Source organism: Oryza sativa, chromosome 1 (assembly GCF_034140825.1).
Source record: "Oryza sativa Japonica Group chromosome 1, ASM3414082v1".
Lineage (NCBI taxonomy): Eukaryota > Viridiplantae > Streptophyta > Magnoliopsida > Poales > Poaceae > Oryza > Oryza sativa.
The window spans coordinates 4,453,070-4,576,763 of record NC_089035.1 but is presented as its reverse complement, the minus strand read 5'-3'; the positions used below and the strand labels follow the sequence as shown (position 1 = coordinate 4,576,763).

Sequence of the window (123,694 nt, the reverse complement as noted above, 5' to 3'; positions counted from 1 at the left end):
TAATTATATTTGACCGTTCATCTTACTAAAAAAATAAGTAATTATTATTCTTTCCTATCATTTAATTCATTGTTAAATATAGTTATATGTATACATATAGTTTTATATATTTCACAAAAGTTTTTAATAAGACAAATAGTCAAATATGTGTTAAGAAGTGAACGGTATAAGTATTTAAAAATAGAGAAAGTATTCTTCATCATCCTCTTCGCCGTCGCCGTCGTCGTAGCCGTTCTACATTGATAAATTGCGGCTGCAGCCGCGTTCTCTGTCCGGTTTGGTCCACGCGTATGTGCAAACTGGACTGGATAATCTCTCATCTCATCTCCGGCGACTTGGCCGGCGGTGGCCACCGCAAACAGAGACAACGATCGATCTTAGCTTGATCGATCGGAATTAAGGTCGTTAATCGATCGATGTGGCCGGAGGATTTGACTCCGATCTCGATGTGACCTGGCAAAATATACTCTATCTTGAATACTTCTTTCACAAACGCGCAAAAAAAATTATACGCCAATATATTAAAAGAAAGAAAAATTTTATTTATACAACACAAACAAACGGCTAGAAGAATCTATTAACTTATTAAAGGAATAGAAAAAGGAGCCTCCACGTTCGCTCTCACGACCTAGAAAATCTCATATTAATCGGAGAAAAAGGAAAACAGAGTCCATATAGAAATACAATTAGAAATGGTTGAAATTTGGAATTAATAAAATAAGGAATATTAGAAGAGGAGAATAGAGTCCATATAGAAATACAATTAAGAAATAATAGAAATTCAGGATTAAAAACCAGGAATATTAGAAGTAGAGCATAGAGTCCATATAGAAATATAATTAAAAAATAATAGAAATTCAGAATTAAAAATAAGGAATATTAGAAGTAGAGCATAGAGTCCATATAAGAAATTAAAACTAACTAAAATTCGAAATAAACATAATAAAATTAAAAGTAGAGTTTAGAGTTCATGTAAAAATACTATTTACAAATAACTAAAATTCAAAATTTTAAAAAAAGGGGAAGAAGAGTCTAAAGTTAATATAGGAATACAATTTATAAGTAACTGAATTCGAAATTAAAAATTAAAGAATATTGAAAGATGTGTTTAGAGTCCACATAGAGATACAATTGGAAACAATAAAAATTCAAAATTAAAAATAAATAATATTAGTAGAAGAGCCTAGAGTTTATATAGAAATATAATTTACAGATAACGAAAATTTCGGAATTTTAAAAAAGAAATATTGAAAGACGAGTCTAGAGTCCATATAGGAATATAATTTACAAATAACTAAAATTTGATATTAAAAATAATTAATAACTAACACGTATATAAAATACAATATGAATATTACACATTAGTAGTTTTGTAAAGTTAGTACAAAATTTAAAATTATGTTATCATTTTAATATATTTGAATAATACATTGAGAAAATATATATGCTATTATATGAGAGAATATAATTATGCTAGCCGTGCAATTTGCGTGGGTTATTATACTAGTTTTATTTATACAACACAAATGGCTAGAAGGCCCTTGTCCGGGGGCGGGGAAGAAAAAACCGGGAAAAGAAAAGAAAATGAAAGGATCTTGTTTACTTCTCGCAGTCGTGATTAATTAGCGTTCAGGCCGTCAGGCGTACGCATGCAGCGAGCTAAATCGTTGGTTTTTTAAAAAAATTATTTACGCCGTCTTCTTGTTGACTTTTGTACTGGAGGTTCGTACGTGTGTAAGCAAAGTCGGAGAAGCAACTAAGTTTGTGTTTAGATCCAAAGTTTGGATCCAAACTTCAATAGTTTTCCATCACATTAACCTGTCATACACACATAATTTTTCAGTCACGTCATCTCCAATTTTAACCAAAATCTAAACTTTGGATCCAACTAAACACAGCCCTAACTGAGAATTGTTCAGAAATATGTGCATGCGTTTCAAAAAAAAGAAAGAAAGAAAAGAGAGAGAGAGATGTGCATGCATGGTGATCTTCCGATCTCTGAATTCTGAAGCACATTGGTTTAATTACATCTGTGTTCTGAGAATGAATTTATTTTTCTGGGCATTTTGCAAGAGAATTTTATTAACCTGTCAGGAGCTACGGTTCGATTGGTCGTGAAAAGTAGCGGCTTGGAAATGCACCGTACCATTAATTCTTCATATGCATTTACCTGTTTCATCCTTGGCTGAAATAACGGCATCCAGTGTACTTGTTTCAGTTTTTTCTCCCATCCTTATTAAAGGCCGGAGTATCTTATCATTTACTACTAATTAAGAGGTATCGCAAGTTGAATTGATTAAAAATAAAAGTGTACGATCGATAATGACATGTGTCAAGACTATCTTTAAAAGAGAGGGGTATATACCTCGTATTCGGGTTAAGATATACAATATGGTTAGTACCTCTATCAAAAGAAATATTTACTTTTGCTTTTTTTTTCGTAAACATGTAAAAAAATTGCACGTCAATATGTTGGAAGAAAGCAAAGTTTTTTATTACACAACGAAACGGTCATAAGGCTACTGCTAGGGGATAGGAAAAAAAGAAAAAAAAACAGAGTAAAGGAAGGAAAAACCTCCTTAAACAAAAACAACTCCTATTGCGAGGGAGGGTGTAGGTGGAGCCCGACTAAACATCCAACAAATCCACAAAAGAAACAGCACTAGCTTCCACGGTTGGCCTTCCAGACGGATGGAGTCCCGCACCATCAAAATCGAAGAGAGTGAGTAGTCGAAAACCCTGGTGTTCCGCTCCTTCCACATCTACCAGGAAACCAAGAGGACCAGAGAATCGAAACGGTCATGAAGATGCTCTGGCATGCGTGCTCTAGTAGACGATCTTCTCGTCTTGGATCAAAACCTTAGGAGAAATTAATCCAGGCGAGTAGAAAATTGAAATTCTTAACAAATCTTCATTGAATTTGAACTCCCTCTTATCGCGGTTGCAGTGGTCTTGGAGTCCATCCTCCGGAAAGACCCGCCTATGGTCTTCTGCAGATGTTGTGGCTTTTGGGAGTCTAGTGGGCCCAACTGCCACCCTCCCCATCTTTATAGGAGCAGTTTTTTTTTTCAGTTTTTTTTTGTCCTTCAATGGTCGCCTGGCCGGTTGCGTCGTGTAACTAAAACTCTAGTTTTTTCTAATATATTGACGTACAATTTTTTTGCGTGTTCATGGAAATTCATTGAATTTGAAGCGGTTTGAATGGAATTCAACCAACTCTGAACACAAATGGACGCCGAATTTTCGACCAGCAAAATCTCAGGAGGATCTGAGATAGCGAGATCTCGCCGAGAAACTAAACCATATATACTGGCCGTGACAGGGCCGGAGGTGTTGAAAATTCTGAAATTCCATCGAAAAATTTCAAACCCCTAACCCGCACCGGCCGGTATCCATCAGTTCGTACTTCTACCAATTTTCCTCAAACGCGTCTGAACTTGAACAGTACATGGTACTGCGTGAACAGTATCATCAATCATGTGCTTAAATTAGAGAGAGCTGGAAGACCAAATAATTTTAATTATCTTTTTTTCCTAAATAAAAAATCATGCATGTGATGTGAGTGACAATGTCCAAGTCGATGGATCCGACCGTGCACCGGCTTCCGGTGAGATCGATCGAGTGCGACACTTCCAAGCTGCCATCCAATCAGCTTTAAGTATCGCCTAATTAAGCTTGAATTATTTAGTGATAGTAATATTAATAATATTATTAGCTTGAATTCATTATTCGGTTTCGGTTGGCCTACTTGCTGAAGATTCCAGCCAGGCCCCGTTGAAACTGTTCCTGCACTGCACATCGCATTGACACAAAGGACAGATCTGATCCCTTTTTAATCAGCATCATGGAAAGTGTGACCTCACACTGGCCTTTGCTGATTCGTATAGCTTTGTAATCGAGCACGATAATTAATTAGCAGAGAAAGATATCCGATTTGCTTGTGTTCCCACACCCCACCCGGCACCGGTGTAGGGCCCACTGGTGCGCGGGTAAGGTAAGGATTCACATTCTCGATGTTTGACATCATCTTATAATAAGTGGATGTGTGCCAGTTCGTATATAAACTACTTTTGTTGAAAGATAAACATTGCCGTAAATTCAATTCTTATTTTATTATTGATCTGGTTGAAGACTCGAAGTTTTCCGATTAATCTCAATTTTAAGGGGGGATCGAAATCCTTAAATTGTGCAAGTGTATCCATTTTTCAGCGTAGTTTAGAGACTTTTCATCGATTTGGCGAACGGAGGAAGAATCCACCGCAGGGATAGGTGGGTACGGCGTGTAAGGGTACAAATTTAAACAAGTTGGAGTTTGAAAATGGCTGGAGTAGAGGAAAACGGTGGCGAATAAGATAAGCACATGGCGGTTGGGTTCGATGGACTTAGTTCAAGTAAACTGCGTGATTAGTCAACGGATGCATCAAGGAGGCGTCTTTCCTACCTAATTCCTAAATATTTGTTAATTGTTTTCCAAATGGATACAGCTAAGAAACAAAGAAAATAAAATAAAATTCAGACAGAGAAGAGAAGACCTTCTTTGTATGATGCATCATGTGAGGCCAAGCTTTTCAACGATTTGGTCAAGACTTTGGACCTAAAGTGGGATCACACTAATAATATTTCCATCACATTTTTCTTAAGGAAAGACCTGTCACTCCTTGGGCCCAAGGAAATTAAGAGAAAAAGAAATATATTTTGTTTTTTGTTCTCTTTAGGTATTTGATGCTTGGAAGGCATTGCTACACCATCTTGGAGAGATTTTAAAAAATAAATCGTTTAATTTCCATGACGTCGCTATTGAAAATTCTGAGTCGCGTTATCGATAGTTCTTGCGAGTTACTCCAGAAGTCAGATGCTGATGGTAGTTTTTTTTTTCATGGATTACTGAGTCCTGAAATGAAAAAATTGCAAAGTCAGAAGGAGGATCATCTTGGGTCATCTTGCACATGGACCAGATCAAGAACTTAGCCAATGGGAACAGTTTCTGGTGTAATTTAGCCACAAAGGAATATTGTATTTGGAACTTCTTGCAGTTTGAGCATCAAAATACTCGAGGTCAACAATTTGTCAGAAACCCATGGAAATGTCAGTTCATGGATCTGCCACGCCAAGACTTAAATTAGAAGTGATGGATTATTGATGGATAAATACAGTAAAGTACTCAACTGACACAGCTCATACACACCCTAGTTAATTTTCACAGAAGACCTCCTTTTTCAGATTTACAGGTTCTGTAATTTTCACAGAAGACTTTGCAGTTAACTGACCAATATCATCAAGACTTGTACGGCAATTCTTGGAACACATGAAAAAAGAGGAAACTTTCAAAGGAAAACACTAGTGGGAAAAGTGCATGGGCATTTTAGTAGTTAGTACGTGAACTGCTAGTTAATATTTCACTTTCTGCATGGAAACTTGACACAGGTTTGGCCTTTTCTTGGTGACTGCTAAAAGAGATGACCATGAATGCTAATGGTTGTCAATGTGTAATCTGTTAGAATAATTGGGCTAGGCCCAACTTATAATATTAAATCTCAAAGGCCCATAATAAATGTTGAGGATAATAATACCACCTCTGGATTTAAGCGAGAAATATCTCAACCTAAATAGGGAGTTATTAGAGGCTCCCTGTTGACCAGTTGAGGTGGGGGTCGGAATGCCACACGCGCGCGCGCCGGGCGTGGCGTGGCTGGCTGGCGGCGTGCGTGCGTCACGTCACTATCCTTTTGCAGCCACTAACCCACGTTCCCACGATTCCCTCCGCAACAGCGCGTCCACGTTCTTTCTCCTGATAGATAAGGAGGCCGCGAGTCCGATCCGAGTTCCTCGCTTCTTTCCCGGTGTTAGTTTCTCCTTCTCCGCGTCTGAGTTGCTCTCGCTTCCCTGCTTCTGATCTCTTGCGCGCACGAGAGATTGGAAGAAGCAGTGCCTCCGAAACCACACCTTCGCCTGAGATCTGCACCGGGTAGGCGGGTGAGCGGGTGATCAGGTTTTTGGGGAGTGCCTCCTGCACGACTGCTCATCGCCATGTCTGGAGTTGCTGCCGCCGCTATTGGCGGAGGTGGAGCTGCGCCGCCGCCGACGCCGACAGGAGCTGGATCCGGAGCTGGTGCGCCAGGAGGAGGTGCCGTGAACGACTACAACAACGGAGGCAATTCTGCCTCACCATCCAGCGGAGGGCCATTCTCGGGGTATAATCTTCTCCTTCTACTGCTGTTAGCGCTACTCCTGTTCCCATTGTTAGCGCTATACTGTGTGCGCTATGTTCTTGTTCCTGTTCTACATGATGCCTCTAGCATGTTATCGCATTACTGGTATGTTCCTGTTTCTGACATTCATGATGCGCATAGTATGCTACTGGTTATGTTAAGATCACCCTACACTGCTTATGCCATGATCATAGTTTCAATTTCTTGGATTAAAATATGCCGAATAATGACTATATTTCCAACAATCCAAAAACCTGATAGGTCATTTTCGGTAGTTGGCTTTGCTGCTGCACTGAAACCACATGCTTTTGATGGTTCAAACTATAAGAGATGGAAAGCACGTGCACTATTGTGGTTGACAGCGATGCAGTGCTTCTATGTTTCACGGGGTAAACGAAGTGAACCACCTCTTTCTCCTGAGGAAGAGGCTAAGTTCGAGGCTTCGGATTGCCTGTTCCGTGGAGCATTGATCAGTGTACTCGCTGACAACATAGTGGACGTGTACATGCACATGCCTTCTGGGAAGGACATGTGGGATGCACTTGAGGCCAAGTTCGGAGTTTTTGACGCCGGCAGTGAGCTGTATGTCATGGAGCAGTTCTATGACTACAAGATGGTCGATGACCGTTCTGTAGTAGAACAAGCTCATGAGATTCAGATGCTGGCTAAGGAACTTGAGAACAACAACTGTGAGTTGCTGGACAAGTTTGTGGCGGGTGGCATTATTGCCAAACTACCACCTTCTTGGTCGGACTTTGTGTAACGCTCCGCTTTTCGTGAGGCGTTAAAAACTAACTCGGCAAAATCCTAATTGCGAAAATTTTTGTTCTTTGTGTGCGAGTCTAAGTTGTGCCAAGATCTCAATTCAAATCCCGTTGTTCCCTCTCATCGAAATCAAAATCCTCCGCCTCAAATCTCCTCTCCCAATTCAAGTCTCCGAAATCTAAATCCGAAAGTCAATCCCTTCCTTTGAATCCTCGCCAAATACATTTCCAAATCCCAAAATGTCCAAACCCCCGTTTGTTTCCTTTCCTTGACTCCACCCCATGTTCCCGAGAACAAATACCCAAGTTTTCCTTTTGAATCTTTCCCATGACTTCTCCTTGAATTTCCCTTGATACATCCCTAAACCCTCGAGTTTGAATATCAAATTTGAATTCGAATCCAAACCCTAAATCTCTCCATTTCTCTCCAAATCAATCTCCTCCGAAAAAGTCTATTTTGCCTCCCTCGGATTTTTGTGGGCCGTTTTCTCCTCGGCCCATCTCCTCTCAGCCGCTCCTCCCCCTTCCCTTCGCACGTGCTGAGCACGCGCGTCGTGCCCGAGCCAAGAGAGAGCGCCGCCCTCTCTCTCTCGCCCTCTCTGCTTTCTCTCTCCCCGGCGCCGATTCCCGCCACCGCCTTTGGTTCCCGCGCACGCGCCGGTCGTGGCAGACCGCCCGGTCGCCGCCGCCGTCAGCGCCTGCGTCGTGCGCTGCCGCCCAGCCGCTCCGTGCGCGCGCGCCATGCCGCTCGGTCGCCGCCCGTGCCCTGTTGCCGCGTCATCCTTCCCCCCCCTGTGCGCTCGCGTCCAAAACACGGAGCCAGAGCTCGCCCTCCTCCTCTCCCTCCCCAAAGCAGCATGGTCGAACCCCTCCTTTCCACCCTCCCCTTTTCCTTTTTCCCTCGGGCTCGACCCCTCTCTCGCTCTCCACCCTTGTCCCTCTGCGCGCTGAGGCAGAGCACCGCTGACGCCGCACGCCAGCTCGCCGCCCCCACCTTGACCGCGCCAGCCTGCGCTCCCGTGGTTCGGATTCGGCCGTCCGATCCACCGCCTTCGCCGCCCAAAGCATCCACGCCGTCGCCGCTTTCGCATCGCCCACGAAACCGCCGCTGCCGCCAGCCGAGCGCTTGACCGCCAAGGTCGGTTCTCCCCCCCCAAACCGACATCGCCTCACCCCGCGCCTATAAAACCCGAAGCCGAGCTCCCCATCCCATCTCAATCCCTCCCACTACACACTCCTACTCCACCGCGCCATTGTCGCCCTTCCTCTGCTCTCGCCGTCGCCGTCCGCCGCCGAGCACCGGGAGACCGGTGCGTGCGAGGACGCGTGACGCGGGACTCCGGGCACCCTCCTTCCTCCCCTTCCTCGGCCCGAGGCCGGAGAGCTCGCTCCCGAGCCGTCGGCCGCTCGTCTCTGCGCCCGTCTCGGCTTGGTAATGCCACCCTCCGTTCTCCCTTCTTGCTCGTCCTCTCCCTCCCTAGCTCGCGTGGTAGCTCGGCTAGCCCCCGAACACGCATGGACACTGCCCCAGGTCTCGCCGCCGAATCGCCGCTCGTCGCCCTTGCACCGCGCGCTAGCTCGCCGGCCGCCATGCTCTGTCCCGGAGGCCGTCTCTCGTCGCCAGCCAACCTCGGTGCCGCCCCGTCCAATCCGACGCCGGGAACGGATTCCTTGAACCCCGGAGATGCTCCCATCCCTTTGAATCGAACCCTCGTCGTCTCGTCGTGTTTTCCCCTTTTTGCTCTCCGGTGATTGCCGCCGCCGGCCGTCGTCGCGCGTCCTCTTCCTGATCCGAGCCGTGGAATGAGTTCCCCTTCTCCTCCTCCTGCCGCCAGTGCTAGCCGCCCCTTCCGGCTCGCCGCCGTTCGCCGGATCCCGCCGCACACCGTGAGCCGTCGGATCAGCCTGCCCGGCCTCCTCTGCCTCCCCATCCGACGTGGCTGCCACGTCGGCGCCACCTCGACGCGACCGGGTCAAAAGCTGACCTCGGTCAGCCGCCTCCCTCCGTCCCCCACCCTCGCGCGCGGTCCACGGAGAGCCGACACGCTGCGCGTGGGCCCACCGCACACCGCGTCCACCCGCGCGCCGCGCATGGACCGCCTTCCCCCCCCCCCCGAACCCTAGCGCCGCACCCGCGTGCGCTCTCCCCACCGTGAACCCAACCACCGCCATGTGGGTCCCGCGTGGTGGACCGCGCCCACCCCGACGGGCCTCCCTCTCTCCCTGCGCGCCCTCATAGGCCGCCTCCTCGCGCCCGCGCCGGCCCATTTGGTTCGGCCGAGCCGCGTTAGCCTTTGGGCCGCACCAATGCCACCGAACAAGTCTAATATACATCCCTCCATCCTTTTCTTTTTCCAGGGATTTAATAAATCCTTTTTCCTTTGTCCCATAAATCAATTCCTTATTCCAAAATTCCATAAACCATTTCCTTTGGCCCCACGCGTCAGTGACTGTCAATAATATTCTTGAGAATATTATTTCTATAAAATTCCATAAACCATTTCTCCTATTCCAGAAACTCCAATTAAACTTCCAAAATTCATATCTTCTCAACCGCTCATCCGATTGACTCCGTTCCACTTCCAGTAATTCCGTAAAATTGAGATCTATTTAATGGCACTAATAATTAGTCTAAATAGGATCTTTCTTTTGGTCTTTTGTTTAGGTTTTCGATTGTTTGCGTATAGTTGCGGTTATCGGATTTTCGTCGATCGCGGGTTTTCTCGAAGATTCGTGAAGCTTCGTGAAGACCTTGAGCAAGGCAAGTCACCCTTTGATCAATTGCTCCTATAATTGAAAAGTCATTATTATTTTGTTTGCAACTTGCATTATTAGAATCACACACTTAACTTGCTTGGCCTCGGTTTGCGTGCCAAACCGACGGACCTACCCAGTAGTCGCACTAATTTCCGTAGGTCGTACTACCCTGATTCCTTGTCACTCCACCCTTGTGGTACCTCGGTATTCGTGCTCTCTGAGCGCGTATACCAAATATCCCACCTGCACCGTTGTTTGTCGAAAACTTGGGAAATGGGTTTGTGAAGCCTTCAAAACCCGACATGTGGTGTCGGTGTGTTTGAAAATAAAATGAATTGTGAAAACTCGCGATGCGGGGGTTGTGCCTATGTGGCACTGTCCCGTATTCGCATATAAGGACCGATTCCTGTGGGAAACTCATCGAACATAATCAAAGTGCAACCACAAGGTGGAATGGGACACCCTGGCTAAGTAACTAGTCGGTTCAGGGAAACCTCGCGTGCCAATAGTTGGGAACGCCGGGGCGAGGTCGGACAAACCGGGTTCCTGGTAAGGCAAGGACGAGAAGCTTGCTCACTTACCGATCAAGGTGATTGGAGTTTGATTTGTGCACGCCTAAAAAGGCCTATGTTTATATGAGGATTTGATCCTTCTATGTGGCATGAGGTAACCCTGGGTCGGCTGGGGAAAGGCTTTGTTGCGAACCTCCGATACCGACGGGTGTTCGGAATAAGTTCGTATCTTGTGGGTAAAGTGTACCCCTCTGCAGAGGTTAACTAACTGTTCGAACAGCCGTGCCCACGGTCATGGGCGGATGTGAGGTGGTTCCCGTTGCGTAGATTTGTTTGCCTGTGCTTTGTGAAAAGTTGTTGTGGTGTGGGAATCGTAACCAGAATCAGCCTATGTGGCAGATGGACGACCTGAGTGGTCAGAAACGAATCTGTGTGATTCGGGATGTCTGCGGGCATCATAGACTAGGCTTCCCGAGTGGAAGCGGATTGTTGTGCTGCTGGGCAGCTGGACTCTGGGAGTCCGAGAAAATGAAAAAGGCTCTGGGAGCCGATTAATCAAGTGGAATGGCTCTGGGAGCCGAGAAGTAATGATCTGACCCGGGAGGTCGGTACATTACTAAATGAGCTGTTGAAAAACATCTCTTAAAGTCGAATCGAGACGCAAGTCTCTTTTCGGCCCAAACTTAGAAAGAAATAAATCACTTAGTGATTTCAAAATGTCTTCAAATAAAAGATTTGCAAAACAACCTTGCCTCTCTTCCAAGCTTGCATTAAACACCTAAGTTCCCGTGACTTGCTGAGTACGAAAGTACTCACCCTTGCTCTATATAAATATATATATAGTTCCTCCGCCCTGAAGAGAAGATAAAGTGAAGTGAAGATTAGGGTTTCGTCCTGGTTCCCAGCCGTCGCCTGTGGAGTTGGGTGTTAGTTCGTTGGTTCCGCTGCTGCTGCTGTTGTTGGTGTTTCCTCGTCCGTGTCGTCAGTTGCATTCTCGGGTTGTTCTGAGCTGCAACCTAAGTTAAGGTAAATAAGTCCTCTATTTATTTTAAGGATTTGCAAAGATTCATATTTGTCACCGTGGGTACCAGCACTATGTCCTGGGACTGGTACCGAGATCGCGGTTTCGTAGGAAGCGGTTCGCGCCGTTTTTCCTACGACACGCTCCTATCAGGTGCCGTTGTACGGCGGTATCAGATTGGGGTGTGACACTTTGCCACTTCTCTAAAGCACAAGAGACAAGAGTTCAGTGTTCCTGATCTCATTGGCTCTTTGGGTGTTGAGGAGAAGGCGAGGGCAAAGGACGTCCGGGGCAAAAAGGTTGAGGGAGGTTCTAGTGCCAATATGGTACAGAAGAAGAACCCTCATGCATCCCACAACAACAAGAAAGTCAAGCCTGATGTCAAACCCAAGGCTGCAACCAATTTTAAGAAGAAAGGCAAGGGAAAGGCAAAGGGAGACTGCTTTGTGTGTGGCAAGTCTGGGCATTGGGCCAAGGACTGTCCTGAGCGCAAAGACAGGAAGTCTGCCAACATGATCATTAGCGAGGGCGGAGGAACATCGGGGTACGGTAAAATATTACATACAGTTCTCTCTGTTTTTCATTCACCTGATTGGTGGGTGGATACTGGTGCTAATATTCATGTATGTGCTGACATTTCTCTGTTTTCTTCTTATCAGGTCGGGAGAGGTTCCTCCTTGTTGATGGGAAACGGGTCGCTTGCGGCTGTTCATGGTGTTGGTACGGTCGATCTGAAGTTTACTTCGGGAAAGACCGTGCAGCTGAAGAACGTGCAGCATGTCCCTTCAATAAAGAAGAATCTAGTTAGCGGCTCTCTATTGTGTAGAGAAGGTTTTAGACTTGTGTTTGAGTCCAATAAATGTGTTGTATCTAAATATGGGACTTTTGTTGGAAAAGGTTATGACAGCGGAGGCTTGTTCCGCTTTTCTTTGAATGACATGTGTAATAATCATAATGCTGTGAACCATATTAGCGAGAATGATGAGTCTAATGTGTGGCATTCGCGACTCTGTCATGTGAATTTCGGTTGTATGATGCGCTTAGCTAACATGAGTTTAATTCCAAAATTCACTTTGGTCAAAGGTTCCAAGTGCCATACTTGTGTTCAATCGAAACAACCTCGCAAGCCTCACAAGGCATCTGAGGCGAGGAATTTGGCACCTCTAGAACTTGTTCATTCCGATTTGTGCGAAATGAACGGCGTGTTGACTAAAGGGGGAAAGAAATATTTCATGACACTGATAGATGATTGCACTAGATTTTGCTATGTGTATCTATTGAAAACAAAGGATGAGGCATTGCATTACTTTAAAATCTATAAAGCTGAGGTAGAAAACCAACTTGAAAGGAAAATCAAACGGTTGAGGTCTGATAGAGGTGGGGAGTATTTTTCCAATGAGTTTGCATCCTTTTGCGAAGAGTTTGGAATTATTCATGAGATGACGCCTCCCTATTCACCCTAATCAGGTGGCCGAAAGAAAGAACCGTACTCTAACTGAGATGGTGAATGCCATGTTAGACACTGCGGGGCTTTCCAAGGAATGGTGGGGTGAGGCAGTTCTGACTGCGTGTCATGTCCTGAATAAAATTCCAATGAAGCACAAGGAAGTAACACCATTCGAGGAATGGGAAAGGAAGAAATTAAATCTCTCATACCTACGAACATGGGGCTGTTTGGCCAAGGTAAATGTACCTATAGTCAAAAAGCGGAAACTTGGACCAAAAACTGTTGATTGTGTGTTTCTTGGTTATGCTATCCACAGTGTGGGTTATAGATTCTTAATAGTAAACTCTGGAGTACCCGACATGCATGCTGGTACAATTTTTGAGTCCAGAGATGCTACTTTCTTTGAGAATGAATTTCCTATGAAATATACACCTAGCACTTCTAGTAAAGAAACTGTCATGCCCCATGAGCACTTTGCACCGATAGAACACAATGATCAAACGCCTGAGGAAAATCCTGAGGAGGACAACATTGTAGATACTCGCAAGAGTAAGAGACAAAGGGTTGCAAAATCCTTTGGAGATGACTACATTGTATACCTCGTGGATGACACCCCAAGAACCATAGAAGAGGCATATTCATCTCCTGACGCTGACTACTGGAAGGAAGCAGTACGCAGTGAAATGGACTCGATTATGTCTAATGGTACTTGGGAAGTCGTTGAGCGTCCATATGGATGTAAGCCCGTAGGATGCAAATGGGTTTTCAAGAAAAAGCTTACGCCTGATGGTACAATCGAAAAGTATAAGGCAAGGCTTGTGGCCAAGGGTTATACCCAAAAGGAAGGCGAGGATTTCTTCGACACATATTCACCAGTTGCTCGCTTGACTACGATTCGAGTACTACTTGCTCTGGCAGCCTCTCATGGTCTTCTCGTCCATCAGATGGACGTTAAGACAGCTTTCCTAAACGGAGAGCTGGAGGAGGAGATCTATATGGATCAACCAGACGGGTATGTACTAGAAGGTCAGGAGGGAATGGTGTGTAAACTATTGAAATCCTTGTATGGCCTCAAGCAAGCACCTAAGCAATGGCATGAGAAGTTTGACACCACGCGTACATCTGCAGGCTTTGTAGTGAACGAAGCTGACAAATGTGTATACTATCGCTATGGTGGGGGAGAAGGGGTGATCTTATGCTTGTATGTCGATGACATACTGATCTTTGGGACCAGCCTTAATGTGATTGAGGAGGTCAAAGACTATCTGTCCAAGAGTTTTGAAATGAAGGATTTGGGAGAGGCTGATGTTATTCTTAACATCAAACTACAAAGAGGAGATGAGGGTGGGATTACACTTGTGCAATCCCACTATGTGGACAAGGTTTTGAGTCGCTTTGGATATAGTGACTGTAAGCCAGCTCCTACTCCTTATGATCCCAGCGTGCTATTAAGGAAAAACCGAAGAATAGCAAGGGATCAACTGAGATACTCTCAAATCATTGGTTCATTGATGTACTTGGCTAGCGCAACGAGGCCTAACATCTCATTTGCTGTAAGCAAGCTGAGCCGGTTTGTCTCAAATCCGGGAGATGATCATTGGCAGGCTCTGGAAAGAGTAATGCGCTATCTAAAGGGCACTATGAGCTATGGAATTCACTATACCGGGTATCCAAAAGTACTAGAAGGGTATAGTGACTCAAACTGGATATCTGATGCTGATGAGATAAAAGCCACAAGTGGATATGCGTTCACACTTGGAGGTGGCGCTGTTTCCTGGAAGTCTTGCAAGCAGACCATCTTAACGAGGTCAACAATGGAAGCAGAACTTACAGCACTAGATACTGCGACAGTTGAGGCTGAGTGGCTTCGTGAACTCCTGATGGATTTGCCGGTGGTTGAAAAACCAGTGCCAGCTATCCTAATGAACTGCGATAATCAAACAGTGATTATTAAAGTGAACAGTTCAAAGGACAACATGAAGTCATCTAGACACATCAAGAGAAGACTGAAATCTGTCAGAAAGCAGAAAAACTCCGGAGTGATAGCATTGGACTATGTCCAAACGGCTAGAAATCTGGCAGATCAGTTTACCAAGGGGCTACCACGTAATGTGATAGACAGTGCATCGAGGGAAATGGGCTTGATACCCACCTAAGGTTGCATAATAGTGGAAACCTGTCCATTGTGATCGGAGATCCCGTGAATTTGGATGGTGAAACAAATTATTGTGTGACTGAGAGAAGAGACCCTTGAAAGGGGCTCATTTTCATGATGTGCTTCTCTTCTTTCCTGCATGGTAGGATGGCTTATGTCTTAATGTGATCCGAGTGGCTTTTCCAAGCAGAGATGTTGACCTGCAGAACATCTCAGAAGGAACACACCTATATGAGTTCGACTGCTAGTCACAGTCTATGAGGTTTGGGCAATCTCTAGATACTCATGAAAGGCCTGGAGTTTGACTTATATGCTCCAAACAGAGGGGATGCGAACGGCAGCCCAGTACCAGTCAAGGTTCTGAGTGAAACCTGATCACACAAAACTTACAATTCAAGGCATAGTCCATTGTTCAGTTGTGGTCTGATGTAGCTCATTTCCTAGGTGGAAGTTCAACTTAACAGTCTCCACCAAAACCCTGGTATATCAAACAGGCACAGCCTTGAGAACATTTCTTATGAGCCTTGAAATTTGGTGGGGATTGTTAGAATAATTGGGCTAGGCCCAACTTATAATATTAAATCTCAAAGGCCCATAATAAATGTTGAGGATAATAATACCACCTCTGGATTTAAGCGAGAAATATCTCAACCTAAATAGGGAGTTATTAGAGGCTCCCTGTTGACCAGTTGAGGTGGGGTCGGAATGCCACACGCGCGCGCGCGCGCCGGGCCGGGCCGTGGCCGAGGGCGAGGGCGGGGCGTGGCGTGGCTGGCGGCGTGCGTCACGTCACGTCGCTATCCTTTTGCAGCCACTAACCCACGTTCCCACGATTCCCTCCGCAACAGCGCGTCCACGTTCTTTCTCCTGATAGATAAGGAGGCCGCGAGTCCGATCCAAGTTCCTCGCTTCTTTCCCGGTGTTAGTTTCTCCTTCTCCGCGCCTGAGTTGCTCTCGCTTCCCTGCTTCTGATCTCTTGCGCGCACGAGAGATTGGAAGAAGCAGTGCCTCCGAAACCACACCTTCGCCTGAGATCTGCACCGGGTAGGCGGGTGAGCGGGTGATCAGGTTTTTGGGGAGTGCCTCCTGCACGACTGCTCATCGCCATGTCTAGAGTTGCTGCCGCCGCTATTGGCGGAGGTGGAGCTGCGCCGCCGCCGACGCCGACAGGAGCTGGATCCGGAGCTGGTGCGCCAGGAGGAGGTGCCGTGAACGACTACAACAACGGAGGCAATTCTGCCTCACCATCCAGCGGAGGGCCATTCTCGGGGTATAATCTTCTCCTTCTACTGCTGTTAGCGCTACTCCTGTTCCCATTGTTAGCGCTATACTGTGTGCGCTATGTTCTTGTTCCTGTTCTACATGATGCCTCTAGCATGTTATCGCATTACTGGTATGTTCCTGTTTCTGACATTCATGATGCGCATAGTATGCTACTGGTTATGTTAAGATCACCCTACACTGCTTATGCCATGATCATAGTTTCAATTTCTTGGATTAAAATATGCCGAATAATGACTATATTTCTAACATAATCTTCACAGCCATGTGTTTTTGGAATATCATACAGCTACCAAGTCATAGTATTATTGAATTTTGTGTTTGGTTGTCGGTATAAATCAAACAGTAGTTCACCTCAATTTGCCCACCGATAAAAAATAACTTCAAATGATGCATCAGTATAATACTCGAGTAATAAACTAATAATGCATCAGATATGTAAATTCAAGTGTCAAACTCAAAATCTGAACACAATTGTGCATCAAGGTGTTGAGCCAGCAGCCCTCATGCTCCTAAAACTGAACCTTGTTTAACACGCAAGATTTCTGGATTGTAATGACAACGCATGATGATGATCTCAGTTTTGGAAAACAGCAAGGACCACATAGTCAAGTTTGGATCACTTTGTTTAATTAGTTAAACCTAACGAGACAAAAAAACATCACAAATTCATTTCTTGACTGGATGGATGACTTTGGATGAACAAATAAAACTGTGGATCCATGCATCACAGAAAATCAAGCTAGATTACCTGCTAATGCTAAGCTAAATTGGATTGCAATGGTGCGTCGTGGCTTATATCATTCAATGGGATGGCAGTAATTAACTGAGTTGTTGCCAAATTAGTTAGGAGATGATGGTGATAGTGGCTTACTTACTATTCATTATACAACAACTGTTCATGAATGCAGACAATTGTTTGACCTAGTTGTTGATCTATCAAAATGAAGTAGGGCTAAACAAAGGGATAGTAGATGATGACTCTCACTGTTCTTCATTGAAAGGGTTCAGACATAAGGCAGACAAAGCAATTGATTCTTAACGGCTCAAGATGCAGATGAAGTGTTAACTTCGATTGGATCCTAGAAAATACTAACTCCTATTGACTTCTGGATCATATATGAATTTCCCTGAGGAATATCTTGGAAGAGTATAATTAGTATTTCTTATGAAAATAACATGTAGTAGTATATGTTAATACGTTAGGTGAAATTAATGACAGGTCAGCACAGCACATGTAAAACCTCAAGCTAGGTCAGAATTCTGACTTGTGAATTACTGATCAGAGCTTCAATGCTCCAAATTCTATCCAAGTTGCAGATTCATCCAAGCATAACAGTTCTCTAAGATAGAATAGATTAGCTCTGCTGTGCCATTGACCTCATTCCAATATTTTTCTCTTGATGCCATGATGGATCAGTTGTTAATTCACTAGTTTATATGCTCCTGTAATCATCATTAGCGATAACAGCGGGTATGAGCTAAGAGATTAGGCTCTGAATCAGTCAGTTTCCAGGAAGTATCACAAACTGATCAACCTATCTCTGCACAGCACACAGACACAGGGTCCACAGAGATGACGCAAGCTGTAGTCTTTGTTCTGACTGACTTAACAATGACTTCTTAAAAGGGCTTATTTGGAAGGGACCTATAAAAATTGAGCCTTTCTTTCCATTTCCAAAAAATAAAAACATAGTTCAGAACTTTCAGATACTAAATCACTTCCATTTACTGGTGAGACAGCAATAATAATTGCTTTGAAACTGTTATTTTGATGAAATTACAACAGCAATAAGTAGCATTTTAAATGAAAAAGAAGAACGATAAAAAAAAGTTTTGGCTTTCAAATTAGAAGTCAAGATTAATACGAAAACCCCCAAAATACAGATCATAACCCGTGCATCAGATGGCATATTATCAAGTCTACTTGGACAGCATGGGAAAATGACAGCTTGTCTGCATATGAGATGTTACTGTTTGAGCAAACTCTGAATACAAAGTAAACGCATGACTTTCTCAATCCAATCAGCTTCAAGCTTACATATGTGCACCAAGACTATTGGCGCAATCATCCACTGCTTAGTTAGCAATTTGTCATTAAGTAAATTCAGAAGAAATAAGGTTACTGATTCAAATGTCAACTGCTTACAGCATTTGCAAGAAAAACCAAAAGATGATTTGGTCACACCTGCGTTTCACCCTGGATTTGTATTCTGTAGTGTGTGAACACTTGCATCGGCAACTTGGGCTATGACATCAAACATCAGTTAAGTACAAAAGTTAACAGGACTTCTCTTATCCCTAATGACTGTTTATGTTTGACATTGTAACTGAATAGAATAAAGAGGAAACTGTCATGAGTCCAGGTCGTATTCATACCGAAGCATCTTTTAAACTTGGCATGTTTTCATGGAAAAAAGAACAGACGAATCAATCCAAAATGAGTACTATTTCTGATGAATTTGGATAAAAGCAACCAGCTCATGTTTCATAGGCCAGGATTTTGTATGTACTGTAGCATGCGAAGACCAGCCCATTCTCTGAAGATTCTAGGCCCATGTTTCATAGGCCAGGATTTTGTGCAGATTTTATGTCCACTGTATTAAAATCTCAACAGCTGATGCTAACAAGAATGTAAATTAAGTTCAACCCTGACCATGTAGCCGTCAACCATGGACTGAAATAACTGAGGCCGTCAAAATTTTGCAAGTTGTGACAGGTGTGTGATGATAAACATTCATTACATTAATTAATGAGTAGTAACTTCTAATCCATCTACCAAGAGAGTGATAACTGATAAGGAACTGATTCACATCTGATGCATTGCATTCTTGGTGGATAGGGCTGGTATGAATTGCACCATATCTTGATCTGCAATTTGCATGATGCATAAGTGTACACCAATTTGCAGATTAGGACTGGTGCTTATGCTGTGAGAAGAGCTTACAGTGGCAATACAATTATGGGGTGGGCAATTATCACGGCAATTATCACCAAAAGCAGAGAAAGAAACAGCAGCAGCACTGTACATGCTACTGAAAGTCTGCACATGTTCAGTGCCTGTGATAGCTGCTTCAGTAGTTCTGACACTTCTCTGAGTCATGCAAGAGAAATCCACTGTATGTTTAATTTTAAATGGTGAATACAACAGTATGTTGCATGAGCATACTATGTAGTAGCTGAGAAGAGAAGTTTGAAAGCACAATAATTCAATGAAAGATTTCTCTTTTTTTTCTATGGCTACAGAAAATGAGAGTGCATTTACAAACTGGAAAAGGATATAGTCAGGAAAAGGAAAAGATTTCTGATTTTTTTAGCAAGTCCAAACATTACTTGGGAACATGATGAATCAGGCAATCCAATGCTACACTGCTAACTGGTACAGACTAGAGACACAAGAAAACACAGAAATGAACAAGAAAAAAAAATACAGCAAAGGCCTACACAACCTCAATTACCGAGCATGTTTTTATTACTAAGCAATTTAGGTCCTCCAGTTTAAGTGATGATGAACGTGGTCTAGTTATGACCAAAGGAGGACCTATTTTCTCCAGCGATGTATTTACACCAAATGAAAGTTACATCATGCGCTGCAAGAAACCAAGGAATCCTCGTAAGTTCAATTGTCCACAATTCTTGGACCCATATAAGTTGACCCGACAAGATGAAAATTGTCTGGTGGTTCACACTCCTCCAGCCATGCGTATCCATCGTCTCCAGGAAGGGGCTTTGAATCTCCTGTTAAAAATGCAATTTTTATAAGGTTAATCACCAATATTTACCTTCCTGTCAAGATGCATAAAATGTATCATACAGAGAACAGGACAGAGGAGATGAATTTATAACAAGTGTGAGATAGGAGTAAATATATAACAGCTAACTAATTCAGAGTACAGATAATGCGGAATATTCCTGCCATATAACTATAACCATTTCAGTAAATAGGACACAACAAGCTTGAATCCATTCGAATCCAGAGTACAGATAATGCAGAAAATTCCCGCCATAGAGTTATAGCCATTTCAGTACAAAGGACTATTAGGATTATTTATTAATCTATAGGCTGTTTATCTCCTAGACCTTTACTCTCCTAGACCTTTGGTCTTATGTAACTCACTAGTATTGATTGTATCTCAGCACTAGCATTCATTGTAATTCAGCTATATATATGAGAGATCAGCTCCCCACATTGGTGAGGCATCTATTCTACTTTCTCTACAAGGACAATACAAACTTGAATGGTTTGGAAAATAACAAAGATTGAACACTAGCTAATTCAGAGTACAGATAATGTATGAGACTCCTATCATATGATTTCAAAGGATGGATAATTGGATATGCACGAATCTATGGGTGAGCAGTTTCTATGCAAGTCAAACAGATGAAACTTATCCTGTGCATGAGGGCACCAAGTGCCTGAGTGAATGCAATATCAAGAAAAGGCAGAACTACAAGTACATCAATAACTGAACCTACTGCATAACTATCTTAGATCAACGAGGAGAAAATTCTTTCTACTTAATTCAAGCAAACACATCCTCGTATCCGACAAGAATAGATTTGTGAAATAGCAATTATATATAAATGTAAAACCTAAAAGATACAATGTGGACCCTATATACAAGCAGATATAACTCGGTTAGCAAATAGTACCAGCAGAAGGTGCAGAGGAAGAGACGTTGTAGTGCTGGCAGTGCCTCCCACTGCCATCGTCATATGGTGGGCCAAGGACATCAAGAACAGCACAAGCAGTATGTGCGGTGAAGCAGTGCAGGTTGCCACCATCTTCCGGATATAGTACCGATGTTGCACAAGGTGCATTCAAGGTGCCATCAACCTTCACCTTTGCTAAGCGGGCTCCTTGCAACTGAGCATCTATACTCAAAACAAAAATGAAAAGAGAAACCCCTTGGTAAAAATTATGTAAGGAAGTTTATATTTGCCAGGAAAATGAACAAAGCATACCAGTTGAATCTTGTGAGGCATCAGCCCAATCATAGGACTTCACACGCAGCTCACCAAAAAGAAGCTTACTGAACACAGTCATGTTGGGGTGATTATGGAGAGGAATGACACCCCTTGGAGGCAAACAAAAGATGCCGATCTGTAGGAACAAGTATAGACTTATGTACCTTAGCACACAAAAACGACAAATTTTCTAGTTGGTAATAATCAAGAACAATTTTAGTTGCTATTGCGAATAAACATACCGAGAAAGCCTCACACTCATAAAGGTGTAAGTAAGTGATTTTAGGAATGCCATTGGAATTAACACGCCGGAAATATGACATGTTTCGAGTTAGGCTGACATCTGCCGCTGAAATGCTATCTGCACGGTACAAATGAAGGGACAAACATCATTAGAATAGAAATATGAATGCTGTAGTAAGTACAATCCATAGACATTTGCAATCTCTCTAGGATATGAATACCCATTGGACAGAGTGCACCTGTAATATACGAAGGTCTAACACATGCAGCAAGCTTGGCCAACAAGATAAGCACACGATCCTACAATATTTCAGATTTTCAATCGAGAGACTTATCATGATGACTACTACAGAATATAGATAGTGCTAAATACCAACATCGAAGAAAAGAGATGATATCAATCTTAATTAGAGCTTCGTTAGTTGGGTAGAAACAACAATTGCCATATATAAGCAAAACATGCTGGACTCAGCATTATACACTAAATTATCATATAGCAGGACTTGAAGGGAAGGAACACATAAGAATAAGGTCTTATGCAAAAACACATGATTGCTGTATGTTTGATTGGTACATCTAAAGTTTCAGAGCAGAGTGTAGCATTTACCCCAGCTTGGTAGTTCAAAGGACCATGTAGTTCAAAGGACCATCAGATCAAAAGGTAAGTACTGAGTCAATATTGAAATGCGATCCCAATATCCCATCTCCATGAATTTTCAGGGTCAATCTCATTATCAACAGCTATTTCCATGAGCTTGAAGTTGGACACAAATGTCAGGCAAGTAGGCAACTATAACCCATAAATCAAGAATTTTGCACATATACTACAATCTCCAGGGTCCAGGGTGATCACCGTCGAAGCACGTTACGTTAAAAGTAATCCATATGCATGCATGTAGGTGGTACAGGCTCACAGTGGAGTTGGCACTTGGCACAACAATCAATCAGGGTACGTCCGACACAAGGAAAGAAAGAAATACTATCTTAGGGACAAAACATGGTACGACAACAGATTCCACCATTAACCTTCCTCAAGAAGAGTTCAGCAGACCTGATCAAGTTGACCTAAACTAACTATTTATGGCAACTGGTGGCTTTTGGAACGAATTGGATTAAAAAAAAGAACCCTAACACCGGTCCAAAATGAGCATAATCTTGGCCGTACCCCCTGCACCCCCACCCTACTCCACAAAACCAGCAACCACGTCATATATATACCATGGGCAGTACATGGTTTTGCTTATCTTTTGCTCCATTGTTTATCTTTCACCAGGAACAGCCAGCACAAGTCAGGACCTATGCATTTTTCTGACAATCTAGCATCACTACTTGCAAGAAAAAACATGCTGCAGATGATATTTGTATCACAGATTCACAGGCACACAGCATGGTATACATTATTTAAAAAAAATTCACAACATGGTAATAACATCAAAAACCATTTTTTCCAACAGCTTATCAGTTTGTTATTCCATCCTCTAACTTATGATTTGATTACAAAAACCATCTTTTAGGGGGAAAAGAAGAAATAAATTAACTTACGCAAGAAAACCATTGTTAATTTGAGTGTATCAAATGCACCTAAAGCAATTGTACGTACTAGTCAGACTCTTATTTGGTAGACACCAACTAAAGAAAATCTTGCCGTTTTTTCTACGAGGAACTCACCAATATCGAACACTTGTTTCCACCAAACTGAAAATCTTGATGGGACCTAAAACTAAGAAGGGATGAACTGCGCCACCTAAATCTAATGCAATTATCACAAGATCGAAACACGAATGCCACCACCCCAAGTACCCAACCAATGATTTCGATTCTCTACCAAGCGTCCGCCGTGGAGAAGACAGGCAGGAATAGCATCGAACACAAGGCAGGCGCGCACATGCTGCTTCGCTCTACACCGAACATCGATTCTTTCGAGACCCCCCATCGGGTGCAAGAGACTTAACGGGGGGAGGGATTACGGATTACCAAGAACGGACTTGATCCTCTCGACCCCGGCGGGCGAGGGCACCGCGCCGGCGGAGGCACCGAAGACCTCGCGGCACGCCTCGAAGAGCCCCTGCACCGCGGGCGACGGGGCTGGCTGCGCCGCCGCCCCCGCCGACGGCATCGCCGGCCTCCGCTGCTGACGCCGCCGCCGCTGCCGCCGCGCGCCGGCGGGGTCCCTCGCCCCCGACCCAAGCTCCGGGAGGCCCCCGGCCTCCACCCGCATCAACGGCGGGGGAATGCGGCGGCTTGGAAGGCGAGCTGGGGATCGGAGAATGGCCGCGCCCCGAGCTTCGCGTCTTCTTCTTCTTCGTTCTTGGGTTCTTCCTCGTCGGAATAATGAGGAGGATGCGGGTGATTTTTTATACTCGAGATGGCTAGTATTTTATTGGCACGAGGCTTGGAACGGAGGTGGTGTTTTTTTTTTCTTTTTAACAAAAACGTTTCTCAAACTATTCAATTCAAGAATTCGTTTGTAATTTGAGATCGCCATCATCTCAATACTACCACCATTTAGTACCCCCATTGTTCTGTATTACACGACATTTTAAGTTTGATTAAGTCTATATAAAATACACCCTTCCTTTTAAAATATACTAAAACATACTCCCTTCAGAAAAAAAAATGTGAGTACGAGGTTGTTTTTTACTAAGAGAGTAACTGTTTGTGTTATTTTTAAAATCTTTCACCCTAAAAATCTCTAATTTTATTGGACACATGCACTATATTTATTAGGATGATCTAAATAATAATTATTTTTTTAGTCTTTGGGTTAAAAATGATTGTCTTTGCTTTGAAATGGAGGGATTATATAACATCTATAGTATGCGTGCTCGGGTCCTATTGTTGTAGTTCTGCAGCTACAACACTGCCAACAGCTATAGCACTGAAACAAGCGTACCAAAGCACTAGTTACTGTTGATACAGCTATAGCCATAGCAAAACTGTACAAACAAGGTTAATATCAAATTAGTTACATTATTAAACTTATCACTAAATATATTTTTGTGGGTATTTTATAGTGTATTTGTTTTTTATTAGGAAGATTGATATTTTTTTTCTATAACATGAGTAAATTTGAAAATGTTTGACTCAAGAAAAACATATATAAAACGACTTTTGATATGGAAGTACCCGATGGAGTATTGGCTGTATTGCTCATCGATATCTCAAACTATTATTAAAGGTAAGGTTTATTAGTCTAACTCTCCGCCTAAATAATAATTATGTATGGATTGCAAATTTTACGTGTTTTGACCTCGATGTGACACCTCATATGTATCCCTGCTAAATTCTAATTATCCTTTAGGCGTATTTATTAAAGTTGCTCCCTATAAGCACCTTTGAAGTAAATACAAATTCAGATGGATGTCTCCATTTCGTCCCCAATATCACTTAAAAACATAAATATTAAGAAATGACCTAATATCAAAGAAATAGAAAGGGTGATACTTTGAACCCAAAAACGGCTAACCCACCACCGGTGGAGCTAGCCGGAAGACCCATTCGTGTTTTTTCGTCCCCATTATCACTTAAAAAAACATGTTTATGATTTTTCATGTACATGTTGAACATTGTTTGGACATTTAAAATCACCACAATATTTTGGATAATCTAAGTAATTCAGTATGTTCCTACTAAATCCATGTAAGCATACATAGTGATGACGATACACGCTGGTATAATCTATAATATATGTCGCTTTTTCTCTGCTTTTTTATATGTGAGAAAATGGCATTCCATCATATCGAAATTAGCAGCAGAAAAAAGTGAGCCTTCCAACAAAAAGTTTGCTTTAGCCGTCCACATTTTGTTATCGTTGTTTACCAGTCTGCACACAAGCCAGGAGAGGCTGGTGCTTTTGAAAAAGGAAAAAAAAATCTCTATGTTTATACTTATACTAATACTACTAGTTAGCTTAAGTGCAAGTCAGATTAAAAGACCAAAAACCAGGGACCATCACATCAGCATTCCTGTGGGCTGAAGCAAACAGCCTATGAAGCTTTTTGCAGGAGGAACCCTCCTGCCCTTTCTACTCCTTGGTTGCATGCCTGATTTGTCATTTGCAATGTGCACCTATGCAAGAACCAGTCTGAATGTTTGCTGCAAACAGAGACAGATGATGTACACCATAGGTCTACCACCTGTTGTTTTGTTTCTGCAGAGATTCCTTCTGGTTCTGAATATGGCCATCCTGTTCATCTGATGATGATCCGAGGGATGGTGATATTTGAAGAATTTTGTGTACATCCACTCACACATTTGAATCGTTTATACATTTATACACGCCTAAGGTATGTATGCCACAACTTGTCAAGCTTTTTCCGCTGAAGTGTGACATGCATGTCACAATTTTTCGTAAAGAAATCATGCGCCAGACAAACCTTAGAAATAAATTGTACCCATGACAGATAGAGAATTAAGGTAGAATTATATGGCATGTCAAAGGTATTGACAACAAACCAAGACACTTATCTAAGTTCTTTTTTTTACAAAACAAGGTTGATTATATTAAAGTATTACAACCTCATTGTTGCACAAAAAAAAATAAGACATGACCTATCAACAAAGAACAAAGATACCTCACATATTGAAAAACCGCAAGAGATACAAGCATACAAATGCATCCACGATGCTGACAAACTTCACCACACACAAAGGTATTTGAACAGGTATCAACCATAATCTTCGCTCCTTTTCACAAATCTTATAAGCTGGCATCACCAAATAAATTAGTGACACCCACCCTAAGCTAGCGTTGCTGATAGGATCATCGGCAACCCGACAAACAAAAACACTTATCTAAGTTGATCAATCCTAAGTTGTCAAACAACAGAACCACAAGCCAGACATCCTTAACTACAACTCACAACATTTCGAATCTGTGGGCACCTTGGCTGTTAACATATCGAAGCAGATCAAATAGGAGTTGAACGCATAAATAAAGGGGACCCATATGTACCATTATCTCCCTCCAGCCTCCAGGATTGCGAAGTCCAAAGCACTGACACAGCACACAGCGGTATGATGGGTTAACACCTGCGGCGCCCACGGTAATGCGACGCCCAGTCTTCCTCCCCTTGTGCACACCAACGTCTTACACAATGTGTTTTTCCTGTCCTGCGTGATGCCAGCATGAGCGGCTCCACTTGGCAAAAGATGCTACTATTTGATACAGAGCTTGCTCGAAAATATCTTCCAGATGGGATGCTACCTCTTTTCTTCTCTGCAAATCATAGCCTCTGTTAGCCAAACTGGAGAGAGCTTGTTGGATGGCACATCACAGTATCAATGGCCATCATGCCATGGGACGCTTTGGCCAAAAATAGCGTGACTTTGTCCCAGTTGTAGTGATCAACCAAATATTTGTCTAACAAACCGTGCCACGGGAAAACTTAGTCCACGAGCCAAGCATGATCATGGTCTTCTTCGTCGCTGTCATCCTCGTCGTTGCTGTCATCCTCGTCCTCGTCCTCATCGTCACTGTATTCTTGGGGCCCCCAGAACCTGGAAACCTCCTTGCTGTTGCCAGGTAAAGATACAGGGACAGATGACATGAGAAAGTCTCGGTAGTGAACCATGTCGACTTCGGCGGAGCTCCCCGCCATGGCGATCCTACACCCGTCCACAGCCATGGCTGATAGTGTGCTTCTGTCTGCCGATTTAGCAGGCTCACCGCAGCTCAGTGTGTTCGCAAAGTGGCCCGTCTGTGTTTCCCAGACATGGACCTGACCATCTGATGGTGCTCCAGTTATCACCTTGTATGGATCCAAGTGAAGAAATGTCACGGGTTCGTCTGATTCTGATTGCAATTCTGCCACTATATTTGGGAGTTCTTGAGACTTGCGTATGTCCCACAGAAGAGCCCTGTTCGATACATAAAAAAAAAGATGATATATCAGTAGCTAGAAGCATAAGAAGAACCACTGATTGATGAACAAATATTCTGGGCCTACTTGTTTTTTATGCCGGTACAGATTAACCATTCCGAAGGCAGCATTTCACAAGATAGTATTCTATGGTCACGAAGCGCAAGAACAGAAGCCTTCTTCATTGTCCTCAAATCAATTGTCGTCACTTCAGACCCAGCAGCAATGTAACAAAGGGATTCATGGCACTTCACTGCAATTGGTGCACTGTTTGTGCTTAGGTGAGTACTCCCAACACACGATGATGAACCAGAGGAAGGTGGTGCCATTGTGTCCCAAAGTTTAACCTGTGACACAAAACACCAAAATACATTCATTTTTTTACTTGGATGCAATGAAGGAAAATAGGAAATTGTGTAGTACCAGTTGTGCCTAATGGGCCAAGAATGGGAGCAAATGGAAAAGAAAAGGCCAAGATAAAAATCAAACATTACCAACCATAAGGCCCCCATGTCCCCCCCCCTATGGTTGACATATAACAGCACTAACTAGAGACTATAGTGTCTATGGCTGAACAGGAGTGATGGTCATTACAAATTTAGGTGTAGCATACAATTCTCTAAGTATTCAGACAAATAAAGAAAAATGTTTCTAAACATTCCACATACCTTTGAATCTTTGGAGCAGCTGACCAGCAGGGAGGGTTTGTGCCTGACATGCAAGGAAGAAATATTAGGTTTAAACGAGGGATTGTGCTGCTGCATTGTAACCTAGGATACCTTATCATGGCTTGAATAACTTGTTTCATTAGGTTCATGAGGAAAATATGCAAAAAGTAACTGCCATGAGAATCACTTCATAAGAGATTTATTGCTAATTTCCACATCAACTAGTAGAAATTCCAAAATTTACGAATTGTTCTATAGAAGAAAATGGGGCTCTAGAAAGGTTTTCATTTATAAAGGTTTTCTGGCACCAAAGCATAGAGGTTCAAGGCAACAACATTGAAAAGCCACAATGAGTTTAAAAGGATGCTCTTGTAATTTGTAAAAGGGGAAAATGGTTAATGAATGGCAGTGAGTTTTGTTTAGATGGTTTGACACTATGTACCTGGCAACAGATAGAAGTGACAGTGCTTTTTCATGGCCATGAAATGTTGATATTAGAGGGTGATTTTTGCCTCTTGTACTCATAGACCAGAGGCGAACAGTGCAGTCTTCCCCTCCACTTGCAAGTAGTTTAAATTCACCATCACCAAGCAATTTGTCAGACAGAGCAGTCACGGGCCCTGAATGGCCCCTAAAACACCGTGAGTGGCCCTAAATCACAACATTAGAAAACCATCCATAAGTTTTTGCATCCAATAAAGATTAGGAAAAAAAAACACATGTAAGCAATTTAAACAGGTTATACGCTAACAAAGTTCTATTGTTCAATGCTATCAAGCATACCTTCCAACAAAGACGGACTGTCCTATCTGCACTTGAAGTGACTAATGCCTTTTCATTTGTTTGAGAATCACCTCGAAACAATGGGATATCAATCAGTGGGAATAATCTGCAGACGAACAAAAATCAGTGGGAATAATCTGCATAGCTAACAAAAGAACACTTCAAGATTGTGCTAGTACAAAATTGATGTTATCACGGCGAAGCACTAGAAGTTTGCCTCACAAAATTCAAATATGCAATCTAGCACTGAAACTGATTATAGAACAACAGTAGTTTCCCTACCAAAAGAAAGCAAAGTTAAAGCAAAAGTCAGATTTAGTCAGATGTAGATCTTTTTGTAACAAAATAACAAGAGAAAAGTTGTAGGCACGAATTATACCAACACAATACAGGCACTGCAGTATCCATGGAATTTGCAGCAGATGGACTCGAGTGATATCAACCAATAAAGTGGCAATCATGGGAAGAAATTAACTGTAGAAAGTATTGTGTTTTGGGGTAATGAACTCTTTTCTAGCTTTGCAAATTTACCATACATTAAAAATCTAACATGATCATACATTATTGCTAGCTAAAGTGCTAAACAAGGAGCACTGGAATAGTTCACCTGAGCACAAGTGCATAACTTGTACATCAATACATGGCATGTCTTACATAATAATGGAAATATCAGCGTTCATTTGAGACATCAATACATGACGTGTCTTACATAATAATGGAAATATCAGTGTTCATTTGAGTTTTGATATTACATTGGCTGTAAAGATTCATGAAGCTCAACTACAGCAGCAAATGGGGATAGGTCCTACTGTACGGACACACTTGTAAAGCAAGATTATGGAGCATTTATTGCTTTTTACGACCCTTGACACTGATTCTCCTCACAGGGCAAAAATTAATATATGCTGAACATTACATATGATGCTCAATAAGAAAATCTACAGGTGCCTGAATAAAGAACAGTGGCTATGTGTTTTTGAGTTACCTCATACAAGTGATCCTTGCACCATGAGACTTGTAGGTTTCCACTAATTCGATTTCTGGACAATCAACCCTCAATCTTCTGACCATTAGACCCTGTGCAGAACAAATTGCATGATGATAGGTTGCTTTGCATAGAAATGGACTTCTTATATAGAATCAATACTGCAACAGTGCTCAACCAAAAATGCACAACTACAGACATGCTCAAAAAAATAAGGGGCAAATAGATCTTGGTGAATTTCTACTTACTTGAGATAACCATATGTAGTTCCTATCCAGCATTAGATGGCTTGGTGTCACTTCCGTGGGATTTGGATAATAAAAAGCCGAAATGGGATCAACAAATTTCATCTGATGTACTTCAGTGTGCCTGCGAATATATAGCTCTCGAAGTCCCAAAGCTCCACGAGGTACTTGTTGAGATGGCCATTGGTTCCTGAATATTCAAAATATCATGACAGAATAAATGTCCAATTAAAATGTGTGTCTCTATTCAAAGACTCAAAAGGATTTGGTGGTCTGCAACTAGATTATGAGTTACTATGATAATTTCTAAGTTCGGACCCAGGATTAGATCCCTTCAATCAACTCACTAGAAGATGTGGAATTGACGGGTGAACATCAGCGAAGACAAATAAGCATCATAAAGCGTCATCAGGAGGGATAAACATATTTCACATTTGCTGCCTGCCTTTATTGTGTCACATGTATCTTCACATAAAAATTTGGATGTGCACATACAGGAAAGCAATTTAGTGACTCCAAGGACAGAACAACTTCATACATACTAAGTTACACAGCTTTAATACACCTTAACAAAACCAACAATACTATCGTTGTTACTCTAATCTGTCTAACTTGGGAGCATGGAAGATAGCAATGCTACCTCTATTCCCTGTCCTCAAATCAATTTTCAAATTAGTTGGGGGAAAACAATAACTAAAACACGTTAATCCAATAGGGGCTAAAATCATCATTGATACAAAATAAGATGCAGATGTATGAATCACAATCTTGTTTTTTTGTTTCCAACAATCGAAACAAGAGATGAAGTTACAAGGTATGCCTTGCTGCAATCCATGGAAAGGCAGAACCGCTCATGTGCAAGTTTTTTTTCGGGAATACGCTAGAGGCGTATTTTTGTATTAAGAGGAGAAAAACAGTTCTTTACAACCAAAACAAAAGGCAGCAGGGGACAAGAGAGCCGGAACAAAGGAGCTAAGGCCTAATCTCATAACAGAATTTGCGACCTAAGGGGGCCTAACACTACAGACGCAGCGCCGGCACCGCAGCGTTGGCCAAACGCCAAAGCCTCGCCTCCTCAGCCGGTCCCTCTAGCTACCTCCGTCCAGCCCCTGAACTTCTGGTTGAACACTCTGTTGTTGCGTTCTTTCCAAATCGACCATGCCGCCAAAGCAACAATGGTGTCATAGCCTCGCCGAAGTGGCCGTGCAATCCGTTCTCTGCTCTCACACAGCCAAGAGTGGGCCCATGTGCAAGTTCACACAACTTAATCGATGCATCGACTGATCTTCCTGATTATTGCTGTAATGCTCCATGCTTGTCTCTTCCTAAATCCTAAGACCAACTGTCATCACAATGGATTACAGATGTTCTTCCAAGCGTTAATTTTGAAGTGCTCACCATTGTCAGCATGCACCGATTTCACTCCAATCCAATATTCCAATGGTTCTATCACTTCACCACCACAAAAGCATCGAATTCCCTACCATTACCGAAAAATCCCTCATCCAAAATTTTGTCAAAATTTTTACCCCGGAGGCTCCGCAAATTCTGGTCCGTGGTCACCAAATCACACCTCTAACCACTCAAACATCACTACGCCGATCAAACGCATTAAAACAAACACACATAGCTCCATACTGACACCCTCGTATTTGCCCCCCTCGGAAGCTAGCGCAAGAAGCGAGGATGAAAATCCCAACGCATAAACCCCCAATCCCCCCCGGAACCACAGAGACAAGGACGAGCGGTGGGATCGGTTGCACCCTACCTGAAGAGGCGGTACCAGACGGCGTCGCAGTAGGCGGAGGCGCGGAGCGGGCGGCAGGCCACGGCGAGGCTGGCGACGTCGCGGGCGACGAGGGAGCGGGCGCAGTGGGCCAGCACGTCTCCGTCGAGGTCGGCGAGCGACCGCGCTGGCGGCGGCGGCGCCCCGGCCATCCCCCCGCCGCCGTACAGGGAAACCCTAGGCCGTTCCGCGGCGGCGGCGGCGGCGCGGGAAGGGGAGAGCCGGAGAGAAGAGGTGGTTATTAGTTAGTTAACGAGATTACTCCTCCTGTTATTTTTCTCCTTTCCTTCGAAGGTTTGTACTGTGTATATATATAGAGATTTCAAATTGACCAAAAAACAAGAAGAAGAAGAATCGCCGTGTCATCGGCCACTCAGCTCCACGTCGTTGCAACTTTTGGTGTCAAAAAGGCTAAGGCGATATTGGGGTCAGTAGATTTATAAGGGTAAAAGAACTCTATGCCATGTAGGAAGGCAATGCAAGTATGCAACCATTTAATTGAACAAGTTGTACATGCGATGCGATGAGATGACAAACCGTAATAAACTTCCGTCTTCTGGCTAGTGCAACTCAATGTGATGTCTTCCATTCGGTTGTGATCTTGAGGAGATACAAGGTGTCCTCATATTTTAGATAATACTTACTTTTTTAAAAATATTGTAACCCATGACCAGAGATTCCCATACAGATCCAGATCCATAGTAATAGAACATATTTCATCTATTTTTATATTGTTACATATTCCAGGACTGAGGAAGTAGCACTTGTTACATTGTATTTATGATAAAAAATACACTAGGGTGGAATCTAGTGAGGACAACGGCGCTCGCGGGAGGAGCTGGCAACAACGATGGTGCTCGCAAACACGAGGGGCGATGGTAGCAATGGCACTCTAGCAATGGATCAGTAGCGGCGGCTAGGGGTGCAAACGGTATGGAAATTTCCCGACCGTACCGATACCGTTTCCGCAAAACTAATATAATAATAATATTTTTACCGATGTTACCGTTTTCAAAAATTAATTTTTAAAATTTTTATCAGCGTGGCATTGAAGTTGACACTAAATAGATGAATTCATAAATATGAAAATTTCCTGACCGTTTCCGTTCGTTTTCGAAAAAATAATAAAATAATGTACCGTTTCCGACTATTTTCATCCCTAGCGGCGGCACTCACGGACGGATCCGGTGGTGACAGCAACGACGCTTGAGTGTTCTTCAACCTTCTTTCCCTTTTCCCATCTGGCAAGATTTTTCTTATTCCTTATAGGTGGTCCTTACATATAAATATAATTTATCCAAAGAGCATTTATAAGGACTTCTATAACGTATAATGTAACTCCAGAGGCTTAAGATATCGTTTTTGGCTACATTGCCATATATTTTTGGTGAGATAGATGGACTAAAAGTTACAGCATATGGACATCAAATAATCAAATGGAGAGTATATCTTTTCTTTTATTCCCATATCAAATGGTACAAATATTAAACTGTCTAAGAACATAACTCGAATCCGTATTAACCAAGAGTAAAGAAACAAATAAATACAAACAAAATACGCCTCTTACAACAACATCATTTTTCACCAGCATGTGTTCCCCTCCCTATTAGAAGAAGCCCTTCACTTCAGCTCACAAGCAGCAGCTTCAAGTAACAAAAGAAAAAAAGCTCATCACCTCATTTGCTCAGTTCATGGCAGGTCCTCCTTCATGCCGCGGACGAACTCCTCCGAGTGTTCCTTGGTGACGCAGCTGGCGAGCATCCGCGTGCCGTCGAGCGGCAGCGGCGCCTTGAGGATGACGACGGAGGCGATGAAGTCGTTGTTGACGAGCGGGCCGGCGAACTTGGGCGGGCCGAAGCCGTAGTCCACCTCGGCGAACCCGAGCTTGCTCCAGTCGGAGACGTAGATGGACTCGTAGTTGAACGTCATCTGGAACGGGTCCTGCTCCGTCTCCTCCTTGGCGAACTGGAAGAACTCCACCGCCATCCTCTCCTTCGCCTGCCGGATCATGTCCACCACCTCCATCACCGACGACGACAGCACCGTCTCGCTCGGCGCTGACATCTTCACCGGGAAGATGGAGTTGCCGTAGTACCCCCTGTCCAGCTTCAGCAGGTGGCGCACGCTGGCGAAGAAGCAGAGCTTCACGGTGGCGCCGGGCTCGAGGTTGAGTGCCCTGGTGCGGCATTGCCACAGCTTCGCCGTCAGCACGTCGAAGCCGGAGCAGAACTTGCCGCTGTGCGCCTTGTACTGCGCCTTCAGGCCGTCGATGTAGCCGGTGGGGAAGTCGAGGACGATGTAGTCGAGCGCCAGCACCGGCAGCCCCGGCAGGGGGCCGGGCTTGATGCTCGGGTTCGGGAACTTCTCCCTGTCCCACACCGGCTTCACCCTCGGCTCCGGGAGCCCCCGCGCCATGTCGCCCACCGCGTTGATGAACTGAGCCGCGCCCATGCCGTCCGCCGACGCGTGGTTGAACCGGAGCCCCATCACGAACCCGCCGCAGGTGAATTTGGTGATCTGAAGTCATATGCAACTTGAGGTTAGCTCAGCTCTGAAGAATTCGATCAGTATGATACATTGGCATGCATGTTCTGAGAAAAATTGGCATGCATGTTCTGAGAAAATTTTGTGTATGTAACCAGAAACAATTTGGCATGATAATCAAGGATCCAAAAATGTCATGCAAATGGTCACAAATTCGATCTCGATTCCCACAAGTTGTCTTGATCGATAATGTGGATTCTCAATCATGAATATTCGGTTTTCACAGTGTTATGTAAGATGGAATCGTCATTTTTTCTGTCAAATGCATCCACAGCATGGGCGATGCCTTGATGGCGATGCAAGGGAAAAAAGGACAAAGAAAGAATGAGAGAAGATGCCATCTGAACATCTCAACAGCAAGCGCCCACACTACTCCAAACTACTAAACACTAGTTGAAAAAGACCCTCGTGAGACGTCCGTCCATACAGCTCCTCTTCAACAACCTCGCTACCTCAGCTACCTGTCGGTGGACACGGGAAGCTAAAAGTACTTTCTACTCAAGAACAAGCAACTAAAAGTTGATTAAAGGTCTTCAAGCCTTAGCTTAAAAGCAACACATTCAGACGACACTAACTGTCAATGACAACCAGAAACACACATATCCAGCAATTCTCGTGTCCAGATTGTGTACTCCCGGTGTGCAGTTCACACTGTCACAGTGTCATGCATGTGGTTTGCTAAGGCTAACGAATCTTCTACGAAAGCAGTGTAGTAGTCTAATATAATTACGTGTAATTTTTTTTTGTGCGTTTGCGAAAAAAGCAGTGTAGGTGTAGTAGTGTGGATGGTGGCATACCTCCGTCACCTACCACGTATGTTGTTGCAGCATCAATTTTGATTTTGCTTTGCCACATGGATTCATGCACATGAGGTTATCTAGAGAGAAATCCCTCCACGCTAACGGCAGTGCAGATCTACCTAACCACTCAAAGCTTCGCCGGCGCAAGCCTGAAGTCGAAGCCAAGTCGCACACTACTGTCTCATCAACATGCATGCCAAAGCCAAGTGACTCACTCAGTGCCTTGCCTTTGATATGTTCTGTCTTATAGAGAAAAAAAAAACAACACAAACCACAGCATCTGTACGAAAACGATTCTCGTTTTATCGGAAATTAAAATATTTATCAATTTAACTATTTAGTAACGATTGCAATATACTATGTGCAATAATGTTATACTTTTAAAAAGGTAACCAAGGGGTTCTTTTTCACTTTAAATGACATAGCACCTACCAAATTACATGCTAAAAACTATGTGATTTTGGAACATTTTAAGGGAGTTGGGAGTTTGTCCCATCAACTTATGGCTTGATTTTTTTTAGGTACCAAAACTTATTGATTGTGCGACCGAAGATGTAAATCATTTTCCATTATCTAGAAAAAGTGACGACTGCAATAGACAGGGGTGACGCCACGTTCACCCTGCCGAGTGCACAGGCACCAGGGAAAATTTTAGTTTTTAGTTATTAGCATCTAATTTTCACCTTTTGTGCGCTCCCTATAAAAAAATGTGTGCACCACCTTCAGCTGCCCAGCAGGCTGCAGGCAGCCCATGAAAGCCAAATTGCTTAAGTGCAGCCCAAACTTCAGCTTAATTATGTATTTTGCCCATTGCTATGTAGACATGTACTACCAGATTTTTCATTTTTGTAAGCATTTTTTGTCATTGTATATATTAGACTTAGATTTCTATTACATGCGTAAATAAAGTGTGCACTCGGGTCCTTCGTGCTCTAGATTCGCCTCTGGCAATAGATGTCAAAAGAAATTAAAAAGATTAAATTTTATACCACTTCTGTTTCATAATATAAGATTTTTTTAGTATTGCTCACATCTATTCATATAGATGTTAATGAAACATTATGAAATGGGGGAGTATATAGTTTGAATCGAAAACGGTATCACTCTTACGAAAACTATGCTCGATCGGTTGTGAATTTCCGTTACCGCTTTCATCACTGCCTCCGTCACGCGCTGCCTAACATTGCTGGATCCTAGCTCGGTTGCTTTGTCTGAAGCGGCAGGAGGCGACGATTTTTCTTTTCCCGTCTCCTTCTTTGACGGCGACTCGGTGTCCCCGGATCCCCCGCGCGCGCGACGCGGTCAAATGCCGACGCGGCCTTCGCATGCATATCCGCTTCGTCATCTCATCACCGGCGACCCCGCCGTGACGTGACGTCAAAGCTGAGCTCTCGCGGCGGCTTGGTTTGGCTCATAGCCTCATACTATAATACTACTCCGAGAGGAACTAACCCCAGCAAAGCTTTCCAAAAATAGATCGCGTTTCTCGTCGCGTCACGCTATCACCCTTGACATCATCATGCAGCAGCAAGATTTTTTTTGGCAAAAGCATGAAGATCATTATGCAGCACTTGTTTAATTTACTTCGATTTCGATAGAGTTTAAGCTAACACGGATGTTAAAATACATGATGATAATAAGTGAGTTATAGCTAAAATATTTTCTTAATCGGTTCCAGAGTCCCCCTCGTATGCTCTAACTAAAGTAAATGAAAAAGTTTCTGAAAACTTGAACAGAAAACAGAGTGGTCTCTGCTCAAGCTTTCAGAAGTTCTTCACTGTTTCAGGCGAGGATTTGGCACGTAATTACTCGATGCATTTTTGTTAGTCAGTACTCAGTACTACTAATTCTCTTGTCAACGACTGAATGGTGGGGCCCAGATGTCAGCCTCCCTCAACCGACACAGTCAGCCACACCGCTCTCCCGTCGACTCGGCCCGCCAATCTGATTCTGACGCGGCAGGAAGAGAAAAAAAACAGCGAAAAACTCAAAAAGAAAAAAAAAAGAAAAAGAAGCTTCCCACCACGACACCATCTCCCTCCCCTTTGACCTCTCGCCTCCGCTTCGCTCACTCTCTCGCTCGCCTCGCCTCAGATCTACCACCGCCCACGACACCCACCGGATCTCGCCCGTGCTCACGCAATCGCAGATTCACTCGAAGCAGCAAAACATTCCAATCAATGGAGGCGAGGGCGAGGGCGAGGTTACCTGCATCATCATGATGGTGTTGTGGGGCTCGACGCCCCAGCGGTCGTCGCCGGGGTAGGGGACGAGGTCCTCCTTGGGGAGGAGGAGGGGGCGCTCCAGGAAGCGGACGTCCTCCAGGCTGCAGTCGGCGGCGGCCTCGGCGAAGTAGACGCCGTCGGCGGTGCACCGGATGGCGGGGGACCCGGCCTCGGGCTCCACGATGCGCCCGGCGAGCGGGTAGAAGAAGACCAGCGCCCTGGCGAGCGCGTCGCGGATGACGCCCGGGGCCGCGTCGGCGCCCGACCGGAAGATGTGCATCGACTCCACCAGCCCGCGGTGGGTCGGGTACCGGTCCACCCACGCCAGCGGCAGCGTCTCCTCCGGCGTCGCCGCCGCCGGCTTCACCGCCCCCTCCGAGATCCTCGTCACCTTGAAGCTCCCCGTCCCCGCCATGGCCGCGTCTCCCTTTTTTTTCTTTTTTTCTCTTTTTTTTTTTTGAGCTTTTACGATTCGTCTTCGAGTAGTGGCTGCGTGCAAACAGCTTGGCCTTAAATGGAGCGGCGGAGTGTTGGGCGAGTGGGTCGCTGTCACGTGGGCCCCACACGGAGGTGTCGTAGCAGCCGGGGGCGTTCGGTGGAATCAACGGCTCAGATCGCGCACGGATGCCGCTTACCCGTTCAATTCAAAAATGCAGCTGGCTGTGTGTGATCGCCTCTCCAACAATCTCGACGTGATTTGAGTTTAAATAAAAAGAAACAATGAACGTGATTTGCACTAGGCTTTGGGAGATTTATGCATATTTTGCAAGACAAAAAGGGCTGCTAGCCCACACAACATAATAATGATGTTCCAGTCATACACACGATGTGTAATTGTGTATCCCAACTTGCAAAGTGTACATAGCCTCTCTTTTTTTTTTCTCTTTTCTTTTACAAAAAGACATGAGAAGATGTTGAGAGGAAGTGGCTGGGCAGCAATAGCATAACAATGCGTGATGATGAAAGGGACAATGCAGTGCAGGTTCGTTGCAAGCATTTGTTGAGTCTGCAAGCTATCTTGTTGAGCCAGTCTCTGGCCTGATGATTGGGGTCCAAGTTGCTAGTACTTGCTACTGGAGTTTTTTGCACTCTTGAGAGCATGTGAGTTGGTGGAGTTTTAGCCTATGGAACTTTTCATTTCCTTTTCACGAAGGAAAATGGTCTTTGCTAAGTAATTAAGCTCTATTTGGAACACTTTTCTTTTCGATTTATGCAAATTATGAAAATTGTACTGTTTTTAATGTCACATTGTCGTACAAGTCTAGTGTTTCGATCAAGCTCGATCGTTTTTTGTCAGATGGATCATCAGCTGTCGGAAGGGCCACAGCTAATGAACGGTAGTTGGCAAAACGTTGGTTGCTGAACACTGAATTTTAGTTGGTTGGAGTCCTTTTCGCCTTTTTTGAGAGAGAATGCAGGTCAGAGTTTGGCCAGAATTAACCCCGAACCTACCCAAAAGAAGCAGTTCATGTACTGGGCACCTGCAGCTGCAAATTTAAATGGTTAGGCAACGTAGCTTTACAACATTACGCACGAGTTTAAATCTGTCATTATCCAGCAGTCTGAACTCTGAACTTCCATTTGCTACGGATGATTTCCTTTATCCGTTCGAATTCTGAACATGCATGCCGTGCAGCCACTGTAGCTTTCGGCCAATGACTCTGCTTTATTGCCGGCCTCCAACAACTCCGTGGACGAGAAAAAGGAAGAGATGGAAAGCCCGTTGCGACTTTGCAAATTCTCGTTAGGCTCTTTGGTCCTAAATTCCAAAGCAGCCATGCATGTATGCATGATTAAAAATAAAAGCTTAGATAACTAACTATAAATTAAAGCTCATGCATGCCTGCATTGCGTGTGTTATAGGTTAATTGTTTGTTTGGTTGATGACTCTTGAAGCTTGAAGGTGTATGTGTTTTTGTGTTGGTTGCGTGGTCCTGATCTCTAACGATTTAATCAAAAAGAAAAAAAATAATAATGATGATCGTGTACTATACTAACTTGAAAGCAAAAAAAAAAAAAAAGGTAAAGGAAAACATGCGTGTGTCATGGAGAATCTAGTGCAGTAGAAGCGCATGTTTGTGCGTGATGAAACACCGGACAATTATCAGAAAAGGAGATCATATCGTTAAAGAAAGAGGACAATGATTCGTAATCCTGATGCCAAACGTACATCGTAAGGGAATTTTAATAGCAAATTTGTTTGGCTGTTGCTGCTGCTAATTAGTTGTACTTTCCCTTTCATGCATGTTCGCAGCAGTGATCTCCACTCTTGACATGTTCAGGTTTTCAGGCTAGCACTCGATCAATCAGTACTGGCTCTGAACTTAATTTGATTAGCTCTGGAATGGTTCTGACTTTCGATCTCACAACAGCAACAACCTGTAGATAAACTAATGCATGGCACATTGGCACTCACACTACTCACTATCATCTGGATCTTCTTACCATGAATAATTCAATTTATATCTCCAATTAATTCATTGTCAACTTACGAAATGCCAGAAAAATGAACTCATGGCAGTTGGAATTGAAGACGTCAGAAAAATGAACTCATGTCAGTTGGAATTGAAGAGATGATTGGGTTGGATGCAATGCAATGCACATGGAAGTGTCAGGACGCTACGGTTATCTAGTTTTATGGTGTGCACTGATTGAGATTTGCTGTACCATGTAAAATTTATGAACTGTGTGATCTGATCTACAATCCACAGTGTCTCCACAGGGACCATATATAGTTTTTTGCTTAAGGCGCTGAAGGGACCATAGATTAATTGGACAAGATGTTGTTAGCAAAGTAGCAAAGCATTTGCTAGCTCTCTTGTCAAATCTTCTTTTGGGGCATTATTAAGAATTTATTTAAGATACAGGTACAAGGGGCCCATTGATCAAATTGCCCCCTTGTCTAGCTTCATTTCTGGTTCTAAAGCTGAACACATGAATGCATGTTAATTTTGTATAGTTTTGTTGTTTATAAGCTAACCCCAAAACAGCAAGCAATCTAGGGCCAATGTGATCGATACACGGGTACAGTCGTACAGAGTTGGAAAATGGCCCAAGCCCCAAGTGGCATTCTCACGTATGATGGTATTTTTTTAATTCGCACATTTTTACGATATAATTTTCCTAATTTATTCAAAAATTATATGAACACACCAAATTATCCTATATTCATATAGTCGTTAGTAGTTTTTTTAAAACAAATGTAAAAATTGGTCTGCCCCCATGAAATTCATATATTCCAAATAGAGGATTAGTAAGGTTCTGTTTGTTTCAGCTTAAGATTATTGAGACATATTACTATAAATTGGATTATAATAAGTCGACATAGAATAAGACCCTGTTTGTTTCAGCTTAAGATTATTGTAATCTAGATTATTAAATCAGATTACTCTAAGCTGGATTATAATAAGCTAACATAAAATAAGCTACGAGTTGTTTGTTTCTCTGAATTATTAGAGGCATCTAAAAGTAGTGGGTCTTTAGCCACTCAATAAACTGGAAAAAGCTCCTCTAGAGGAGATTATTGGATTATAGTAATCTGGCTTATAGATTATAATAATCTAGCATAATAATCTACTTGTTTGTTTCAGCTTACTCCTAATAATCCAGATTATAATAATCCTAAGCTGAATCAAACAGGGCCTAAGTTGTTAGCTATTTGTTTCTCTGGATTATTAGCTGGTTGTTAGGTGTTAGCAACCCAATAATTTTTAAAAAAGCACATTTAGAGTGGATTACTAGATTATACTACCTCCGTTTTGGGTTATAAGACTTTCTAGCATTGCTATATATATATATATATATATATATATATATAAAATCTATTCTACACCCCCCTCCCATGGATCAAACCCACCTCCCCCACCCTCCCTAGGGCCCAAAACCCCCCCTCCCACCTCGGTCAAAGCGTCCTCCTGCCGGTCAAACCCGCCCACCACTCCCTCCCCCGCCCACCACTTTGCTGCTCTCGTCTTGCAGGAATCGTGCAGTAACAGGACGGTCACCGTGCAGTAACAAGACAACATTATCATAGTAACAACGTCAAAAAGTAGCCATGATGGATCTAGTTTCGTTAAACGTTTTTTATGAACTTCATGGTGCAAACGGATTGGAAATACAAGATATGATGTGAGAGATATTGCTCTCTAAAGATTGAGATTTACCTCTTTTTTAGTTATGATGGTTCTAGTTTCGTTAAGCGCTTCTTTTTTACGAACGCCATGATGCAAATGGGTTAGAAAAATAAGACATGACGTGTACGTTAGTACTCTCTAAAGATTGAGATTTAAAATACTAGATTAAAAAAACATTACTACTATAGGGCCACTGTTACTATGCATGTTCTCTGTTACTGCAAATTTCGTCATATTGTTACTGCCAAAAGTGCAGTAACAACCTATACATTTTTTAGTAACATATGATGTTACTATCCTTCTGGGATAATGTTACTGCCGAATCATAGTAACAAGGTATGATTGTTAAAGGTACATGATTTGTTCACAAACCATCATATGGTGATTTGGTTACAAGTGCTCGCCATGAACCATGAGATCATGGGTTCAAGTCTTGAATTCACTAATTTATTTTTAATTTTTCTAAAAAAGAGAGAAGGAGGAGGGAGAGAAAAAAAAAAGAAGAAAAGGAGAGATTTATTTTTAATTTTTCTAAAAAAGAGAGAAGGAGGAGGGAGAGAAAAAAAAGAAGAAAAGGAGAGATTGAGGAGGGGAGGATGAGAGATCGGGAGGAGGGAGGGGCGCGAGAGAGGAGCGACGGGAGGGAGGTGGGAGGGGTGTATAATAGAGCTACTATATATATATATTAAATTTGTTTGGTGCTCCATGGTGCCCGGGCACCATTGTTGAAATTGAGTATATACCCAATTCAAATGAGTATGAAACTTTTTCAATTACTTAGATATTAACATTAACTACTTTACTAACTAGTTCAAAGCAAGTTTGAACTGAATTTGAACTTGTTTATATATTAATAAATCTAGGCACACATATATGTCTAGGTTCATTAACATATATATGAATGTGGGCAATGCTAGAAAAATCTTATAATACGAAATGGAGGAAGTAGTAATAATATATCATAATAAGCTATCTGTTTGTTTCAGCTTACTCTTAATAATTTAGATTATAATAATCCTAAGCTAAAACAAACAGAGCCTGAATACATTGGGGCTATTGCGCCAGCTAATGGGCCATATTGTCTTGTACGAGCACACACAGCAGGGGAATAAGTTCACCGGAGGTCCCTCAATTTAACAGCGAGATTTTTTGAGGTCCCTCAACCACAAAACCAGGAATGTTCGCCCCTAAACTCATTCAAACCGTTCACAGGAGGTCCCTTGGCAGTATAGGTGGGTGGTTTCGCTTACGTGGCATCCTAGTCAGCAAAAAAAAGGTACGTGGGGCCCACATGTAAGTGAGAGAAAATGGTGCGGGCCCCACATCCCTTCTTTTTTCCCCTTTCTTCTCTTCTCTCGTCTTCTTCGACGAGCCGAGACGTGCGGGGCGACGGCCGGCGAGAGCGGCGGCAGCGGCGGAGGGCGAGCGCGGCCGCGGCAGGCGAAGCAGGCAGGAGCGGGCGCGACGGTCGGCGAGAGTGGCGGCGGATTGTGGGCGACCGCGGCGGGAGGTGGGGGCGAGATCCGGGACGGGCTCCTGCTCCGGGAGGGGATCCCCGCGGCCGACGGAGATGTCGCCGCCGGTGGCGGATGAATCAAAGGGGGTGGCGGTCGAATGCCGAGCGCGCCAAGGCCGGCCCTGAGCTTGCCAGGGATGCTCATGAGGTCGAAGAACGACAGGTTGCCGGGCTTGGACGGCACCGGCCTTAGCTTTTCCTCCCACAGCACGAACGGAGGTGGGCGGCGCGGCGGCACGCGGAGCGGCGTTGGACGGCGGCGGGCGAGCGGAAGACAAGCGCGGCGGGTTGCGGGCAGAGCGGACGGCGGGCGAGCGGACGAGCACGGCAGGTGGAGGAGGGGGCCGCAACGTCGGGAGCGGACGGAGTGGGGGGGAGATGAGGCCGGCGGGAGAGGGGGAAAGAGGCGACGCCTCGCCGCCGCTCGCCCGCCGCCCCCCTCCCGCGTCCCCTGCCTCTCTGCTTCACCCACGCCCGTAGACGCCGCCGCTCCGCCTGCTCCGGCCGCGGACTGCCCACGCTCGGAGCTGCCGCTTGCCCGCCGTCACGCTGGCCCGCCGCTTGCCGCCGCCGCAGCCGCGCTCGCCCGGAGACACTGCCTGCTCTAGCGCGCTGACGTCGCCCCTCCACCTACTCCAGCCGCACGCTTGCCCATCGCCACCCGCCATCGGCAAAGAGAGAGGAGAGGAAAGAGAAGAAAAAATAAACTGTAGCTGACATGTGGGCCCCACGAATTTTTTTAATTTTTTTTTGCTGACTAGGATGCCACGTAAGCGAAACCACCCACCTATACTGCCAAGGGACTCTTGTGAACGGTTTGAATGAGTTTAGGGGTGAACATTTCTAGTTTTGTGGTTGAGGGACCTCAAAAAATCTCGCTGTTAAATTGAGGGACCTCCGGTGAACTTATTTCCACAGCAGGCCATGGACTGAGCTACTTCATCTTTGGGCTCCGAGGAACTTTTGGGCTTAGTTGGGCCAGATGGAAGGTAGTCCTGACCCAACCTGAACGAAGGAAGGAGACATTTATGATTTATCCTGTTTTTTTATGAGCAGTCGGCAAGTCAACTATAGGCCACAGTTATAGACCAAAGCTGCAATATTTTGAGTGACAAATGACAATGCTTACTACTCCTACCCTTGCATTTGCAACTTGCGAGGAGTAATTAAACATGTATTCTTTTTCATGAAAGATATAGGGTTGTTTTGGTTTGTGGTCTAAATAGGCCTTACCAAATTTTATCAATGTTAAATTTTGATAAGTTTTGGCATAAGTAATTTTGGTAAGGCAAAATTGTCTTTGGATTAAAGCCAAAATAGTCTAAGTTCACTATTGAAATAGCTTATTTTCTTAGGCAGGCCAAAATTTAGCTTCAAACCAAATAGACACTAAACACTATTGAAATTACTAAATATTGGTAAGTCTAATTTAGATCTCAAACCAAACCAGCCTATAATCCCTAAAACAAACTACTTATTGAAGTGTTCTTTTCTACTGGAGTATTATATAATTAGCGGTGGAGCCACGTCACCTGTTCATGCTATCTGTGTCATGGAAACGATAAGATACAGATGCATCGCAAGCAGCCACGTCGCCTGTACATGCTATTCATCGCTATCCAAGAGACAAAACAGATTCTTTAGATTCCAGGAATCCACCTAGGAGTAGTGACCACGGTTCCGTGGCGGACAAGTCCTTGATTCAGTCCACTCGTCTTGATTATTTTTAGTTCAAATCAAAGGTCAAATACCAACAACTTGCAAGTCAGGACATACAAAGAAGATACCGAATTCTATTGTACTCCATCATTTTCTACTAGTTGCGTTTGACCGAGGGACTAAGAGAAAAAATCCATCATTTTTCTAAGTGCATGTTTTCTAAACTGATAAACGATATGTCCAAGTAAATTCTATATAAATATTGCTTTAGAAAATCATACTAATATAAATTTTAAATTTAAAATAATTAGCACTTAATTAATCATGTATTAATAACTTAGTCTTCTCGTTTCTCATCCAGTCAAACATAATCTTAGCCCACATGGAGATTTGAAGATAATCCGGAATCACACCCTAAATTGACTGTATTTGTGCTGAATTTTACAAAGAACACCAAATTATGTTCTGCAGCCATAGGCCATGTGCATCATAGCAATTGGGAAAATTCTACCAACACTACTACTTATTTTTTTAAAAAACAAATGACACTTTTTAAAAATACTACATACTGAAATAAACCATAATAAAAATGTGAGCAAATTTTGAACTAGAGCAAAGCAAGTGTGAAGTTTCACATGTTCAAACACCTCTTTTCTCTCTCTTCTTCTTTGTAAAGCATCTTTGAAAAGACGGTGAGTCACAGCAAAACCGGAGCAACAAATCCGTTAGCCACCGTGTGACCCGTGGGCCCACCCACCCCGCGGGCCCACACTTGTGGGGGATTTATATCCGCGGCCAAAATGCGTATTCCGGCCAAAAAAAGGAAAAAAATCCGCACACAGCAAAAGCCTCTCCACTACCTCTCCCTCCACCTGTCGCCTAAACCCTAGCTCGCATCTCGAGGCATCTCGCTTCACCTCGTCGTCGCGGTCGCCGGAGCCGGAGCCGGAGGCGGCGGAGGAGATGGGCACCGGAGGCGGCGAGGGGGACAAGTCGGCCGTGCTGCCGCTGGAGGCGCTGCTGGCGCTGGGGCTCGACCAGCGCACGGCGGAGAACGCTCTGGTCAACAGCAAGGTCACCGCCAACCTCGCCGCCGTCATAGCCGAGGTGACGCGCTGACGCTTGCTACCATCGCTCGTGCGCTTCCAATTCGATTCGATGATGTGTGGGGTTTTTTTCGCGTTTGATATGGCGTCTATGAGTATGGGAGTGGGATTTAAGTGACTTGATGGTTGGAATTATGCTGAAGCCTGAAGAGATGTGCACAATCTCGACTAAAATTATCTTAAAAGCACAGTTGTTTAGTCAATTTCCATTCCAATTGGGACATTTTGAGGTTAATTTTGTTCTGGAGGCGCCCAAATCTAGTAATCTACTTTCTACAACATTATAATTTGTTTGCGCTGACAAAATTTAACTGTCTATATTTACACCAAAGAGCTGAAGTTCCCTGGTTCCATTCTCATCGATGAGTTTACCTGTGGGCATCATTTCCATGATCTCCTATGTTGCTGAAAGCCTGAAAATTTGTCCTGCGTTGGTGCACCGAGCGGCGAGCGTCAGAGCGCTTCAATTTTAGTTCCCTTTTTTCACCTGAAAAATATGCTTGGATGATGTTGCACTAGTTGCAATCTTTTATCATGTGATGCTTTGCATGGCATTGAATTTCAAGTTTGACGGAAGGGTAACTGCCCATGTCAGAATTGTGTTTACTTGCCTTCTTATCGAGATCTTCAAACCTCGATGTCATTGTGCTTTTTTTTTTGCATCTGTAATATTGGCATTGTGGCACAGCTTGCATTGGCTTATAGTGCCCAAGCTGTGGCATGCTATGTTCTTCTTTCAACTAATGGACTTGCCAATGAACAGGCTGGTATAAGTGGATGTGATAAGACGGTTGGGAACCTCCTGTACACGGTAAGCACTTACATGAACGAGTGAATGATCCACGAAAAATCAGTGGATTGTGTTTATTTTATATGCGTGTTTTATAAGGCTGGACTTGCTCGTGGATGTAACAGGTTGCCACTAAATACCCAACCAATGCGCTTGTCCATCGTCCTGTACTCATTGACTATATTGTGTCAACGAAGGTATGCTCACTACCTTTTTCATTATGTGTTATTCTTCTTGAGAGTGCACAGTACAAAAGAAGGGGTATCTTTCTTCTCTGCCACCACCATCATAGTTCTGTGAACCTAAAGTATTCCTTGCTATGCCACTTTTCAGATAAAGAATCCTGCACAACTAGATGCTGCTCTGTCATTCCTTACTAATACTGGCCCTGACTCTTTAGATACTGGGAAGTTTGAAGAAGCCTGTGGTGTAGGTATGCTCTCTGATCAAGTGTACTAACATGATACTCTGGTTTATGAACCTTTTAACATAGTCACATACAGCACCCTGAAAATTTTCTGGTATGTTTTGGATAGTGTGGTTGTTTGGATGCTAAGAAACATTAGCTTAGGCCTTAGTGCATGTTCTCAATGAATTAGATTATTCAAGGTTCAACATCTCAATATATTACCATTTTAACTGGACTTCAATGTTGTACCTGCAGGTGTGGTTGTTTCAATTGAAGAGATTAAATCAACAGTCAATGAGGTATTAAAGCATAATATGGAGGCTATATTGGAGCAGCGATATCATATTAATGGTTTGGCTTCTTCCTCACATTTATTTGACTCGATCATTCTGTTTTTATGACATGATGTATCTGACCCTACCTTCTTTTCCTTTTATCAGTTGGTAACCTATGCGGACAGGTTAGGAAGAGGCACCCCTGGGGTGATGCTAAGGCGACCAAGGTGCCAAAATGGTCCTATAGATTATTCGCCTTAGATGTTATTGATTTATCGCCCCTAATTTTGTCCTCACATTCTTCTCATGCAGGATGAAATTGACAAGAAGCTTGCAGAGATATTAGGTCCAAAGACAGATGCTGACAATGTAAAACCAGTGAAAAAGAAAAAGGAAAAAGCAGCAAAAGTTGAGGTTGGTGAGCTGTGGTCGCTCTTCATGTTCAAAATAGGATGATGTAGTCATTACTTCACCTATGACTTCTATGATATGCAGGAGAAAAAAGCTGCAGTAGTCACTGCTGCACCGCCATCTGAGGAGGAATTGAATCCATACTCTATATTTCCTCAGCCAGAGGAAAATTTTAAGGTACCATAACTGTGTAAATGTCTATTAGTGTTGTGATCATATTCTTCACAGTGGCGAGCTACATGCAAGCTGTGGGGTTAGCTGATCAGCCTTTCGAAATCACCATTTGAATTTGTCCAATTCTCATGAAATTCGTTTGAACTTAATGGGATTGACCCCATGGGTTCTAGCTGCTAGCTCTGCCACTGATTCTTCACGCTATACTGTTATTTGATACTTAGTAATTATGGTTATTGTTCTTGTAAGTACCTCGATCAATTGTTCTTTTTTATGCATTTATGAGAAATTAACTTAGGTGGTCTTGAAATGATCAGGTTCATACAGAAATATTCTATAGTGATGGGAACATATGGAGAGCGCATAACAGTAAGGAGATTTTAGAGAAACACCTTAAGGCAACCGGTGGAAAAGTGATGACCCGTTTCCCACCAGAACCTAATGGATATCTTCATATTGGTCATGCCAAGGTTTCAATATTTGCTTTCGTTAATTGTATTTTCGCACATACCACTTAAATCATTTTTGAAGATTATGCTTATATGCTTCATCTTATGCAGGCTATGTTTATTGATTTTGGACTGGCGAAAGAGAGAAATGGTCATTGTTACCTTAGGTAATAAGATTTTGACTTGGAAATCTTGAACAGTTTTGTCCTGATAACTTACCATTTTTATATTCTTTCATGGCCTGTTTGATGCTGCTTTAAGGGCAGTTTTGTGCCAATGTTCTAAGCATTAGAAGAGTTTTATTCCATTTTGCAAATTTTATTTTGTATACTCATTCTGTATAGACCATGTACTAAAATATGGCAGACCTATAAATCTATACTGCATGTATCAGGTTATGCTGGATCTATATAATTCTGCTCTGCATTTCCATTATTAATTGAGATTTCGTGATTTTTGCTTGATCTTAATTTGTTCAGAGAACTTTAAAATCCTTAGCTGCTTCAGTTCATTTGCTTTCATGGGAACATGTGTACTGATAATGTCTATATATATCTTAACAACAGGTTTGATGACACAAATCCAGAAGCCGAAAAGAAAGAGTATATTGACCACATTCAGGAAATCGTACACTGGATGGGATGGGAGCCCTACAAAGTTACATATACAAGTGATTATTTCCAGGCTTTATATGAGCATGCAGTTGAGTTAATACGAAAAGGGCTAGCCTATGTGGATCACCAGGTTTCCTCCAGCTCTCTTTTTTATTATTTCGATCCAACAGTAATTGAAGTTGTGTGGAGCTGTTACATCATGCCCTTGAGAAATAAAATGTGCACATGCTGACTGGTATATGCTTGCCAGACCGCAGAAGAAATCAAGGAATACAGGGAAAAGAAAATGAATAGTCCATGGAGGGATAGACCCATTGAAGAATCACTGAAACTATTTGAAGACATGAGACGTGGGTTGATTGCTGAAGGTGCAGCAACACTCCGAATGAAACAAGATATGCAGAATGATAACAAGAATATGTCTGATTTAATAGCATATAGAATAAAAGTAAGCAATGCAACTGAATTGTGTTTTGCTTGTCTATTTCCTGATAAATACACAACTCACACTCTGATGACCATACAGTTCACTCCTCATCCACATGCTGGTGATAAGTGGTGCATCTATCCAAGCTATGACTATGCTCACTGCATGGTGGATTCTCTTGAGAACATTACACATTCGGTACTTTGCCTTTTCTCAATTAGATTGAGTTAGTTGCATTATGGCATGATGTGGACTAAGTGTGGTTATTCATTAGCTGTGCACGCTCGAGTTTGACATACGTCGCCCGTCATACTACTGGCTACTTGTTGCCTTGGGCCTGTACCAGCCATATGTTTGGGAGTATTCGAGGCTAAACATATCGAATACTGTGATGTCTAAAAGAAAGGTGGTTACTGAATCTTTTGACAAGATAAATGTTACACTGCTTCATCTATGGTTTAAGAACACTCATGGTTTTTGTTCTGTTGCAGTTGAATCGACTTGTGACAGAAAAGTGGGTAGATGGGTGGGATGACCCTCGTTTGTTGACACTAGCAGGATTGCGGCGACGTGGAGTGTCATCAACTGCAATTAATTCGTTTATTTGTGGAATTGGAATAACAAGAAGGTAGGGATACTTGAATTGTTTGTTGTTCTTTTGATGTAAATTGAATTGTTTGTTCTTTAGGTCTTAAGGAATGAGTTTCATAAAGTATGCTTTGGTCTATGCGAAATCACTTTTTTTTTTTGTGGACATCATTATTCTGCTACTGATTTGACTTGCCATTTTCTTACATGCAGTGACAATAGCTTAATTCGGGTTGACCGTCTTGAATATCATATCAGAGAAGAGCTTAATAAAACAGCTTCCCGTGCCATGGTTGTGTTGAATCCTCTAAAGGTTTGGTCTTCAGTCCCTGCTCCAAAACCACATCAACTCAGTAAAGTTCTTAACATGCTCATGGATCCTCCCTTTGTTAAATTTAGGTTGTAATAACTAACTTGGAGGATGAAAAAGTCATAGACCTTGATGGAAAAATGTGGCCTGATGCTCCTGCAGACGATGCTTCATCCTACTACAAGGTGTCTATCATACTCACTATATGATATACGAAAAATAAATGATGATGCTATGGATCAACTTGCTTATGAAACAATTGTAGGCTCATTGTCTCTCTGAACACAATTTACCTTCATATTGAATTACATGTTCTACAGGTTCCTTTCTCAAGAATCGTTTACATCGAAAAAACTGATTTTCGTCTAAAGGACTCGAAAGATTACTACGGGCTAGCTCCTGGTAAATCTGCCCTGCTAAGGTAATTGAATCAGAAAACTGCTGCTTTTCGCTGAGAAAGATATTATTTGACAGTTGATAGTTCACTTACTCCATATTTACAGTAACACGGTAATTGTCTAATTAATTACAGATATGCATTCCCCATTAAATGTACCGAGGTTGTTTATGGTGACAATCCAGATGACATCATTGAAATTCGAGCTGAATATGACCCTTCAAAGACTACTAAACCTAAGGTATTTGTTCATTGCAATCTTTTTAACCCAGATAAGATTCTGCTATTTGGACAACATTTTTTTTTTAACAAAATGGAAACCTGGATGCCTAACTTGCAATTCGTATAGGGTGTTCTGCACTGGGTTGCTCAGCCAGCACCTGGAGTTGAACCACTTAAGGTGGAAGTAAGATTATTTGATAAATTATTCCTCTCTGAGGTATTTCACCACTTGCCATTCTTTCCGTTATTACAAATGTGCGTTGCACTTGAAATTCACCTTAGTGACATAATTCCTATGGATTCTCTTTCCTGTGCACCATTTAGAATCCTGCTGAACTGGAGGATTGGCTGGGTGATCTTAACCCGAACTCAAAAGAGGTGATCAAGGGTGCCTACGCCGTGCCATCGCTTGCGACTGCGGTTCTTGGTGACAAGTTCCAGTTCGAGCGGCTAGGTAATCTCAGCAACCTCTACAAACAATTGTTGTTACCCAACCTGTTTCGTGATGTGCAACTGATCATCCTGTTTTACTGTAATTCCAGGCTACTTCGCAGTGGACACAGACTCGACACCTGAGAACATTGTGTTCAACAGGACGGTTACCCTGCGTGATTCGTATGGGAAAGCTGGGCCAAAGTGATTGCCAACTTACTGAATTTTCAGTAAGTTTCTTTACCTGGGTGCACTGAGGTTACACAGTGGGAAGAAAACTGCAGTGTGATACATAACGATAGTGAAAAAAAAGGGCCCTTTCTTGTAAAATGGACTTGTTTGACTTGTTATATGTTTCCATCAAATTGTGCATGATTGAGTATGTTCTCATGTCAATGAGGTTTGGTGATTTGACTTCTAGCATTTATAAATGGTGCAAACCAACATTATAAACAGAAACCACACGATTCAGCTTCTAACGCGGGGTTAGTTTCTAATATTTTTTTCATTTCAATCCTCATACTTTATCAAGTCAAATATAAGTCCAAAATTTTACACTAAACACGTCCTAAATCTAGTAGTAAGAACTATAAATAGCTCCTCTGCCCGCTCCCAATATGGTCTTCACCCAATCTCTTCTTTCTCTTTTGCCCGACCCCCTTGCCTCGTCTCCGTCGCTCCCCTCTCCTTTCTTTGGTAGATGTTGGATCGGGGCCTTGGCAACGGATCGAGTTTTAGGCTTTTAGCTAGGTGGCGAATCGAGAGCTCGTCGGTGGATCGAGTGATGCGATGATCATGGCGTCGACGAGCTCCACGATAGGGAGACTAGTTAACGAGCTCCTGATGATGGTGCAGTTAGGACGGTGAGGAGCTTTCTCTTCTCTCTCTCTCCTTTCTCTCACCATGAATGCGTAACACCATGTCTCGGCAACAAATGAGAGTTCGTGATGATTATTGGTTCCAGGAGCGGATCTCACAAGACCCATGAATACTCCTCGGAGCACCCCCTTTAATTTTTTTATCATGAATAATAAACTATATAATTAAGCCTCCAATTTTTTGTTTCTGGATCTGCCCCTGGTTCCTGCAATCTATGGAAGTAGTCGTCTAGTCACTGTAACTATATGTGAAAAGACTATGGTTTATCAGGCGTGTTCACGAAAGGATTAACAAAGACACAAACACATGGTTTAAATGCAGGGCTAGAGTGCCTAAGTACTCTTTCCGTCTCAAAATATAAGTATTTTTTATCTTGACGTGGTCTCCGAGATACTACTTTGATCAACAATATCTATAAAAGTGAGATGTTTTAAATAAAAAGTGTTGCATATTATGATAGTTTGTTTAATGATAAATCTAGGAACAATGATCTTTTTTATTCTTTTTGCTATTAATGGTCAAAGTTAAAAATATTTAATTTGATACTATGTTAAAAATGTTTATATTTTGCGATGGAGGGAGTAGAACACACCTTTCAAAATTCGCATTCAACAGATGACACTCAACCAAACTATAGTAACATAGCACATCGTCTTACACTCAAAAGACTCAAAAAAGATAAAATTAAGGGAGAAAAAAAAATACACATATCCTCCCTAGTCCTAACTCACTCCTACGTGCACGATATATTCAGCGAACTATAGTGGCACTACGCATGTTAGCTCCTAAACTCCTATACAAAATTCTAGACCCGTCGATTTACAGGAGAGACCATCATGCCACTGCCTTGAATAACCGTGCCGAGGTACAGTGAAGTCCACTTCCTACAGGAGTCGCCGACTCGATCGCCAGCAACTGACCGAGCCCCTGAAAAATTGACAAAACAAAAGCCTCCAAGTCAGTCTCGCACAATTCTGAAAATCATTTTTATGTAGTAAAAATTTAGCAATGAGTAGCTAGTACTGTAGTGGAATGCAACGCTGTTGCCATGAAAATGTCAAGGCGAGAGTGAGAGAGAGCATCACTGACCTGCAGCTGCTTTTGGTCTCCAGTAATTCCAGAGAGCCTGGCAGTTCGTTGCAAGTGTTCCTGCATCACCAGTTGAACACAAGCGTACGTTACACCGATACATACATATGGTACAAAAAAGGAAATAAAATCCTTAGGTACATGAATTTGTCGTATGAACAGCTACAGGTTTTTAATCCGTAATGCGTAATGCGTGGATTGTTGTATGGTGTGCTTAAGACTTACCACGCTACGAGGCAACCTCCCACCGTTTTGCTCTATGAATTCGACGAGGTACATCACACCGGCCAATGAATAGTTCTGCAGATAGAATACCATCAGTGTCAATCATATTTATTTGAAATTGAAATCATTAAATGGGGGAGATAATGTAATCCTAAAGTAGATAGAACAAGCAATATGCCAATAGAAACATTTAACTAGTAATATCAAGTCAAGTATTTGGGGCACAGGGGCATATATCCACATGACACAAGACACTTTTCGGTTTTTGTTTCTCGAAGAACAAGTTTCGTTTTTTTGGAATGAAAATAAAGGATATTATATGTCATTCACATGCTGATAAACTGAGAATATGCTTATATATATTGTAGGGCTTAAAATCCCAAAAATACCACATTAAAATCTTGGTATTCTTTAAGATCATTTGGTTTGTTTCAGCATATAAACTGTTAATGGTGTCAAGAATGTGTGATTCTAGGAATAATAGTTACTAAATTTGGGTATGCTCAATTCAAGAAAACAGAAATTATGCCAAAAGTTGCTCTGAAGATAGCAAAACAGAGTAATCAGAGACTACCTTCACAACTCTTGACAGTAAAATGAAACAATCTAAAAAGGTGGACAGATGGAAGAAAATTAGGTGAAGGAGGCTACCTGTTTTGCTTCAATTGAATCCAACTTTCCACCCTGAAGAACCAACATTAAAATTTATGTTAACACAATAGAAGACCACACACTAGAAAACCAGCATCCAATATACGGATCAAAATATTACAAAATAAACTTACCAGGCCATGAGCCACTTGTTTGATCTTTTGCATTTCGGAACCAATATCCTGGAGTTTCAATCGTGCACCAGTAACCTTGAATATAGAAAAGGAGATTGAGATCATGTAGAACACAAAAATTAGTTAATTATAAATCAATCACGGAAAAAGAGCCTTTTAACGGTGCATTGGAGGCCAAGTCCTATAAAACCATTGCTGCAATTTAAAACAAGTGTGTACCTCCTCTTTTATTTGCCCGGAAATCTGTTTCTGCTGATCCAACTTATCATCCAAATGTTGAATGCGCTGGGTTAAGTGCCTTTTAGCAGCCTACATATTTTTTGGGGGAAATGTTATATATCTCAAAATAATAACAATCATAAGACACGATACCATGGCCTAAAAACAGTGTTACTACTCATTTATGCGGAAAAAAGAGAAACTATTTTATCTCAGATGGAAAAATGATGACTTACTGCAAGAGAGCTCTGCACTTGTTCCAAATGCTTGGTCATGCTTGCAACAGCATTAGCCATATTTTGCTTGGTGACATACATCAGACTAGCAATAGATATGCCCTGAAGGGTTGCAGGTACAAAGTATAAACATATGGTTATATATCTATGTAAACCAAATAAATTAGAAAGTTAAAAATATCGAATCAATCAAGAACTTCTATGCAGACAACCTTGAGAGCATAATATAGAAAACACATGTTTCGAAAGTACAAATAAAAACACATGTTTCAAAAGACATCAATCTTTTGAAATGTACATGTTAGCAAGACAATAACCTAGGTTTTGAAATGATACGGGACTTGCATATTTAACAACAAGGAACTCCATGAATAACATAACATCAGATCAGTAGATCACCATAGCTGAATATCAATATTACGCATGAACATTGAAATAATTGCCACGTGAATGCAACGGTGAGGCATATAATGTTGGAAAACTGAAAGATCCAAACCATGTTTTTAACATTATTATCATCGAAGCATATAAGAGTCATCAATTAGAGAGAAAAAAACGTACTTTCCAGCGCATGTAACCATAGGTCAACGCCCCAGCAGCTGCAGCAGGTGCTATCAACGTTGTCACAACTGCAAATAGGAAAAAAAAAAGAGGTTTGCAATCATGTAGGTGCAGATTAAACAGAAGTTGAACAGGCATCCCCCCAAAAGATTTCATTGAACAAATTCATGTCCATGTTTTTAAAGAAACTAATTCACTGTTCTATCTTTTTTTAAAGAAACTAATTCACTCAGTGTTAGCAAATATTTTGTACGAACTGACAAGACATCCAACTATCCAAGGCTCCAAGCCCAGAGGCTAGAAGATGATAGTACAAACATTTTATCTCTGTTATATGTTTTGGAGGACATAAATTAAAAAGATAACTTAATTTGGCTTTGAGATAATTTATGATAATAGCAGTTGGGGGCAAATAAGTACTTAGTAGTTAATTACCCCATCCGTCCCAAAATATAAGCATTTGAGATACTACTTTTGACTAAAAATATTTAAAAAATAAGATATTTTAAATAAAAAAGTTGTACATTATGATAGATTATGATAGTTTATTTAATGATAAATCTAATAACACTATTCTTACTTATTGTTCTTTTTTATATTTTATCTATTAATAGTCAAACATGATTTGACTTAGCACTATTCTAAAAATATTTATATTTTGAGACATGGGGAATACCTTGTTCGGTATATATGTTTAAGAAATAATGATTTAGCATGGGTTTATATATTATATATTATTTTTTAAGAATAGGTCGGATGATTATTTAAGTTCAAAAAGAAAAAAAAACAATCAAAGTAGGGGAACTACAGACCTCCATTATTACCTGCAGGATCTACAGTAATGACAGTAACTGGTTGACTTATCATCTGATTAACCTCCATAGTCGCCTGAACAAACGAACAAAGTGCCAAATTAGATAAGTTGTTCCCATAATTGAAGTGGACGAGCAACGCAATCGAATGCCTTGGCATGTCAGCATCCAGTTAACGAATTCGATTACAAACGCATTAATTAAAACATGAGGTTTGCAACCAAGCAAGCAATTAATCAATCGATCGCACATTCGCCCCCCCCCCCCCCCCCCCAAGATTGATTGAATTTAATTCGCACGGGCACTATGATCCGCATCGCGCGATCAGCTTAAAGCCTTAAACACCACGGAGAGGCATAGATATCACAGACGCAAACGTACAAGCCACTACCTTCTTGACGGCTTCTTCGATTTGATCGATGACGCCGCCGCCGCTGCCGCTTCCGCCGCCGTCGTTGTCGCGCAGAGCCTCCTGCAAATTAAACCAACGGCGAATCGATCAGATCCCCCGCCGGATCAACGTCGCGAAACTAAGCCGGAATCGCACACGCACCTGGAGCCCCGCGACGAAGTCGGCGAAGCGGCCGTCGCGGATGACGACCGAGCCGGCCATGCCTGCACGATCGATCGAAACAAACAGCGGATTCAAAAAACTAATAAATCAAAACTCGAGACTCATCGGATCGGAGGAAGAGATCGATCGATCGGATCAGGTTTACGCACCGGCGCCGACGAGGAGGACGACGCGGCCCAACCCCATACCCACCTGCACTAGCGCCATTGCTGCTGCTGCTAGATTCAGTTAGAACAAAAGCAACCAACGTTAGTAAAAAAAAAGCTTCCAGATCATCCTAGAGACGAAAACGAAGCAAAGCTAGGGTTTAAGGCAAGAGAGAGAGAAAAAAAAAACTTCTAGATCTGAAGAAAGAGAAGCTCTCGAGAGTACCCGATGGATTCTCACGAGCTGTTCAGGGTGCGCCCGCCGGAGATCGAGACACGGCGAGGCGGCCGCCGCCGCCGCCGAGCGAACTCGCGACGAATTGAAGGCGAGGAGATCGACGAGGAGTCGAGGGCGAGAAGATGGTGGGGGGAGAGACACACGGGCGCGGCCGTAACGTGTGTTCGGGGTTTTTATAGGCTAGGCTTAACGACTTGCTGAAATTTGACTCTGGTGGGGGCCTGTCTTTACGTGTGTTTTAGTAGGATTTAAGTGTAGGTTTATTAATTATTGTATTATATCTCTTAATTAGAGTTATATATCATATGGTAGACTAAGTCAGCGTGCCAACGTATATTCAACGCCATGTTATTTGGCGCTGAGGTGTCTAAATTTAGCGCCACACGATTTGGCGTTAAGCAAAAAGGTCATTTTTGAAATAAGTTTTGGCAGCGGTTTATTTGTAAAAATAGTTTTTGCAAATGGTTAAATTGTTAAAATTAATGCTTAACAACCGGAAACTAATTTGATTCAAACACAAGATTGATCAACTTGATGTAAGAGAAGTCTTGGAAAATAAGAAGATACTCCCTCCTCTGTTTATGTTTTATGTTATAAGTCATTTGAATTTTTTATTAGTTACTTTTTAAAAAAATTGATTAAGCTTGTAGCAAAAGGTATTAACATTTTCAATACATCAAAATATATTCAATACTAGAAAAATACATGTGCATCGCAATGGGTGAAAGCTATTTTAGTCTTATTATTACTGTTATATGGTTTAGCTACTGTGAAAATCATCGTGGGAATTTTCTCGGATTTTTTTAGAAAATATGAGTTGTAATTAGTAGTTTGACTCTCATCCCAAGTTAGCATGCAAGTTTTTTTTAAAAAAAAACTCTTAGATATTTCCAAAAGCAAACAAACTCAAACACATATCAGTATATTTTTAGAAGTGAACGAACTTAAAAACCGACTCAAACACGAATAACCAACCAAAGTACTAACAAAAACATATTCAATTTTTATAATAGCACAGATTAAGTTTAATGAAACTAGTTTGTTATCGTAAATATTGCTAATTTTTCTAAAAATATAACAAACTAAAAAAATTTAAGTAAGAAAAAATCAAACTTATAATATGAGAGAGTAGTACGGAGTAGCAAGAAGAGAACATCATTGTTCGATGTAGTTTCCTGCCCGCTGACGTGGCATTGTTAGCGTGGTTCTGCCTTCCTCGCCCTGCTCAACCTGTCACGTGGGCCCCTGCGCAAGCATAAGAGTGGGTACAATAGCAACAAGTCGTAAGCACATGTGTGGAAGAGAAGAGAAGAGAAGAGAAGGGAGAGAAGAAAAGCAGGCTACAGATTTATAGCTAGCTGCAGCACGAATTCCAATACGTTGTGTGTGTATAAGAGGTGGGATCGTATATTTATGGTTTATAGATAACTATTGTATGAATGAGCTATTAAATTGGCTATAGATGATTTAGAGATAGTAATTGGTTATACTATTAGCCTTGCTCTAGTCGGACTAACAGTGTTTTTTTCAAACACTATCATTTGAAGCAGTATAATAATTTTAAATGCTATTATTGTACTAATTTAAAATCGGTCACTGAAGTTGTAGCAGATTCATAGTTTGGTCGACAAAGTTGTAGCATACTCATAGTTTGGTCGACAAAATTACAGTTCTCAGAAATTTACTCTTAGAATTTTCTTTGACATTATTTACTCTTATAATTGAATTATTATGTGTATTCGTCTCTATTGTTGATTTATACTCATTTATGATTTTTCATCATCGCGTAACTAGTTTAACAGAGGGGTAATAGCTCTCTATCAATTACTAAAATCCTCATCTCTTTAGTTCTTTGGAATTTCTCCATCGTATATTCTCGAGTTCTTTGTAATTTCTCGCTGAGTTCCTTGTAATTTGGTGTAGACCGTGCTTCAGTAGTAAAATGACTTTTTTGAGATCATTTTATTGTAAATAGGTGTGGTAACTTCAATTAACATAAATTAATTAAAATTAAGGTTGAATCTCTCAAATGGACTAACCTTCAGTTATCCGTGTACGGAGCATAACCGATTTGCACTTCAATATCGGGACTAAATTGGATTGAATCAAATTAGATTATGATTGAAACTCAAGATTTGTCTAACAGTTTTCCTACCATGATGTGCCTCTTAATCAGGTTTCGAGCTAGACAAGTTAGAGCATGCCCAACAATCACCCAGTATTTGGTTCCCGAAAAATCTGAATTAGGAATAACAAAATAAAAATTGGGCCCAACAATGACCCCCTCCTCCAAGAGATGCCAAAAATCAATTCCCTATCATTTGTTAGTTTGCCACATAAGCAAGGTGGGGCCCAGTTCGGTACTTGTGCACGTCTTCTCCCTCCCGCACCAGCGCCGATCGACTTCTTCCTCCCCGGACCTGCACCGCCGTGACCTAGCGCCATCATCACCGGCAAGTCAACCAGTGTCCTGACTGCTGCGATTTGTTAAAAAACGGAACACCAAGGAGATGACGTAGCAATTGGTGTCATCAAGAGGTAATCCTTAGCAAATCCCATTGATCTCTTGTGCCGTAGTCAATCTCTATGTCTGTATTTTGATATGTGGATATATATTATTGGAAAATATTAAGTTTGATCTGATAATTAATTTTGCAGATTGATTATTGTTCTATTCCTGCCATCAGTTCCCTCCATTGCACTTCATCCTTGTGGTAAACGCTCCAACCCCGTGGCAAACAAAAAGAGGAGATGAGTCGTCGAAGCACCCTCCTTCAAATGCTATTGGATGAGTTTTCATCGGATGGTGACGAAGAATTTATTTCTTCGGCGGTTGATATAGTGCACGAAGAGTTCGACGATGATGAAGTTCCAAAGCATGGTGAATCTGTTATAGGTCATGCAGTAATTAATCAGGGAACTTTGTTAGCATGTACTTGAGGAAAAAAAAACAGACTTGTATGCTTTCGGTTTCAGACTTTCAGAGCATAGCAAAAATTCAGAGCAAATAGTTTCTCAATATTTCAGAGCACATACTGTCTATGATGGCATCAGAGAAGGGAACTAAAGAAGAATAAATGTCAGTGACAGTAAGTGATTGTTCATCTTTCAGTGACAGTGAACCTTGTTAGTATATATGTCAGTGGCACATACATACTGAAATTGCATCTTTCAGACACTATTTTCAATATTTGGCACAAGCATGTGATTGTTCATCTGCTAATCTAAAAAGTGAGGCATACTAAATGCAGATGATCACTTCAATTAAGCAGCTGTTGTATTTAGAGCTAAGAACTGTACAAGTTATTATAATCCTACTGAACCTATGCTGTTGTACTTAGAATTCTGCAGTTGCAGCTTTCATGAAACTGAAAGTCTGATTGGCAAAAGCAGGTGGTTCTTTTATCTTGAAAAATAGACTATGGATTGCATCTTGTTGCATTATCTGTCAAATTATCTAACAGCATTATCTTAATGCAAAAATTCAGAGCATATTTCAAAGATGCTGTGATGATAGAAAAATATTTCAGACTTTCAGAGCATATTTCAGACTTTGGGAGTACATTTGACATAGCAAAAATATTTGACACAGCATATTTCAGACTTTCAGAGCATACCACACATTTAGAGCATATCCTTCATTACTAAATGTTCTGAAACCTGATTTCCTCTAAGTGTTCAGACTTTCAAATTTAGAGCATATCCTGCATATTTCAGACTTTCATTCAATACAGTACAAATTTCAGACTTTCTGACATTTTCCTCTAAGTGTTCTGAATCCTGAATTCCTGAATTTCTAGCCGGGGAAGTCAGTCACAGAATGGACATCAGATCAGGCAACACTCTGAAAATTAATCTAAACATCGAACGAATCAGGGACAGCCTTACCGAAATTGCTCCTATGGAGAAATTCTTCATCACTCACAGAATAAGCTGTGGAGAAATCGACGCCAGGAGCTTCGTGTGAGAGGGGATTCAGTGTCTCCCATGGAGCATATCCCTCCATGGACTCTGCCGCCTGCACACCGGAGTAGGGAGGTTGAGGATGAGGCAGACCGAGACGACGGCGAGGCGGCGGTGCGGGGCGCAGAGGGCCGTCGGCCCCAAATCGAGGAGGCGGTGGTCGACGTGCGGGCGCCCCCTGGAACAACGCCGACGCCGACGCCTGCGAGGAAGAGGACGGCGGCTGCATCGCCGCTTGGAGCAACGCCGGCGCCTGCGCCTGAGAGGAAGGGCATGTCCGCTGCATCGCTGCCTGGAGCAACACCGACGCCGACCTCTGCGACCGAGAGGAAGGGGACGACCGCTGCATCTCCGCGTGGAACTCAGTCGACGACACCTGCGAGGAAGGGGTTGGCCGTTGCTTCGCCGCCTGGAAAGCCGCTGCCGACGCCTAGGAGGAAGAGGAATTTTGTTGCTGGCGACTAGCGAGGAGGGCGAGAAAAGGAGCGCGGGAACAATTTTCCCCCTACGCGCACGAGGCAGCGACGACCGCGATTGGGAAGAAAAAATGGTTCCCTGCAAATGAGTAACGACATATACGGATATGGGAACCTGGATTATTGGGATGTTGGTTAGGGAATTTGTTGGATGAGAATTTTGGTTAAAATTTCTTTAATTTAAGGATAGGGAATAGAATAGGTAATCTGTTGGGCATGCTCTTAGTTCTTAAATCACTATGTTATAACATAACCAATCCATGGTAAATTTTTGTTATACAAATCATTCTTCCTGTTTTACAAAAGCTCATAGGCTAACAGAGTCTTGCATTCGAGATAGATGCTACGCCAAATTAAGCACTTCTTAACAGCACGATGCTTCCGAGGGATATCGCTCGTGTCGGCGTACACAGACAGTAACGGTTTGTGATCGAGTCACCCCACGGCGAGAACAGCCGATACCATCGTACGCAAACACATGGATCGGATCATCCAGCGCAATGCAAGGTTAATAGCTGAGAAGATTTCAGTGCCCAAACTGCATCAGTGGTTCCAGGGATTAACAAATTTCTTCATTACGCCAACCGCCAAAGTGTCAGTGTGTGGCTCTAGTCAGACTCGTTGCCGCCGGAGCCAGAGTCCACGTCCATGGCGGCTGCGCCACGGTAGACAGCAGATTCCTTCTCGTATCGTTTCTTGTCGACTTGAGACTGTTGGATGTAAGGTTGCTTCTCTTCGCCTGCTCAAGACGTGGTGCAAAGGAGATTATCATCACACATGTCATGTACTAGTATTTAAGAATGCAATAGAAAACATGAAAGAATTAGTTGGGGGCTAAAACGTGAAAACAGTGCTCTGCTATACAACAGGGGACATATTAGATGAGAAAGAGGTTCTGAATATTACCTGTCATCTTTTGCCACATCTCCCCGAGCTTCTTTGCAATCTCGGTTGTAGGCAAATCAGGATTGTTATTCTTCATATTCTGCAGAAACATAATAAAAAAGTAAGCTTTTGTTCAACATGTGTCCTCTGGCATCTGTTCTGAGATAGTTCAATAAATAAAGGTAAGAGTTGTTTGTCCCTCCCTTCCCTAAGTTTCGTATCAACACATACAGAATATAGTGAGTGTAAATGAAATCTTTTGCTTGACAGTTAAATTTATAACTGGTTCGATCATATCTCCCTACTAAATAGCATACTGAGTTGTTCGGCTGTTCCTCAAAATAACTTCACTTAGTATATTCTCACTCTAAAAAACTGAGGATCATCAGAAACTTACTCCTCGCTCAGCCATTGAGAAGTACATGAATGGTGTCATTGCTCTTTTGGGGGCATTAGGATCCTTTTTCTTCTTCGGCTTTCTTTTGTCTGAACCTTCTTCATCCCTTCCCTTAGGCTTCCTCTTCACAGGTGGCTTTGAACTACTAGCTTCCTTTTTGGATAATTTCTGGGAAGGGAAAAAACCAACAGTTCATTAGCACAGTAGCTTCATATTTCAGGCTTGCTGCAGCGAATTTTAAATATGTATCTACCTCTTTTTCACCCCCACTTTCACTAGCATCTGAATCCTCCCCACCAGAATCATCAGTAGGTGATCCACTATCATCCTTATCCGCAACAAAATCTTCATCCTAAAGTCGAGCAATAAAGAACACAAGTATATGTTGAGACTCAGTAACAAGGCTTAAAGGTCAGCATTTGAGTGATAATGCCAAATAAAGACTGCCATACCTCTTCATCACTTTCCTCATCCCCAGCCTGATTTTTAATTCGTTCTAGATGTGGATCAACAGCATCATCATCAGTGTCTCGTAGAACAGCTGTAACCCCACCAGTTGCGCCTTGACCATCTCCAAGGTTCATTATTTTCAAGTGTTTTCCACTTAAAATATTTGCCAAAAAATAAGAAAAATCACCAACAAGTTGTATAAATATAGAAAACATGATAACAAAGTCAATAAAAAGCCACATACTTGATAAAGTTGAAGAGGTTATGGTATTCACTCCTTTGAATATTTCTGAAGAGATGTTCTTGATCATTTTTCAGCTTGACTAGGAGGTCGAAATAGTGTGATGAAATACTGGCACCCCCAGCACCATGACGTTCAAATTCAACAAACTCAATCTGCATATTATATGTATGCAGTAAGTGGGCATAAGTAGCAATTGCCATGGATGGACGTGAGTATTTCAACAAATTCAACAAACTCACAGCAGCGCATGAATGAAATAGAATAACTTTAAATCACAACAAAAAAGGATACCTCTTCATGTAGAATGAGGGTGGGAGGCTTTGGCAGAAAGAAGAAGCCCTTTTCAAGTGGATACAACAGTCCATCTTCAGCTTTGAGAGACGATTTAACTGCATACCCATCTTGGCAACTTCTGAAAGAACCTGGCCTTGTAACTTTAGCACCAGATAGACCACGAAGAACTTTGGTGAATACCTCATGTATCAGACCCTACAGATAAATATAATACTCAGCCAGTTAATTATTAGTCAAAAAGAATTTTACACAAAATAAACGTTAAGTAGCAATTGCTCTCCAGTTCAAAAGGCAAACATCAATGTATAAATAGACCTGCCATAAAATGATCAGGCAGTCCTTAATTCCTAAGTCTTCCCTCGAGGCCTGATGACCTAACAAGAACAAACTCCCTTCATTCCTAAATAGATGTCACCATACGATTTTTCGTGATAACCAAGCCACGTCCACATAAGATGATATTACCCTTATTCAAATCTTTCATTGGCCACTCACTGTTCTATTGTTAGGAATTAGGATGGCATATGCTACTCTAGTCCAAAGTAGTAAATAACCTTGGAAATACCCTCTGATTAAGGAAAAATGATAGAAAGTTGACTTGAAGTCATGCGAAGACATGTATAAGGGATAAATTTCTGAAAGCTATAACAACAAGATTATGTATTCAATAAAAGAGGTGGTAGAACTATTATATTATTAGTAACATCATACCTCAATGGATGACAGATTTAGCTAATACCGTAAAACCATAAAGTATGTTATTGTACTTCCAAGAGTTCCAATTTGAGCATTGCATCAACATAAATGCAAATACTAAAATTTGTGTATGAAAAATGAATACTTGCCTACTCGGGACAGCAAGTTATGGGAACTGAATTGACAAATCGAGGGAACAGTTCACCACAAAAAAGAGCAATGCTAAATGACTGAAACAATACAAAAGCAGAGCTATTTTGACCTGGGATTTACATTTGTTTTTCTGTGCAAACTATGATGTCATTTTATAAGCAGTACCAAATTCCAACTCAAGTGAATCAATAACAACAAAAGGGTATCATTTAAAGTAATAATAACCTAATAAGAAATACTTCACCTTGTAAGATTCCTCCAGCCTGTCCTTGTATTTTTCAGCCAGAACCTCTTTAGTTAATGCCAGATTTCTTTCAACTACTGCCTCTGTCTCAAACTGTTTAGAGAATAAAGGGAAACAATTATTTATAGTTTCTAGCAATACAAACTCTGTAACCAAATAGCCAAAACTAACTATAAAATATTACCAACGTGAGCAAAATAAAAGCAGTACAACACCTGAATGACAATGTGAGGATACAGTGTTTGTCCTTTACGGATTGGTGGATCAAGAGTGACAACCACAAATGTATGAGGGTTGTTTGACTGCAAAGCACAATTGTAAATACAATTAGTCCAAACATCTTATATAAAACAAATAGACACCATCAAAGTACAACACACATTAAAAAGGCAGAAGAAATAAAAGGACCTTTGGCAAAAGAAAAAGGCGAACAATGCTGCTATATTGGATTTTAAAATCATTAGCTTGTCCTTGGAGACGCAAAAATGACAGATGAAGCTCAACACTATAACGTCCTCTGCGTTGCGGAAGAAATATGTTAGGTTATCGGAGAAAACAATAAGGAGATAATCATGAAAGAACCATCTTGGTTCTTCTTTTTTATATAACAAAGTCAATTTGAGTTCATAATGAGATAAATGGTCCATATGCTCCACCTTGGTGTAAGAATAGCAATTCCTTCAAAGGTGACAACTGCCTCTTCAGAAGAATCAACATCAGCAACACCCATTATTGTTTCCCATAGGACCTATACAGATAAGGAATATTTCAGTAGTAGATAGCATGTCAATGTTTTTATATCACATAACTCCGATAGTTACCTGGGCTGCAGTGCGATTCTCATCTCCAAGAAACTGAGTATTTGAAGTAGGTACATGAAAGCTTAAATCCATAAGCGAATCTTTCTACAATAACAGAGAATTGAATTTGAGCTCAAGGCTTATAGTGGTGATGTGATGGATAATTAAGTGAAAACATCATAAAAATAATAATGAAAATGTAGAAAACGTCACTAGATGAACAACAAACCTCATTGCCCCCAGTAGTATCATCAACATGAAACTCTAAGAGAACATCTGTTTTGCCTTGCATTTGTGTTTGTGAGACATCTGCCAGCGACACTTCAAATGCTTGCTTTGAACCAACCATAAAGGTAAGCATATTTCCTACAATGGAGAGTGTGACTAAAAACATAAACCAAACTTAATAATGTAATAGAATATAAAAGGCCACAGAGCTTACCATTTATATCGATCCCTCCCCAGTTTTGACCACTAACAGAAAGCTGTTTTTCATCTGGTGAGAGGCCCATATTCTTTTGCATGAAATTGGTCAGACTGCTTACATCCTATAGAAAGAAAATTCATGGTGAAAATTTTTATTAGACTGCAACAGGAGGCAAATGTATTAACATCGCTAATCGTCAATTCTATACTGGCAAGTTCAAGCAGATGATTTTTGGACATGCCTGATGGTAGTTCCATTCCATCAGTGAATAATGATGCACTAATCCCATTTTCCTATGGAAAAAGGAAATTCAAAGTCTTCCATCTCTAGTGATATAGTGCTCAACACAAATTTCAGATACCTCAAACTGTGATGACATGCTTAATGCACCTGGTGTATATCTTGCATAAGCGTTAGTGTGTAAACAGTTTCTTTATATGTTCACAGGGTTCAAATATACAATGATCATGATTTCTGCCATATTACATAGATATGCGTACAGATACCATGAAAGCAATGCAGCAAACTAAGAAGGGAAAGCACTGATCTTGATGGGGACTAATACTGCTACAAATATTTAGAAATGACTGCTTGTTATAGTTTCCTGGGTTCTGCAAACCTAAACCAGTGGGGATCCTTTCTTTGGGAGTACGGGAGGGGTTTTCTTTATCAATCAAGTAGAAGAAAATGGTACAGTCAGGATATTTTTTAAATTTAAATGATGTATACAGATAATCCCATTGCAAAGATTTATCCCGCTTCCAGTAGCCTCTTCATAAAAATCATAGAAAAACTACTCTACACCACCAGTATAAAATAGCTATTCCGCACCCTGCAATAACAAGGTTCCATCCCACATATGAATACTGCATTTTAAATTACGGAAGGTTGCCATTGCTACGATGGACCGAAACATACAGAAAGTTCTAACGTTGCAATACATATATGAGAATAGAACCTAAGAAAATTTAAAACGCCACCGATGTAAAAGATGGAAAGTTGCAATGCAGTTTGCTACTGAAAGTGCAAAAAATAGCACACTAGACAGAAACCATTACAACAAGTTAATGGAAGCCAACCCATAAGATCATCACTAAGAAAATGAAACAGCAACCTGTTCACGGAAGCCAATAAACTTGTAAAACAGGCCATCTTTGGTCCTGACTCCAAGCTGATAGGCCCTGGGGACTTTCATCCATGTCACCGACGTTAAATCAGATTTCTCAATCTCAATGGTCTTTCCTCCACCCTGTCTCTTCCATGCAAGACCTCCAGAATACACTTTAAACTGGCCAGGATTCTGTGTAGTAAGTGTCTCAGTGTTAGCAAGCAATATAAATTGATCAAAAGCTATTCAATAACATCCAGGAGTACATGTTTTAGCATCATAAATGGAAGGAAGACATTAACTGGCAGTATGAAACTTCTAAAGTACAGCAAAGGTGCCAAGCTACGCAAAATGAACAAAGGATTCCAATCTATTTTCCAGTTTAGCTTCAAACTCAGAGGACTCCAATCAATTTTCTAGTTTAGCTTCAAAACTCACAGAGGATTCCAATCTATTTTCCAGTTTAGCTTCGAAACTCACAGAGGATTCCAATCCATTTTCCATTTTAGCTTCAAAGCTCAGAGGATTCCATTCTATTTTCCAGTTTAGCTTCAAAGCTCCATTTACTGCATCTACCGCATCAGGGAGAAACCCTAGGTCCATAACTCCCAAACCCCTAGCATCAACATTTCACCCAAAACTCCCGGCATAAACCAGATATACCCACGCCAAATCACGAAACCGAACAAATCAAAGTATCAAACACCTACAGCAAAGCACTCGTTTCAAACCAACATCCAGTAGAGAAGCGCAGCCCAAAAAAAAAACAAGCTAAAATCTGGCTTAAAATGCACCGCACGAACCCTAAAACCCGAAAAAACACGCTCCCACAACTCCACGAGCTACAGGTCAAAAATCCCCCACGCCCCTACGGCTAATCAGAACGAAACCCTGGACTATCGAGCCAGCGCAGGGAGGGGAAAGGAAATCCCACCGAGCCGGCGCGGCCGCCGAGGAGGATGTTGTTGAAGAGATGGCCGTCCGTCATCTCCGCCGCCTCCGCCTCCGCCGCCGCTTGCTACCCACGCGCAGCTCCGCCGCCCTCGATCTCTCTTCGCGCTCCGCGGCGAGGCCCAAAATTTCGAGAGGCTCTGCTGCTGCGGAGGCGGCGCGGCGAGGAGGGAAAGAGAAAGGAAGAAAGGGGATGCTCGTCGCGCCGCGTCTCCTATAGATTCCCAGCCTTCCCCTCACTGACAGCCCGGGCCCACCGCTCAGTGAGACAAAGTATTCCACGTTGTGGGGACCCACGTGACAGTGGAGCTCTTCGTTTTTTTCTTCTTCTTCTTTCTCGCCTCCTCTCTTTTCTCTTCTCTTCTCGTCTTTCCCATCTCGCGGCGGCTGCGTCTCTCTCTCGATCTCTCGGCGGCGGCCATGGCGGACTACCACTTCGTGTACAAGGACGTGGAGGGGGCGAGCACGGAGTGGGACGACATCCAGCGACGCCTGGGGAACCTGCCGCCGAAGCCGGAGCCGTTCAAGCCGCCGGCGTACGCGCCCAAGGTCGACGCCGACGAGCAGCCCAAGTCCAAGGAATGGCTCGACGAGCGGGAGCCCGACGAGCTGGAGGATCTCGAGGACGACCTCGACGACGACCGCTTCCTCGAGCAGTATAGGTATCGCCTCTCCTAGTCCCTAGGCCTTGATCTTGTCCCCTTTCCTGGTTGATGATGATCCATGAGCCATGATGCCGTCCTGTTCTTCCCGTCAATAGTTGGTGCGTAGTGGGGTGTTTCTTTTTTTTTTCTCCCTATGATTTGATCCTTAGAGCATGTTCTAACTGGGATAATTCACGTATTTTTTTCTTAGCAATCTGAATACTTGATCTGTTTCTGATTCTTTGATCTGGATTTGATGCTATATGCAATGGTTTTGGTAAGGCTGGAAGCTTATCGATTTGTTGATTGCAGGAGGATGAGGCTTGCAGAGCTCAGGGAGGCAGCAAAGGCCGCGAAATTCGGCTCTATTGTGCCTATCACTGGCTCTGATTTTGTCCGAGAGGTCTCCCAGGCCCCATCCGATGTCTGGGTTGTGGTCTTCCTCTACAAGGATGGGTATAGTAGAATTCTATTATCAATGCGTTATTTGCTCTTGCCTTAATGCTTATTAGGTGTACGGTGTACCATCCACGCGTTGCTGCGGATCTGGTATGGATGTTTTAGAATTGTAGATATTATCCAAGCACATATGACTATAAGTTTCAGGATAAATTAATCTAAGATAATATTAGTACAGTAAGTTCATGCATGGGCATGTACAGAATGGCTTGACCTAGTTATTCAATGTGAATTGTGATCAATAGATTGTACTGTATGATCTAGAAAAATTGGCAAGTGACCAAAAGGAACTTGTTAAACAAAACATTGAGTAAAGTTGAATATTCCGTGGTGAAACAATTATAACCATTGATCTAATAGTGCTTTTTTGGGTACATATATATGAAGTTGTGTGTGAGCCGTTGAGCACACATATATATGAGCTATGTGCTCAACCATTGATCTAACCCAAAAACCATTGATCTAACCATTGATCTTATATATGAGCTATGTGCTCAACACACATATATATGAAGTTGAGCACATTGCACATGGAATTGCTCTTGTGTTAATGATTATATGTCCCCCAAAAGAGCAGTACTCTTTATTTCATATATATGTGCGTGAGCCGTTGAGCACATAGCTCATGGAACTGAATTCATAGGAAAAGTTTCTAAGGTAGCTTGAAATATGATTCTTCTAGATGTAGGATAAGCACAATTTTATTGTTATTTGAAACCAGAATCTGTTTCATAGCTAGATATTTGACATTGATGAAATAGCTTCAAGGATAGTTTGACCATGGATACATGTGATTTCTGAACATGGCATTCTCACTTTACACCTTACTTGGATTCCCTTTTCGCTGGAAGATGAACATGACATTCTCACTTTACACCTTATTTGGATTCCCTTTTTGCTGGAAGATGTTGAGCTGTATAGCCGATTAGCCCTTTATCTTAGACTCTTCATTCTAGATCCTGAAACTTCCATGTATTATGTTAATAGTCCTTCCATTGTATATGCTTTTAACTGTTTCCATAGGTTGCTTATAAGTTTTACAAAAGGTCATCTGAATTCATTAGTAATTGAGGTGTTCACTATCTAAGACTTCTATGAATTTCATTGCAGAATACCAGAATGTGGGTTGCTTCAGACTTGTCTGGATGAATTGGCTACAAGATACCCAGCAACTAAGTTTGTTAAAATCATCTCTACAGACTGCATTCCCAACTACCCAGATCGAAATGTCCCTACTATACTTGTGTACAATAACAGTGCTGTTAAAGGGACTTATGTCGGTCTGCAGAAGTTTGGTGGAAAAAGATGCACACCTGAGTGTAAGTTATGCCACAAAATAAGCATCCAATATCTAATTTGGCATTAATCAGTTTTAAGTTTCACCAGTTATATATGCAGACCAGTAGATTTTGTATGTCTATTTTAGCATTTCCATCATCCAGTCACATGATGCCATTCACATTTTTTTTTCCTGGATACTACTGTTAGATGCCTTAATACAAGCAAAATCATTGACAAATAAAAATGAAGACATTTACAATTGTGTCGACATCGACATCCAGTCCCCCCCTTTTTTTTTTAATTTGTTTCATGTTGGCAAATAGCTGGTTGATGTCTGCCAAGCTTTGCATGTTAACGACCTAAGTTCATAGTTATACACTGTTGTCACCATAAAAAATAGCATTTTCTTGAAATGACATGAATGTTTATTACTCGTTTGGCGCAACATTTTTCCGATGTTTGCTTTGAACAAAACAAGAATCCAGGAGTTACTTCAACGTTATGAATTATCTACATCTCCTTGTACTAAATCACCACTCTATTTCAGCTGTTGCATTGGCCCTTTGCCAGTCAGAGCCAGTCCTGAATGATGGGCAGAGCGGCGGTGATTCATCCCGGGACAATGTCATAGAAGGCGTTCGCAGGAAGTTCATCGAAAAGGTTGTCGCCCAGCATGAAGAGCGGGAGGAAGATGACGATAGTGACTAAACATACTCTCCTAGTATGTCTCAGTTCACTGATACTATTGATGATGTGGGTCAAGTTTTGCCTGAGATCACTAATTGTACTCATATTTGGTTCTGTTCTGAAAATGCTGAATTTTCTCTCTACGATGAGCTGCAAAAACTCAGGTTTAGCAGCAGCTTGTTGTGGTACATGTGGTAAATTGGTAATGTATCCTGGTGTTCCTTGTATTGATTGTGGCACTTTCAGCTAAAATGAAAATGGATAAATTTCATGGAAAGTTGTCCAGTGCAATCCTTGTTCAGTGTTCACTATACCATTACATTGTGGTTCATTTCTTTTCGTACAAATTTCTGGACAAAGGAAAAAATAAACTGGGAGAAGTTGTCGATGGTGATGATGATGAGCAAGCAATTGGTGATGGGTCATGGAGCAGCCGCCCTTGGGCGCGTCCTGATGCGAGCGTAGATGATGACGGCGCTGGCGAGGATCCACGGCGGGAAGATGGCGTTGACCACCCTCGACGACCGCAGCGGCTCCGGCACCCCTTCACCGCCACCGCCACCATCACCGCCGGCACGAGCACGCCGGCGACGATCACCGCCGCCGGCTTCGTCCACGACCCCTACGCCGCCGCCGCAAGAAACAGAAGAAAAGAGGAATAATTAAATGAAGTTAAATGTCCCAGAAGGAGAATAATTATACTGTTTATGTTCAACGATTTCACCGTCATTCTTATTTGAAAAACTTTAATGATCAGCGTATTTTGTTTGTTACTCCCTCCGTCCCACAATATAAGGGATTTTTGAGTTTTTGCTTGTAACGCTTGACCACTCGTCTTATTCAAATTTTTTTGCAAATATAAAAAACGAAAAGTTGTGCTTAAAGTACTGTGGATAATAAAGTAAGTCACAAATAAAATAAATAATAATTTCAAAATATTGAATAAGACGAGTAGTCAAACGTTGCAAGTAAAAACTCAAAATCCCTTATATTCTGGGACGGAGGGAGTATTAGATAATAAAACATAAATATTATAAATATGTGACTAATTTTTTTAATTTTTTTTATAAATTTTTCAAATAAGTTAAGTTAGAAAGGGGGAGGCGAGCGGCTGTGCTACCTTGGGCTCGCCGTCGAGGGCGATGACGGCGCCGTCGCGGAAGGGCACGGCGGAGCAGCCGGCGGCGGCGGCCGGGCCGGGCCGGATCCGGATGCCGCGGAGGGAGGACTCGGGCTTGAAGGCGAAGAGCGCCCGGAGGCCGTGCTCCGCCTGGATGGCCCGGACCTGGAGGCGGTCGCGGCGGGGGCCCACCAGGGCCGACCGGAAGACGGCGACCGGGCCGGCGCCACGCCGGTAGAGCCGCACCTCCACCGACGGGTCGTCGCGAGGGCTCGCCGCCGGCTCGAGTAGCAGCGCTGTTAGCGACTCCTCCGGCGAGGCCACAACATCGTCCGCCATGGCAACCTCCGGTTGCTGCTCCTGCTGAAATGGAGCGAGAAAAAATATGATGGTTTAACGGTTTTCCTCTCAAAGACTGACGACAACTTTGATTATATGGTTACGCTGTGACATTGTTAAATGAGCCTGGATGATAAATACCCAATAATTAAACCATGTGTTTATAAAGTGGCAAAATACTAAATATCCTCAGTTTGTTTGGGTAGATTTTTTGATGAGGGATTGGGAGTTCAGAATAACATGACTATTAGAGCATACCCAATAGATACCCAACAATCTACCTATAAAGTTTTGTTTTTTGGACTCCTTAATTTGATTTTAAAATTCTGTTTTGCATAATATCTAGTTTGATTTTAAGGTGTAAACATATTTTTATCTCCAACAAATATCTTAAATTAACTCTCAATAATAAAAAGTGACCCACTCCTAACTACCAACAAATACATAAACAAAAATATTGCTCCGCCCATCCTCTCCCACACGCCCAATCTCTCTACATGTCACCCTGTTCTTTTTGGAGTGAGAGTGTGTCTCGACTAGAGCAAGAAAGGAGAAAAAGGGGAATCCAATTTAGAATTAGGTTTTATTTAGGGATATTGTTTGGTTATGTTGGAGCAAATTTTTCACAAAATAAACCTCAATTTTAGAATTGGACTTTATTTAGGGATATTGTTGATTATGTTCTTAATTGTTCTATTTGGTTGAGAGATATCAGAGTTTTGATATGGAATGGAGATGAAGATTGAAGGAGGAACTCTCTCCTTTTTAATCCCTTGGTACAGGGTGGTAATTGGGAGGGAGTTCCTCTTATACTTTACATAAAAAAATTTCAACCATTCGTTTTCATCTAAGATCTTGTCTCCAACTAAACTTCCTATCAATTTCTACCACCTCTACCAAATGAGAATCTGGATTAAAAATTAAATTCTCGCGTTAATCCCACTATCAATTACTACCTCATCTAAACTCCTAATCATCTTCCCTCAAGTTGCCAAACAAACCGTAGGGATCTTCCGGGTGCGGTGCTAGCCGACCCAGATTCGAGCCTCGCTCCGCTCTTTAGAAAATTTAATATGAAGGTCATTTCTCTCATATCCAGCGTTTTTTAACTAGTCAACCAATTTTGAAAGGGGAAACATCCTAATTCAAAAGGATGAATTTTAGAATATTTTTAGGGTTAAACTAATTCCTATAAAAAAATCTACATTCCCAAGGAGTTATAAACTGTAATGATGTACAAATGCAATATATGTACTATTTTGTACTGCTATTGTGATTTTTTTTAACTCTATGAAGAAGTTAGTCCCCCCCTTAAAGTAAAAAAAAAGGTATAAAATTTAGTTTGAATATTGCCGGTTTGGATTACTACCCTACTAAAATTTGCATCGTTAAATTTTTAATGGGTCAAACCAAACAACCCTACAAACAAAATTTGCCTTTGCCTAAAAATTTGTTTCTTACAGGCACATTATGGCTTCAATATGAAGAAATTAACTTAAAATAAATTTTAAAATTTAAATTTTGGCAGCGATAAGCAAAGTTAAACGATGGGAGGCTTGAATCAGAGATCCACCATTCAGATGTGATCGTGTAATTTACATGTTGGGGATTTTATAATTTTATAAAACAGCGTATTGAGATTCTGACACGTCAAAACAGAGAGGAGAAGGCGCTAAAGTCAAAAAGAGAGCAAGAGCAGAGCAACTCCAGTAGTCCAGTCCAGCCTTCTTCTGACCACGCTACACGTTGTCTCTTTGCTGCAGGCAGCCGAGAGCCCGCGAGCCCGCGAGCCCGAAAGCCCGAATGGTCGAGCCAGCCAGGCCGCGTCGCCTGCGTATAAAATCTCGCCCATTCCCGCGCCCCTCTCCTCTCCAATCTCTCCATCACACTCACACGCCATTGGATCATCGATCGAGCATTCGACTCTCCAAGTAGCGAGCTGTAGGCAATGGCCACCGCCGCCCTCCGCATCGACAGCGACGACGTCGTCCTCGACGTGAGCAATCTGGCCCTAGCCGCGCAGGCGAGCGGCGCCGGTAGAGGCGACGACGGCGACGCGGCGGACAATGCGTTGATGAGGCTCCCGCGCGCTCTCGGCGCGGCCGGCGTCCTCACCGGCGCGATGGCCGCCGCGGCGGCCGTGTACGGGAGCCCCCCGGCCGGGACGGTCCTCGCCCGCGGCGGCGGGATGGGTTACTATGTTGGCCTCGGCGGCGCGTTCGCCGCCGGCGTGGCGGAGGTGTGGGCCGCGATGTGGATGGCCGGGGATTGCCCGGGCCGCCGCGTCGTCGGGAAGCGGCTCCTGTGCGCCGCCGTCGTCCCTTTCCTGATCGTCGTCTCGCTCGGCGGATTTTCCGTCCATGTCAAGAACTGAGCTGATCGACATCGAACTGAGCTTCCATGCTTTTCAATTCGTTGTGCTGGTAAGTGTGCTTCAATTCGTGTGTGATGGAGCAGAGCTCCAATTCTCGTAGTACTAAATTCAGTTCTCTTCTTCTTCTTCTTTGTGATTCAGGCATCTGTTTATCGGTGTGTTGTAAACCAGTAAATTCTAGTTGTATCGGAGTTGATTCTTGATTGGATTGAATTTTGTTCACCAATTGCTTGCATAAAACAGCGATAAGTTTACTGCAATGCCCGCAGTAAATAGAAACGGAGCTCCACTGACTTTTTAGAGGCATCTAACTATTTACCACTTTTAGATTTGACATTTACAATTTTACCACTGATATACGAGGATTTATATGCGTCTATGATATGTAGGTACTGATAACAAATTATTGAACAAAATGTGGCAAATAAAGTGACAAATAGTTTAATATATCTTGATCTTTTGGATCAAATCTTTTCGAGGGGACAATCACAGCATAAACCCTAAGCTATTAGTGCGTACTTAAAGTATTAATTATTTTAAACTCAAAAAACAGATTAATATAATTTTTTTAAAACAATCATTCTATAGAAATCTTTTTTAAAAAATATACCGTTTAACGGTTCGAGAAGCGTGCACGTAAAAAAAAGATTTTTCTTTTTTCTTTTGTTCAACTCTCAAACGCAGATATCGGGCCATTCCAATTTGGTCCAAAGCTGATTGGCCCGTTTCCATCGTTAGTGCTGGGCCGAAAGTTCTAGGCCTCGCATTTTCCCTAGCCCACAAATCCGCATGATATAGATCTGCACGAATCTCGACGCACCCCACCCTCCTCCATCCTCCTTCCCCAACACCTCCACTCCTCTCCTCTTATCCGCGAACATCCCCTCCTCCCCTTCGACCCCATTCCTCCTCCCCATCACAAAACCCGCCACCTCTAAACCCTCGCCCTCCTCCTCCCATGGCGATGGCCGGCGCCGCCGGGCGGTGCCTCATGCTGACCCGCCCGTCCCCTCTCCTCCGCCTCCGCCTCCTCCGCGCCGCGCTCGCTACCACCACGACCACCACCACGGCGGCGGGGGCATCCGCCGTCACCGCGCCGACCGAGCCCGAGACCACGGCGAGGGAGGCCCCGTCCCGCCACGAGCTCCTCCTCGAGCGCCTCCGGCAGCGCCACCTCAAGGGCGTGCCCGCTGCTACCCCGAGGCCGGCGCAGCGGGAGAAGGGGAGGGGCGGCGGCGGCGGTGGCGCGCAGGAGCTGCAGCAGAAGAGGAGGGTCGAGGTGGTGGATAGTTTCGAGGAGCTCGGGCTCGGGGAGGAGGTGATGGCCGCGCTCGGGGAGATGGGTATCTCCAAGCCCACCGAGATCCAGTGCGTTGGTGTGCCCGCCGTGCTGGCTGGCACCAGTGTTGTGCTTGGCTCGCACACCGGTTCCGGGAAGACGCTCGCCTACCTGCTCCCGCTTGTTCAGGTATGCTGCTTCAGTTCCTGGAATCAATGGAGCATATGCATCTGCGTTTGTACTAATGTTGTCTAATTTTGCGTACAGCTGTGGTGTAAAGAGCACATTTGGGCCTTAGGCTGCTGATCTTAGTACATTTTGTTCCATATATGAGATAATCAGTACTTTATTTTTCATTGTGCGCTGAATGTAAATATGTTACGGGTTCATAATTGAGGTGACAGAACTTAGCATATAGAACTCACAGCAGAGAGTCTAGTTTCAGAAGTCGGTAAGTTCAATACAATGTGTTGTGTAGCACATTGGCCATATGATTTAGTGGGTAAATTTTGGATTATATGGTGGATTTAAAACTGATTTTTTTCTTTCAGATTGAAATTGAGAATACATACCGATTACTACCTATAAATAATGGTGTACCTGCTAATCAAAAGGTTTGATTCAATAGCCATGACAGCTCTTTTATTTGTGTAGCTACTGCGTCGTGATGAAGCAATGTTGGGAATGTCAATGAAACCAAGGAGGCCAAGAGCAGTAGTTCTCTGCCCCACAAGGGAGCTGACTGAGCAGGTTAGCCTTACTTCCATGATATCTTTGGAATGACGATATTTAGGTAGCTTGCCGTTGCTCATGTGATCCAGATTCTGGAAAAATGATGATATCTAAGTAGCTGTATTATGAAATTGCAGGTCTTCCGTGTCGCAAAGTCCATAAGCCATCACGCACGTTTTCGGTCAACAATGGTTAGTGGAGGCAGCCGTATAAGGCCCCAGGAAGATTCTCTGAACATGCCTGTAGACATGGTTGTTGGGACTCCTGGGAGGATTCTTGATCATATCAAGGATGGAAACATGGTTTATGGTGATATCAAGTATCTGGTCTGTTCTTAAGTTCACTTTTACCATCCTGCAATACATCTTTTTTTTCTCAAATTTCTCATTTGCATTCTGTTTTTTTATCCATTCAGGTCCTTGATGAGGCAGATACGATGTTTGATCAAGGTTTTGGACCAGACATTAGGAAGTTTCTTGCTCCTTTGAAGAATCGTGCTGCAAAACCTGGCGATCAGGGGTTCCAAACTGTATTAGTTACTGCTACTATGACCAAGGTATCACGCTAATTAGTCATCACTTATAGTTATAAGTGAACAATATCTACCTTGTAATTTGTTATGCTATTATCTTCTAGATTGGCGTACTCCTACCTTATAAAGTTCTGGCATCACCTATTTGAACATAGATATTTGATTTTTGTCAAAATCGTTTGATCACCCCTTTCAGAAACAAATCATCTAGTACTGATACTCAATACTTTATGACCTTTTTAAAAATGAAATATTATCTGCTCATGCATTTTAGACTTTTAACATCTTTTCTTGACCACTGGTTTACTACAGGCAGTACAAAAGCTGATAGATGAGGAATTTGAAGGTATTGTTCATTTACGGACAACAACCTTTCAAAAAAGAGTTGCAACTGCACGGCATGACTTCATCAAACTGTCTGGTTCAGAAAACAAACTAGAGGCTCTTCTGCAGGTTTATTGAAATCCTGTCTTCCCTTACTTCTTTGTCTGTGCATGCAAGTGTGTCTCCAGTCAAGCTAAACTGGATTGGTGTTCGCATACAATGCCTGTTAAATGTGTTTATACATCTTGTTGGTGGTACAATCCTTGTCTAATTTGTCTAGGGTTGAAGTTTTATGTCTTCAATTTGTCTAGTAGCTGAAGGCCTCCAAAGTCAATCAGTTGATCACAGTTCCTTCCTAGTTCTTAATATGGTAAATGCATATAAGATGCTGAGGACTTCTATTTCCACAGGTTCTTGAGCCAAGTTTAGCAAAGGGAAATAAAGTTATGGTGTTCTGCAATACTTTGAATTCAAGTCGTGCCGTGGACCATTTTCTGACTGAAAATCAGATATCTACTGTAAACTACCATGGGGAAGTTCCTGCTGAAGAGAGGTATTTTGAACTGCTTAAAGTGTTATTGTCATTTCATATATTTTTTTTAACTAATGGAGAGGGATATCATAGTGCAGACTGCCCCAAGTCCACTGTCCCACTGTTGAAGTTACAAAGTGTCACAGTGGTTATAATCATCTGATTGGGCACGTTCAAAATCTTTGTAACCATTACCTTAAACTGCATAATCTCGTCTGTGTTGCTATGTCATGGCTACTTCAGTTAGGCGTTACTGTAGATATAATAAAAGTTGCAGAAAAAAATTGTCATGAGTCCAACTATGTTTGTTTCAGCATACCAGCTGGTTTATTTTATCAAACAATTATAACATATAATTGATGAAACTTCCGTCTTAAGCTGTTTAAACTGTCAATTGAGTTCACTTTAATCAACTGTAGGGTTGAGAACCTGAACAAGTTCCGGAATGAAGAAGGGGATTGCCCAACACTGGTCTGCACTGACCTAGCAGCTCGAGGCCTAGACTTGGATGTTGACCATGTCATCATGTTTGACTTCCCATCAAACTCTGTACGTGTTGACTTCTTGTGTTATTTTTTTTTCCTTTGTTCTGTTCATCATTTTTCCCACCCCCAGGGAAACTGATATGCATTTTTTTCTTGTATATTTTTCCTTTTTAGATTGATTACCTCCATAGAACTGGAAGAACAGCACGCATGGGAGCCAAAGGTACAATCTTCTGAAACCAAAATACTGAATGCATCTAATCATTTCGTTTCTAGTATCACCTCGCTTCTCATACTGCATTGGACATGTTAGGAGTATATGATCTCTTCTAATTACTTTTGACCTTAGTCAATCCAGTAAATACATTATGTTGCCAGTAAATGCTTTCTCTCTTTGCCCCCGAAAATTCTTCAAAGTTATTTCACATTACGTGCAGTAAAACAACAACAAAAATAATCTGAATTGGAGGTCTTATCATGATTCAGAACTCTAGAAGAAAAACGATAAGTAGAAGTTGGAATTGAAATGTACTCCCTAGTCCCTGATCAGTAATACAGAAATATGATTATCTAGAAGTGACATGATCAGACAGTTAAAAACATGAGCAGCATTTTTACGGTTTTACCGTTCCCATTGATTTGTAAATATGTAATTTGGCTTGGGTTGTCATTTGATAAGAAGACTTTCACTTGCGTATTAACATATTGTATTATATTGCAGGGAAAGTTACAAGCCTTGTTGCGAAGAAAGATGTGACTTTAGCAACACGGATAGAAGAGGCTATGAAGAAAAACGAGAGCTTAGAGGCACTGACGACTAATAACGTCAGAAGGGCGGCCGTCAACCCACAGTACACTAGTACCAAAGGACGACCAAGCGCTCTAAAGGTAGTAAACCAGAAGGGTAGAAGGGGAGTTGCACTGCAGACCAAGTCATCAAGGATTGTCAAGGACACAACTTCATCCAGAAGGCGCTCGCCAATTAGGAGTCAACCAAGGTCGAAATCGACATCTTCAGGAAAAGCAAAACCAGTGCGATCTGCTAAGCCGAGCAAGAGTAGCAGCCCTAGCCCCAAGGTTGCAAAGAGCCGACCGAGACCAGAGGGTCGGAAAGGGGATGCTCTGAACAAGCTGGGTAGTAAGCTCAGTGTGGTTGGATTCAGAGGCCGCAGCTCAGGGAAATCGGCACAAGCATCATAGTGAGGCCTCGAGAATTTTGGGTAGTGAAATTCAACTTTTTGTAAATATCTGTGACTTGTTTCGGCCGTTTTCCCTGCAGGCTTGCAAGACCCTAATTGAGACGCCCCTTCTAAAAGAAAACGTAGAACACTGAAATCTTACCACAGTACGTACATCTATCTGTTTACATTGTTGAACAATAATATCATCTGTTTCACTGTCCATGAATAAACACGAAGTGCATATGTGATTGTCTTTCGAATTCTCGCGTTGAAGAGTATCTGAGAACCACATTTCATATTTTGAAAGTATAACCAGAAATTGTCGGACTGTTTTGGTTTGATGCCTTACTAAAATTTTGGAAGTGACAGTTTTGTCAAGGTAGAGTTAATAGCTACTATTTGCAAATATTTAACAATGACAGGTACTCCTACCTTCCATCCCATAAAAAACGAATTTAGAATAGGATGTGATACATTAAATAGTACCATGAATCTGAGTAGAGCGGAAATTTTGATGAGGCCATACGTAGAGCAGAAATGGCCTGTCAGATGGTCATCCTATAGTTGTTAGTTGTAGGTATAACAGGTTCAAAAAACGGATGGAATTTCGCAAAAACCAAATTGTAGGTTCAAAAAACAGATGAAATTTCGCAAAAACCAAATTGTAGGTATAACCGGTTAATTAAACCGATGGAATTTTGCCAAAACCAAATTAGCTTCCGTGAAATTGCTAAGTCTTGATTTGTGAAACTTATTAGCCGGTTTTCTTACAACGTTGACCGAAAGTCGTGGCTTTTTACCGGTTTTCAGTAAACCGATGAGAAGTGGTTTTTACTTTGAAATCTCTAAAACCGATTGCAAGGTCTAGGATCCCCCATCCCATTAAGCCACGTGGCACCCTGTACATTTGACCCCCTCTGAAAATCTGCCATGTGTCCCTGATTTCAAATTTGCTCACACGCACAGCCATCTACTACCAATCTCAATCCGGCAGGTTTGCCCACTCCTGATTGGTCCACGTGGAGCTGTTAAATCATGAGATAAATCTTGGAATTTTTAGATGGTAAAAAAAGCAGCAATTTTCTTGCGACATAGGGAAAACGTGGGTGCTCTGGCCGTCTCACGAATTATTAGAATTAGAATACTTCAAACCTCCTGGAAATCGCATGAGCCGCGGCGATTTTGCGCTGGCGTGGCCACCCGCGGGTGCCGACGCGTCATCGATGCTGCGAACAGGCGGGATTTCACGAGCGCTCGTGTCTCCGCGTCGTCACTTGTAGTTTTGCAAGAAAGGCCATATGTTTTATTCATATTTGTTTTAGGTGTCTAGCTTGGCTTGGTACGTGCTGCGTTTATATGTACAGACACTCAATGAATCGTTATATTCTAGGCCAAGAAGCAAAAGATGGGAAAATAGGATCGTGCTTTAAGAAACAGAAATTGAGGGTTGTTTCTGCAAAAAAAATCTAATCCTATTCCTACCACGGTACCGCCCCCAACCCAATCCCAGCCGCCACCGTTCCTCCCTCCGCCTCCTCTCCTTTTCTAGCTCCTTCTCGCGCTACCCAGCGAACAGCCGCCGCTTCCAGTCATCCTCTTTGTGTGAGCGGCCACCATCGGCGCATCGTCTTCCCGCCGTCGCCGCACCATCGTTTCGCCGTCGATTTGCTGTCACCATACCCATGTAGCTGCCATCGCTGCATCCATCAATAGGGAGGTCCCGGCCTCCTCGCCGGCAGGTCGTGCTGAGCGGAGGCGAGGGGAAACCGGCGGCCGCCCCTCCTCCTGCACCCGGCACCGTGACGGCGATGGTGGCGCAGATCGACTCAAGAAACTGGCAGGGGCCGTATGAGCGCGGGAGGCTGTTGAGGAGGGCAGCGACCCGATTTGGAGAGGGAGCAGCCCGGTCGGTGCCATTGGCGTCGTCGGATTTGGTGCTGTCGTGCCCCTTGCGGCGTGCCGGCGCGTCATCCGTCTCTGGAAATCGGTATTGTGCACTGCTGATTTGTTTCTCATCCGTTTCTGAATCGGTATTGTGCACCGCTGATTTGTTTGTGCGTTATTCTTACCAATTTGTCCGCTCAAGCTGGTTGGTCTTGTTGTCTAGGAGACCATGCGTGTGGAGATTATGGATATCCCATATCTACACGGCGATGATATTTGGGCTGAATATAGGATACCGAATATGTATAGAATATCTTATTTGTATCTCGGGTTTGTTTCTTAACTTGTACAACAAGGAAACACCTTGAGACTTAGTCGGTTACGACTGTATTTTGTCTGTGTTTGCATATTCCGTTAGGGATATGTATTATCTTTTGTAATACGGACTCCTTCCCATATATAAGGGGGGTCCGAGTGCCTCTAGGGGCAGATGTTGATTTTCTCTAAATCATACAATCAATAATACACTCGGCGGATTCATCCCCGGACAGGAGTAGGGTATTACTTCTTTTATAAGAAGGCCTGAACCTGTATAAATCCTTTGTCTCCAAACCCATACACTTTTCTAGCTTGATAGCCACCCCCTTTTATTATTGCCGAAATCTAGTTTCGACAGTTGGCGCGCCAGGTAGGGGTAGCGTCAAGCTTTTCGCCGATCAGTGCAATGGGTTCCGTCTCCGGCATCGACGACCTCGTCTTCCCACCCGGGCAGACGTTTCGGTTCGGCAGCCTCGACTTCGTCACCAACAACTTCGGCAAGATTTCTCTCATCGACTCGGAATTAGACCAGTCGGGAGAGAATCGGATTTCGGTCCCGTTTGGACTCCCAAACGCGGCTGAAAGCTACTTCAAGACCATCTCAACCGAGTCGGCTTCAAACCACTCGGGCGAGATCGCATCTTCTCCAACGACACCAGATCGAGATGATGGGGCTTACCCACCGATCCTGATGAAGCTCCCCGACGATTTGGCGGCCATCTCCATCACGACAGCTTCTCCATCCCGTAGGCCTAGGCAGAAGTCGGCTTCAACACCGATTTCGCCTAGCTTCAGGGAAATCGGCGTCATCATCCAACCACTCGGCACGGTTTCGACGGATCAGCTAGATGGCTACTACAGCTCTCCCACCGTCGACTCGCGCCCCACCGAAATCGTGGAGTACGACGAGTTTAGCTCTCGCTACAACGACCCGCATCTCGACGACTTCGACGGAAGCCTAGATGACAACTACACCCCTCTCTACTTCGGCGTCTTCATGGCCGACAACGAGACGGAGGAGCAGCGCCAAGCCCGGGAGACTGAAGCACGTCGCGAGACTGAGCGCCGCCGACTGGAGGAGGAGCATCAAGCACAAGAACAAGAACGGCTACGGCGTGAGCAGCAGGAGCGTGAGCGGACCGCGAAGGAGGCTGAGGATCGACGACAGCGAGCCTTGGAAGCAGGGCGCCGAGCGCGTGATCTCATCGGCCAACAAGATGTTGAAGGGACACCGGTTTTCCGCACCCCTCAACAGAATGCGGTTGCCGCGATCACCCTCCTCGACACCCTCCTCAAGGAAAACGAGCTCAACCAATCTGATCACGTCGTCAACATCTTGAACCAGACGAAGACCATGATCGCGGCTTCGGTCCCAGTTAACTCCGAAAGCATCCACACACCGACCGGCAGCCGAGTCCCCCACTTCCGATCTCATGACTACCGTCATCCAAGCCTCAGCATCACCGGTGCAGGATCCAATCGCAGGAGCAGGGGTCACGACGAGCGGTCCGTTCACTCACCTCCCGACCTTCATAGGGAGCGCCGAGTGGATCGGCCTCGCTCACCACCTCGTCGCCGCCCCGTCGATCTTCGCGACACAATCATACAGCGCCGAGCAGCTCGAGGCTATCATCATTCGCCGGACCGCCACGACGACGACCTTGACGGAGTAGCAGCCTTCACCGACGACCTGCGTCGAGTGGATTGGCCAGCCGGCTTCAAGCCGACTGGAATAGAGAAGTACGATGGTACCACTAACCCAGAATCGTGGCTTACCGTCTACGGTCTCGCAATCCGCGCAGCAGGAGGCGACAGCAAGGCCATGGCGAACTATTTACCAGTGGCTTTAGCGGATTCCGCCCGATCTTGGCTCCATGGATTGCCCCGTGGCACGATTGGGTCTTGGGCCGAGTTACGCGACCACTTCATCGCCAACTTCCAAGGCACCTTCGAGCGTCCCGGCACACAATACGATCTCTACAACGTCATTCAGAAGTCCGGAGAGTCCCTTCGAGATTACATCCGGCGATTCTCTGAACAGCGTAACAAGATCTCTGACATCACCGACGACGTCATCATCGCCGCATTCACCAAAGGGATTCGCCACGAGGAATTGGTTGGCAAGTTCGGACGTAAGCCTCCCAGGACTGTCAAGCTCATGTTCGAAAAAGCCAACGAGTACGCCAAAGCTGAAGACGCCGTCACCGCATCAAAGCAGTCGGGTCCCAGTTGGAAGCCAAAAAAGGATACGCCGGCTTCGGGAGGAGGTGGAAGTAACAATCATAAGGACCGCAAGCGTAAGCCTGCGGAACTTGTCGCAACCGCCAGCCACTCTTCTCGACAGCGTTCGCGCGTCAACACGTTCGACAAGATCATGAACTCCCAATGCCCGCACCATCCTAATTCCAACCACGTGGCCAAAGATTGCTTCGTCTACAAGCAATTCGCGGATCAATACGCCAAGTCTACGCGGAAGAACCCCGACGAAGAACAAAGCACGTCGAGGAAGAAGGACGACGGCGATACCCCGGCAGGATTTCAAGACCACCGCAAGGAGCTTAACCATATCTTCGGCGGCCCCCTGGCTTATGAGTCTAAAAGGAAGCAAAAGTTGACCGAACGGGAGATCAATGCTGTTCAGCCCGACACGCCCCAATATCTTCGATGGTCAGAGATTGCAATCAAGTTCGACCGCTCGGATCATCCTGACCGAGTGGTCCACCCGGGGCGGTACCCCCTGGTACTAGACCCAGTGGTCCGTAATGTCAAGCTTCGCAGAACCCTCATTGACGGTGGCAGCGCACTCAATATCCTCTTCGCCAAGACCTTGGATGATATGCAGATTCCTCGCTCCGAGCTAAAACCAAGCAATGCGCCTTTTCACGGAGTAATTCCAGGATTATCCGCAACTCCACTCGGCCAGATCACACTCCCGGTCACCTTTGGCACTCGGGAAAACTTTCGCACAGAGAATATCAGCTTCGAAGTCGCCGATTTCGAGACAGCTTACCATGCCATACTCGGACGCCCGGCATTAGCCAAGTTCATGGCCGTCCCGCACTACACTTACATGATGATGAAGATGCCTGGTCCCCGAGGAGTGCTATCCCTACGGAGCGACATCAAGCAAGCCGTCACATGCGACAAGGAGAGTTGCGACATGGCCCAAACCCGTGAGATGGCGTCTGCCCGAGAGGATATCCGACTGGCTGCAGCTACGGCGAGCGAAGGAGAAGTGCCCGCTACCAAGATTTCAAAAAGTGGAGAAGGCGAAGCCAAGACTAAGAAGATTCCCCTAGATCCTTCTGATCCTACTAAAATTGCTGTAATAGGCGCCGAGTTAGATTGTAAATAGGAAAGCGCGCTCATCACCTTTCTTCAGCACAATAAAGATATCTTTGCGTGGAAACCATCTGATATGCCCGGTATTCCTAGAGAGGTGATTGAGCACTCCTTACATGTCAAAGAAGATGCCAAGCCTATCAAACAACGACTCCGCCGATTCGCACAAGACAGGAAGGACGCGATCAAGGAGGAATTAACCAAGCTGTTAGCAGCAGGCTTCATCAAAGAAGTCCTTCATCCCGACTGGCTGGCAAACCCGGTTCTAGTTCGGAAGAAAACAGGGCAATGGCGCATGTGTGTTGATTATACTGACCTCAACAAATCCTGCCCTAAAGATCCCTTTGGGTTGCCTCGCATTGACCAGGTAGTCGACTCGACCGCCGGCTGTGAGCTTCTCAGTTTTTTGGATTGTTACTCGGGGTATCATCAGATCCGACTGAAGGAATCCGACTGCTTGAAGACTTCATTCATCACGCCCTTTGGAGCATACTGCTACGTCACCATGCCGTTCGGACTAAAAAACGCAGGAGCAACTTATCAACGTATGATTCAGAGATGCTTCTCAACACAGATCGGCCGCAACGTTGAAGCCTATGTGGATGATGTAGTCGTCAAGACCAAGCAAAAGGATGATTTGATCTTGGATCTAGAAGAAACCTTCGCGAGCATCCGCGCTTTCAGGATGAAATTAAACCCTGAAAAGTGCACCTTCGGAGTACCGTCAGGGAAGCTGCTTGGTTTTATGGTGTCTCATAGGGGCATCCAAGCCAACCCGGAGAAAGTTACTGCTATCCTCAACATGAAACCGCCAAGTACCCAGAAAGATGTTCAGAAGCTGACTGGATGCATGGCGGCGCTCAGCCGATTTGTTTCACGACTTGGCGAGCGGGGGATGCCCTTCTTTAAGCTGCTGAAGAAAACAGATAACTTCCAGTGGGGACCTGTCACGCCCAGAAATTTAGCCCAAATTTCCAGACTATTTTGTGCATTAAATCCCTGTCCAGGACCAGCCAGGGTACACAAAACGACAAGTAATAAACAGTTCCAAACGTAAATAACGCGTAAAATACTTACAGAAGAGGCACTTAGTCCTCACACCGAAACAAAAGCAGCAGCAGCGGAAAAAGGCGATCCTAGCGGGGCTTCAGCTCCACTCCACAGGCAAAACTCAACTGGGGTCTGAGCCTTGGTCTTCTAACTTCGTCTTCAGCTCAGAAGCACTACACTTCTGAAAAGGGGGAATAATAGCAAGGCTGAGTACAACCACCGTACTCAGCAAGCCACACCAATGATGCAGACGTGCAAGGGGATACAAGGATGGTTTGTGGCTATTTGCATAAAGGCGGTTGTAAAACATTTTATTGAGCAAAACAGTAAAACTGTTGAGTAATTAAAGTAACATTAAAATCTCCACTGATCAACGCTACACCACGTTGAACAGGCCCAACCAACCCACCTGGACTACAGTGCATTGGGTCGATTTATTAAGGTGGGACTAATCACGGTGAATCTGGTCGATCGCCCATAACCGCGGGCACGGCTATTCGAATAGTTTTACTCTGGCCAGAGGTGCACAACTGTACCCACAAGACACAACCCACCGACATGTCACCGCGTCATCATGTGCCCATGATGCACACGTCACCATGTCGAGTGATTGTGACGAGACCCTTCGCATAACCCTCCCCTAACCATCCACACCACGCTAAGGTTTCACCCCCACCCCTCAAAAGGCAGTGGGCGGTCCCCTCTTGCGCCGCGGTGAATCCGGCAGCTGGACAACCGGACACCCCGGCCGACCCAACTCCATCACGCCCACCCTCACCACCGGTGCCTAGGAAAGGGTCGAGCTATACTTCAGATCAAGCAGTTACCCACTCCCGCTTGTGGCAAGCGCTGTAAGTCTTCCAGGGTTTCCCGTGAACCGGTCCTTAATTGCCATGGGTGCGACTCGCAAAACCATGCACCCACAGCCCACCATTCAGTCGCATTTTAGTTGGATAATTACGACCATAAAACATGGCCAGATGTCTCGAGCACGCGGCTCAACAAGATACTAGAATGTCTAATACTGCAATTATCCCATCGACTGAGCTAGTGGTAATTAAGCATGGCTAAGCATATAGTTCTAGCTAGGTCACATAAGTAACACAAGCTAGTCGATTCATTACCCAAGGTTGACAAAGAATAGATATCAAGTAAACATGGCACAAGCGAGCAGATAGGTAATACCCGGATCCCATGTAATTAGCAAAACATGCATATTTATTTGTAAACGGTAAAACATTTATAAATTGGGATCAACATGCTCAAGGGGAATATGTGACTTGCCTTGCTTCTTCACTTGGATCTTCTAAACTCTTTTCCTCGCGACCGCGGACTTCCGAAACGACGGAAACTACACGCTGGCACGCAAAACGAGGAAAAACTCTAATAAAAACCAAGGAAACAGTACATAAAAACTAAACAAACATGTAGAGCTCAATTTTAGATGAATTTTGCAAGTTGAATGGCTCAATTCGGAGTTCGAATGAATTAGATATGAATTTTAGAAGTTTTGAGCCATTTAAATGAATTTCTATAATTAAACTCGATTTATTGCGCAATTATTAATTATTTTTACAAAGGAAAAGGATCTCGCTGACGTCAGCAAGGGGCAGCCGGCGCCGACAGGTGGGTCCCAGGCGTCAGCGGCTCAAGGGGGCTCGGTCCACCATGGACCGGGTTCACAAGGGCGGTCCACCGCCCGTCCACGGGATGGACGGCCCAGATCGGCCCAAGCCGATCGGGCGGCTGAGGAGAGCGGTGGCCAGCACGGGCACAGCCGGGGCTGGCCCGACCGACCATAGAGGGCGGCGGCGCGCAGTCACCGGCGACGGCGGGCGGCACAGGGAGCGGCGGCGCGCAGCGCGGGAAGCGGCGAGAGGAAACGGAGGCAGTGAGGGAGAGGGAGGTGGCGGAGCTCACCGAGGGGCACGGCGACGGCGAGAGCAGCCGGCGGAGGGAGGCGGCGGCGCTCCACAGGTCGACAAGGAGGAGGGGCTCCCGGCGGCGGAAGGCGGCGACCGGGCGGCGGATGGGGAAGAGCGGGACGCGGCGAAGCTGGCGATGCAGCCGATGCGTCGCAGCGGCGGCCGGGGTGAAGGTGAACGGCGACCGGAGGCGGAAAAAGGCGGCCGGTAGGGTGGTATGGCGGGGAGGTGGTTCTGGTGGTGGAGGGGAAAAAGGGATCGGTGGCCGGGCTTGCCCGCGCGGCGGCGAAGCCGGCTGCGGTGGTGGCAGGGCGCGGGAGCGGCTCAGGTGGCGACGACATGCGGCTGGAGGCGGTTTAGGGTGGTGGCGACTCGGGTGCATGGTGGAAGGGGAGTTTTGGCGGAGGTTTGTGCAAAAGGAGCGGTGGCCGATGTGCGGCGAGGCACGGCGAAGCCGGTGGTGCAAGCGGCGAGGTGCGGCGACGGCTAACGCGGCGGCAGCGGCCGGCTGAAGGCGGTGTGTGGCGGTAGTGGCTCGGCCTCGCGATGGGAAGGTGGTTCCGGCGGTGGAGGAGGGAGATGGAGTGGATGCCGGGGTGCGGCGAGGCGTTGTGATGCTATAGGTGGCGGCGGCGCAGCGCGGCAGCGACGGGAGCGGCGGTGGCGGGCGGCTGGAGATCGCCGGCGAGCGGCGGCGAAGGGGATCGGCGTGGAGAGCTCGGTAGAGGGCGTGGGGGACTCGGGAAATCGGGGAAAAAGGAAGAGGAGTCCACGGGGATTGATTTTATAGCTCAAGGGGGCGAGGAGAGGGCCGGGGAGCGGCGGATTTCGAGGGGAAGTGGGGCGGCGTCGTGGGGGTGTGGCGGCTCGGCGTGGCGTCGATTCCCGCGGGGAGAGAGGGGGAGTGGGGCGGGATGTGGTCGCGAGGTGGAAGGGGTCTCGGGTCCACGCCGGTTGGGACGAGGGGAGGTGCGGGATCGGCGGAGGGAGTGGGCGGCGTGGGCGGCGGTTGGAGCTGGCCGGAGGTTGGGGATGACAGGTGGGGTCCACGGGTCCCACCTGTCGGCCTGAGTGAGAGGGGAGGCCGGGAGGGAGGAAAAGCAGACTTGCGCCAAAAAGGGGAGGCAAGCCGGGCCGCGGGAGGGGAAGGAGAGAGGATTTTGGGCCGAGCCCGAAAGGGAGGAAGGGGAAGGGAGAATGGGCCGAGCCCAAAGACAAAGAGGGGATTTTAATTTCTTTTCTTTTTATTTTAATTGATTCGATGAACTTTGTGCCATTAAAATTACTTCTTGAGCTCCGAAAATTCACGGAAAATTCCGGAGAGTATTTTAGGGCACAAAGAATATTGCAAAATATTCCCGGCCAATGATTTTTAAGGGAAAATTTTAATTCTCCCAATAATTCACTTGATTAAATTGCTTAACTTTTTATTTAATTTCTAGGAAATGCATTATTAAATGATTTTTAATCCCGAACGAAAATCGGGGCGTTACAGGACCCGAAGCACAGAAGGCCTTCGAAGATTTCAAGAAACTCCTCACCGAGCCACCAGTCTTAGCCTCACCACACCCGCAGGAGCCGTTGTTGCTGTATGTATCAGCCACCTCCCAGGTTGTGAGCACAGTCTTGGTCGTTGAGCGCGAGGAAGAAGGCCATGTCCAAAAAGTCCAGCGACCGATTTATTTTGTCAGCGAGGTCCTAGCCGACTCCAAAACGAGGTACCCTCAGGTTCAGAAGCTGTTATATGGTATTCTAATTACTACCAGGAAGCTATCTCACTACTTTCAAGGTCACTCGGTAACGGTGGTCACATCATTTCCACTCGGTGATATACTGCACAACCGCGAAGCAAACGGACGTATTGCTAAGTGGGCTTTGGAGTTGATGTCTTTGGACATATCATTCAAGCCCCGAATTTCAATCAAGTCCCAAGCGTTAGCTGATTTTGTCGCCGAATGGACCGAGTGCCAGGAGGATACCCCCGCGGAGAACATGGAGCACTGGACCATGCATTTTGACGGATCCAAACGACTTTCGGGCACTGGAGCAGGAGTGGTTTTGATTTCCCCAACTGGAGAAAGATTGAGCTATGTGCTTTGGATACATTTTTCGGCGTCCCACAACGTCGCCGAGTATGAGGCCCTCCTTCATGGACTGCGGATTGCAATTTCCCTAGGGATAAAGCGTCTAATAGTTCGAGGCGATTCACAGCTGGTTGTCAACCAAGTTATGAAAGAGTGGTCCTGCCTTGACGACAATATGATGGCATATCGACAAGAGGTACGCAAGTTGGAAGACAAGTTCGATGGACTCGAGCTCAGTCACGTTCTTCGACACAACAATGAAGCCGCCGACAGGCTTGCCAACTTTGGATCCAAGCGTGAGGCGGCACCCTCTGATGTTTTCGTCGAACACCTTTATACGCCGACAGTACCTCACAAAGATACTACTCAAGTTGCGGGCACTCATGACACAGCTATGGTTGAAGTAGACTGGCGAGAGCCCCTCATACGATTTTTGACTTCTCAAGAACTCCCCCAAGACAAAGATGAAGCCGAGCGGATTTCAAGGCGGAGCAAACTTTATGTTTTGCATGAAGCCGAGTTATACAAGAAAAGCCCTTCAGGAATTCTGCAACGCTGCGTATCTTTAGAGGAAGGGAGACAATTGCTAAAAGACATACATTCTGGGATATGCGGAAACCATGCTGCTGCACGCACCATTGTCGGCAAAGCTTACCGGCAGGGTTTTTTCTGGCCTACTGCAGTGTCCGATGCCGACAAAATTGTGCGCACATGTGAAGGTTGCCAATTTTTCGCCAGACAAATTCATCTACCAGCTCAAGAGTTGCAGACTATCCCGCTGTCTTGGCCGTTTGCGGTTTGGGGGCTCGACATGGTTGGCCCGTTTAAAAAGGCAGTCGGCGGTTACACACATCTCTTTGTGGCCATTGATAAATTCTCCAAGTGGATTGAAGCTAAACCGGTTGTCACAATTACAGCAGATAATGCGCGAGACTTCTTCATCAACATTGTGCATCGATTTGGAGTGCCCAATCGGATCATCACTGATAATGGCACACAATTCACTGGCGAAGTTTTTAAAGACTTTTGTGAAGACTTTGGAATTAAGATTTGTTATGCCTCAGTGGCACACCCCATGAGCAATGGACAGGTGGAGCGAGCCAATGGCATGATACTTCAAGGGATTAAAGCACGTGTTTTTGACCGGCTAAAACCCTATGCCGGCAAATGGGTGCAACAGCTGCCATCAGTACTTTGGTCTTTGCGAACTACACCCAGTCGGGCCACAGGCCAGTCACCTTTTTTCCTTGTCTATGGGGCAGAAGCAATGTTGCCGAGTGAAGTTGAATTCGAGTCTTTGCGCTTTCGAAATTTCCGTGAAGAACGCTACGAAGAGGACCGAGTGGATGACTTGCACCGACTGGAAGAAGTCCGCGAAGCAGCTTTGATTCGGTCGGCTCGATACTTACAAGGGCTGCGACGTTATCATAATCGCAATGTTCGGTCCCGTGCCTTTTTAGTCGGCGACCTGGTTTTGAGGAAAATTCAAACTACACGGGATCGGCACAAGTTATCTCCTTTATGGGAGGGGCCGTTTATCATCTCTGAAGTCACCCGGCCAGGTTCCTATCGACTCAAGCGCGAAGACGGTACTCTCGTCGACAACTCTTGGAATATTGAACATCTTCGCCGTTTCTATGCTTAAGCTTATCATTGTATTTCCCTATTTTTGACTGTCAACATCAAGTTTTCTTCTTGCCGTTGTCAGTCGGGGGCTATCATCATAATAATGGAGTGTGATTTTTTATCAATTTAATTTGCTTACTTGGTCTATCATTGCCTTGTTTGATTTTTTCTACTTAGTCTGCGAGGACTGAAAGTTTTTAATAGCTTCTTTGGGTTTTAGGCTCAACAAAGCTTGATAAAAGCTTTTAAGAAATCAAAGACTTGGTTAGAACTATCAAGCACAGCATAAATACACCAGTATTGTACAAATTGAGCCTCCATTTGCTACGTTTACACTCAGTCAGAATCAGTCCTTTCATCATCAGAGTTATTATTGCTCGGCTGAAGGTCGTTGTTGCGGAATTGCTCTACAACATCACTTGCAATCTTGTCAGCCGCACTTTGAGCATTACTGATAAGATCAAGAGCAGCTTCTTCACTTGTCCCGTCTGCAAAGCCATCAATGGTATCAATTTCAATCCTCGGGTACAAGGATTTGGTCATCGCCAATGCCATACTAGCTCCCATACTTCCAGCTTTCTTGATATTCTTGAAATATACATCCGGTGCAACTCTCAGCTTGTCAAAGATTTCGGTTGCGTCAAGTGCACTCGGACCACTGTTATTAAGGAACATAGCTTGGACGAGTGGTGTAGCGACATTGGCGACTTCGTCTCTTGCTCCTTCAAGCTTCTTGATCTTACCAACCAGGACGTCAAACTGAGCTTGAGATTTGATTTTACGATCTACAAAACACATTTATGATAAGAATCTGCTGCATTTAGAAGAGAGAATTTCAGAATTGTCATCTGGCAGTACCTTCAACCTCCTTCAAGGCTGAGTCCCTTTCCGCAGCCAGTTCTACTTTGTCTCTTTTTAAGGCTTCAATTTGTTTCTCCATTTGAGTCATCCTGGTGGCTTGCGCTGTTTGAAATCCAAATGTTTGAGGATACAGTTATGACAGCATAAATGGGACAGATCTAGGAGACTACCTTTTGATGAACCACTCAGCTCGAAGTTTGAATCCTGGAGCTGAGCAATTCGCTCCCTTAATTCTTTCTCCGTCTTTTTGGCGTGCTCCTTGGCCTCGTGTAGCTGGCTCCTAACGGCTTCAAGAGTTCCCAAATGAGGGACCAGCTTTTCTAAGGTTGTGGTCTTGGCCTCATTGCGAAGATGGATTCTCTGCACGGTGGTTCATGGGTTAGTTTTGCTAACGAGAAAACAAAGTCATCAAAGGCAATCACCTAGAAGACTTACATTCACAATGCGAGTAGCTTCTCCAAGTACTTTCTTCAGCTGGCACACTTCCTCATCTTCTTTTTGGCGATTTATGACAATGCCGGAAACTTGAGAGTTCTCGTCCCACCATTTGAGTAAGATAGGAGGACGAGAGTCATCAGCTGCCTTTATGCGGAGAATTTCTTCTTCGTCGCCGCCTAGTGGACCTGATGTATTTCCAAGACATTAGACGAACAAGCTGGAGTTATTCAGAACGGCATCACTTGAGAAGATGAGTTACCTGAGGATGTGCCTGGCTGAGCGTGAGGTGATCCTTGCTCTTTATCTGGAGACCCAATCACTGAGTCATTACCAACTTCTGGTCCTTGAGAAGTTGTCTGCGCTTTAGCTTCAGGAATCTCTTGATTTAGATCTACATCCGACTGGTTTCCAGTCGGGGGCTCTCGGGTTGTTGCAGTTTCAGTTGCTGCCGACTGGTTTCCAGTCAGCGGCTGATCACTCGGATTGGCCTTGTCGTCCGAAGCTTGGGCGCCAGTCGGCTGACTTTCGGCAGTCGGTTGGCTTTCGGCAGTCGGCTGGCTTTCGGCAGTTGGCTTAGCATCTTTGGATAAATTTGGCTCTGTGGCAGCCGGATCAGGTTCTTTTCCAGTTGGATCTATATCGGACGGTTTCCTGCAAAGTGTCCTTTCGATATTCAGCGTAATTTCTATGAGAGAAGCATGTCGAAATAAAATGGTACCGAGAGGTTTATACCTGGAAGATGTTCTAATCTTTGGCATTTGACGGCCAGCCAGTTTTTTCCTGGGCATGGTATGCTTTGGGGGTTTATTGGGCGTTCCTTTGTCCCCAGATTTGTTGCTGTCATCATCTTCGTCGTCATTAAGCACCAGCTTTCTCTTGCGAGAACCTGTCTGCCCAGCCGGTTTAGAGGTTTGAGGTTGCGGGTCTGACCTGATTGTCGGCCCTCCGCTTCCCTGAACGGTGTGCTGGCGAGGAGATCGGCGTTGAGCAGTTGGGGGATCAGATTTCATTAATACATACTCCTGAATGAGATGCTTCCACGGTTAGCTCACTCAACATGAAGATAAAATTATGTTTTGGTCATGAGTTGAAGGTTTCAGATACGTACCTGTGGAGGCGGATTGAATGCATTATATGGTACAACTGGCAGCTGATGTGAGTAGCTGACGACAATAGCATTTGAGAAGATTTTATACATTCTCTCCTTCATGATTTTAAAGTCCAGAGAGTCTGGGTCTTCACGGTTTGGATCATGCTTGCCGTCGAACTCGAATGCTGTGCGGGATCTCTCTTTGATTGGAGCTAATCGACACTTAATGAAATGCCGAGTGATTTGCTCTCCCTGTAAGCCTTGCTCTTTGAGCTTCAGCATGCGTTCCATCAGTTCTAAGGCTTGGGCAGCTTCATCTCCGATCGGAAGAGAGTTCCAAGTATCTTGGTACACCGGAGGAAGACAAGAGTACTCGGGGAGAGCAGGCTCGGGATTTTGAATATAAAACCAGTTGGCGTGCCATCCTTTGTTTGAAGTCTTGAAAGGCATAGAGAAATACTTCTGGCTCAGAGTGCCCCTCAGTTGAAATCCAGCCCCACCAACTACGCATGGTTTGTTTTTGTTCGGTTGAGGCTTAAGGAAAAAGATTCGGCGGAACAGAGCAAAATGAGGTCTAATGCCCAAAAAAGCTTCACAGACATGGACGAAATTTGCAATATGGACTATGGAGTTCGGATTCAAATGATGTAAGCTGATTCCATAGAAATTTAGTATCCCACGGAAGAACTTCGAGGTTGGAAGAGCAAATCCACCATAAAAGAAATGAGAGAAGACCACGACCTCGTGTGTATCGGGGGTTGGAAAAGCCTCACCGCACGCTGGCCGCCACCCGATGATCTCCTTGGCAGGGAGAACGCCGTGCGCCACCATCTCCTTCAGGTTCTCTTCCGTCACGTCGGACGGCGCCCATTGGCCTTCGAAGCTTTCTTTCTCTTCCGTCATCGATTTTCCCCGAATGCACTGATTTGATTCGAGGGATGGCTTGGGAGAGGTGAGGAATTGAGGCGGTGGATCACGGGAAGGATTTTGATTACTTTTTGAAGGTGGATTTGAGTGGAATGGTGAACCCTAATTTGCCGGCGCAGCTCTGTACTGTAGCAAGGAGTGGGGAAAATGGCGAGAGTTCCGGCGGGGAAGACGAAGCGTCGTTTGGATCTCGGGTTTTCTTGTTAAGGGTATCGGAGGTGCGAATGGGCCTAGGCCTGAACAGTACCTCAGCCCAATACTTTTAACAGCGTGGCCCATTGTGTTCCTTAGGGACTTAGGCATTCTTTGCTTCGGCAATTTATGTACACAATAGTGTTGCCCAATGCTGATAAAATCCTTTTTACGCGGTCATATAATTCTTTGGAATTATTGCGATGCAAATTAAAAGGTGCCTGACAGAAAGGCGTTATGCTGTTTTTGTACGCTTTTTTAGGCTACAAAAGCTGTCTGGGTTAACTTGGAATGACTTGTTTTTATCATAGTCATTTCCTTGGTATGATATATACCTATTTCCATTGTGGTAAATAGTCATAGCCTAGGCTATTAGACTTATTTGTTACCATAATTTTTATAATATTTGGTGGGTAATCTTTAGAGTTTTTATTCGGATGCCTGTCAAGTGTGTTCATTCGTGAACCTTTTTAGAGTGTAAACCACTCGGGTTCTTTTTATTATGACTAAAAAGCAGTCGGCTAGAATGCCTCTTTAGGCGTCGCGTATGCTTTTGTCATGTGATGCGCGATTGTGCTATTATTTTGTTCTCAACTATATGTTTAGTTTGTTAACTAATCACATAGTTGGGGGCTACACCTAATTAGGTGCATCTATTCGATGCACCATATTCTTTATCTTTTCGCCCTTTACAGTCTTCGTCTTCGCTACTCGGCAGGCTTTGGCATGACAAGTCTGAAGCACTCGGATTATTATCTTTGAGAAGGCTATGATGGTTGACTGCAAAGGTCTCGGGGGCTACTGTGGAGATTATGGATATCCCATATCTACACGGCGATGATATTTGGGCTGAATATAGGATACCGAATATGTATAGAATATCTTATTTGTATCTCGGGTTTGTTTCTTAACTTGTACAACAAGGAAACACCTTGAGACTTAGTCGGTTACGACTGTATTTTGTCTGTGTTTGCATATTCCGTTAGGGATATGTATTATCTTTTGTAATACGGACTCCTTCCCATATATAAGGGGGGTCCGAGTGCCTCTAGGGGCAGATGTTGATTTTCTCTAAATCATACAATCAATAATACACTCGGCGGATTCATCCCCGGACAGGAGTAGGGTATTACTTCTTTTATAAGAAGGCCTGAACCTGTATAAATCCTTTGTCTCCAAACCCATACACTTTTCTAGCTTGATAGCCACCCCCTTTTATTATTGCCGAAATCTAGTTTCGACAATGCGAGTGGTTGCTTCCTGTGTTTCATCGATGACCTTGGTGCATGGTCTTGGTGCATGGTCTTAGTGCCACTGCTATGTGGGCCATTCACTTTTTCTTTGTTAGAACCAACCATAGAACTTGTTTATGCGAGAGGCTTGTCCTTTGTGTCAGCGCTCTTATACTGTTTACATGCACCGTTGGAACTGATCTACGGTCTTCTATGTATGTTTTGTGGCCCCTGTTTTGCTTTTAGTCTCTTCTATGCCGTGCATTGTGTTCACGGTGTATGCGATCTGATCGCTACCTGCAGCTCCACTAACTGGAAGCATCCTTACACTATTGGTTCGTTTTTGTCTAGGCCACATCACAATAGCTTGCACATGGTCTATGCACCTTGGGTCTCTGCATTGTGGGGTACCAGTTTTTGTGTGTGCTGGTTGGACCACCAGCATTTGTCCATGTCTTAATCCATTGTACTCAATCATATACTGTTGCATTTCACTTAGTTGAGTGATAGTTCTACTAGAGGCAAAACAATTGTTTCACTGCTACTGGGACCGCCTGTCATGGTGTTGACAGTTGTCTATTTGTTATTGGTGGGTACCTTTCTTTCACGGTGGATATGAGATTGCTTTTATTTTTTAAGCTAAAATAGCATATTGGTTTCATCCTTATATGTATCGCCTCCAATATTGCTTGCTTCCTTCCTCTTGCTTCTCGCCTTATCTCACTGCATTCAGTTGTGTGTTGTTCACCGATTTCACACCACTGATCGACCTATTATCATTGTGCTAAATCATCCATTACTAATGGCAGGGTAATAATTGGATTTAAATGGATTTCTTCTTTTTTATATGTGTGGATTCAATTAGATTCAGATTGTCTCCTTTTTGGGTGTGCCTGATCTGTGCCTCTTCATTATTGATCGTTTAATACTAGTTTTTCACAGGGGAGAAGATTTGCATGGGTTAGATCGCAGTTTCAAAGGTTCTTGATTGTTTTTCGTAATAAGTGCAAGAGCTGCTGATGTGATTTGGCAGGTATTCTTTTTTTTCTCTTTTCTTCTCGACATTTTGTGACATAAATCGTATTCTTTTGGCTGCATTCGGCTCAAGATTATTCTGTACTAATCTTTTTGCGTTTGTCATGCAGCTCTGATCGGTTCTGTGGGTAGTTGTTCGTTGTTATTATTGCTGCTTTAGGAGATTTCGGATTTCAGTTAGTGTTCTTGGTGGTAGCCAGTGTGATCTCTCTTATTGCTGATCGTCTGTCGTTCCAGTCCCCGTCGTTCTTTCGTCGAAGACTCGAAGGTAATTTATTACTTCATACTGTTTATTTTTGCGTGGTTTTTACAAGCAAATTACCTATCAGTTTTGTGATGTATGCTGCATCTCTGTATGCATGGATTGGTTTCTCCGTATCAACATTCTTTTTGTCATTGTGGAGTGTTCTTTTGTTCCTTGTGTAAAAATTACTAGCTTTGTTTGAATCATTGCTTTGTGTGTTGTGGTTGTACGAGAGAGAACGTACATGCACTGTTATAACGGTTGAGTGTATACTTTCTACTAGCTGTTACATAGATGGTCATGCATATGTTTCTTTTTTTTTTATGTCTCATCTCTCTTTTTAGCTATGGTCATCTTTCCTCCCCTTACCTATTTTTTCCTTTCTCCATATATGACTTCCTAGCTCCTCTTTCCTTTACATTCTCATGTTATGCTGTTTGTAGACATGTCAGATCAGGGTTTAAATAGAGTGCGCAGAGTTCGTGCTAGCCGGGAAAGGCGAGCTGCAAATATTCTATCTCGACAGCTTCCCATGCACATAGAACATACCATAGTAGAACCAGTTCAGTCTACATGTGGAAATGAGCGGAAAAGAGCACGTTCGATTATGAATTTCACACCTGAGTTATCTAAGTTAAATAGACAACGACGTTCTTTGCTAAGCTCAAAGATGCCTCCTCTTGCTCTTACGTGCACTAACAATGGTATGTAGGTTATTTTTCATGATATATTCATAATATATCAAATCACATATAGGTTTGTAAAAATATTCTTGGAATATTTGTTTGCTGCAGTTCTCAATGCACACAATAGTGGTAGCTCATCACGGACAGATAAGGAGTACGTGCAGTCACTAAAGGGTCTGCACCCCTACTACACATACAATAGTCTTTTTTTTATTTCCAAACATAAATTCTTACTTTGTTCACTGCGTATATTACAGCGTGTTACCCGGGCAGATCATACTACGGTCCTCCAACATATGAGTGCCCATATTGTGGTGCCATGTTTTGGTATCAGGAAAGAGTGAAAAGCACTTCAGCTATTTCCAAGCGAAAAATAATCTATAACTTGTTGCAAAGGTGGTAAAATACAATTGCCCAAATTGCGCCCTCCCCCTGAACCACTTGCGACATTAATAAATTTTAATGGCGATGCACGATCAAAGAGATTTTTGAGGCAGATACGATCATATAACTCGATGTTTGCTTTCACTTCAATGGGTGCAAGTATCGACAAATCAATTAATACTGGAAATGCGCCTTATGTTTTCAAGATTAATGGTGTTGTCCATCATTGGATTGGTTGTCTTTTGCCATCTCATGGTTCACCTCCAAAATTTGCACAGTTATATATTTATTATCCTGAAAATGAAACACAAAACAGACTAAATATTTTTGAAAATGATGGAGATAATGCAGATAGAGCTGATCCTGAAATAATTGCTGCCCTTTCATTGATGCTTGATAGTGAAAATAGCCTTGTGCAGAACTTTAGGTATGCTAGAGAACGACTTTCTGAACATGGCAACCAACAGCTAACTCTTCGTCTCTTAGGCTGCAATGCGAAAGATGATGTGCAATACAATTTACCAACAAGTGGTGAAATATCTGGCATAATAGTTGGTGATTTCTTAGCAAAAGAGTACAAATTTGATGTGCTTGTCTATGATAAAGACCATGGATTACACCAGGTTTCGCCACTGCATCCATCATATATGGCCCTGCAATATCCTTTATTATTTCCATACGGTGAACGAGGATTCCATTTAGGCATTAAGTACAATAATTATGATGGAATTGGAAGAAAATATGTGACAATGCAGGAATTTTTTAGATACAGAATGCACTATAGACTAAATGAACCAAATCCTTTCACATGCTATGGACGACTAAGCGATCAAATCGATGTTGATGTGTTTTCTACTATTGAGGCTAATAGGTTACAATTTTTCATTGACCACCAACCTGAGTTACGAGCTGAGTCTGTAGATGGAATTGTAGATGCAATCGATGGAATTGTAGATGCAATCGATAGAGGTGTCACCGATGGAGATTCAGTTGGCAAGCGCATGATACTTCCTGCCAGCTTCATTGGAGGAAGGAGATATATGGTAATGAATTATCAAGATGCAACCATCTGATAGAGCTGATATCATTGTGCGTGTATTTAATATGAAAGTTAATGAATTCATAACTGACATTAGAGAAGGCAGAACTTTTGGTAAAGTTCTTGTAGGTATTTTTGCTCCTTCCTATTTCATATAGTATTCCTTAAACATACAAGTATGTGATTACTTATTATTTAAAATTATTCCAGTACTCTACACCGTTGAGTTCCAAAAGCGTGGACTCCCACACATACATTGCTTGGTATGGCTTGCAGCACCCACCGCTGAGATATCAGCATCGGTAATAGATGGTTTTATTTGTGCTGAAATACCAGACTATGACACTGATCGACTAGGATATGAATTGGTTAGTGAATTCATGATGCATGGTCCGTGTGGAGATGCGAACAAAAGTTGTGCTTGCATGAAAAATAATAAATGCTCAAAAAATTATCCAAAAGATTTTCAGGATGAAACCATTATTGATGAGGCTGGCTTTACAATTTATAGACGACGAAATGATGGACGACATATTATAAAAAATGGAATTCCATTGGACAACAGATCGGTTGTTCCTTACAACATGAAGCTGCTTAAAACATATCAAGCACACATAAATGTTGAGTGGTGTAATAAATCAAATTTGATAAAATATTTATTTAAATATATCACAAAGGGTCAAGATCGTGCTAGAATCTATTTTGAGACAACCGGTAAAACAACAAATGCATCACCAAATCATGACCTTGCACCACAAGATGAGATATTAGAATATATGGATGGTAGGTTCCTTTCTACATGTGAGTCTCTTCATCGACTATTTGAGTTTGATATACATTATAGAATGCCATCTGTTGAGCGATTAGTTGTACATTTGCCTGGCAAAAATTATGTTAGATATGAGAAAGGGTCTAATTTACGAGCAGTCCTAAAGAGCCCTGCTGCAAAAAGTTCGATGCTAACTGAATGGTTTGAAGCGAATAAAAAATATCCTAAGGCTCATTCATTGACATACTGCGAATTTCCAAAAGAACAGACATGGGAGCCATCATCTAGAGTGTGGCGCCCACGAACTCCTGCTCCAAAAATTGGTAGAATTTACTATGTGCATCCAACTGCTGGTGAGCTTTACTACTTGCGAATGATACTGATGATTGTTAGAGGTGCCCAAAGTTATGCTGATGTGCGAACATACAATGGCATTGTTTATTCCACATATAGAGAGGCCTGTGAGGCACAAGGGCTCCTCGAAGGAGACAATGAATGGTACCTGCTTTTTGATGAGGCAATACTAACTGCATCATCGCAACAGCTTAGACAACTTTTTGTAACCATCCTTCTTTATTGCTCAGTTATAGATGTGCGCTCATTATTTGACAAGTACTGGATACACATGACAGATGATATTCATAATAGACTAAAAAAAGCGCTAGATAATCCTCACTGCATAATTCCACAGGATCACTTGCTTAACCTTCTATTACATGAGCTTGCTACTGTATTTGCAAAAAGTGGTGGTGACATAAAGGATTTTAACTTGCCACACCCAACCTCCATTGCACATATCGCTGGTGGTAACAGATTGATTGATGAGGAACTTACAATTGATCCACTTATGCTAAGCATGCATGCAGATTCTTTGATAACACAATTGAATACTGAGCAAAAACATATTTTTGATGTTATATCTTCTCGTGTTGCTCATAATCAGCCTGGTTTCTTCTTTGTGTGTGGCCATGGGGGAACCGGCAAAACATTTCTATGGAATGCTATCATTGCAAAACTTAGATCACAAAATAAAATTGTGCTTGCTGTAGCGTCATCAAGGGTGGCATCTTTACTGCTACCTAGAGGTAGGACAGCTCACTCACGATTTAAAATACCCATTGATATTGATGAGACAAGCATTTGTAACATTAAACGAGGAAGCATGCTTGCTGAACTTTTAATTGAAGCTTCGCTTATTATATGGGATGAGGCTCCGATGACACATAGGCGATGTTTTGAAGCGTTGGATCGGACTTTACGTGATATCCTTTCTCAAACGTGTGCTACAAATTCTATTATACCTTTTGGAGGAAAACCCGTCGTTCTAGGTGGTGATTTCAGACAGATATTGCCAGTTGTTCCTAAAGGTTCCCGCCATGCTATAGTCAATGCATCAATCACAAATTCAGATCTATGGAAACATGTAACAGTCTTAACGATGAATATAAATATGAGACTACTTAACACAAACCTAGAGCAAAAGCAAAAAGATGAGCTGCATGATTTTAGTAAGTGGGTTTTAGCTATTGGTAATGGCACAATACCTATGACCACGAAGGAAGGTGAAAGCTATCCATCATGGATCGAAATTCCTCATGACTTACTTATTATAACTGATGGTGATAAAATATCTGCTATTGTGAATGAAGTGTATTGTGATTTTTTTGCATCATACATGAATCCTGAATACTTAGCTTCTCGTGCAATTGTTTGTCCTAACAATGCTACAATAGATGAAATAAATGACTATGTTATTGGTTTAGTACCAAGAGAAGCAAGGATATACCTAAGCTGCGATACAATATCAAAGTGCGCTGAACAAATTCCAGATTTTGACTTGCTATATCCACCTGAGTTTCTTAATTCAATAAATGCTGCAAACTTCCCTACACATAGACTTATCCTCAAAGAAGGTGTTGTTGTCATGTTGCTCAGAAATCTAAACCAATCAATTGGTCTCTGCAATGGAACAAGACTATTAATTGTTGCTTTAGGTGATAGAATTCTTCAATGCATTATACTCATTGGCTCAAACATTGGTGATACTGTTTACATACCTCGAATAACACTGAGTACTACTAAAATGAAATGGCCTTTTACATTGCAAAGGAGACAATTCCCTATTCGAGTTTGCTATGCAATGACCATCAATAAAAGTCAAGGACAAACACTACAACGAGTTGGTGTGTACCTTAGAAAACCTATTTTTACACATGGCCAGTTGTATGTTACAATTTCAAGAGCTACAAGTCGATCAGGTCTAAAAATATTAATTGAGAACGACGATGGTTCATGCGGAAACCATACAAGGAATATTGTTTACAGTGAAATACTCACTGCTACATTTCCAGCGGTGCTTTTCTTAACACTGCCCTATACATTGTATTCATCTTTTTCTTAGCATCATTTAGTAATGCAAATCCATTCCAATTGCAGGCTCCGCCGTTGCATACTTAGCTATTTTGGCCTAAACAGGGACAAATTTTGTACAAACATTTTGGAATAAATATATGTCTTCAGCAGCTATCATGTGCTATATACCCGCTGCAATATTCCCCTCTTAATATTATATGTACTGTCTTTGTCATCACTGTTTTCTTTCATTAGCAGTAACTATATAGATTAATATGTATTAAAATTGTTTACTACCTATTGCAGATTCCAAATGGCGCACATACTCATCTCACAGCTGTCATGTGGTGATTCAAACATACGAATTAAGGCAAGAGTTTCTAGGCTATGGGACTTTCATGATCTCAATGATGATAGAAAAATTGTGCACACTGATCTTGTCTTACTGGATGAAACGGTAACAATTTACCTACTGCAATTTTACACTAGAATTTTCTTTATTGTATTAATCATTCTATTGACAATATTCTCTATATTTAAAAAATATAGGGGAACAGCATACATGCTCAAATGTATCAGCATGTAATAGTGAACTTGAAACCTCTTCTTCAAGAAGGAAAAGTTTACTACATTGATTCATTCACTGTCAGATATGCAAATAGGACATATAGGCCAGTTGCACATAGCCTAATGATCCTATTCACTAAATGGACAACTTTAGAAGAATGTGTCGATGTGCCTGCTGATTTCCCTGCTATAACATTTTCATTGACACCTTTTGGAGATGTTCCCTCTCTTGTGGACAAAAACATCTTTTATGTTGGTAATAACCTATCCATACCATCTTACTACATATACACATCTTTTGCTTCTTTACAACATTTATTAAATTTATACCACATACAAACAGATATTATGGGTGTTATCGCTGAAATTGGCACAACGTCTACTGTACGTCCTCAGTCAAGGAACACTGACAGTTTAAAAAGAACACTATAAATATGTGATGCAAGGTTAGTTCCATGAAACTCAGTCCTTACCATTCTACTTTCCAAATATTTGTTTTAACGAACATTCATACTCACTTTTACACATGCTTTGAATATCTAATAATTTGTTCCAATTATAATTACACCAATTTTTCTATTAATCCACAACACTAGCAATTCCACACTACCTCTCACACTTTGTGGAGAGCGAGCAACTGCTTTCGATGCTGAGAATATCTACAATGCTGGCCAAAGACAACCTCAGGTGGTTGTGTTTGTTGGCACGCTTGTCAAGAACTACAAAGGCTTAGGTACATTTGTACCTACAATTTCGCTTACTATGTTGTGTATAATACAAAATTAACAATATTTCAAAATTCCTCTATTCTTCTACAGGGCTTACACTGACTGGAAGCTCCCCATGCAAATGGTACATTAACTTTGAAATACCTGAAGTAGTGGAACTGAAAGAAAGGTGATCTTGTTATCTTCCAAGTATTCCTGCAATCTATTTACATTGCACAATTTGCAACTATTAGGATGACATCCATTAATTCTAGACACAATATGTTTGCATAGCTTTAGCACCAACTTTCAGCCAATCAGGTGGAACGACGCTCCTCCTGCAGGATTCAACCAAAGCAACCCACAAGAAAAGACACTTAAAGACATTCTTGACCTTAATCCTCATAAACATAAGGTTTGTCTTACCTCTTAATTAACTATCAACAACATTTTCCTGGATTTTACAGTCGTATTATCAACAGAATTTTTTCACTCTTATCCTTTGCAGGAAGCACGCTTCATAGTAAATGTGGTTGTTAAAAGAATATGCAACGAAAACTCCTAGTGGTACAATTCATGTCACCTATGCTACAAAACCTCAAAACCATATGGCTCAGCCTACAAGTGCACCAGTTGTTCCTATATAGGAATACCAGATCAAAGGTCAATAGCGCAGTTTAATTAATTCTACATGTCTAACTATTTATCACTCACAAATTTCTATATTCATTTAAATTTACATGCAAGTACAAATTAGTGCTAATTGCTGGAGATACTACTGCAGATGCAACATTTATTCTTTTTGGAAAAACTGCGCAACGCATCATACGAAGGCCAGTGGAATCTCTGATCGAAGAAAATCCACCGGACAGTGAATTCATTCCAAGGGAAATCTTAGCACTTGTTGACAATGGTTTTCTATGGAATGTCAGCTTCACAAAGGATATTAACAGAAGCGAAGAAACTCTCCAGGTTAATAGTGTTATATCCTCTGGTCCAGCAAATCAACCACCGCTGCTTATGTCGCCAAGTACTTCACAGCCAGCATCAGCAATTGTATCGGCAAGCTCAAGCAGTTCTCTCCAGACAGCACCAACACCAAGTGAAACAAGCACCGAATCGCAATTAGCCATCATACCAGCACAGGGCACTTCAACACCAACAAAATACACTCCTGCTGCTGCAACAGATGAGACACCAACTAGCAAATCAAGCTCCTTAGTATTTACCAAAAAAAGCATTATTGTCTCAGGCTACTCTATGCCATCTCACACTGCAAAGACCTCTACTGATACTAAGGTATCCTTCTTAATACCTACTCTTGCACTTCCTCTGCTATAAACAAATTTTCCTAAATAATTGGAGATACACTCTGACCTATTGACCAACTATGCAAGGCAAAAATTGGCACTCATCATGAAGAGAAGATCTCACAAAGTGCATCTTTAACTACAATTGTTCCCCGTGATACTTCGGATAAGGTATTCATGCTCTTTCTTTTCATAACCTAATCCATCAATTTCTGAAAAAAAAGTGCTTCTTCTACAAGGCAAAGGTCACCGCTGAATCTCCAGATGAGTCTCCACAGGCAGATCCTTCACTGGCGCCAAAGAGCACACCCAAAAAAAGGTCTGTAAAGCTTTCAGTTCAAAGTTACAGTAATAGACATTTCTCGCACACATTGTATTTGACATGTCCTTATAATGAACAGAGGTAGACCTACAGAAACCACCACAATTGCCAAAAAATTGTTCAAGGATAGTACCCAGAAGAAACCCACTGACAGGTTAATTCTGAATAACTCAGCTCACCTCTCCACACATACGCATTAATTCTTTAGTAAACTTCACTAAATTTCTAAACTCATCATTCATTCCTACAGTGAATGAGACGGATATATGTAGTCCATCAGCAAGTCTTTTGTGTATATGTACAGAACGAACCACCCAAGCTAGAAGTGTAGAAGCAACAAGTTAGCTGCAAGCCTAGAGGAGGCTAAGAAGCAAGCCCTTTTGTTCATGACCCCTAGGTCATGATTATCATTGTAAATAAGTAATGTTATGTTTACCTTCCTTGCCACCTTCTGTGCTATGAAATGTTGTTCGAACAACTACTACTTATATGGAACCAATATAGTTATGGCTGCGTACTACCTAAACATTTCTCCTTCATGTCAAAGACACCATTATACGCAAACCTTTTATTTTCTACTATAGCTATATCGAACCATACAATACACTACATGATAAATAGCACAAATTATTCTGACAAGCAAACTCCATTGTCTCAATCCTACGGCATGGAAAGATTTTTAAAATAGAGTAAATTCCCTGTGTATCCCTGAAAACTCACTAAATCCCTTTCATACCCCTAAAATTTACCCGACCCCTTCTATACCCCTGAAATTTCAATTTGATCCCTTCCATGCCCCTACCGTTACATTTTCCATCATTTTACTGTTACGTTTGGTTGCAAATGTCTTTTTTGCCCTTGATGCTTTAGGTTTAAATATAAGCTTCAAAAATAATTGAAAATTTTGTTTGAGTGCACATCGTGTGCATTTTATAAAACTAATGAGACTAAATAATTAGTGCAGAAAATTTTGACATAAATTTTGAAAATAAAATAAATGTAAAAAATTAAAATTTTTATTTGAAATTTTAATAGGACAATGGATTTTTTTATCAGGAGCATTCATAAAAAAAATGTTGTGAACATTGGTATACCTATCTTTATATGAATGCTCCTCATTTTTATGATCTTTTTTTAAAAAAATAAATACGTATTTTTTTTATTTCATTATCTAAAAATATTTTTTTGGGATAAATAATGCATCGCACAACAAACTCATAACTATAATAGTCTCATGCGAGAAGCTTTTATATTTTTAATAATGTAATTTATGAATTTCTTTGTTCATCCAAGGGTAAAATGGTCATTTTTATAGAAAATACACGGTCAACTAACGGGAGGGGTATGCAAGGGATCAAAATCAAATTTTGGGGGTATATAAGGAAGTAAGCAAAATTCAGGGGTATAGAAGGGATTAGGAAAAATTTCAGGGGTATATAAGGGATTTTCTCTTTAAAATACACTACACTATCTATATTCCTATACATTTAAATGATGAAAAAAACTTCCAGCTCCACAAGAGCAGCGCGCGAAGCGCGCTCTCGCCCCTAGTCTAAAGTATTAAAAGTGACCCCCGGCTGCTCGCTCCTCAGCGTTTTGCGCTGGCGTGGACGCGGCCGGGGCGCGACACGTCAGCGCGCGCTGGAAGGAGTAGGGATTTCGCGAGAGCTCCTGCCTCCGCGTCATCGCTGGCCATTTTGCAAAAAAGCCCTTCATTTACTTGATAATTTGTTACAGGTCCCTATCCCTTAGTTTTAACGTTATGCGTTCTTACTTACAGGACCTCTGTAAACAAAAATATTCTATACGAAGAAGAGAAAAATCGGAAAATCGTACCGCGCTCTGAAAAGTATAAGATGAGGGGCGTTTTCGTAAAATAGAAAAAACCCTAACCCCCTTCCCCAAACCCTAGCCGCCACCATTCGTCTTCCTCCTCTCCTCCTCTCGCTCCGCTCTCTCTCCTGCCCAAGCAATGGCCGCCCCCCTCATTCTCTTCTTCCTGCAGGTGACGACCTCCTCCTCGCACTCTCTGCTGCCGTGCTAGCCGCCGCCCGGCACGCGGGCCACTGCCGTCGCCATACTCTCGCTCCCTCCGCCGCATACGCCAACGAGGAGGCCGGGACCGCCGGATCCGGTGACTCCGGCCTCCTCGCCGGCAGATCCGGCCCCTCTGAGGCGAGGGGGAGCCGGCAGCCGCCCCTCTCTCCCTCTCCCTCTCCCTCTCCCTCTCCATCCTCTTCATTTCCGGATCGGTGGACGCCGGCGATTAGGCGGCTTAGGGCTCATGGTAACAAAAAGGGAATACATGTAATGCACTTGGTAACAGTCGCCGCCGCCGCCATCGAAGAGGGCCAAGACGGCGGCCGGTATCGCCACCCCACAGAAGATGGGGAAGGCGGCGGCTGCGTTGGCCGACCAGTTCTTGACGCCGGAGAAGCCGACGCGGAAGGTTGCAGCGGCGGCAGGGCACATCTGGACGCCGGATAGGCCGGAGCAGCCGTCGGCGGCGGTGCGGAAGGCGCATGGCAGCAGCGGCGGCGTGGTGTTCTCTGTCAAGGGGGGTCCGGCGGGCGGCGCTCGAGCTGCGGCAGTGGTCGGAGAGGGGGGCGGCGTCGCTGGCGCCAGATGAGGACGAGCTCGAGGCCGTGGAACGGCAGCTCGATGTTGGTCCCACATCCGTCCGGAGCCCCGTCAAGCGCAAGGCCAAGCTGCCGGAGAGGTAAAGGTCCAGGCTCCACCATTTGGATCTGGTTCAATTGAATTCTGCAATTTTTCTTAGTTTCAGACAATTATTCTGATACCTAATTGCAGATCTCGCTCCTTTAGTGAATATAGTCTCCATACCCACCATTAAATTTGATCTATTGAGATGCTAATTTTTACTGCTGCTAACTTTCAGTTGGTGTTTGTGGGTGGTTTACTTGGTCAGCTACGAGATGCTCTGCGAGTTCTTCAATTGCTTCGAGAGTTCCACCCAGTTGCTTCGTATGAAGGGATCCAAGGCATCCTTCCCCAACATTTGTGCTACCACCCAGCATTTGTCTGAACGGTATGACCTATACTCAGACAATGGTTGGTTGTGTTGAATTGTTGTAATTCAGACAAATGTTGTATTGTGGCTTATGACTTGATGTGTATATAAATATCCTAGATGGTGTAGAAAGCTTGACTGGAGTATTTGTATTTGCTGCAACAAGGTTAGCTCTCAAAGCATAAGAAGATGTAGTTGGTGCAGCATGCCAAACAATTTTAAATGGACTGCAATGACCAGTCGCAAATCGTCAAGAAATAGTTAGCATGGAATGAAATGCTATGAAGACTGAATTTTTACTGGTGAGAATAAGATTGGAACTAAAATAGCTTGTTTGTTTTCCTTTATTTTTTAATGGTTTCTTCTTCCTTATGTGCAGTAAGCCACAATCAATTGATGTTGCACTCTTGTGGCCTGGAAGATTTGTCTTATGTGATTTTCCTGGATGGCATGAGTGTTTGGAAATTCTGGAGGTTCACTCTAGAGAGGTGAGCTCTCATTTGCCATTTTGTCTTCTGTTGATATTTTTAATCACGGGTTTTGCCAGCTGTGAACTCCTTAGATTATTGGTGTCTTAACAACCTCATTGTTGGTGATGTATTTTCATTTTTAATATCTTCTGTTGGTCTCAGGTTTCATTGGCAAGTGATGCCAGTCTGGAAGACGTTGCTTCTTTGACTGAAAGATTTACAGGTGCGGATCCATCACTTGCCAGTCTTGTCCATATGCCAGTAGTTTTCTCTAAAAACCAGTTACTACAGTATGTTTACTCATGTATAGCATTATAGGATACCTATTGGTTCTGTTAAGCTTACGTTCAGAAATGACTATGCTACATGCAACTTCCATTTAAAAAACAATACATGCTCAGTTATTACCAACTGACAAAAATCTGAGATGATAAAAAAAACTGAGATGCATGGTCAGTTATTCACGGTGTTACATATGAATGAGGATAGCTAGATGCTATTGTTTCTCTTTGCTATCAGACCCACTGACCTATTCAACTGCTTGATATATATCTACTTTGATTCAAACATATCAGTTTCAAAGTTCACTTTTTTATCTAACACTTGATCTGGCTGTTTATGGGCAGAAATATATTTGGCAATATGCTGTAATTTATATTTTGCCAATATGAATTATTGTCAGACATTTTGTTGGATTGTACATGTCATGGTTGCTGATACAAAATGATAATCATGTCTTGGCATTCTTCAACAATTCCTAGATTGCCTTGCCTTTTCTTCCTGTCCACTGTCTCACCTTACACTCAAGATTTATTTATTTTTAGATTGTTAAAAGTCAAGGAGCTTTACCATTCACTTACTTACTATGATTGATTTGTTTCCTTGCTTATTTTCAGTTTTACCTGGTTGGTTTACAATTCATCAGTACGCACTGTGAGACAACCTCTGAAGAATTTGAAGGACAGGTAAAACTAGAAACATTTTTTAGTTGTTTTTTCTTTAAATATTTGTCGATATATGCACTAATTGGATGTTTCCTCAGTGGGCCACTCACTACGTACAATGGTGATGCTTTGCCTCATTTATGCTTAGTGGTACATTATGTCAATCTGTTTTGTGCATAGCGAGGGAGTGGAAGTAAGCTTACCAACCAACATTTCCCTCCTCCTAGGCTTAACCTACCTCAAAGACTAGGTTTGCCCATTGGTGCAAGCTGACCACCACTGCTAGGACATAATACGGTTTGCTTAGTTACTCTATCTCTTACCTTCCCTGTTTTTGCACATATGGTAAAATTTCTTGCAGTTCCTATACAATCCGCATGTTTATCCCTGCTCACGTATACCAATGATGCATGTTTATTCATGTATACATGGAAGTTATAGATTGGTGCAAGTGATTCAATTAAGTTGCTTTTCTGTTTGTTGATTTATGAGATAGAACTCCAGCATTGTTCATCAATTGATATGTTTATCAGGCATCAATTAATATGTTTCAATTGGTAGCTTAAACCGGAGAAGACTCCAGCTAGATCATAGGCTTATGATTCCTCAGACTAACCATTGTTCAATTTCATATTTCTACTACTGTAAAAGCAAACGCTAAATTTAATCATGTTTATTAGATTAGATAAAACATGTTAATGTATGCGCAAGAGGTTCAGAACAGCACTAGCACATTCCCTTCTATCCAACGTTCACCCCTAGTCATATAAAATCCTATAAACCTCACGTCGGTACTGTTCACTATTCATTCGCCCACGCGGCCACGTCGCCCCAACAATCAGCACCGTCCGATCTCCTGCCCAGCCACGCGCTTGCATCGTATCGGGCCAGGCCGATTGAGCCCACCACCCAGTCACTCACGACAGGAAGAGGAGGACCAGCCACGAACCTGCCGATTCCCCATTCTCTCGAGTCTTGACCGCGTCGTCACCTACGACGCCGCCGCCGTTCCCCTTTTGTCTCGAGCTCGGCCACGCAGCTCCCGTTGCTCGCCGTCGTCGCTTCCCGGCGAGGCCATCCACGGCCGCCGTCGCTTCTCCCCGGAGACCACCACCGTCTTTCCACCCCCGCGCGGCACCCCGTCTCACCCTCTCCCTCTAGGGTTTTCTCGGCCTCGAATCGCTCTGTAAGCCCCTCGGCGACTTCTCTGGTTGTTTTGCTTGGATCTCCAGCTCACGGGAGCGCTGCTTTGATTGAATCGCCCCCAGTGCGTCCCTCCTCACACCACGGCACCTTCGCCTGCAGTGCACAAGGCCGACCTGCTCAGGCGCGCTACCCAGGCGACCATGCCTATGCCCCTGTGCTTGTATTATCTCCACCAAGGAGGCCGTTGCATCCCAGATCTCCCTATCGGCCAGGCTCGGGAGGATGCTACATCGAGCCATGACGGCTGCAATACTTCTAGGCCTTGAAAAGAGGATTTGGACCACCGGTGGTTCTGACCAAGATTTAGCGGTATGTGTTTTTCTATATGTTTTCTTCCGTGTAGTGTCTATTCCCTTTCCCCTGTTCTGATGATTACTTGCTCAAGCTGTTTGATTATTGTCAGTGGCGAAGCCACCGTAGGGGCCAGGGAGGGCCAACACCCCCCTAACCTCTATGTGACCTCCCCTCCCCTCTCTTCTCCCAAGGATGATTAGCACTTATAATCTAGCTATTAATTATATCATTAGTTGCAGATGAGACTAACTATATAGGACAGGACAACTGCCTAGCTATATATATATAGGACTTATGAAATGACTTAGCTAAATGATTTATCATTTTAGAAGTGATTGCAAGACTCCAATTAATGAAACAAACTGTTCAATCATCCATATATTAAAAATATTACTGAATTTTAAATTGGCAAATCATGATATATGGGTTCTTGTTCTCTCTTGTAGCTAATCGCTATAATATGTATGATATCGAGTTACCGATCATACATCAACGCTACAAAATCACTGTTCACTAAACCTTAAGTGAGTTGCCATGTCTCGTAGATGGCACCCTCCATCTCTAAATCTTGGCTTCGCCACTGATTATTGTTGCAGCAGTTACACCTATTAGACATGCATTCAGTTGATGAGCATTGACCACCCAACCAAGGTACCAATCAGTTTTCGTCCAAAACATATGTTTATTCTCATTCATCGATCTGCGATGCCAAATCTATGCTTCGATCTTTTAATTTGCTACAGCTTTCCCTGCTTCTCTAATCAGTAGCATTACAGATTTGTCTCTGTGAGACTGTGACTGCTTATTGTACTTTCAGATTGCTTTACAGTGCATGCACAAGTTGTTGCCTATTTTAATACCAACCAACCAATATATAGCTGTTCCCAACAAACATGGTAAAAATATTATCTCTGAAATTCTTTGCTTCTATACATTCTCATGCATACGATATCTGATCGATGTCCATCCTTCTTTTGCATGGTTTTCATTTTCAGAACATTTCAGCTTTCAGTATATGATCTTCAGGAATGAATTGACCGTTATCTGGCTTGCAACCGTTCCATGGTGCAAATCAATCAGTTTGGATATGGAACACGCATTGTACGGGTTGCTGCTTATAGGTTGTTTGGATATCCCTTAATGGATCAAACTAGATTGTCATATTTGTTTATATACAGGTGCTATTTGGAATTAAGTGCAGTGGTTGTACGGGTTAATTCAAAGTTGATCCCTGCTTATATCGGGCAATTATATTGATAATATGTTATTACAAATTTTATTGATTTTCAGTTTAAGTTAATATTGTTTACGACTGTATGTATTGTTTTTTCCTTAGCAAGAAATTAATTCTTCCCCTGGCCTGTTGGCTTCTGATACATGTGATTTACCATTCTTATTTGCAAGTGATTTTTGTCTCTCTTTACAGATAAAAATGTCACACATCATTATGTGAAACTGGACCATCTCCAGATGCATTAGTGATCAACCTACAAGTTGCTTTCATCTTTTAGGGACGGAGGTAGCAAGTGAGAAGTGTGACATAACATATAAAATAGAGTTGTTTTTTTCCTAGCAGTTCATTACCACCATTTTCTGAGTTATATCTATGCAATACGTAACACAAAAAAGTCTCGCGCTGTTTTGGCATGTACTGAACATTCACTTCTAAATGATTTTTGTTTTTTCTTTTGTTTTCTACAGGTTCAACGAAGGTACCTGCATTGCTCTAACTTCTTAGGTGGCAAAGAAAGAGGTTGGTTTACGTTAATATGATATGTTTTCATCTTGCGTCACCACAGATATGCCCATGGTCTTACTCCCTTGGATTACAAACTTACAGTTTTAGCAAATCAGTCTATTGGTAACATTAGAATACATTTGGTTTTGTTTTGTATCTTATTAGGGGTTGTCTGTGATTCTGCCCAGCCACTTTGGTTTGGAAGAAAGAAATTGGTGACTGAATCAATGAAGCTGCTAGTGGCAACGTTGCCTGTATAGAAGGTTTGGTCTATCTTACTTTTGGCTATCAAATTGTACCATGTGCTCATATACCTATGATTGATTTAAGCTGACATCAATAAAAGTTACACCAATAAATATCTTCATATACCAATATTTTCCATAGTATCTATTCATACACCATGTAATCAATTCAATATTCCATCACCTGAAATTGAGATTAATGTGATAGATTTCTTTTAATGTTTGAGTAATTGTTGTGATAGATATTTTTATTGATGTTTGCTTTTTGGCGTCCGCGGCAACGCCGCGGGATCCCTGCTAGTTCTAGATAAATCCATAGGACGCACCGCTTGAAAGAAAAGGTAAAGGTCGAAGTGCTATCGGTGCACGCACGGGCTGGCATCTAGCTAGGCACTCACGCATGCTCAGGCCTTGCCAGCGGCTAATCACAGTATCACACGTGCAGGAGCAGGCATACGAAGAAGAAAAGAGTTAAAAAAGAAAGAAACACAAATAGTTTTGTGAAATTATTAGGAGTATGATATCACGTACATTGAATGGAAGCAAGTATATCTTACTACATCGATATCACGTATGTCTATAAAATACTCCTAAAAAATAGAAAAATTAATTGATAGAAATAATATAAACGATTCGATCAAACATTATAAGCCTCATATTTTTTCTTAAAATCATTTTCCACTAATACTATAAATTTTGTGGATTTATTTGCAAAACTTTCAGGTTTTATAAATTCGCTGCAATTTTAAGAATAAAACTATTAGATTGTTTTTTCTCCCTAATCCTCATGTATTAGAATATAAGCATTTTTAGAGTTCGACACAGTTATTAAGGCCGTGTTTAGTTCCACCCACATTCCCAACTTTTCATCACATCACATCGAAAACTTTTCTACACACATAAACTACCAATTTTTTCTCCAAACTACCAAATTTCTTTCAACTTCCCAACTTCTCCACCACCTAAACACACCCTAAGAAAGTTGGTATGATTAAATGGGGGAGTATTGTGATTGGAGAAGAAGTGAAGGTAGGTAGAAAAATTAAATAGTGAAGGGTTATGATTGGTTGAGAAGAGAATGTTGGTGGAGAAGTTGTTATATTTTGGGACAAATTATAAATGCTATAAGTTGTTATATTTTTGGGACGGAGGAAGTAGCATATATAAAATCATTTGTCAGAGTGAAACAACACATCCAAATTAATGACAAATATAAATTACTAATCTACTTTGATCCATCTCATCATTTTTAAAGAAAATACTAAAATCCATTAAAAGATCATTTTGGAAAATTAAACTTTTATTGAAAATAAACTAACTCATGTAAAATTATACCGTTTTCCTGTTACATGTACAGGATATAAATTAACAGCGCGCCTTTTGGCGCGCTGATTTTCTAGTCGAAAAGTTAAACCGGGGTATAAGTGTAGCACCTTCGCTCCACTCAAAGAAAATGTAAGCCGAAGACTTGAGAAGCTTCCAGAATCCAGAGATCGCAGCAGAAAAGGAGCGAACAAGGCAAACCTCTCAAAGGAAAAAAGAAAAATAATAAAGGAGGAAACCTGTCAAACACCACCCTATGACAAGTGGGTCCCACTCGAACCAACCGTACGGCCCCCCCACCCAAACCCGCTCCCCCCTCGCTCCGAAAATATCCACCTCTCTAGATCTTTCTCGTCGCAAACGCCCTTCCGCCCCCGCCTCGCCGCGCCCATTCCACCACCTTTCCGAACCTTCCACTCCCTTCCAGACTCCACCCCCACGTCACCCCTATTTAAACCCCTCCTCCCACCGAGCAATCAAGCGACAAGATCGAGAAGCCACAAACCCCAGCGCGATCCGAGGTAGAAGAAGAAGAAGAAGAAGAAGAAGAAGAGGCGATCGAGAGATGGAGAGCGCCATGTTCGGGCTGGAGACGCCGCTGATGACGGCGCTGCAGCACCTGCTCGACATCCCCGACGGCGAGGGCGGCGCCGCCGGGAAGCAGGGCGCGACCGGTGGCCCGACGCGTGCGTACGTGCGCGACGCCCGCGCCATGGCGGCGACCCCCGCCGACGTGAAGGATCTGCCCGGGGCGTACGCGTTCGTGGTGGACATGCCTGGGCTCAAGTCCTCCGACATCAAGGTGCAGGTGGAGGAGGAGAGGCTGCTGGTGATCAGCGGGGAGCGGCGGCGCGGCGGCGGGGAGGAGGAGAAGGAGGAGTCGTGCAAGTACCTGCGGATGGAGCGGCGGATGGGCAAGTTCATGCGCAAGTTCGTGCTCCCCGACAACGCCGACGTCGACAAGATCTCCGCCGTGTGCCAGGACGGCGTGCTCACCGTCACCGTCGAGAAGCTCCCGCCGCCGGAGCCCAAGAAGCCCAAGACCATCGAGGTCAAGGTCGCGTGATGAGATTCCGCATCTCTCTGCATCTGCGTCGCTGCGTGGATCAAAGAATCGAAGCTTGAGTTGAGTGAGTTGTGACTAGTAGTATGAGTAGAGTGTTCATCTTTATCGTTTGCTACGTGAGAATGTGAGGACATGGTGGTCTGTATGCCGTATGCGATGTGATGATGATGGATGGTTTGATGTTTGGTAATGGAAATGGGGATGTTCTGCTGCTTATCTGAATAAATATACTCTGCATCTTTTGAAATCTCTTGTCTCGCCTGCAAATTATGCGTTGTTCGTTTAATCCCTTCAAATTTCCCTTAAATCCTCGTTCTAAGCCGAGTTCCGAGTTTTTGGGCCGAGAGATTAAACGAACAGGCAAGTTATTCTGTATTTTTGGATCTGCGTTTGTGGATATGCAAATGTTCTTGAGTGAGCTGGGGTGGAGCGGGCAGTAGACTAGTAGTACGTGTGAGATCGTTTTGCCATGGTCTGTATGCATAAGCAGTGTGATTGTTCCTTTGATGTTTGGTACCGAAGATGCAGATGTCCTGTTGGTCTAAATACCTTTTGGCACTATCAAATTTTGATAATTTTGTTAAGGCAACCGAACCAAATACTACCTCCGTTCCAAAATAAGTGCAGCCGTGGATATCCGTGCCCAACGTTTAACAGTCCGTCTTATTTGAAAAAATTGTGAAAAATTTGAAAATATTTAGTCACACATAAAGTACTATTCATGTTTTATCATCTAATAGCAATAAAAATACTAATCATAAAAAAATTTTAAAAAATTTTCAAATAAGACGAACGGTCAAACGTTGAACATGAATAGTACAAAACTACACTTATTTTGGGACGGAGGGAGTAAGAACTATGGGCTGGTTTGGTTTGAGGTCTAAATACGGCTTACCAATATTTGTCAATTTCAATAGTATTTATTGTCTATTTAGTTTGAAGCCAAATCTTAACATGCCTAAGAAAATAGGCCTTTTCTTAGGCCATTTCAATAGTTAACTTATTTTAACTTCAATCCAAACACAACATTGCCTTCCCAAAATTAGTCATGCCACAACTTGCTAAATTTTGGCATTGCCAAAAATTGAAAAGGTCAATTTAGATCTCAAACCAACCCAACCCTATGTGAACATTTGATAAGGCTACACCTACACATTCCAACACTACGAAATTTTGGTAATCTAACATGCGCCAATATTTGACATTACTAAATTTTGACGGTCAATTTTTGCAGAGGACAAGAAAAGGTCAAAATTTTGATTTTCCGATGTCTCCAACGAATTGCAGATAATGATATATCATCGTTTCCACCAGCAAGGGCTACAAACAAGCATGGCAGTACTGCACAGGTTACAAGTCTCCATCTGTGGGTCAGAACTGCTCTGCTCTGTTCTGAACAGGTTCAGGATCATCTCCCCGAACGGTGGTGGCAAAGGAGAAGGGCGTTCGACGTCAACTCAGGTGTTTATGTCCCTCTCCGAAATCCTGTGCAGCACATTCGTTGGCATGTATGGTGAGACGCATCCTCGGACCTGCGCAGGCAAATTAATTAGTAATGGGGAAGCAAATTTGCTTCTCTCTCGTTACAAACATGAGGCGTTTCAGATGCAGCAGAACAAAGTTAGGGCCAAGGAGAAAATTGAGTATCAAGCAACATTTCCAAATGCGACTACACATGTACTCCATTCCAAAATGTAAGCATTTCTGGCTATGCATCTGGACAAGCTTATATATTGGAACCAAGGGTTGTCCTACTGAATCTCTGTGCATGGATACTACGGATGGATTCTACACTCGTTAAACCAAGCAGGGGACATGGAAGAAAACGGAAATGTCACCTGCAGAAGAGACTTTGGGATCTCAATGAGTCCCTGAAGCAAGAGATCAACTCTTTGAAGATGCTCTAGAGGAACAGGAGTTATTACATATAAAATGCCTCTTTGCACATCGATGCCTCTGATAATACCTGGATAAGAAAGTTCAGACAAGTGACCAAGTTCAATATAAGGGCTGGATGCCATTGTCGTAATAATTTGCAATATCTACACTAATTGATCATGGGTGTAATGAAACATGACTAGGTTGCTGAAAAATCATAGAATATGCATAGTAATGAGAATATGCATGTGAGAAGAGCGAGGAAGTACCAAGACCAGCACACCAAGGGATTGAACGGCCTGCCTCGATCGTGCCACAGCTAATGGCCAAACCAACTATGGTAGCATTTAGACTATGCCATACCTCACTAGGAGGTACCTGAACAGGGACAAAATAATAAGCGTGAGTGGATTCTTGTTACCATTCAGGGCATACAAAGACCTAGATTTGAGATCTCACATACATAATTCCAACCTCAGCTTATAATTCGAAAGAAAAAAAAAAGAATTGTGGAGCCAAAAGACCTGGCAATGAAGATGTATAACCATAACATCTGAAATTGATACTTCATAGGGTGGAAGTGAAGTTAGGCCATAGGCAAGCTCCTTATTTGTTGTCAGTGATATGTCACTTGGAAAACATTGCTTGAAGTACTCTATAAGCCGGCGCTCACGCATTCCATAAGAATCTTTCTGGATTAACAACCTAGTAAATACATAAACAACATTAGTACTTGCCAATTGCCATGCATTAAAGCAGTTGCTGCTACTATGTGTAGAATACATGACTGCAAGTATTAATTCGACAATTGCAGCAGGTGTGGTACTTGAAACGGGTACATCAGAGTAGTGTGAAATTAGAGCACTGCAGGAAAAGAACGTTCATTGCTATTTTTGCACCAAGCAAATAGCATATAATTTAGTTAATAGCTTCAGATGATTTGAAATGCACTATCATAATTACCAACGTATGCACATTTTAACAAAAAGAACTTGAAGCATTCTTTCATTATCAATTCAGGTAGATGGATCCCTAATCTCTTATTGCATGGAGAAGAGATTAATAGGCAGAAAAGAGGCGCTAATTGTGGTACTATTTTTCCCCATTCCACACAGAAGAGAACTCGTAGATTCCTGAATGCTTTGGATGATAATTTCATTACTGTTTGCAAATTCAAGTTTCAGTAGCAATCAAGTCATACAAGACACACAGTTTATGCTCTAACCTACAAGCATACAATGGATAAAAATATTCATCAAAGTATTAAGGAGGCTATTTCACTGTGCTTCAACTAATCGATTGGAAATATCTTTTGACATCAACTTGAACTTCAAACTGAGACAAATGAAATGTTACTCACGATCTATTCAAAGCATCATGAAATGGAGCATCAATATTGATCATGTTTGGTCCTGTTTGCCCACAATCTAACCAAAACATTCCATCAGGGAGATTCTTGCTCTGCGCAGAGATGCGTATCTGAACAACAATTGTGGGGCAGATATACCTTAGCATCTCTACCAGCATATCAAAACCAGCACCTATGTAAAACAAATAAAGGAGGGCCTAGTGAACAAACTAAAAAAAAACGTGTGGCATCCTGTCATAAAAGACCAATTCATAATATATACCTTTCACCCATCCAGGAGTGTTGACAATTAAAGGTAGAGGTTCACTGGCACCAGATCGATATTTTTCAACAAAATAGTCATACAAATGAAATAGACAATTCAGATATGTTTCTGGATCTCGCTTTGAAGAAATATCACCGAAGAAGCAACACCTGGTGGATTTTTTTTAAAGAAAAGAAACACTGGCGTTAGGTAAAAAGTTGTCTGAACATAATAGTTTCGAAATACCCAAGGAAGAACTTTACATCCACAGTCTAAAAAACTGCCTAGCAAGGAAAATAGCAAATGGTTTCACTAAGTAACTTCTTGAACTTATTGCAGCATTGAATAGGAATAATAATGTTGTTCGGCTCAAAACAAGAACACAATAAGGGAAGATTACTAAACCGAAGCAATCAAGCGGTATGACCACTCCGCAAGGAACAGCAAACTTCGCAATTCATACAGTCACAAAAGGGGGAAAATCACGCACCTTTCACACTCACGCAGAGTTGGGTTGAGCAAATCTGCACAAAAGCCAACAACACGTCTGTGAGAAACTCAAACCACCCAATTAACCAATCACTCAAGAGAAACATCTCCAGTTTAACACTCAAATCCCCGCACACAGATGCCATCTCATCTCGTCACCTGTGAGAGCTTCGTCGACGACGTGGAACGAGAGGCATCCCGGCGGCGAGAACTCCGGCTGCCCGACATCCGTGTCCAGATACCCCACCCTCCCATACCTACAAACACTCACCGGAGCGGAGCACCACTCCAAGTCAGCGAACAAAGCTCCTCGCCGACGAAGCAGAGCTAGGGCTTTGGGGGGTAGAGTGGGGTTTTTACCTGGGGAGCAGCGAGTTGAGGAGGAGGCGGGAGAAGGTGGACTTGCCGGCGTTCTTGGGCCCGCAGACGACGACGACCGGTGGCGCGGGCTCGGAGGAGGCGGCGGCGGCGGTGGCGGTAGCCGCCGCCCATTCCGGCGGGACGACCACCTCGGCGCGCGCCGACGGCGAGGCTCCAGCCATGGCTCCTCTCTCGCGAGCGAAGCAGGCGACGGTGGCGGCGAGAGAGACGGCGAGCTCGCCCGTGCAAACCCGCGTGTCTCTCTTCCTGGACTCAATCTGATCCGTTGGATTCGATCCGACGGCTCTCAATCCAGCTATCATCCAATGGGCCTCGTGGACAACCTATGGGGCTATGACTGGGCTGTGAGCCCACATGTAGTCACAAGAGAATGTCCTTTGGGAGAAATTCCACCAATAGAATAGAAATAATTGAAAGAATAAGAATGCTTACACACTTCAATCCATAGGAATTTTCAAGAGACTTGGATGGATGGAAAATTTCCTATGTTTTCTCTTCTCTCTGCAACTTTTAGGAAAGAAAATGTTCCTTTGGTTTTTCCGTACCTACATTCCTATGAACCGAATGATACTTATACTTATAGGAGTTAATCCTTAGGAAATCCAGATCATTTGATTTTTCTTCCAAAAAAATAGGCCCTAAGAATGTGTTTGGAAGGACGGGAAAATAGAGGATTGAGAGGATATGTAAAACAAGTTGAGTTACATGCATATGATTAATACGGTTTTATTTTAAAACAACTTTCTTATAGTTTACTTCTTTTTTTGGCAAAACGATGTACCTTTTAACAGTTCAGGAATGCGTGCACGAAAAATTACCGATTTTCTTCCAATCGGCTACTCCAAACACAGCCGCTTCTAAACACTGTTCCCTCCATCCCGATAATGTATCTATTTCTAGAGTTTAATTTATCTTAAAATGTAGTAATTATTTTTTTATCTATCCTCTTATCACAATTAATTATAATTAACTTCTTTTAGTCCCTACACCTACTTTCTCTTTTCAACCAACCACAATCTCACATCACTCAATTCCATATACTTCCTTACCACGAAAACGAATAGAAATGCTCATATTTTTGGATGGAGGGAGCAATATTTTTTCTAAATAAAGTTTTTACTCCTCCGATTAAAATATTTGACGTGGTTGACATTTGATCCTAAAAGTATTGTTTACTTTGTTGTGACTTATTTTATTATTAAAAATATTTTAGGTATGACATATACTTTTTCATATTTATACTAAATTTTTAATAAGATGGATATTGAATAGTCAAACTACTGAAGGTGGTAGTTTTCTAGTATTGAATTGAAGCGTTTGTACTCTAAATAGTTGCCATAAACTAAGTTTTCAGTCACCGACTCATCATTCATCATCTATCGCACTTTAGAACATGCCCTCAGTTAGGCAGATATAGAATATGATTAAAGGGGACTCATCTCCTTCAACCCCCTACTCTTCCTTCTCTCCTTATTCTTCCGTCCCTCTCATTTTATCAATGGTGATCCAAAGGGATAGAGGAGACTCGAGTCCTCCTAGCACTTACGTTGGATCTCTGTTTATATAGCTGATGCCTGACGGAAAAGAGAAAAAGGGAGAACTTATTAGATCAACTAAAAGCCGTTTGGTTGGAACCTGAAAGCTATGGGTATGGGAAATGCATAGGCAAAGACATGACCCGAGTCATAAATCCTGATCCGACCAAGTCTAGTGTCCCAACAAAGTGAAGTAAACGAAAGATGGTCTTGACTCTTGAAGACTTGTAGTATTTTACAAGGCTGCATTTTAGCAATCTGCGTGCCTTCTCTGTGGGAGCATAAGCATGTGACATGTGCATTGTGCAATTCGTCTGCTTATTCAGTTCAACAAACGGGTTGACAAAGTCACAGCGCCGATCTGTTACGACATCAGCAAGCTTGCGCCATCCATCTCTCATCGTGACATGCACGGCCTGTTCCTTTCGCTCGGACATGATACGTCTTCAAGAAAACGTATTCTCTCCGTCTTCAAATAAACAATTTTCTATACATGAATTTAAACCTTGGTTCTTTCACTCAGACATGATATTTCTTCATGAAAACATACTACTTTCATTTTAAAATAAATTAACTTTTATATACGAAACTCAACCTAGGACGAAGGGAGTATTATTCTGAACATGACTCAAGTCGAAATCTAAAAAATAATAAAACATTGATACATCTTTTTAGTACTTAGAACAAATGTGTGAATACCTTATGAAATGTATTAGTCCTTCCATTTCTGAAGTGTAGATATTTCTAGAGTTTAAAATTTGTATCATGATATAAACATTTCTAGTTCTGATTCTTTTTTTTTTTGAGAAACACAGTACAAACGCAGGCGCTCATAACGTGCACACACTCACCCCTACGAACGTACACACGCACACCCTATCCCTATGAGCACCTCCGGAAGACTGGACCGGCATATTTTGAGATTGACGAAGTCACCACAGGCGCCTCGCTGTCGGCGGGTACGTCGCCTACCACTGAAAGAATAATTAGCCGTAAATGCAAACACCCGTGTCAAATCTAGGACGAAAATCCATTTGTTGAAATTAGTGCCACAAAAATGCTACTCCTATGTTGTATTACTCCCCTTCAATCGAACAACAAACCTTCTCG

The 123,694-nt window shown here is 43.0% G+C and overlaps 13 protein-coding genes and 2 pseudogenes across 19 annotated transcripts; 8 read left to right on the top strand and 7 right to left on the bottom strand.

Moving 5' to 3' along the window:
• Positions 1–19,427: 19,427 nt before the first annotated feature.
• Positions 19,428–23,682, bottom strand: LOC4325656 (plant cysteine oxidase 2). The gene is made up of 5 exons (XM_015787150.3): positions 23,332–23,682; positions 21,357–21,475; positions 21,112–21,250; positions 20,800–21,021; positions 19,428–19,884 (listed from the first exon to the last, which is right to left on the bottom strand). Exons 1-5 carry the CDS (start codon positions 23,573–23,575, stop codon positions 19,766–19,768), a joined length of 843 nt encoding a protein of 280 aa, XP_015642636.1. The 5' UTR covers positions 23,576–23,682; the 3' UTR covers positions 19,428–19,765.
• Positions 23,683–25,909: 2,227 nt separating this feature from the next.
• Positions 25,910–31,971, bottom strand: LOC4325655 (uncharacterized). The gene is made up of 8 exons (XM_015766167.3): positions 31,668–31,971; positions 29,903–30,089; positions 29,655–29,746; positions 28,670–28,775; positions 28,329–28,537; positions 27,887–27,929; positions 27,306–27,565; positions 25,910–27,216 (listed from the first exon to the last, which is right to left on the bottom strand). Exons 1-8 carry the CDS (start codon positions 31,835–31,837, stop codon positions 26,745–26,747), a joined length of 1,539 nt encoding a protein of 512 aa, XP_015621653.1. The 5' UTR covers positions 31,838–31,971; the 3' UTR covers positions 25,910–26,744.
• A 1,143-nt stretch (positions 31,972–33,114) lies between these two features.
• Positions 33,115–37,729, bottom strand: AT9 (acyl transferase 9-like). Its single transcript, NM_001401471.1, has 2 exons — positions 37,238–37,729; positions 33,115–34,202 (listed from the first exon to the last, which is right to left on the bottom strand). Exons 1-2 carry the CDS (start codon positions 37,667–37,669, stop codon positions 33,375–33,377), a joined length of 1,260 nt encoding a protein of 419 aa, NP_001388400.1. The 5' UTR covers positions 37,670–37,729; the 3' UTR covers positions 33,115–33,374.
• Positions 37,730–45,436: 7,707 nt separating this feature from the next.
• Positions 45,437–51,562, top strand: LOC4325653 (glutamine--tRNA ligase). Its single transcript, XM_015766304.3, has 22 exons — positions 45,437–45,669; positions 46,432–46,479; positions 46,584–46,655; positions 46,792–46,891; positions 47,123–47,218; positions 47,308–47,369; positions 47,455–47,556; positions 47,638–47,730; positions 48,045–48,197; positions 48,288–48,343; positions 48,743–48,920; positions 49,041–49,238; positions 49,317–49,415; positions 49,492–49,623; positions 49,709–49,845; positions 50,019–50,118; positions 50,205–50,300; positions 50,436–50,536; positions 50,648–50,753; positions 50,862–50,951; positions 51,059–51,188; positions 51,277–51,562. Exons 1-22 carry the CDS (start codon positions 45,526–45,528, stop codon positions 51,372–51,374), a joined length of 2,391 nt encoding a protein of 796 aa, XP_015621790.1. The 5' UTR covers positions 45,437–45,525; the 3' UTR covers positions 51,375–51,562.
• A 1,069-nt stretch (positions 51,563–52,631) lies between these two features.
• On the bottom strand, positions 52,632–57,058 carry LOC107276490 (uncharacterized). The gene is made up of 13 exons (XM_015789347.3): positions 56,919–57,058; positions 56,696–56,761; positions 56,526–56,587; positions 56,364–56,444; positions 55,985–56,048; positions 55,161–55,228; positions 54,600–54,701; positions 54,364–54,453; positions 54,145–54,219; positions 54,011–54,043; positions 53,360–53,434; positions 53,135–53,194; positions 52,632–52,972 (listed from the first exon to the last, which is right to left on the bottom strand). Exons 2-13 carry the CDS (start codon positions 56,751–56,753, stop codon positions 52,880–52,882), a joined length of 861 nt encoding a protein of 286 aa, XP_015644833.1. The 5' UTR covers positions 56,754–56,761; positions 56,919–57,058; the 3' UTR covers positions 52,632–52,879.
• Positions 57,059–60,917: 3,859 nt separating this feature from the next.
• Positions 60,918–61,358, top strand: LOC136354735 (uncharacterized). The gene has a single exon (XM_066306360.1). The coding sequence runs from the start codon at positions 60,918–60,920 to the stop codon at positions 61,356–61,358; it is 441 nt and encodes a 146-aa protein (XP_066162457.1).
• Positions 61,359–61,591: 233 nt separating this feature from the next.
• Positions 61,592–68,259, bottom strand: LOC4325652 (FACT complex subunit SSRP1-A-like). The gene is made up of 16 exons (NM_001401470.1): positions 68,002–68,259; positions 67,074–67,259; positions 65,975–66,080; positions 65,762–65,898; positions 65,554–65,637; positions 65,389–65,480; positions 65,141–65,249; positions 64,948–65,034; positions 64,733–64,825; positions 63,637–63,834; positions 63,346–63,497; positions 63,104–63,254; positions 62,905–63,003; positions 62,652–62,819; positions 62,276–62,354; positions 61,592–62,108 (listed from the first exon to the last, which is right to left on the bottom strand). The coding sequence occupies exons 1-16, from the start codon at positions 68,053–68,055 to the stop codon at positions 61,978–61,980; spliced, it is 1,926 nt and encodes a 641-aa protein (NP_001388399.1). The 5' UTR covers positions 68,056–68,259; the 3' UTR covers positions 61,592–61,977.
• Positions 68,260–68,384: 125 nt separating this feature from the next.
• On the top strand, positions 68,385–71,366 carry LOC4325346 (uncharacterized). The gene is made up of 4 exons (XM_015761581.3): positions 68,385–68,680; positions 68,975–69,118; positions 70,232–70,440; positions 70,950–71,366. Exons 1-4 carry the CDS (start codon positions 68,439–68,441, stop codon positions 71,108–71,110), a joined length of 756 nt encoding a protein of 251 aa, XP_015617067.1. The 5' UTR covers positions 68,385–68,438; the 3' UTR covers positions 71,111–71,366.
• LOC4325345 (uncharacterized) lies at positions 71,356–72,617 on the bottom strand (annotated as a pseudogene).
• A 3,202-nt stretch (positions 72,618–75,819) lies between these two features.
• Positions 75,820–80,230, top strand: LOC4325344 (DEAD-box ATP-dependent RNA helicase 39-like). Of its 2 annotated transcripts, NM_001409429.1 has the most exons (10): positions 75,820–76,390; positions 76,856–76,951; positions 77,071–77,259; positions 77,349–77,489; positions 77,778–77,918; positions 78,200–78,342; positions 78,741–78,870; positions 78,981–79,029; positions 79,528–80,005; positions 80,086–80,230. In NM_001409429.1, coding segments are annotated over exons 1-10 (1,878 nt in total). In that variant the 5' UTR covers positions 75,820–75,880; the 3' UTR covers positions 80,087–80,230. The 2 variants fall into 2 exon arrangements, with proteins under 2 accessions (NP_001396358.1, NP_001396357.1); NM_001409428.1 differs by having other exon boundaries at positions 79,528–80,230.
• A 1,265-nt stretch (positions 80,231–81,495) lies between these two features.
• Positions 81,496–85,545, top strand: LOC136356373 (uncharacterized). Its single transcript, XM_066310147.1, has 2 exons — positions 81,496–81,974; positions 82,095–85,545. Exon 2 carries the CDS (start codon positions 82,596–82,598, stop codon positions 85,542–85,544), a length of 2,949 nt encoding a protein of 982 aa, XP_066166244.1. The 5' UTR covers positions 81,496–81,974; positions 82,095–82,595; the 3' UTR covers position 85,545.
• Positions 85,546–90,113: 4,568 nt separating this feature from the next.
• LOC4325343 (uncharacterized) lies at positions 90,114–106,897 on the top strand. Of its 5 annotated transcripts, none has more exons than XR_010741132.1 (11): positions 90,114–90,224; positions 97,899–97,989; positions 98,102–98,259; positions 103,772–103,922; positions 104,015–104,288; positions 104,376–104,478; positions 104,629–104,765; positions 104,851–104,929; positions 105,034–105,154; positions 105,248–105,402; positions 105,524–106,037. XR_010741132.1 is itself a non-coding variant. In XM_066310151.1 (10 exons), exons 6-10 carry the CDS (start codon positions 105,760–105,762, stop codon positions 106,692–106,694), a joined length of 537 nt encoding a protein of 178 aa, XP_066166248.1. In that variant the 5' UTR covers positions 104,458–104,478; positions 104,629–104,765; positions 104,851–104,929; positions 105,034–105,154; positions 105,248–105,402; positions 105,524–105,759; the 3' UTR covers positions 106,695–106,897. The 5 variants fall into 5 exon arrangements, 2 of the variants coding, with proteins under 2 accessions (XP_066166248.1, XP_015613558.1); XR_001540448.3 differs by lacking the exon at positions 90,114–90,224 and adding an exon at positions 97,413–97,545; XR_003240937.2 differs by lacking the exon at positions 90,114–90,224 and adding an exon at positions 97,706–97,766.
• A 1,391-nt stretch (positions 106,898–108,288) lies between these two features.
• LOC125224585 (CDT1 - peroxisome biogenesis protein pseudogene) lies at positions 108,289–114,423 on the top strand (annotated as a pseudogene). Its single transcript, NR_176033.1, has 10 exons — positions 108,289–109,090; positions 109,301–109,420; positions 109,523–109,704; positions 109,782–109,890; positions 110,035–110,095; positions 110,769–113,212; positions 113,312–113,437; positions 113,743–113,842; positions 114,018–114,069; positions 114,220–114,423. The product of NR_176033.1 is annotated as a CDT1 - peroxisome biogenesis protein pseudogene (transcript).
• A 1,681-nt stretch (positions 114,424–116,104) lies between these two features.
• Positions 116,105–116,937, top strand: LOC4325342 (18.0 kDa class II heat shock protein-like). The gene has a single exon (NM_001406238.1). It carries the CDS (start codon positions 116,188–116,190, stop codon positions 116,686–116,688), a length of 501 nt encoding a protein of 166 aa, NP_001393167.1. The 5' UTR covers positions 116,105–116,187; the 3' UTR covers positions 116,689–116,937.
• Positions 116,938–117,913: 976 nt separating this feature from the next.
• On the bottom strand, positions 117,914–121,258 carry LOC4325340 (polynucleotide 5'-hydroxyl-kinase NOL9). Its single transcript, XM_015755602.3, has 9 exons — positions 121,029–121,258; positions 120,828–120,925; positions 120,670–120,703; positions 120,198–120,349; positions 119,927–120,107; positions 119,091–119,271; positions 118,836–118,944; positions 118,527–118,654; positions 117,914–118,220 (listed from the first exon to the last, which is right to left on the bottom strand). The coding sequence occupies exons 1-9, from the start codon at positions 121,208–121,210 to the stop codon at positions 118,146–118,148; spliced, it is 1,140 nt and encodes a 379-aa protein (XP_015611088.1). The 5' UTR covers positions 121,211–121,258; the 3' UTR covers positions 117,914–118,145.
• Between the last annotated feature and the right edge of the window lie 2,436 nt (positions 121,259–123,694).

Excerpts from the sequence above, each read along its gene's own strand:
- LOC136356373 (XM_066310147.1), top strand. The coding sequence starts at position 82,596 with ATGGGTTCCGTCTCCGGCATCGACGACCTCGTCTTCCCACCCGGGCAG.
- AT9 (NM_001401471.1), bottom strand. The coding sequence starts at position 37,669 with ATGGCGGGGACGGGGAGCTTCAAGGTGACGAGGATCTCGGAGGGGGCG. Across the intron at positions 34,203-37,237 it reads ACACCATCATGATGATGCAG|ATCACCAAATTCACCTGCGG; the intron begins GTAACCTCGCCC and ends ATATGACTTCAG.
- LOC136354735 (XM_066306360.1), top strand. The coding sequence starts at position 60,918 with ATGGAGCATATCCCTCCATGGACTCTGCCGCCTGCACACCGGAGTAGG.
- LOC4325340 (XM_015755602.3), bottom strand. The coding sequence starts at position 121,210 with ATGGCTGGAGCCTCGCCGTCGGCGCGCGCCGAGGTGGTCGTCCCGCCG. Across the intron at positions 120,926-121,028 it reads CTCAACTCGCTGCTCCCCAG|GTATGGGAGGGTGGGGTATC; the intron begins GTAAAAACCCCA and ends GAGTGTTTGTAG. Across the intron at positions 120,704-120,827 it reads CGTCGACGAAGCTCTCACAG|ATTTGCTCAACCCAACTCTG; the intron begins GTGACGAGATGA and ends GCTTTTGTGCAG.
- LOC4325656 (XM_015787150.3), bottom strand. The coding sequence starts at position 23,575 with ATGCGGGTGGAGGCCGGGGGCCTCCCGGAGCTTGGGTCGGGGGCGAGG. Across the intron at positions 21,251-21,356 it reads ATGAGTGTGAGGCTTTCTCG|ATCGGCATCTTTTGTTTGCC; the intron begins GTATGTTTATTC and ends TTGTTCCTACAG. Across the intron at positions 19,885-20,799 it reads TTCCTCTGCACCTTCTGCTG|GAGATTCAAAGCCCCTTCCT; the intron begins GTACTATTTGCT and ends CATTTTTAACAG.
- LOC4325346 (XM_015761581.3), top strand. The coding sequence starts at position 68,439 with ATGGCGGACTACCACTTCGTGTACAAGGACGTGGAGGGGGCGAGCACG. Across the intron at positions 68,681-68,974 it reads CGCTTCCTCGAGCAGTATAG|GAGGATGAGGCTTGCAGAGC; the intron begins GTATCGCCTCTC and ends TGTTGATTGCAG. Across the intron at positions 70,441-70,949 it reads AAAAAGATGCACACCTGAGT|CTGTTGCATTGGCCCTTTGC; the intron begins GTAAGTTATGCC and ends ACTCTATTTCAG.
- LOC4325343 (XM_066310151.1), top strand. The coding sequence starts at position 105,760 with ATGTCGCCAAGTACTTCACAGCCAGCATCAGCAATTGTATCGGCAAGC. Across the intron at positions 106,221-106,288 it reads CCCGTGATACTTCGGATAAG|GCAAAGGTCACCGCTGAATC; the intron begins GTATTCATGCTC and ends TTCTTCTACAAG. Across the intron at positions 106,369-106,450 it reads AAGAGCACACCCAAAAAAAG|AGGTAGACCTACAGAAACCA; the intron begins GTCTGTAAAGCT and ends TATAATGAACAG.
- LOC4325655 (XM_015766167.3), bottom strand. The coding sequence starts at position 31,837 with ATGGCCGGGGCGCCGCCGCCGCCAGCGCGGTCGCTCGCCGACCTCGAC. Across the intron at positions 28,538-28,669 it reads CAGTCCGTCTTTGTTGGAAG|GGCCACTCACGGTGTTTTAG; the intron begins GTATGCTTGATA and ends GTTGTGATTTAG. Across the intron at positions 27,217-27,305 it reads TGTACCGGCATAAAAAACAA|GGCTCTTCTGTGGGACATAC; the intron begins GTAGGCCCAGAA and ends TGTATCGAACAG.
- LOC4325344 (NM_001409429.1), top strand. The coding sequence starts at position 75,881 with ATGGCGATGGCCGGCGCCGCCGGGCGGTGCCTCATGCTGACCCGCCCG. Across the intron at positions 77,919-78,199 it reads AACTAGAGGCTCTTCTGCAG|GTTCTTGAGCCAAGTTTAGC; the intron begins GTTTATTGAAAT and ends CTATTTCCACAG. Across the intron at positions 78,343-78,740 it reads GAAGTTCCTGCTGAAGAGAG|GGTTGAGAACCTGAACAAGT; the intron begins GTATTTTGAACT and ends AATCAACTGTAG.
- LOC4325652 (NM_001401470.1), bottom strand. The coding sequence starts at position 68,055 with ATGACGGACGGCCATCTCTTCAACAACATCCTCCTCGGCGGCCGCGCC. Across the intron at positions 66,081-67,073 it reads TTATTGGCTTCCGTGAACAG|GATGTAAGCAGTCTGACCAA; the intron begins GTTGCTGTTTCA and ends TTCTTTCTATAG. Across the intron at positions 63,255-63,345 it reads AACCTCTTCAACTTTATCAA|TGGAAAACACTTGAAAATAA; the intron begins GTATGTGGCTTT and ends AAATATTTTAAG.
- LOC107276490 (XM_015789347.3), bottom strand. The coding sequence starts at position 56,753 with ATGGCGCTAGTGCAGGTGGGTATGGGGTTGGGCCGCGTCGTCCTCCTC. Across the intron at positions 54,454-54,599 it reads AAGTGCAGAGCTCTCTTGCA|GCTGCTAAAAGGCACTTAAC; the intron begins GTAAGTCATCAT and ends AAAAATATGTAG. Across the intron at positions 54,220-54,363 it reads CCGGGCAAATAAAAGAGGAG|GTTACTGGTGCACGATTGAA; the intron begins GTACACACTTGT and ends TCTATATTCAAG.
- LOC4325342 (NM_001406238.1), top strand. The coding sequence starts at position 116,188 with ATGGAGAGCGCCATGTTCGGGCTGGAGACGCCGCTGATGACGGCGCTG.
- LOC4325653 (XM_015766304.3), top strand. The coding sequence starts at position 45,526 with ATGGGCACCGGAGGCGGCGAGGGGGACAAGTCGGCCGTGCTGCCGCTG. Across the intron at positions 46,480-46,583 it reads TTGGGAACCTCCTGTACACG|GTTGCCACTAAATACCCAAC; the intron begins GTAAGCACTTAC and ends TGGATGTAACAG. Across the intron at positions 47,557-47,637 it reads AAAAAGCAGCAAAAGTTGAG|GAGAAAAAAGCTGCAGTAGT; the intron begins GTTGGTGAGCTG and ends TATGATATGCAG.